The sequence below is a fragment of the Mchenga conophoros genome, linkage group LG2 (genome assembly GCF_057382185.1).
Source record: "Mchenga conophoros isolate Kocher_MC1m ecotype Shallow Benthic linkage group LG2, M_conophoros_male_GT1.1, whole genome shotgun sequence".
Taxonomy (NCBI): domain Eukaryota; kingdom Metazoa; phylum Chordata; class Actinopteri; order Cichliformes; family Cichlidae; genus Mchenga; species Mchenga conophoros.
Genome location: NC_140527.1, coordinates 9185949 through 9330127, shown reverse-complemented (window position 1 = coordinate 9330127; position 144179 = coordinate 9185949). Strand labels below are relative to the sequence as shown.

At 41.3% G+C, this 144179-nt stretch overlaps 1 protein-coding gene across 2 annotated transcripts; it reads left to right on the top strand.

Annotated features, from left to right (window-relative positions):
- Positions 1-67207: 67207 nt before the first annotated feature.
- Positions 67208-138764, top strand: cplx1 (complexin 1). Of its 2 annotated transcripts, none has more exons than XM_085285635.1 (4): positions 67208-67536; positions 68308-68426; positions 129199-129374; positions 135051-138764. In XM_085285635.1, the coding sequence occupies exons 2-4, from the start codon at positions 68396-68398 to the stop codon at positions 135243-135245; spliced, it is 402 nt and encodes a 133-aa protein (XP_085141761.1). In that variant the 5' UTR covers positions 67208-67536; positions 68308-68395; the 3' UTR covers positions 135246-138764. The 2 variants fall into 2 exon arrangements, with proteins under 2 accessions (XP_085141761.1, XP_085141762.1); XM_085285636.1 differs by lacking the exon at positions 67208-67536 and adding an exon at positions 67893-68077.
- Positions 138765-144179: the final 5415 nt, after the last annotated feature.

The window sequence follows — 144179 nt, the reverse complement described above, 5'->3', positions numbered from 1 at the left end:
ACCTAAACTTGATTTATATCTGACCCAGATGGACTGCAGGTCATAACTTCTTACCTTAAGTTCAGTTCACCTGACACTCGGACCGGCGGCTGCTTCGGGTCTCTCCTCCTCCTGCGTCCCCTTTCCCTCATCCACCTGAAAGCCTCCACCACTTGCTAATGTTACTGAATCTGTGGAAGCTCCGCGACAGCCACCACACGAAGTAACGAATAACGACCCAATCTAAATCCCAGTAACGATTAACGCGTTCCTGATTTTGGCATAATAAATAGTTACCGTGCTGTAACGCGTTACTTAATAACGCGTTAGTCCCAACACTGGTCACTACTGAGAACAGAGAGGCTGCACAGAGGGCAATTAACACCATCACAAAAAATCATTGGCTGCCCTATGGCACCCTGGAGGCCATTGCCAGATCCTCCTGTCTCAAGTGAACCAGGGCCATCACAGGTGACCATTGTACCCCGCCCGCCACCCATTTGACCCCTCAGGTCAGCACCTCAGGCCAATCAGGTCCCACACCTCCATACAGTGACGCAGGTTTTCTAAGGTCTCATTCGCTTCAGTAGCACAGATAGTGAAAAAGCACAATGTATAGTCCAACTTGTTTTGGCTCTGCTCCCTGCATCCTAATCTCACTGGGGGCAATTTGCCTTGTTTGTGTTTACATTAATATTTACCAGGCACCAATACATTTTTTAAGGAAGCAAGCACTAAGACAGCAACAGAGGGAGCTGCCCAAAGATCGTTTACATATTCTGTCAGTGCTTAAAGTTATTGTCATTACACAGACCAGAAAAAAAATCAATACTTCATCAGAGCTGTTTGGACCATGACTGCAAGAAGCAGCGAGCATGCAGAATGTCAACAAGATCTTTTTTTTTATTTTTTTATAAACCTGTATACCTTCCAGTCTCCCTCAGGACCAAACAGCACACGTTGATTATACAACTGTGATATTGATCATTGCCTTGGGACTCAATTTGGATATGAGTTGATATGCAGTAATAAATCTTAGTCAGTTAATAATGATTCATTATTTGTGTGTGAATAACATTTGTTTAGGTATGACTAGAACTACAAATACTCAGTTTTAAAACATACATCTCTGCTGCTTTGAAGCTTCTGCTGATTATTTTTTTCTTCATGTAAATGGTTTTCAAATTGTCTCTTTTGTCACTTAAGTTCTCTATAGAATCATTAGATTTTATGATATATATATTTATTACTGTATATATAAAACAATACATATGGGGATATATATAATATATACGGGGATGTTTCATATGAACCAAGAATATACCAAATACCATTTACAGCCTAAGCTAATTTGCAGAGCCTGTCCTGTGACAGATTTATTTTGGAAAAGAAAAGAAACCAACAACCCCCTCCTTTGTGCTTTTCTTGCCACCCCAGGCAAGTGGAGACTGTATACCATCAGTATTTTCTATCAAATACTTACTTCATTGCCCCAGTTTCCCAAAATATTATGATCTGATGTAGAGACACATGGGAGATATGTGCGCCATGTGCTGCCTTTGTTCCCTGCTCAGCACAGACACCGCAGGGAGCTTAAATCTCCCACGCAGAAATCTTCATCTCACTAGTAATCAGAGACATTACCCTGTAGATAACATATGCAGACATACAATCCATATACTCTGCCACATAGTGTACTTGAAAACTGAAGACTGGGACATCTGATTGAGAAAAGGCGATTTTCATTTTTGTGAGGGTTGCAACTGTAATGGGTCTTTGGTTAAGCTGATTGTGTTGTATTCACGTCTGAAAAACATGAAAAGCTTAAGTGGGAGAAGAAAATAGAGAAAACAAGAGCGAAAACCCACACAAACAATATTCCACTGATGCAGACGCATTGCAGATGAAATCTCAGAACTGCAGCGCTGGGGCTCCAAACCCCAAAGAATGAATCTTTTTCTGTGCATAACTTTTAAACTATTCCCTCTGACTGGTGTCGTACTACTCGCCTGCTGTGTCTCAGGGTAGTGTTTCTTTTTCTAGTGCAGGAGGTGATGATGTACTGCAGATGATCTCCTTCCACAGCGTAAAGGCTGAAGTGCTGGAAGCACCGGTTCCTTATCTGGAGGTGTTCAAGGCAGCTTCAAAGGACTCCGAATCAAAATAAGAGTTCAAGGCATGATCAGCATCGATCAGCATCACTAAACCTGTGAAACTCCCCCTTCTTTCAGTCTGAAGAAGCTTAACTACAAATTTAATCAGTGAGACATCTTAATATAAGAAAAGGTGCAATTTCAAAGGTACGTCTCACATCTCAGATTTCTTTGATAAAGAAATGCTGCTGTAGGAAATGAAAGAAATCTGTTGGCATGACTCTTTGGGCTTAAACTGTAAGAAATAAACATACTGCGGACCAGTTGTTTAAAAACAAAAGTAGAATTTTAAATAATGGTAACAAAACAGTAACTTTTTTGTCATTATTACCTAATTACGTTGGTGTAGTATGAAAGACTTGGTTATAAAAAAATTACAAGGCCAAAATTTCCTTCCAAAGTCTTCCAGTGGGCGAAATTGAAATCTCTGGCAGGCTGATTCTGGACCCCAGGCCTCATGTTTGACACGCCTGTTAATGAGTAATGAAACCAATGAGATTCACAGCTCAAGCTTGTCCAGTGTCTATTCTTCCCAAGTTAAAGTTTATTTCACAACAGAGGGCTGAAAAATGAAGCCAATGCAGAGGTGCCAAAAAGTTCCTTTTACTCTTGCGGCTGGTTTAAAAAATAAAGTGAATCCCAACAGGGTTGAATTTTCAGACTTTAAAGCACTGATTTGGATAGTTTACCCCTTCAAAACTATGGCATCTATTAAGCCTCAACCTTTAAGTTGCTAAACTGGACTTTGCCACTGTGTTAGTGGTGCTGGTGCCATTTTCAGATGAATTAACTGACAAATAGCATGACTTGCTGTGTGCTTAACTGTGCCAACATACCATCCAAGAAGTCAATGCTCCAATTTTGGTGATTGAAATCTTCAGAAATCTTACTTCGGTGTCACTTGGCACTGACTCGGATATCTGTATCTTTGCAATTCAGCCATATAGTCTATGAATACAGCCTGCCAACAAAGCAAGCTTGTATCCAAATATGCTCAGTTCTGGCTCCAAAAACCCTGCATTGCAGCAACTGGAGAGCTAGTATTGCAGTTTTAAAATGTGGAGTCCAAACCTGGTGGATGACCTAGCTACGTCTATCATTTATATAATTTACGCCCAAACCACAACTTTATCGTGCAACATTTTTAATTTTTACTGAATGTAGTCAAAATTGTTCAGTAGTCATATATCTCTCTGCCACTATAGTCGGTGTAACTCACAACTACTAAAATAATGCATACAAATCGTGGCGGACACAGAATCTAAATGGTGGGCTTTGCAGTGACAAAGGTCTGAGCTTATTTCAATCTTTAAAACTCATTAGGGATTATGATGAATGATTAGTCACATGCATTGACTCGTTTTTTGTCAAACTAATGGGAGGGAAATGGCAGTTTTGAACAGCCGGGGATTTGCTGCTTTCAGAGTGTGAAAAATAAAACATGACAATAATGGTGCAGAGAAGCAAGTAGGACCATTCAATACAGATTATGAGGAGTTGGCACTAATCACATATTGTAGCTTGTGTCAAATGCTGTGCTGACCTTATTGTTGTTATGCCAATACTTTTTCGATTAATTCTTCAAACCTGAGCGAAAAGATTTATTTGCCATAAAGAAATCGAAATGAGGCTTACAGGAAGGAGGACACCACACGGTGTTTTTAAAACACACATTTTCCACAGTTAACTTTTTTATTAGAAACTTTAGACACTAAAAATGATTGAAGGGTGATTTTTTCACATTAAACAAACATGCTCGCTTCTCAAAGTGTACAGATGGAACACTTTTGATGCTTTATGCTGTGACAAGAATATGGGCAGCTTTCTGTTTTGGGAAGTGACAGCAATCTGTCCTGGGGATTATTGGATGATTTATTCTGCACTGAAATGTGAAACTTGAAGTGCCTAAGTGGTGCCTCAGCTTGAGAGGGAAGGGGCCACCAAGAGAAGAGTGGCTGCAGCGAGTGTGATTTATTTTAAGCGTCTTTATGTTTACAGGCTGCTTCATCAGCTGCTGAGATTTATGGGTTGTTGACTCTCACTTGAGGAGAAGCCAAATAACTTGGAGATAGTTTGGAGTCAAATAAGCCCGGAAGCTTTCAACATGCAAAAGGAGATAAGAATAATAGAACATTGGATGGAAGTTCAATAGGAGCTTTTGAACGCGGTTGCTGCAAACAAGAATTTATAGCTTCTTCTGAATGTTTGTCAGGAAGAAAAAAGACGTACTCTATGAAAAACAATAGTGTATTAAGTCACTGCCCCAACTGAAATTTCCAAGGAGATGGATCTACTTATCAGCATGTAAATTGCTGGAAATTGTGGTGCAAATAATTTAAGAAGTCTCTCTACCTCGGAGCAAAGGAAGTACTGGTTAGGAATTCTTACATGAGGTCTCTCCTTTTATATTGGAAAGTTCCCAAAAGAGCCAAGCTAATTTCTTTGCTCTGCAACATGATGAGTGGAACTTATTCCTCTCTCCAGTGCACACCTCCACCTCTCCAGGCTCTCTTCCACCTACCTCTTCCATCTGCAATCATCATAGTTCACTGAGACCCCTGCCTGATCTCATCTGTCAGCCTGTCCAACACCATCACAAACAGGACAGATCCCTGATAAAATACAAAGTCCACCTTAATCTCATCTGTTGCACCTACCTGAAAACTGTATTGGTGTAATAGATGTCCTGCACCACCCTCACATACTTCTCTGCCACTCCTGACTTCCTCATGCAGTGCCACAGTTCCTCTCTTGGCACCCTGTTATCTGCTTTCTCTGATCCACAAAGACACAGTGAAACTCCAGACTGCTTCTGTACTTCTCCATAAACACAGCAAATGCCACATTTGTACCACACAACAACTCTCTCTCATATTTTCATGGATTTTCTGTCACAATACAGTATAAATAACATAATGACCAATGTGGACTTCAGTGGTCCTCAGCAAGAGCTTCTGTTAAAGTTCCATGTGCTCTGTACGCCTGATTTAAAAAGATTTTCTGCAGGGCAATGCGGCAGTTTAAATGATCTGCTATCTAATTAAACACATGTTAAATGTGAGCCACAGTCATTACTCACACTGCAATGAAATTTCGCTTGCTTTGAAACTGTTTTGCATGTGCTAAAATTGTGTGCCGGCTTGGTGTGGAAAACTTTATCATCATGCAAAAACTGTCACAGAATTCAAAAACTGAAAGTTTTCTCTCCAAAACGCATCTAGCCATTAGGAACGAGCCAAGTGTGCAGGTGTAATAGGCAACAACAGTTTTTAAGACTATTGCCATTTTGCTAGAGTGCTAATTAGAATGCAAATCAGAGGATGTACTGCCAGCAAAATGTTCTGTCACCACATCCTGCACACAAAGAATGCACTTTTTCAGTCGTTATGGCTCCAATCAGCTGCAGAGTTGATGAGTAATGAAACAACATTAGAAATGGAAAGAAGACTTTCTTTATAACAGCGTGGGCTCAGAGATGAAATGGAGTTGGATAACTCCATGGCATGAATGTCTATGAAATCTAAATAGTTATTTGTTGTTAATCGTTACTGGGATTTAGTTATTTGTGATGGTGTTATACATTGTTTAATTCTATATTTAAATCGTTTTAAAAAATTGTGTATAAAAGGCACTCTATGACACCCTCATGTACAAATATTAAATATTACAAAGTCTCTAAAATAAAGGAAGCATTAATTACTAAGGTGTAAGAAAGATGAGCTCTGGAAGTGGAAATGTTTTTCTTTCCCAGGCTACAAAAAGCGTAACATCTGGCTGAGATAATGTGCTGCCGGCTTCTTTCTCTCAACTCCAACTCTCGTTGTGAGTCATGACAAGAGGACTGATTAATAAGCAAGACGAACAATATCACACAACTGTCGCTGTGCAGTTAAAATCGCAATCACACTGTCATTTCACATTTATCCTGTTGTTCTGAAATGTAAATGTTTCGCCATCTTATCTTCTTTCCATTCATCACAAATAACTTGAACTGATCCAAACAAAACAAATCTGCCCTTCTGTAATGTAATTGAATACTCAGTAATGAAATGTAATCTAATTTTTCATTCGTATGACATGAGTCTTCCTGTTATTGTCGTAACGACAGGGCTGTGATCACCGTGAAGCATTTAATCTCATCTCATTTTGTCTTATTATAGGATTGTGTGACGTCTAGCTTTGTGCCTTTGTCATGATGACAGAGCAGCGCTCCAGTTGGACCATGCTATGTAAGCATGGAGGTTAAAAATGACAGAATACCATTAAATTCAAAAGGTCACACATTCAAACCCTTCTATCCCAGGCAGGTGACTCTTTTTATTGCCTTTCCTTGAACGTGTGACCATTTAATTGAGTGTTTCTGTTTACAGCAAATAATGTAGGATGTGTCTGCTAGAGTTGGATTTCTCGAGACCGGTCTTGGTCTCGAGACCACTTTTACGTGGTTTTGGTCTTGTCTTGGTCTCAGATCCCTCGGTCTTGTCTTGGTCTCGCTGTCTCGGTGTGGCTGTCTCTGATCGACATAGTGGTCGGGAGATTTGGAGTCAACAGTATCCATGACACACAATGTAACGTTCGATAATGTGTCATGTGCGAAAGCATCAGCTCTAAGAGCTGCGCTTTAATGGATTGCATTCATATAGCGCTTTTCAAGACCCTCAAAGCACTTTACAATTCCACTATTCATTCGGTCTCACATTCACACACTGATGGAGGCAAGCTAAAGGTGCAGCCACAACTGCCCTGGGGCAGACTGACAGAAGTGAGGCTGCCACATCGCGCCATCGGCCCCTCTGGCCAATACCAGTAGGCAGTAGGTGAAGTGTCTTGCCCAAGGACACAGCGACCAAGACAGACAGAGCAGGGGATCGAACCGGTAACCTTCCGGTTACAAGATGAGCTTCCCAACCCCCAGTGCTTTGTAGTGAATCAGAAGAGTCGACTCCCATTGAGTGAGAGCCGGCTTCTCACTTAATTTCCTTTCACTGCTCAGCTCACAGTGGCTCAGCTATACTCCAATCCCTCCATATTGTGGCCAATCACATGCGAAGATATAGGATAATATCATTATGCGAAAAACAGAGAGGGTGAGAGACACGACAGTCAAGTGGAGCGTGCGTCTGTCCTCTCAGTAAGGGAGTGAGACAGTAGACAGCAGTGAGGAGGGCTGTGCGAGTGCATCGCAAAAACACATAAACACATGCCTGACACCCATAAAGCAACTGGCTGCAGTTTAAAGACTTTTTTTGTCTCGGTCTTGGTCTTGTCTCGGTCTGTCTTGGTCTTGTCTTGGTCTCAATACCCTCTGATCTTGGTATTGTCTTGGTCTTGGTTTAGGCGGTCTTGACCACAAGTCTAGAGTCTGCCAGGAAAAGCCTTTTCTGAGAAATTTTGATCTAACTGTAACAGCAGCAGTCGTGGTGAAGAGAGAGCTGAGTGTAAAAGCAAAGCTCTCAATTTACCGGTCGATCTACGAAAGAATGAGATCGCAGATACAAGCGATAATGAGCTTCCTCTGAAGGGTGGCTGGCCTCTCCCTTAGAGATGGGGTGAGAAGTCCAACCATCCGGGAGAGGCTCAGAGTAGAGCCGCTGGTCTTCCACATCAAAAGGAGCCAGCTGAGGTGGTTCAGGCATCTGACAAGGATGCCTCCTGGGTGCCTCCTGTGTGAGGTGTTCCGGGCATGTCCCACCGGGATGAGGCCCCAGGGCTGGCCTGGATGGATGGATGTAACAGCAACAGCAATTACTTTCCAGAGGTTGGGTGCAGAGCTCAGCTACCTTTGGAGGAAGCTCATTTTTGCTGCTCCTATCTGTGATCTTCTTCCTTCCATCGCTACCCAAAGCTTGTGACAATAGGCGAGGGCAGGAACACAGATCGACAGGTAAACTGCAGATCAGTACAGCATCTACATCACTGGTGACACCACACCGATCTGATGTAGTTTTAAGAGAATTATGCATTTAAAACACATAATAGTCAATGTACTGAGATGCTGTGTGACATTTTTCACATGAATGTTAAAGAGGTGTGCATTGGTCAGTATTGAGGAATGCTGACCCAATGCACACTGAACTGATGTACCATGATAACCAGGGTTAATTGGGATCATGCCTGTGTGACATCAACCTCCTTTGAAATAGGATTTTCCCTTTTACTTTTTCCCTCCTGTATGTGTTTATCAGAATGTGAACGCAGCAAATGTCTCCATTATCAGTAAACAAAAAAATGTCCATTAGCAAAACACATAACCTACCTGCTGACTCATTACAAGCTCCTCACAGAGCACTGCAGGTGATTTTAATTTTGTACCTCTGCTTTATCTCTCACAGATACTTGGCTTGTTTTGGCTATTTGCAAAGCATTTTCAGTAAATACTTTAACATAATGTTAAATTGCCCAGGAGCATTGTCATTAAGCGCTTCCATAAAAAACTAACATGTAATTTAATGACACATGTGAATGACTGAATGAAGATGGTACTAATTATGGGATTTACTCGATACAATTTCAGCAAAATATAGAGTAAGCTGTTTCTTTCATACAGAATTTATTGACCAAAGTTTCACTGTTTTCACTGACACATAAAAGCTGTGTCTCCAATCCGATACAGATCAGGTGAAATCCAGACTGTTTAGTAATTGTTTTGAACCGAAACCCATCTCAGCATGTTGTCACTTTTGCTCCCTGAGCCCCACAGAGAATTAAACAATTAGCAGGTAAATTCCTGCCATGGCCACCACTGTCATAAACAACAAATGATCACAAGGTAAGGCCATACTGGCAAGGTAAGGACGTGAAATCTCACCTTGAGCTGGAATAGTAAAAGTACTCATCATTTGTCACGATGTCTGTTCTCTGTTAGCAGCTAGCCAGTAAGTGCTGAGTCGGTATTGATCAGCAACATAATCAAGGTTTTACAGCCACACTTCCCTCATTTTCTCAGAATCAGAATCAGAATCAGAATGGGTTTATTGCCAGATGTTGAGGTTTACAACATTAGGAAATTGCTGCGGTGCTTCAGTGCAGACAATAAGAATTAAAGTGCTATGTAGAAAGAAAGATATGTGCATGAGATATACATGAGATATATACATGAGAATAAGAATTATGAGTGCTACGTAGAAAGATATATACATGAGTGCAGGTGGTGATCAGTGCCAAACATATATACATGAGAATAAGAATTATGAGTGCTACGTAGAAAGATATATACATGAGTGCAGGTGGTGATCAGTGCCAGACATGAAATGATGCAGTGACACAGCGTAGGGTCATGTGTTAGTGGCGGGGACAGTCATGTGGTTATTGTTCATGTGTCCAACAGCAGAGGGGAAGAAACTGTTCTTGTGGCGAGAGGTTCTGGTGCGAATGGACCGGAGCCTCCTGCCTGAGGGGAGCAGGTCAAACAGACTGTGTCCAGGGTGAGAAGGGTCAGCTGAGATCCGGGCTGCACGCCGCAGTGTCCTGGAGGTGTACAGGTCCTGCAGAGATGGGAGTCTGCAGCCAATCACCTTCTCAGCAGAGCGCACAACACGCTGCAGTCTCTGTTTGTCCCTGATAGTGGCTCCAGCGTACCACACGGTGATGGAGGAGGTGAGGATGGACTCGATGATTGCAGTGTAGAACTGCATCATCGTCCGTGTTGGCAGGTTGAATTTCTTCAGCTGCCTCAGGAAGTACATCCTCTGCTGGGCTTTCTTGATGACGGAGGTGATGGTGGGCTCCCACTTCAGGTCCTGGGTGATGGTGGTACCCAGGAAGCGGAATGAGTCCACAGAGGTGATGGGGGTGTCAGTCAGGATGATGGGGGGGAGTGGGGCTGTGTGCTTCCTGAAGTCCACAATAATCTCCACTGTCTTCTGGGCATTCAGCACCAGGTTGTTGTGGCTGCACCAAGACACCAGACGTTCAACCTCCCTCCTGTAGGCAGACTCATCCCCGTCAGAGATGAGCCCAATGACGGTGGTGTCATCTGCGAACTTGATTAGCTTGACAGACTGGTGGGTGGAGGTGCAGCAGTTGGTGTACAGGGAGAAGAGCAGAGGAGAAAGAACACAGCCCTGAGGGGAGCTCGTGCTGATGGTCCGGGAGTCCGAGACATTCTTCCCCAGCCTCACTGGTTGCTTCCTGTCCGTCAGGAAGTCAGTGATCCACCAGCAGATGGGATCAGGCACATTCATCTGGGAAAGCTTGCCTCGGAGATGGTCTGGAAGGATGGTGTTGAAGGCAGAGCTGAAGTCCACAAACAGGATCCTGGCGTAGGTTCCTGGGGAGTCCAGATGCTGCAGGATGAAGTGTAGGGCCATGTTGTAGACCTGTTGGCTCTATATGCAAACTGCAGGGGGTCCAGGAGGGGGGCCGTGAGGGTCTTGAGATGGGAGAGAACTAGGCGCTCAAATGACTTCATGACCACAGATGTCAGAGCCACGGGTCTGTAGTCATTTAGTCCAGTGATCCTAGGTTTCTTGGGGACAGGGATTATGGTAGAGGACTTGAAGCAGGCAGGCACATGACATGCCTGCAGTGAGGAGTTGAAGATGCCAGAAAACACTGGGGCCAGCTCGTTTGCACAGTGTCTGAGGGTGGCAGGAGACACACCGTCTGGGCCGGGAGCTTTCCGAGCATTCAGACTCCTAAACTGCTTCTTCACATCTGCTTCATGAATATGAAGAGTTGTGGTCGGAGGAGGTGGTGTGAAATCCTCTTTTGTGTGGGGTGAGGGGGCGGGTGTTGCAGGTGAACAGTTTGAAGGTGGTGATGGCTCTATGGAGGGGGGAGAGGTGGGGGAATGAGTGTCCAAAGTACAACAATATGTAAAAATAAAAGGTTGACTCGTAACTTTTATGCTAAAAGAACAAAAATTAATTGAAGCAGACATGTGAAGTGTTGGATATTTTATTCTTTTGTTACCATGGCGACGTGTCCTGTTATGTAAACCACCTTAGTAATACGGGAAACCAAGGATTAAGCCTGAAGATATCAGAACCTAACCTGCCATATAGTATGGGCCTCTGGTTAGAGTCATACTGAGGTTTAGCTTGAACTTTTGGGACCCCAGGAATCTCGATTACACCAAAGCCGTCTGTCAGCAAAAGATTAGACTAAGATTACCTCCAATACCGGGAGGATACGGATTTTAATGTAACAGTGAGAACCACGAGAGTATGAATTCAGGTTGTAGATGTGGCAAAAACAAAAACAAAAGAAAAAAGGGAATGAACTGCAGTTACCACACAACCAGTGATTAAAAACAGATGACAAATACACAGAGTTAGAAGCGTATCTAAACTAGTTTGATTAAGGCAAGGCAAGGCAAGTTTATTTGTATAGCACAATTCAACAACAAGGTGATTCAAAGTGCTTTACAGAGACATTAGAAACAAGAACAAATAAAAAGCATGATTTAAAATTGATTAAAACAAGCAAATAAACTAACTAACTAATTAACAAACAAACAAACAAACAAACAAACAACAGTATATAAAATCAAAACAGATAAAATCAGAACAGTAGATAAAATCAGTAGTTAAATGTAAGTTTTGAAATTTAAGCTTAAAGTGTGGATTTGGTGCTTTATTCAAATGCAGCTGAGAACAGGTGAGTCTTCAACCTGGATTTAAATAAACTGAGTGTTTCAGCTGATCTGAGGCTTTCTGGGAGTTTGTTCCAGATATAAGGAGCATAAAAGCTGAATGCAGCTTCTCCGTGTCTGGTTCTGACTCTGGGAACTGATAAAAGACCAGATCCAGATGACCTGAGGGATCTGGATGGTTCATACTGGGTCAGGAGGTCATTGATGTATTTTGGTCCTAAACCATTCAGAGCTTTATAGGCCAGCATCAGAACTTTAAAGTCTATCCTCTGACGGACAGGCAGCCAGTGTAAAGACCTCAGAGCTGGACTGATGTGGTCCACTTTTTTGGTCTTAGTGAGGACTCGAGCAGCAGAGTTCTGAATGAGCTGTAGTTGTCTGACTGATTTTTTAGGTAGACCTGTAAAGATGCTGTTACAGTAATCAAGCCTACTAAAGATGAATGCATGGACTAGTTTTTCCAGGTCCTGTTGAGACATCAGATCTTTTATCCTTGATATATTCTTGAGGTGATAGTAAGCTGACTTTGTTATTGTCTTAATGTGTTTTTCTAAGTTTAGGTCTGCATCCATCACTACACCCAAATTTCTCGCCTGGTTTGTGGTTTTTAGATGTATAGATTGAAGTTCTCTGGTGACCTGTAATCGTTTTTCTTTGGCGCCAAAGACTATTACCTCAGTTTTGTTTTTGTTTAGCTGGAGAAAATTGTGGCACAACCAGTCATTGATTTCCTCCATGCATTTACCAAGAGCCTGTACAGGGCCTCGGTCTCCTGGTGACATTGTGATATATATTTGTGTGTCATCTGCATAGCTGTGATAGTTTATTTTGTTGTTGTTTATAATCTGTGCCAGTGGGAGCATGTAGATGTTAAACAGAAGGGGTCCCAAGATGGAACCTTGGGGAACTCCACATGTGATACTTGTCTGCTCAGATGTGAAGTTACCTATTGATACAAAGTATTTCCTGTTTTCTACGTATGTTTTGAACCAGTTTAGTACAGTTCCTGAAAGACCTGTCCAGTTCTCCAGTCGTTTGAGTAATATGTTGTGGTCAACTGTATCAAATGCTGCACTGAGATCCAGTAAAACTAGGACTGACATTTTTCCACTGTCTGTATTCAGACATATGTCATTAAACACTTTGGTCAGAGCGGTTTCAGTGCTGTGGTTCTGTCTAAAACCTGACTGGAAGGCATCGTAGCAATTATTCTGTTTTAAGAAGTAACTGAGCTGTTGAGAAACTGCTTTTTCAATGATCTTACTTAAAAACGGGAGATTTGAGATCGGCCTGTAGTTGTTCATTTGTGTCTTGTCAAGATTGTCCTTTTTCAGTATAGGTTTGATTACAGCAGTTTTTAGTGATTCTGGAAACACACCTGATAATAAAGAAAAGTTGACGATCTGTAACAGGTCTGACTCTAAAGTCTTTGAGACCTTTTTGAAAAAACTTGTTGGCAGGACATCTAAACAGCAGGAGGAGGAGTTCAGTTGACCTAAGATGTCCTCCAGGTCTTTGCTGTTAATAGGGTCAAACTGTTTCATGGTGTTTAAACAGTTTTTCGGTGGAAACAGTACATATCCTGGATCTGCTGTTGATGTACCAATTGCTTGTCTAATTTTTTGGATTTTTTCAGTGAAGAATTTGGCAAAGTCATTGCAGGCCATGGTCGAATGAAGTTCAGCTGCCACTGACACAGGGGGGTTTGTTAGCCTGTCAACTGTGGAAAATAAGACCCGAGCATTATGGCTGTTTTTAGTGATGATGTCAGAGAAGTAGGACCTCCTTGCACTCCTCAGTTGTAAATTATAATTGTGAAGTTTCTCTTTATAGATGTCATAATGAACCTGGAGGTTTGTTTTTCTCCATCTGCGCTCAGCTTTCCTACACTCTCTTTTTTCATTTTTCACCAGTGTGGAGTTTCTCCATGGAGACTTTTTCCTTCCAGAGATAACCTTCACCTTAATGGGGGCAATAGTGTCCATAACATTTAACATTTTTGCATTGAAGCTATTGACGAGCTCATTGACTGACCCTCTGGACAGGTCAGGTGTTAATGGGAAGACCTGGTTAAAAATTGCACTACTGTGTTCAGTTATACACCGTTTTGTGATCACTGTTGTTGATATATTTGTGTGGGCTGAGATTTTACTTTCAAAGAAAACACAGTAATGATCAGACAGGCCCACATCAGACACAGTAACCTTTGAAATGCTCAGGCCTTTGGAGATCAGTAGGTCAAGAGTGTGTCCTCTATTATGTGTGGCCTCTGTTACATGCTGAGTCAGCCCAAAGTTGCCCAGAGTGTTACTCAGGTCTTTAGTCCCTTTGTCCTGAGGGTTGTCCACATGAATGTTAAAATCCCCAGCAATAATTACACAGTCAAAATCAACACAGATCACAGACAGCAGTTCACTGAGGTCATTAAAAAAGTCTGTGCAGTATTTGGGAGGCCCGTAAACATTAAGAAACACAACTTTGGATGGGGCCTTCAGCTGTAAAGCCACATATTCAAAAGACTGAAAACTTCCAGGAGATAGCTGCTTACATTGAAATGATTCATTAAATAAGACAGCAACCCCTCCTCCTCTCCTGCTCGCCCTGACCTCACTGATAAAACTGTAGTTAGGAGGGGTCGTCTCGATGAGAACAGCTCCACTGTTACTTTGGTCCAACCAAGTTTCAGTTAAAAACATAAAATCAAGGCTGTGCTCAGTGATTAAATCATTAATTAAAAATGTTTTCCCAGCTAGAGATCTAATGTTTAATAAAGCCAACTTAAGTGTTTTAGAGGTATTACTTGTCCCCTCGTGTTTGGGAGCAGTCTGTGGCACACAAGGTATGTTTACTATGTTTAAAGATCTTTTAGAGTGCAGCTCTCTGTGTTTTGACCAGGCCACATGTCTCCTGTCACCTAAAAGTACAGAAATTTTAAAACCTTCTAGTAAACAGGGTCCCAGCTTCTCCTGGGAAAAGTCATCACTGCCATAATCCTCACAGCCCGGACCCTTCACACATCACGCATCAGACTGCGGAGACAGGGCATGAAGAGGAACTAAGGGGGGCGAGGCTGGGCAATGTGACTTCGATTGCTCTGTTGAGGGTGGGGCTCGATGGCGAACCTTTGGCCGCTCTGGTGGGGGGGTTTATGGGGGACAAAAAGGGATTGGGACGGGGGGTAGATCTGAGCCCAGCATTGACCCGCTCCATCATCTCCTCAGTGAATTTCAGGTGTGGGGAGGAGGGAGACTGGGAGGGGGAGGAGGGTGATGGCCTGTCAGGGGTTTGGGGGACTGGGGAAGGTCGTGGTCCCTTGTCCTGGTCGTTGGTGTTGTTGAGAGAGTTGGAGGCAAATAGGGACCCCTCTTCTTGCCTTAGATGTCTCTCCTTTCTGAGGCTCTTCCTCAGATGCCATGGATGTCTCTCCTTTCTGAGGCTCTTCCCGGGTGGGGGCAAATGGAGCTCCTCCTCAAGGTTTCTGCTGGGCTTTGTCTGTTCTTGGAGTACTGTTTGTTCCTCTTTATGAGATAACTCCTCGTTTATCTCAGCCTTGGCACCAAGCACGGATGGATGACGTATGGAATAAAACAAGTTGGAGGTGAACAGTTTCACCCCTGACTTGTTAAAATTAAATCCATTTGCTTTGAACAGATGCCTGCGTTCCCAAAAAATATTAAAGTTGTCGATAAAGTGCACTGAGTGGTCAGCACATGCTGATATAAGCCATTTATTCAGTGTAAACAACCTGCTGAATCTCTCGTCTCCTCCTCTGACCGGCGGTACAGGTCCACTGATGAATACAGCTGCATTCAGAGAGTTTACAGTATTTAATAATCCAGTAAAGTCCCGTTTCAGAACCTCCGACTGTTGTTTGGACACATCGTTTGACCCTGTATGCAGAACAATGTTTGTCACAGTTGGATATTCATCTGCAATTTGAAGAATTCTCTCCTTCAGGTTGTTGACCATATCGTTAGGAAAGCAGAGGACTTTAGTGTTCTTACCGCACATCCTTTGTACATCCTTTACGGCAGAGTCACCCACAATCAGAGTTTCAGGCCTAGCCTTTAGCTTTCCCTGTGGCCTTTCACTTTTCAACAGATTTTCAGACCTTATTTCGCTGCTTTTAGATGGATGGTTGTCCGATATAGATCCAGGGTCCTTTGATAGTGGAGCAAATCTGTTCTGCAGTTTCACATTCAGTTGTTTTGGAGGTTTGTTGTTAACCTTCCTATTCACGGTTGTCCAGTCCTGTTTCCTCCCGTATACAGGGGTAGAAGAGCTTCTCTGTCTCGTAGGAAGTGAAGGCCAGTCGGTTTCAGAGATTTCAGCTCGCTGTGCCCTGCCTGTGATACGTCCTCCCCCTTCCAGGAGACATGATTTATGTCTTGGTTTTGCACCAAGACAGTCTAAGGGGGGATTATCACTTGAGGATTTATAATAATGCACAGAGTCTACTTTCTTGGTCATGTTATCTGTGCTCCTTAGCTGTGTACTAGCTTGCTCATCGCCATTGTTTTGAATCAAAGGCAAGGTTGTTTCATTTCCACACAGTCCATTTACCTCCACGTTTACTTCTAAGCGATGAATTTTTGTCTCCAGTACTGCAATCTTCTGCAGGAGGCTGTGGTAGTCATCTGTGGAGAGGGAAGGCATCTTGTTGCTAGTTAGCCTAGCGGTTAGCACCTTTCCAGGCTATTGAGGCTGCTCGGTGCCCAGACGCTGTAATCAGGCTTCAGCTGTGTCTAGGCCACAGACACACGGAGCGCTGAGGACAAGGTAACCATAAAATGTTGCTGTTTCTGTTAAGAACACTCTAGTCCTAATGATCTACAAGTGTCCAGAAGTTATCGCAGGTAAGCTCACACGGAAAAAAGGGAAAAAATCAGCATAAAAATCAATAAAAATCAATATAAGAAGCAAAGCATTCAAGAGCAAAGAGATGAAGCGTCCACACTCACAAAGGGGAGGAGCATAATTAACTTCAATCAAATCTGAGACCAGATCTTCATAGAGTGGTGCCACTGTCTTCTTTCCATCCCCACCCCATAGAGGAGATCTTTTCCTCTCAGAGGTGAAACGCTCATGACCATCAGTGGCGTGACGAGGTGTCCCTCATGGATACAGTGAGTGCTTGAATTGTAGACGTCTGCAAAAAGGTTGCCAGGATTTATCGGACGGATAAAAACATTCTACCCAGAGTAAGATATAAGGTGTGAGGGCAACATGTGGTCAAATGCAGGCAACAAAATAGACTAACACTCTTGTAGTGCTGTATTCTAGTGACTGTGCCTATTCTGAACAAGTGTATACCATAAATACTGGCATCTTTAAATGAAATGCCTTTAGTTTTATTCTGTTCACTTAGAAATACTAAGCACATTAATGAAAAAAGCACTATGATGCATATTGCTACATTTCTGATTAAATTATATAACATACTGCAAGCCAGCACAGTGAATCCAATATGCCGATATGCTAAGTGTGTTTTTGGATGTTAGCATCATGGAAGGTTCAGGAACTGCCCAACATGAAACCGAAATCCTTTTCAGAAATGTGGAAGCCAAACCAGAATCCAAAGCAGGGATGATGAGTTAAAAAAGCACAAAACAAAAACAAAAATAAACCAGTAGATTTCTGAACATTTCTGAGGCAGCACAATAAAAAGATAACACAGACGAAGGAAAGGAAAAAAAAAACCCTGCAGACTAACTGAGGATTAGAAACAGGAGAGGAGGGAGACAGGTTCATCTCATCAACACAACTGATTTTTATGGTGATTGTTATTGTTATAATTGTTATGGCTGTTTTTTCTCTGTTTTACTGTTTTCTACTCACTTGATGCTTCCTGGTTTTCCATGCTTCAGACTGAACACCTGTTGTTGACTATTCTGGTGGACAGTTGCTGTTGCTTGTCTTCCTTAGGCTACAGATGTGTTTTTATGTGATCCTTAGAAACCAAACCAAGAAACTTTGCGGAAAACGTACCTGTTTGCTCCCAGCTTACCCACCTTTTTCGGCTCAAATCTCCACCAGAGGAACCTTGACCAGTTCCTTCCCCCACAGCTCTTGCCTTGAGCCTCCCAAATTAGCACCAAATCCTATTCTGATCCAAGTTTTCACTCTCCTAAACTGTCCTGGCTAATCTCCCTCTCCTATCTGGCAGACCAGACCTCCTGAGTTGTGAAGACCTCCAGTGTTTCTCTGGCTGCGAATCCCAGCTGTTTCCCTTTGAGAAAATGCCAGTAAACCTTTTTAAAACTTCAAAGCTAGAGGTCCAATTTAGACTCCTGACATTAGATTTGCCTGATTTGGCAATGAGAACAATGTTAAGAAAAATCCCCTAAGAGCAAGCACTGAACAGCATTAAAAGACAAACCCTAAAGACAGAGACAAGAAGGGACACAAACAAGAAGACAGAAACAGGGCAACAGACACTAAGACAGAACAGAGGAACTGACAAGGAAACACTGGGGAGACTAGAATAATAAAATGAAACAGGAACCAAAGGTTGCAGACTAACTGAGGATTAGAAACAGGAGAGGAGGGAGACAGGTTCATCTCATCAACACAACTGATTTTTATGGTGATTGTTATTGTTATAATTGTTATGGCTGTTTTTTCTCTGTTTTACTGTTTTCTACTCACTTGATGCTTCCTGGTTTTCCATGCTTCAGACTGAACACCTGTTGTTGACTATTCTGGTGGACAGTTGCTGTTGCTTGTCTTCCTTAGGCTACAGATGTGTTTTTATGTGATCCTTAGAAACCAAACCAAGAAACTCTGCGGAAAACGTACCTGTTTGCTCCCAGCTTACCCACCTTTTTCGGCTCAAATCTCCACCAGAGGAACCTTGACCAGTTCCTTCCCCCACAGCTCTTGCCTTGAGCCTCCCAAATTAGCACCAAATCCTATTCTGATCCAAGTTTTCACTCTCCTAAACTGTCCTGGCTAATCTCCCTCTCCTATCTGGCAGACCAGACCTCCTGAGTTGTGAAGACCTCCAGTGTTTCTCTGGCTGCGAATCCCAGCTGTTTCCCTTTGAGAAAATGCCAGTAAACCTTTTTAAAACTTCAAAGCTAGAGGTCCAATTTAGACTCCTGACATTAGATTTGCCTGATTTGGCAATGAGAACAATGTTAAGAAAAATCCCCTAAGAGCAAGCACTGAACAGCATTAAAAGACAAACCCTAAAGACAGAGACAAGAAGGGACACAAACAAGAAGACAGAAACAGGGCAACAGACACTAAGACAGAACAGAGGAACTGACAAGGAAACACTGGGGAGACTAGAATAATAAAATGAAACAGGAACCAAAGGTTCTACAAACTAAAACTCAACATCATACAAAAAAACTCTGGGCAGCTTTCTTTAAAAGAAAAAAAAAACATCAACTCTGTTATCAACGAGTTAACTTGAAACTTGAAATTTAGCTGAGTGACAGAAAAAATCTGAAATGTCTTCACATAGTTCTTTTTGACATGTCTTTCACTTCTGCGATGAAATGTCATCGCCAATTTTGAAAGCAAAAGAGCGGCATGTTTGAGGAGTGTCGGACCTGTCCATGGCACAGAGTTCAGCATGCTCGACTCAAAAATTTCTGAATTCTCGAACTGACAGCGCACAGCAAGTGACAAGAGTTTGCAGCCTGCTGCCATTACAGGAATACCGGTTTCCTACTTTCAACAGAATGGATGTGAAATCACCAATAACAGTACAGTTATAGGAAACGCTGTCAGTTTTGTGACTTCTATCCTACAAAATCTACAAATTAACATAGTGTATGATTGCACTCTGCTCTGGTATAAATAAGTCTACATGTGTGTCTTTAACAGCTCTGATACTTGCATTTTATTGTGCTAGATTTGAATCCACCTCAAATCCTATAGAATAAAAATAAATCCTTAGAACAGAGAGAATTGAGAGAATTCTGTAACAAAGATGGCAGACGTTGTGTTCCTCCCACCTATGAGACAAACAGGGAAACATAAGTGAAAAGTGCTGCAGCACTGATGCAAATGCACAGTTAGGGTTAGGAATAGTCTCGACTGTGTGGTCACAAACATGTGTTCTTGTTAGTGTAGGGAAGATGGAAGTGGGTGTACTTCATTTTATTCATAACGTAAATTCACATGACTTTATTTAAGAGTGTTGGTGAAGTAGGTCTGAGATGTTGACTGTAGCTGCATGAAGCAGTAATGTTCTCTAAGTTCGCACATGTGCAATATGCGCTGCAGGCTAGTCAGATTACCCATGTGTACACAGGCCCATGTGCATTGGTTCCATCCATAGGGTGAATCAGAATTTGATCCACTGAAGGAGTTGTGTTGTAGGTTTTTGCAGGTGACATCTTTTTTTGATGTTTGCTGAATGTCTAGCGTTGACGTCTGTAGGACCTCTGTGTACTGGCCATTTACAGTCAACAAAGATTCTCGAGCATATAGTCCGGTTCATACATACACATTTGCCCTTCTCGTACCTTCCGTCGCAACTTCTCTCAGAGCAGGCTACAGATCACAAACACATTGTGAACGATGCACGACAGACCTGACCATGTTTCCATGCTTTTCAGCATCTACTTTTATTTGCACGATTGCATACACATACACACTACCAACAACACAATTTCAGGACCCAGTACAGATTTTAACAGCCGGTGAGGCGTGATTACGGATGCTGTGCAGGTGCGTCCGCTTCAGTAAAACAGGATACGTGTAAAAATGAAGGCTAGGCTATGCCAACACATAAGAAATCGTGTTTGCTTATAAACAATCCATATTCATATGTTTTATGTTGAAAACAATGCTGATATTTGTAAATTAAAAAAAAAATACTACATTTATCAATGATGTAAATTTCATGCATGACATCCCCAAAATTTAACCAGTCCAAAGTTTAAATGCTGAACATCAAAGTGAGATCCAAGTTGGGTCATAATTGGAAGTGCAAAGTGTGGACCTAGTTTGAACGTTGTATAGATGTGAAATGGGAAAATGATGTAATAGGTATAATCTAGTAGTCTGTATTTTACCTGCCCTTTTCTCCTGTCCATTGCTGATGTTAGTAGTCTCTCCCAGAGTCAGCTAGTTAGTGAATATGTTACTTCCAAAGTGAATGAAACAGGCATGGCAGAGGAAACTGGAAAAACTAGGGATGCCCTAGTACCCTTTCTTTCTTTCTTTCTTTCTTTCTTTCTTTCTTTCTTTCTTTCTTTCTTTCTTTCTTTCTTTCTTTCTTTCTTTCTTTCTTTCTTTCTTTCTTTCTTTTCTTTTCTTTAACAGTCAATTCAGGATGAAATCATTCCCATTATTTTATTGAGATTTTCAGATGACATGCAAGCTAATCCAGAAGTTAGCTTTAGCAATAGCTCACAGTTGGAATGGATTAATGACCTGAAATTTTGGATGGATCCAAATGAAGGAGCTAGTGTGCCTTCACCAGTGGAGGGCCTTCGGCACCTCACAACTGAAGAACCAATATCCATGTAATAGTTCAGTTTTACTTGCATTATTATTATTATTATTATTATTGTTATTATTATTATTATTATTATTATTACACTTTTTCGTCAAAGAAAAAACTGTTGATTCCATTTCTAAATGGTCACCTCTTAAAGGTGCTCTTCCTGTTAAGCTTACAGAGCTATACTTCATTATGGTTTCAACACTCATACTGTGATACTGTGCTGCTGGCTAAAGGCACTGAAAGGATGGAAAGGAAGAGGGGATCACCAGGACAACAGAGAGAGAGAGAGAATGGCAGAGGAAGAAGACAACAACAGATGAGCACACATGAAAGTTTTTAGCAGTAAAAAATGTGATGAAAATTATTTGCTTTCTTTCATAAATTTAAATAAACTTGTAACAGGACTTGGCAAGACCGCTGCCAGAGTGGCAACATTTAACAAGTGACTCCATAAAATGGGTTAGAAATCTTGTATGGGACTAAATACCCATGTTGTAGTGTTAAAGCAAACTGCTTAATGCAAAGTATATTTTCCATACAAATGACCATAATATAGGGTAGCTTGTTGTGAAATGTGGAGGGTAAAGTGTAGCAAAAGCACTCTGATATAAACTTTGCTTGCAGGCAGTAGGGCGGACAAACAGTTTAATGATGACTCAGCCCTTAATGAAGCCAACTAAATCGGTCTAGCTCCCTGTTCATGGTCTGGGAACAGTTTTAAAAAAAAACTCACACCCACTGGGCCAGCCCCCTCCTAGTGGAGGTTGAGGTAACATACACACAATAAAATAAGGCAGTGTTCCTAATGAAAACCGCCACACTAATGAGAGCATACATGTCCTTCATCCTTCTTCCTTTCCAGAGTTAGATGGTACTTTAGCTGTCAAGATCTTCTGTGTGGAAAGTGGTTGCGTTCGCAGACCCCACAGAAGTACGCAGGACATCAAGGTTAATGTAGGATGAGGATTTAATAAAGAAGCGACAAGAGGGAAACAGTCTAAAAAGAAAACCAGGAATCATGAAGAATAACTACAACACTGGGGAGAACACGGAAAGCACAGCAATGTGAGGTGACTTGACAAAGGGCAAGTGACTGAGATAATAATAACAAGAGGTATCAATATGTCTGTGAAGGTTCTCAGTCATCCAGGTCATCGTAGTCAAAGAAGCTTGCAAAGAAAAGCGTCTGGACTTCTTTAAGTTGCTTGAAGACGTTTCACCTCTCATCCGAGAAGCTTCTTCAGTTCTAAGGTCAAATGGTGGAGAGTCCCAGATATAAACCTAGGGGGAGTGACCCCCCACAGAGGGACAAAAGGACCCCCTGATAATCCTCTAATCGCCTGAGCCATTGGGACCCACCTCGCCTGAGCCATTGAGACCCACCTCGCCTGAGCTGATTGGGACCCACACCCAGCGATTAGAGGATCATCAGGGGGTCCTTTTGTCCCTCTGTGGGGGGATACTCCCACTAGGTTTATATCTGGGACTCTCCACCATTTGACCTTAGAACTGAAGAAGCTTCTCGGATGAGAGGTGAAACGTCTTCAAGCAACTTAAAGAAGTCCAGACGCTTTTCTTTGCAAGCTCCTTTGACCAAGAGGTATCAATAAACACTGAGAGAGCTCACTGTCTTTTAGGGGAATAGTATTTTTTTTTTATTTTTTTTTTTACTATAAGAATCTTTCTGTTATCTGTAACTTGATGATTCGGGAATGTCTGCCAAGTCCAGGCAGGAGAGTGACTATGTGATTTTATGAAGCATGACAAATCTATACAATGAGACTCTCCTGCTGTTTGTGCACAGAGGATTCTTCCAGGAATGGTGATGCCATTTTCCAGAGAATTGATTGGTCAGTAGGTGGTGATTTCATACCCACTGATCTCTAACCAGGCTATATTAAAGTTACCACAGCCTATACCCCGGGAAGAAGTGAAGCACTTCTGAAGCACCCTGAATTACCAAGATAAAATTAAATCCTGCTTCATATTACAGGCCTGTGGTCACATATGCATACAAGCACACATGCACCGATTAAAAAGCAAAAGTTTAAACAACAGAGAGTCAGTCTTTAAAATAATAACCAAAAGACATGCACAGAAACTAGAATACTCACAGTCTGATTCAGAAAGATAAAGGGAGGGACCAAGAGGGGAACATTGAGGGAACTACAACTATTGCTATTAAAACAAGAGAAAAGACATGAACAAAGCACAGCAAAAGCAGAACCAAAGTGAAAACAGTTTACAAAGACTTAATATCGCCAAAAATAAAACTCACAATTATTTACTAAAGTAATAAATTAAAACAGGAATCCAGGAATTCAGAAACAAAAATAAGGACCAAACTCAAAGATTAGATTATTTATTGAAACCAGCAATGTCGGACTTCAGTGTCTGCTCAGCTACAAACAGTGCAAAATAAATGATGACTTCAAATCTTCATGAGATTTAAAACTCATGGTTGCCCAAACATTCAGATCAGAGGAGACACTGGTGAGTGTGCAACAGAAGATGGCAGACACTAAAAAGCTTCTAGTTTAAGACACATCAATACTGTATTGACTCTTTCCAGCATTTTTCTTTCCAGCAAAATTGAATTTGACATCTTTCGAGCTGGTTACAGTGAATCATTTGATATTACACCAATACCAAACACCAATGTTTCAGAAATTCCTAACAGATTGGAGCACATAAAAAAGCACGACTTTGCTGTACGATAGAAGGGTAATGACACTTTTTATTGTTGAGATTTATTGCGCTGGGGTAATATTCCTCAAAATGATTTGTTGTGATATAAACCAGCCCAGCACTCCAGAAAAGGAAGTGGTCTAATCGCCAAAGAAATGCCCGTCAATAAATATGTCCACAGCTTCTCATGTTTCATCTCATATGCAAACTATCTCATACGCAAAGAAAGCAACTTCATGAGGAAGAGAGATGGGTGTTACTCATTCCTCTGTCTTTGCAGTATCTCCAATGTCATAATGTGAACCTTTTAAAATGGATTTTCTTATCTCTTTAGGTGAGGTAATATGATATGTAATCATCCGAGTGTGGCTGGTGCCACATGGGGCACAGGGCTGATGGAGTTGTTGCTCATGTGCAAACATGATTCAACCTGCAGTTATCACAATGCTCCAGTCCTTCCTGTTCCTTGTTTCATTCAGAGCACATTCAGTCAACCAAAAATATATTCTGACTCTGTGTTATGTCTTTGCAGAGGCTATTTTCTATTCTTAGTTGCATAAATACACACGAATCTGAGTATTTCAGTCCAAGGATTCCAAAATATTAAAGGTGTATCTGTATTTTAACCTCCTAGGACCTGGCGTCCACATACACTCAACAAAAATATAAACGCAACACCTTTGTTACTGCTCCCATTCCCCATGGGATGGACGTAGAGACCTAAAATTCATTCCAGATACACAATATAACCATCCCTCCCAAACAGTGGTCATAAATCAGTCCAAATGTGTGGTAGTGGGCACATCTGCTATATTGAGATAATCCATCCCACCTCACAGGTGTGCCACATCAGGATGCTGATCTGACATCATGAGTAGTGCACAGGTGTACCTCAGACTGCCCACAACAAAAGGCCACCCTGGAATGTGCAGTTTTTTGCGCTATTGGGGGTCTGGGGACCCAGAACCCGTCAGTATCTGGTGTGACCACCATTTGCCTCATGCAGTGCAACACATCGTCGCATGGAGTCTATCAGATTGTCAATTGTGGCCTGTGGAATGTTGGTCCACTTCACTTCAATGGCTGTGCGAGGTTGTTGGATATTCGTGGGAACTGGTACACGGTGTCGTATACGCCGGTCAAGCACATTCCGAACATGCTCAATGGGTGACATGTCCGGTGAGTATGCTGGCCATGCAAGAACTGGGACATTCTCAGCTGCCATCTGCCCTGAACAATGTGAACCATGATTCATTCGTGAAGCGCACACCTCTCCAACGTGCCAGACGCCATCGAATGTGAGCATTTGCCCACACAAGTCTGTTACGGCGACGAGCTGGAGTCAGGTCAAGACCCCGATGAGGACGACGGGCATGCAGTTGAGCGTCCCTGAGACGGTTTCTGACAGTTTGTGCAGAAATTGTTTGGTTGTGCAAACCAATTGTTCCAGCAGCTGTCTGGGTGGCTGGTCTCAGACGATCTTGGAGGTGAACCTGCTGGATGTGGAGGTCCTGGGCTGGTGTGGTTACACGAGGTCTGCGGTTGTGAGGCCGGTTGGATGTGCTGCCATATTCTCTGAAACGCCTGTGGAGACGGCTTATGGTTGAGAAATGAACATTCAATGCACGGGCGACAGATCTGGTTGACATTCCTGCTGTCAGCATGCCAATTGCACGCTCCCTCATTGCTTGTGGCATCTGTGGCATTTTGCTGTGAGACAAAACTGCACATTCCAGGGTGGCCTTTTGTTGTGGGCAGTCTGAGGTACACCTGTGCACTACTCATGATGTCAGATCAGCATCCTGATGTGGCACACCTGTGAGGTGGGATGGATTATCTCAATATAGCAGATGTGCCCACTACCACACATTTGGACTGATTTGTGACCACTGTTTGGGAGGGATGGTTATATTGTGTATCTGGAATGAATTTTAGGTCTCTACGTCCATCCCATGGGGAATGGGAGCAGTAACAAAGGTGTTGCGTTTATATTTTTGTTGAGTGTATGTGGACATCACATTTTGGGTTATTTAGACCAAAATACTGAATTTTGCCCTACAAGGGCCTGCTATCCACTTACGAGGACATTACACTGCTACTGTTCTATCGAAATTTTAAATGAATATCCTCATATGTGGCTCTCATTTTTCTTAGAAACAAAAATAAGGGGAAAAAAATCTGGTAATTCTTTGTTTTTACATTCATCAGGTCCCAATCAGCTCAAATATCAAAGAGAAATTAAAAATGCATGATGTGGAAGAGCTCAGGTCTTAGGACGTTAATGTTCTTTGAAAAAGGGGTAAATGGAATGGCACTCATATTCCACTGTTTGGTGTTATCTGTCACATCTGCCATAGCAGACTTGTGGACTGGAGAGACCCGAATGAAGACACAGACGATGATGGACTTAAAGCAAAAGTGATCCTTTATTTCGGCAGAGCAAAATGCAAAATGCATCGCGACCGTCTTCATGCATGCACCATCACCAAATCCCAAAGGATTGATTCTGAAAATGCTACGTCCAAATTAACAGAATCAACTTTTTGGTGCCAAAGGCGACCATCACTAAAGTAGCAAAACCTAAACTGGGAAAAACCTAAAAATAAACAAAAGACCTGAGAACCCAAGATGTGGAACATGGGAAATGCAGTGGGTGATACACAGATGACCAGCAGCAAACAGAGGAGGACAAAGGGCTTAAATACACAGAGGGATAACGAGGGAATGACACACATTCCCTCATAATCACACACAACGAGACCAGGAGGAAGCAAAACTGCCAACACTAACCTAGACTGTCAAAGTAAAACAGGAAAGAAGAGACATTCACAAAGACACAGACACTGAGACCTGCAGACATGACATGAAATGTGGAACACAGGAAACTATAATAACAGAAACCTAAAGAATCCTAACATACTGAGAACAATAAGAAGAACCAAACCTATGAATAACACTAATAATCAACAAACACACCAAACCCAAAACACTGGGTCACGGACCCAGTACCGTGACATTATTGATCACTCAGACAGTCGTTTTCAATAATGATGACATCACAGTGGTTTAAAATGACAATGCACAAATCTGTGATACATAAATTTTTTCACACCTGAATTTGTTCATACTTTATGTACTGCTGCTATTACTAAAACTAGGTAATATGACTACTACTGCTCATTATACCATTATTGCAATTTTTAATATTATTTCCTTTAGTTGAGTATTTAAAGTATACAAAGACAAATGCTGAGTTAAAAGAAATAACAAAGAACTGCATGAACATTTGTAAGCTTTAATCTTCTGTTTTAAATATTTTCACATCACATCACGTCATCACTAACTGTCTAATTTCCTGGTTTTCTATCAGATGTGGGAGAATCTTGATGTTTTTTATCGCAGTGAGTGAACTGAACTTGGGCTTAAGACCGAGATGAGCACAGAAGCTCTCTGTGCTTCTTTTAAAGTTTGTAGTCTATTTAAAATGATTTTCCAAACCTCTGTTAATTCAGTCTCCCGTGGAAACAGTTTGGAAAGGTTCCACTTTTTTGAATCCCTCCTCTTACCCTGTTGTTCGAGTTTCTTTCTTTCTCACAACATTGCCTCGAGGTAAAAAGCGTTTCCATATTTTATAGATTTGGAATGATTCTGACTCACTAACATATGGTCAGGTGCTCCCGTTTCATAAACCCAATGGTAAGTTTGCATTTCTATCCACATAATGAACCTTAGTGAGGTGAGCACTTTATTGACATTAATTCTATCCAAGAGAAACACTATAAGATGTGGTAAAACAGGAGACTGACTAATCTGCAGAAATCATGAGATGCAATCATATTGCCAGGGTTCAGAATTGCAAATGAATGTTTTCATTATCTCAATGAATCCAAACACCATTTTCAGCTAATTGGAGAGCAAAGGCTGAACATTCAAAGTTTTATATGGTGCTCCTAATAAAGCGCCTACCAAGTTTATAACATTTAATGAAGTTAAACACCATCCAAATATCATTACATTAGCATGAAATTAAAACTGACCACTATTAACTTATCTTATTTCATCACTTGGCTGCTGGCTTGTACTAATTTCCCATCTCTGCCTGTATTACTGCGGCTGACCTGAGTGGATCTAATCTCTTTGACGGCTGCATTCTGCGACTTCAGTGTCGATTTTTTGGGGAGGAGAAAGAAGCTTGGGGGCCAAAGGAGATAAGGGGAATACATTCTGATTCATTTCTTCTGATGGAAGCATAATTGAGTCCATTCGAGGCTTTTAGGGGCTCAGATATAACCACAAAGCCTGCAGATGTCTATGTAATATTACATTAGCCCGAAAGAGGCACCACTGCTGCTCTTTTCTCAGACAGGGAAAGTGAATTAGCATTTGCATAATAACAATATTCACTTTTTTGACTTGCTCTGACAACTAAATGTTTCAGGTTTACCACATTAGCAAAAGCACTTTTGTTGTGCAAATTTTGAGTTGTGTTCCCAAGTGTGTTTCCAGTGGTAGGGAAAAAAATACTGTGGAAAACATTTTAATCCAACGAAAGCTGGATATTTGTCTTTGGTTTATTTTGCAGGAACATAATCAGGGATATAAATATGCAAACATAAATATTATATTTAAAATCTACCCACTCCAAAAATGTTTAAATCTTTGTGTAATCATCCACACAGTCACATAGTACCTGCAGATACCCTGCATAAAGAAAATAAATGCTCTTACCTAGATGATTTAAAACCTAACGATTGTCATTTACCAATCAAAAAACAGAATAAATAACTTTCCAGAGAGGTTTAGTTAAAAGGAAAAGAGTATAACAGGAGCATGTTAACACAAACTGAGAAGGGTGAACTCTAAAGCAGAGAATTTCAGGTCAAAGCCAGCTGGCAGATTTCTACCAGGTCACTGGCTGTCTGCCCAAAACATGTAAACCTTTTCTATGGGGATATGCTGAGGTCTAGGAACAAGCTAAGGTCAAAAAAATAGACAGCCAGGTTGTTAAGCATGCGGAGGGGAAAAAAAAGGCTGGGTCACTTGAGACAAGGCAACAAACACAAACTGACATGAGACTGGAGTAACCAGGTGGTAAACCTGCAGAGCTGGATAATGAGGGACTGGTCTGCATGGAAGAGAAGGGTCTACTGACTGGAAAAAAGTGTGAGGATGTTGAAGGACAAGGGGTGTGTGGGTGGGTGTTAAGATGGCTGTTTAACAAGCCTGTACTGCTCTGATAACACAGAAGTAACTTATATTCAAATTATATTCTGTTAAAGTCCAGGTATGATGCATGCATAGTCCATAGGTGCTACGCAGATTTGCATTTCATATTATATATCGTCTGCTGTCACCTGAGGTCAGTGTCAAAAATATGTCAAGCGTTTGATAATGTGGGCTACTCTTATTCTTTTGGCATGTATCCTCCACACAAGAGAAGACAAGAAACGCATAAAAAGAGCTTTTCAGTGCATGCACATCTTGAAAAACAGTGTTTCCATATAAGCAAAGGGGATTTTGCAGTAGAAGCTGAATGTGTGTGCACCCAGTCTTTTTGTTTACACTTCTGAAATTTCTTTTCACTGAAGAAAAATCTGCTTTTGATGTGGAAATGAAAGAAGTGGTGAAATCCGAATTGGTAGCACAGCTGAATTTCCATCTTGTTAGGATGCCTATCTCATTTATAACTCTACCGCTCTCAGAGAGATCGCTGAGTAGTGTCTGCACAACCATAATTTAACATTTTCAGTCTGAGAAATATTACGTTTATTCTCTCTATAGAAAATAACCAATTCATCACTCAGAGGTTTACAAGATGATACCCACCCAAATGGTAACTCAGAATAACAAGTTTGCAAATCAGTGTCGAGGATCCAACAGGCTAAAAGATGGCAGGAACAGAAGGATGCATGTTATCATGTGTGCAAGTGTATATATACCTACAAACATTGCACAAAATATACCGGCATCAAAACTTTGTAAAGTAAAGCTGCATCTCAGTCTGGATGTTGAATGTCGCTCCCACAGGATGTGCAAGGTTTTAAGCAGGCATACAAAGCTTTTTATTACATTTTCTGAGGTTATATCAGGTATGTGGTTGTTATGTGTTGGGAAAGCAGGGAAAATGATTCCTGACAAACCAGGTAGTCAAGAAGATATTTAGATGGGTTAATAACAAATGCAAAAACAGCCTTACAGGCTTGATAAAGTGGAAATTTATTCTTATAAAGAAAAACTTGGGAACTTACTGAAACCTGAACAACTTAATTTACTGAAATAAACACAGTGTTGAACAAAATAGCTCAGACAGATAAAATAGAGAAGTAAACTAAGGAATGGACTTAAAGAAAAAAATATAAAAAGTGAGCGAGGTCATTCCATAAATCAAAACTTAAAAATAATAAAATAATACAAAGGTGAATGCTTGTATTCTGGTATGGATTGGTAAATGTTTTTGTTTTTTTAATATCTGAGCTTTCTTTAGTGAATCGGATACAGATGTTTGAGAAAGTGTTTAGCTGGTAGAAAGTAAGTAAGCAACACAGAGGTTAGTCAGGATTCATTAATTATTCATAGCCATTCGCCACAGCCACCGATGACTCCGATGACCTCTGATGGAGGAAGCCAAACTGAATGTTGGATTCAAACAGCAACAGCAATGATGAATTCCCCGAGGAAGTAACATGGATGCATTCCAGCATCCAGTGGCTCAATATTCAGGCTACAAAAACTCGTTCAGTCCATCTCTACCATTGCCCAACACCTCACATTCCGCATGATGATTGCTGGAACAGCACAAAGCTCTGAAAACAAGTTGTTACCTCCTCAGATCCTCTGGGATTACAGGCTTCTGCCCAGGCAGCAGAGCTGACAGTGTAATGAGCTGGTGAAGAGTGTAATGCAAAGAAAAACCACTAACAAACTTATTAAACTTGACTTTAAGAGATGAGACTTTAGAAACAAAAAGTAACCATTACAACTTCACTCATCTTCCAATCAGAATGAGCAACAAAAATAAACTTGATCATCAGGTTATTATTAAACCACAAGTTAAACTCAACACTGAATCAGGAAAGAAAGATACATGAAAAAAAAGGGCTGCACTGTGACAGTCAGAAGGAAGTGTAAAAACATGACCTCCTTATCTCTTCCTTCTAAATCATAAAATTAAAGATATGCACTTTTGTTTAGCTGCATCTGTTTCTTGAACCGTTTTAAGCCTAAACCCTGGAATAATATCCAGAAAATGTTTGGTTTTTTTGGGAATTTTTTGTTTGTTTAATTTACCCTTTAAATACAGTTTCTGACAAATTTAAAAAATAAGTGTAAATTTGCATATGAGTTTAAATTTGTATCATACCATATTTGCTACACGTGACATTTTTTTGGAATGTAACGCTTAAAATATATTGTGCAATTTATTTATTATTTAGTACAATTAGAATTAATTAATTAAGGAGTTCTGTAGTGCAGAGGAATCAAATCCAATCCTTAGGAGGACCAAGTTGGTTTTCATTCGATTCATTGACAATGAATGGACTTACCAGCATTTTTTTTTACCTTGTTTATGACTTTAAGGTATCAAAAAACATAACATGAGCAGGATCACGGGATCACTTCTTTTTTTTTAAACAATGCAATTTGGATATATTTGGTTAGATGAGAAGGTGAAGTTAAAAAGCAACTGCGTGAAAGCTAAGCTCATTATAATTCAGCAGGTTAACTAATTAATCCCCTGTATCAAATGACACATCCAATGCACAGTGTCTTAAAAAGCTTCAGTATTTGCAGCCTTTTTATGTGGCTTTGTGTGCTTTCGGGTTTGTTGTTTTATTTCATCTGGTCTCCTGCTTTTCATTTCACTGCTAATGGCATACATTAGTCGGTCTGACAAAGCAAGCTTTTCAGTTCTTTCATACTGTAAAGAACATTAAAATGCACCACAGAATGCCCTGTCACCACTCAGCACAGGTACGATTACCTTTTATCTGCTAAAAAATAATATATGAAAAACACTTCAACCAATACACTGTAAATGAAAGAGCCTGGACAGCTCCTAACACCGATTCTGTATTAATCATGGTGAAGCAAAAGCAGATTTTCGTATCTGTCCTTGAAAGTGGTGTGACAATTAATCACTTTTCCTCAACCCGCATCTCTCTCACTTATTTCAGTGTACGCTCTGGTAATGACAGCGACCTTCGCAATGAGCCGGGAGTCACAGTGAGTGAGCTTTGCCCTCATTAGCAGCCTGTACTCGCTGTCAGTTGGCTGACTCACTGGGAAAAAACGAGCAGAGGAAGGAGGTGGCTCGGGTGAGAGTGTCCCTGTACACTTTCGCTGTCCCCAACCTTGTCCTTACTTCTGAAGCCTGAGCAGGGACAAGAATGTCACCAAAACAAGGTGCCAGACTGGCCCTCAACATCGTCATGTGTTGTGGTGCTGTTGGTGCTATTCTCTGCTCATTAGGAGATATAACAAGATTTCACCCTTCTGCCCAAATCACCTAAAGCCTGCGTGATGATGGCCTCTGTGACCTTTAGACTCCTAATAAATTTAATGAGGAAGAATATTTGCCTCCGCCCATTGCAGTGCGTGCGTCAGACACTATTTGTATTGTCTCAGAATAGAGAAACATTGAAAAATACTGTGTAGTTGGGATCTTAAAGTACCAATGATTCAGACTACAAGCTCATGAAAGACAACTGCAAATCATGCAAAACAGTGAGCTGGGACACAGTTAAAGTTTTTTACTGCTTGCTAAATGTAGGTTCACAGTCAGCTGGAGTGTACCTAACATCATAGTACAGAAGGGTGCAGGCTAACACACAGGAAAAGACCATCACACACTCGCACGTCTATACTTCAAGCCAGTTCAAATCAGCAGCCAAACTAACAATTTGGACTGTGGTAGAAAACTCGAGTAAAGGCCAACCAAGGTATCTTTCCATGTTTTTATTACCGTCTAGCTTCCATGATTGTATTCTTTGTGTTTTATTTTCATTTTTTATTTTCCTAGTTTGCATGTCTTCCTTGTGAACTGTTTTCTAACCTTTTGCCTGCTCATCACCTGATAAGTGTGCTTACTCCACCTGACAATTTAAGATTAGGATTTTGAATTTTACTCTGGCTCCAGGCATCTTCTTAGGTCATCTTTTTAGCATTTTCGAACAGAGACATCAATACAGCTGTTTAACTAACTCTTGTTCCATTTCATTGTCTTCACCGGGTAGTCTTTGGCTTTATCTAATGTTTGGAATGTTTGAAAGTTGATAACAACCATCGTGACTCTTTTTATCTCTGACTTGGGCTTTAGGTGTCGTCAAACCAGCTAAACAAAGAAAGCCTGGTTATGTTGAACCTCCTCCATATTATACTCCTCAGAAAGCTGCCACCTAAAAATGATAATTTGCTCATTTAGCTTTTGGCTTTTTTCATTGTAATTAATTATTTGGTTATAGAAAAATGAATAAATTATAATTAATCTGTGAAGTGGAAGTGGTAACCGGTGTTAAGGGCTTAAAGAACATTTTTCTTTCATTTAGATGGATTTGCTTTCACTCATGTCTGAGTTAAGCTGTTTAATTTAATCACATTTTAATTTATTTGACAGTCAAATAACTGATAGTGAATATCAAATGTAACATTACATTTTGTCAAGTATACAAAACCACCTTAAAAAATACCCCAATAATGAAGGATGTGAAATTTGTCTTGGTGAAAGCCATTTCTAAGAAAGTATTTCTAAGGAAATGCTCTTTGCTGATCCTTGTCCAGTATTTTTCATATCCCCGCTTACTTTCAGCCTTGACATAAAATGATGTGCCCATTTACTGTCTGCACATTGTGTTTCTGTAACAGTCTTCCATTTTGTCCACCTGGATGTTTTGCTCGGTGAGGTGGATCTGACAAGTGCAACAAAGAAGAATTGAAAGTCAAAGTGTACGAAATTATCACCATCCGCAAGGTGATGCTGTGAGCACTGCACTCTTCATCAGATGTCTGCACTTTAAAATGTCAAGCTTACAGGTGTTAATGCATTTGAACACCTTTGGAACATGATGCAGTGTTCGCTTCTAGTCAGTAATAATTGCATATTTCATATTTTGGGCCCGAAAAAATGATGTTGTGCATTTTGGCCTCAGATTCTTCTGACTTCAGTTTGATCGAATTAAGATTCTCATCTAACTGTTTTGGACATTTTCCCTTTAATCAAGTGGTAAATTGGACTGTGTCCTAAAACAGCAGCTTAAGGCTGTGGTTTAAATAGAACAAACAACATTTTCAACAGCATTTGATGATCTTTGAGAACTTTTCCCTCCTTCGTGATGTATTGAAATAATAAATACAGCACTTATAACTTTCTCTTGCACACCTGTGCCTCACACAAGTTCCCTGAAAACCCACACAGACCTTCATTAAATATTGATCATTTCTATTAATACCAAATGAGAGCATAGCGGGGAAAGGCAAACCTGCCATGTGTTCCACATTGATCACTTTTATTTTTGCTTGGGGGGAAAAAGTCATCATGGTGTAACTCTGTGGTAAACAGTCTTGGCTACTCTCTGTGTTGATCTTAAGCTTTTATCACAAGGCTTTTACTCCTTTATACCACACACTGGTAACTAAAATTATATATTCAAAATTAAATAATAAATAAGTTATACATTTTTACATTTTAAGTCCTCTGAAAATATGTTAAATGCTTAAAATTCTGCCATGTTATTTTCTCATTTACCCTTTTTCTTGTGCACCAGGTCTAGTTCTGTTGTCTTCTGGGAATCAGCCAGAATGAGTCAGCTCTGGTCAAACATTTTATTTTCACCACCATTGGCCCCCTATCCCACTGAGACTGACTGCAGTGCAGCAACAGCCTCTTTGCTTTCACACTGGCATGCAAGGGGAGTCGTGGAAGGTTTCCTATAATCAAGAAGTTTAAAAAAAGAAAGAAAGAGAAACTGTAGCCTCCTCGGAGCTCTGATCCAGGGTCTGGATTACATTTGAGCACTTTTATTCAGCTGCTAAAATCTACAGTCTGCTATTAGGACTCAGTTGGTAACTCATTTTCTTCTTCAGCTTCTCAGACATGTACAAACCAACACAGGATCTGTGGAAGATAATGTGGATTCATGATTGCACAGTATTGCATCTGAAACTGTGATGCCATCCTTTCGTTATATCCAGTCTGTGCTGTAAGTATTGTTTATTAGTTTGAGATCGTCTGGGAGTAAAAAAGTTAAAGATGTATGTATAGATGTATAGAGTGTGCTCATGCACATACGTTTAAATTTGGAAATCGTCCCTACAAGGTCATCTTCTTGTGCACCTCTGGACTGCTTTCATCACAGGTGCCTGTGATTCCTGTTATTCCAGCACATTAATTATTCTAACTCGTGCAATAGTAAGCACTAACAGTGCTGTCAGTTGCCTAGCAATTGGTTCAACAGATATAGTAAGACAGAAAAAAGTCAAATAGTAAGTTAAGTTAAGGTAAGTTAAATGTTAGAAGGTAAATTTTAAACTCAAGCTGCTGTGAAGTGAAAGGATCCATCAAGAGCTACATTTTTATTTTCATCTGTGATGAAACATTTGTATAGTAATGGTACCATAACTCTTCCACAGACAAATCACAGTGAATGGATGATGGAAATAAAACACTGAAGTAAGGTAGGTCGTAACAAGATATTATGTTCCCTTTAGCACACACACAAAAACAGCTGTGGCAACCAGGGATACACAGTTCTTATTATATTATTTTCTAGTGTAGAGTTTGCTTATGCTACAGTCAGCAGGGAAAACAGTGGTTTGAAGAAGACTACGTGCAATGAACTTACAATGTAAGTCCTTTGAAATGATTGCTTCAACGATGTGTACCAGTTCTGTGACCGCTCATAGTGAGATGCTATCTTCAAAGTGACTTTGACACATTACAACAGCAAGAAGAGAGAGTCAGTCTCAGTATGTGATTGAATCGGCTCAAGTTGGTAATTACCTGCATACTCTTTGTATTTATACAATGAACACTAACGCTAGCGATTGATTGACATAAATCTTTGAAATCACAAATCTGTTGCCATTTACACACATAGAACTGAGTCTGACCAGAACCTCAAAGAAATTAAGAAATTCCTCTACAAATAGTTTCGTGATTGCTGCTGGATGGCAATTGAAATTGAAAATTATATAGGTGCTCAGCAATCTTGCCTTTAATAATGAACATAACCAATACACTAGTCAACGACCTGCTGACTAAAGTCCCCTATTGCAAAGAGAGTTGTTCTCATTGGTGCAGACTGACTGCAGTGTTTTGACAATTTGTTTGCAATTATAAATTAGACAGCGATTATTTGCCAGCCTTCAACAATCAGTCTGAGAGTGACTGCAGTCAGTCTCAGTCAGACTGAGATTATTTGGTGGTTGATGGCCTCCTACCAGCCAACCTGTGCAACTGCCTTAGAATCAAAAGTGGTCATAAGTATGTTGCCGTCTCATTTTTACTCTGGTGACTGAATCATTAGCGTGCCCGTATAGTAACAAACTGCAGTACACAAAGCTTCAGAAAGCAGAACAGTTCCCATTACGGAGCACTCTCACCACAATTATCAAGACATCTTTTTAAAAACTTGATGTCCACACTGAAGACACAGTAAAGGTGCTCTAGCAGCCAGCGATAGCAACCCTGAATACAACACTTCATGTTGATTCCTCCCTTTATTGTATTATACTTATGGAGGAAGCTACATATAACGGTTATTGCCATGAATAAGTTTCTTCTTCAAAAAATCTTAGAATGAAACAAATGTTTGCAGAACCTTTAATAAAACTTGGTAAAGCAAACATTTCATTTCAAGCTAGTCTGAGAAATAAGACTCTTTATTTTCTTCTCTTCTGTCTGAGTGTCACTGTCACTGTAGTTCGTGCCCAGCAGAAGACGAGGTATCTGATCTATCATGATGCAGCAGCAGTGTCTTTGTGAACTTAGTCTGAACCTGTAGCTGGAAATCTTCAGCTTCATCTCAAATATGAAAAGGAGCTGGAAAGAAAGTTGAAAAATGTTCTTTTGTCTGCAATAGCAGAGACATAATCAAGTTAAAATCTGAAAAGCAAGCAGATTTCAGAGGTCAGAGACAGGCCAAAGTAAACTGTGGGTCATTAAAGTTATATAACTGCTTTAGTAAAGATTTATATTACAATCAACCAGTAATAATGAGTGCAAATGCCAAAGCTGAAGTGCCAGTTTATTGGCCTTTTCATGCAATGGCAATGGAAAATTCTCCTTCCTTCTGGTAGGCAGACAAAAGATTTTAACCCAAAAACATTTGCAAAAATGTAAAAAATAACATGAAGAATCTTGATCTCTTTGGATATGAGACACTTAAATACTGATGCTCACGTCAGCTTAATCTAGACTTTGATCAAAGCTTATTTTAGGGAATAAATAATAACAGATTTTGATCATAAGCCATCACACATTATTTTTAATGAAACACTTCCTTCTAAATCTTCAACTGCAGTTACAACAAATGCAATGCTACACAAATCATGCCACATCCCTTTTAGTTTTAGTATGGCTTGATGCCCTCTTTGGTAAATGTAAGATGTATGAAACAGGTTAAATGCTGTTAAAATATGTTTTTAATGTACATTTATTGATTTCAACCTTTCATTTCTAGAAAAAATCCCAGTGATTGCAGTGTAGTGATTAAACGAGTTCCCGGTGTCTTTATAGTTATCAGCCATTCAGGTCTTCAAAAAACTTACAGAAGTTCAGTTGCTTTCTTTCCAAGCTCCTTGGAGTTCAAGATGAAAGCTAGAAGAGATGTTTATCTTCTTCTTTAGCTCCTCTTTAGAGGTCACCACAGTGGGTTTACCTGCTCCCACCTCACCCTATTCCTAACATCATCTTCTGTCACACCAACCCTCTGCATGTCCTTCTTCACTACATGCATGAATCTTCTCTGAGGTCTTCCTCTTTTCCTCCTGCCTGATAGTTACATCTTCAATATCCCTTGTCCAGTATATCCACTATGCCTCCTCTGCACATGTCCAAACCAAACCATTGCGGCTCTCCTTCTGTCACAAATCACCGCTGACCTTTGTCTCTACCCTGCCTGCACTCTTTTCTTCACCTCTTTTTGTGCACTGTCCATTGCTTTGGATGGTTAACCTCAGGTATTTAAACTCATCTCAAACTTCACCTTCTCTACTTCTTGCATGTTCACCTTCCCGCCTGTTTTTCTCTCATTCACACACATTATTCTGTCTTGCTTCTACTGACCTTAATTCCTCTTCTCTTCAATGGATTTCTGCACCTTTCCAGGCTCTCGTCCATCTGCTTTTCCACTCTTGACTGATTCATTAACTTTCCTCCATCTTTCCTCTTCTCTCTATCTCATTTTCTGCATTCAAAGTCAACTGGGAAAAATAAAATAAAATAAAAATCGAGAGGAAATATAATTAGTTTTAGTGTTGGTTAGTCTGGTAAATAATTTTATCAAAACATGCCTTGTGAACCTTTGACACATGAATTAATTGAAACATTGGATGTCTCAAGACAACTGCTGAGTCAACTGCTTTTTAAACGCTCTGTTTTTTTGTTGTAATACCTGTACTGATTTTTTCTAAATCTTGCCTCTGATATATGCCGCCCATACAATAATAATTACTAAAGACCAAAACTAACAAAAAATAAATGAAAAAAACATTTTCAAAAAACTAAAAACTGAAATGAACAGTTTAGTTTTAGTAACTGAATTAAAACTAAAAAGTCAAAATAAAATAAAATTAAAAACCAATTAGAAATACAAAAGTGCAATAGCTCCGATCCTTAAGTTTCTTTCACTATTTCACTATTTAGCTAACTGTTAGCTAGTCCTTCTTTTTTGTTCAGCCTGTCAACTCACTATAAGCCTTTTCCTTTGCTTCCTCTCTCCTTCTGTATGCTGTTAGTCACCCAGTATTCCTGTACACATTCATCATTTTTCATCACCATCTTGAATACTTTCCTGCACTTCCTCATTCTACCACTAAGACTCCTTGTCTTCTTACCTCTGTCGAGCGGTTGTCATTTCTGAATGACTGGATCCTACCACCCAGAGCCTGTTTCAGCCTCCTTGCTGAACTCTGTGTGACATTCTTCTTTCTTTCACTTCAACAATTTAATCTTTGGCTTGGTCATTAATTTCTGTTCTTGATTTCCAAAGTCATCCTACAGAATATCATCTGATGCTTGCTAGCTACTATCTCCCCTGACACCACCTTGCAGTGTTCTGTCTCCTTTAGATTGGACCTTCTGCTTAAGATGTAGTCCACCTGTGTGCACTTTCCTCCACTTTTCTGTGTCACTCTTTGCTCCACCCTCTTCTTGAAGTACACCACAGCCATTTCAATGCTCTTTGCAGAGCCCACTGCGACCCATCCTTTTCCATTTCTTTGCCTACACAACACCTCATCGTCATCTCTGGAATGGACCGGTACTTATATAGTGCCTTTCATAATTAGTTAATTTAAGCTCTCAAAGCACTTTCTACTAAGTTACACACATTCAGACAGTGCTTTTATGTATGCTTAAGTGCTTTTTTAGCTAACACACACACAGACACAGACACACACACACACAAACCCATGCATAGATGCTTCAGGGACAACACTGGAGTTCAGTATCTGGCCCAAAGATATTCTGACACATGGACTGGAGGAGCCAGGGATCGACCAGCCTTCTGATTGGTAGACAACCTGCTCTAACACCTGAGCCACATCCTCTCCATAGAGCCACTGAAGTCTGCTCCAATCACTACTCTCTCCCCTCTGGGAACGCTCTCCATTATTTCAGCCAGCTCACTGCAGAGCTGGTCTTTCTCTTCTGACATCCAACCTGTGGGGTATGCAGACTGACAACATTCAACATCACATTTCATGATCCTGTCTGTCACTCTGTACACATCCACAACACTGTTCACATCCTCTTCCTTCAAGATTACCCCAACACACCTCCACAGTCTTGCCTTTGTTCTCTCCCCATTTATTTGGGGAGGGTTGGACCGGCATTAGGACACGCTGGCTTGTATTCATAGTGCTGGTTTTCTCCATTCTTTTGCTCCTGTTGAATTTCCCGAGGGGAAAAAAAAGTAAGAAAGTAACATTTAACCACAAATCATGTTGGAGAAATTAACTTTGATTTGGTATTTTGTTCATTACTGCCTTTCAAACCTTGCTTGCATGCTTAGTCTATATACTCTAATAGTCTATAATACTTTGGTATGGTATTTAAATAAAACCCATGGCCTTTTTAATTTTATATATAGCTTTGCCTTCTAGTATACATGTGTGAAAATGAGAAATTAACTTAATGCTTCTTTGCTCTATAAAGTCTAACAGTTCCAGAGGAGCAGACTTTGGGCCCAGGCCCCTTTTGGCAAACTAACAGAATGAGATTTATTTTCTATTTTAATCAGCTTGTGCCATTTTCTGTCATAATACAAACAAAGCTCCTATATATATATATATATATATATATATATATATATATATATATATATATTGGGGTCCTTGGGGATGAACAGGCACATGGGTCAATACATGAGCGGGACACAGAAAGGGATTGGCAAGAATACCAGAGGCGCAAAACACCAGCTACTGGTAGACAGAACAATCAGCCGAGACTGCAAGACCAGACTGACCAACCTGTGCACTGCCTGGATTGATTACAAGAAGGCCTATGACTCAATGCCCCACAGCTGGATACTGGAATGCCTAGAATTGTACAAGATCAATGGGACCCTAAGAGCCTTCATCAGGAACTCAATGGGGATGTGGCGTACAACACTAGAGGCCAACTCCAAGCCCATAGCACAAGTCACCATCAAGTGCGGGATCTACCAAGGAGATGCTCTGTCCCCACTGCTGTTCCGCATAGGCCTGAACCCCCTCAGTGAGATCATTAACAAGACTGGCTACGGATACCGACTACGGAACGGAGCAGTTATCAGCAACCTCCTGTACATGGATGACATCAAGCTGTATGCCAAGAGTGAACGAGACATCGATTCACTGATCCACACTACCAGGCTATACAGCAATGACATTGGAATGTCATTCGGACTGGAGAAGTGTAGTCGGATGGTAACAAAGAGAGGGAAGGTAGTAAGAACTGAGGGGATTGAACTACCAGAAGGCAACATTGCAGACATAGAGGACAGTTACAAGTACCTGGGGATCCCGCAGGCGAATGGGAACCATGAAGAGGCCGCTAGAAAAGCTGCAACCACCAAGTACCTGCAGAGGGTCAGGCAAGTCCTGAGGAGTCAGCTGAATGGTAAGAACAAGATCCGGGCCATCAACACGTACACCCTGCCCGTGATCAGGTACCCTGCTGGGGTAATAGGCTGGCCAAAGGAGGAGATAGAAGCCACTGACATAAAGACAAGAAAGCTCCTTACCATGCATGGAGGGTTTCACCCCAAGTCCAGCACCCTGAGGCTGTACGCTAAGCGGAAGGAAGGGGGCCGGGGACTGGTGAGTGTCAGCACCACAGTCCAGGATGAGACAAGGAACATCCAAGAATACATTGGGAAGATGGCCCCAACTGACCGAGTGCTCAGTGAATACCTCAGGCAGCAGAAACCCAAGAAAGAGGAGGGAGACGAGGAACCATCATGGAAGGACAGGCCCCTGCACGGTATGTACCACCGGCAGATAGAGGAGGTGGCTGATATCCAGAAATCCTACCAGTGGCTGGACAAAGCTGGACTGAAAGACAGCACAGAGGCACTAATCATGGCAGCACAAGAACAAGCTCTGAGCACAAGATCCATAGAGGCTGGGGTCTATCACACCAGGCAAGACCCCAGGTGCAGGCTGTGTAAAGATGCCCCAGAGACAATCCAGCACATAACAGCAGGGTGCAAGATGCTAGCAGGCAAGGCATACATGGAACGCCATAACCAAGTGGGCGGCATAGTGTACAGGAACATCTGTGCCGAGTATAATCTGGAAGTCCTGAGGTCAAAATGGGAGATGCCCCCAAGGGTGGTGGAGAATGACCGAGCTAAGATCCTGTGGGACTTCCAGATACAGACGGACAAAATGGTGGTGGCTAACCAACCGGACATAGTGGTGGTAGACAAACAGAAGAAGACGGCCGTAGTGATCGATGTAGCGGTTCCGAATGACAGCAATATCAGGAAGAAGGAACACGAGAAGCTGGAGAAATACCAAGGGCTCAGAGAAGAGCTCGAGAGGATATGGAGGGTGAAGGTAACGGTGGTCCCCGTGGTAATCGGAGCACTAGGTGCGGTGACTCCCAAGCTAGGCGAGTGGCTCCAGCAGATCCCGGGAATAACATCGGAGATCTCTGTCCAGAAGAGCGCAGTCCTGGGAACAGCTAAGATACTGCGCAGGACCCTCAAGCTCCCAGGCCTCTGGTAGAGGACCCGAGCTTGAAGGATAAACCGCCCGCAGGGGCGTGCTGGGTGTTTTTTTTTTTTTATATGTATATGTAAGATTATTTGCCCTGAAGACCTCTGAGCCCTTACCTGGGACCAGTCTACCTCGAGAGAAAGATTGCAGACTGAAAATACAAAAGAGGCAATGCACATCTCGTTAGGCCTGGTAATGACTCTGGATCCACTTCAGAATGTGCAGGGCATGGTTAAGCTGAATAATATTTGCACTTTCTGGCTAAACCTTCTTCCATCATGACTCAGACCTGCATGGTGGGGTGCATTATTAACACTGAGAATTGATACTAAAGAGACTCAGTTTACCCCTCCTCTTCAGCCTTTAAGCAAACAGGGTGTGGAAACTCCCTGCAGAAATGAATCTTTTGCGGCCTACGATGACTAGTCATTGTTCTAACAAAAGAACCTATTCACAGACTCCCACAAGAGAATTAGATTTTAACCAAACTGTTGCACTTCAAGACAAAAAGCCAATTATGCATGCTTCATACACTTTGAAAAAACATTCCCCTTTTGCCACACTTCAAGGTAAAATAAATGGCTATCACATTGCTCTCATATCTGTGGATGTTTGAAGGTAAAAGGATATAGAGGGAAATGAGGAAGAAGAGGGGAGTAAGTGTATTTTTCCCAGTGGTCCAGAGAAAGATCAATATAATCATGCAACTATGATTGTGTTACCACACTTTTCTTCTTGCAGACCTGGTATCAAAATCATTTGTGAAATATGCTCAACAGAAATGAAAAAAATACTTGTTTACTTCTAATAAAGAAGTTGGAGAAGAAGAACCAGAGAGTAGTTTGAAAAACCAGAGCTGTAGAAAACATATTTCTCTCTAAAAGCTGAGGAACATGATCACAGTGGTGTGCACAGAGTTTTGGTGGGGGTGGACTACCCATGATGCTTCTCCCACTGGGTCTCCAAGTGCCCTTTTCTAACCTCTGAAACCACACAAACAGACCAGTGGAGTTTCCATCACTCCAAAGGCATGCTGTGCAGCCAAAATTGTTTAAAATCAGCAGAAGCCCAAAACTTTTCAAAAGAAAGTAGAAAATAGTTTTTCACTGGAACTTGGAAAAAATAGTATATTGAGTCTAGACATTTAATAGTCTCATGTTAAATATACTGTTACAGCTGTGGAAGAAGATTATTTCTCTTTCTTTAACAAAGGAGGAAAAAATGCTAACTAACTATTCTGTCAAGTTTTAACTGAAGTCCATTGAAAAAAAATTGAACTGACCCCTAATGTGACCACATGACTAATCGACATAAACCAAACTTCACATTCCTTTTTAAAAGTTTCATAGGTCCATTGTGTGTCCATTAAATCATACAATGGCTCAAGAGCAGGACCAAAAAAATCCCCCAAATACAGGTTTTCAGTCTTTATTCTGAACAGGGAAGTGGCAGGAGTGGGAGCATGGATCGGAACACAGTTGTTATTTTCCAGGTCTGAGGAGTTTCACTGGAAGAGAGAGGAGACAGAGGTTAATCCACATGGTCCAGATTTTTCCACAAAGGTATTTATGAGATAAATTGAGAGAAGGGAATGAGCGCACTGGTTTGTTCTTGGGGAGACGGCTGTCGCTGGAGGGTGAGCAGTCAGGTGAGAGGAGAGTATCCACAGGTGGCCTTGAGAAAACAGTCAGTTTACAGGAAAGAGTAGGTAATGGAGATGAGGCCTGGGTTCTTCAGCAAATGAGGGCTACCCATTTAGGAGGCAGACAATCTGGCGGAGACTGGATGCAAAAGATGGCCCTTACATACTGTGGCGGATGAGGATGATGATGAACAGATAGTCTGGCTGTCGAGTGGGAAACTTCAGAACTCCACTCCAAAGGGAGTTCAGGCTTAGAGGACAGAAATTCAAAACAAACCAGTGCTGACTGTGACACTTGTAGCTCTTTGCGTGGAACAGGAAGGTGTTCCCAAGGCAGCCAAGAGATATAATCTCTCAAGCATATTCTGAGTATCACCCAGCGTCTCTTCTTAGTTGGGACATGTCCAGAACACCTCACTTAGGAGGGGAGGCTGATTCCCAAACCACCTCAACTTGCTCTCTTCAGTGTGGAGGAGTAACACACACCTGGTAGCCAGCCCTCTGCCCATCCAGGCTCAGGCTGTAGATGTAGTGCTGTGGAGAACCTGGCTGACTGACCCCCAGTTGCCAAATCTGGTTACAGACACTGAGAATACACTGAGAACTAAATGAATAATCAGGTGCAACCAAAATCTGAAAGGTCAGCAAACATATAAATATAGGGAGTGCAGAATTATTAGGCAAGTTGTATTTTTGAGGAATAATTTTATTATTGAACAACAACCATGTTCTCAATGAACCCAAAAAACTCATTAATATCAAAGCTGAATGTTTTTGGAAGTAGTTTTTAGTTTTAGCTATTTTAGGGGGATATCTGTGTGTGCAGGTGACTATTACTGTGCATAATTATTAGGCAACTTAACAAAAAACAAATATATACCCATTTCAATTATTTATTTTTACCAGTGACACCAATATAACATCTCCCCATTCACAAATATACATTTCTGACATTCAAAAACAAAACAAAAACAAATCAGCGACCAATATAGCCACCTTTCTTTGCAAGGACACTCAAAAGCCTGCCATCCATGGATTCTGTCAGTGTTTTGATCTGTTCACCATCAACATTGCGTGCAGCAGCAACCACAGCCTCCCAGACACTGTTCAGAGAGGTGTACTGTTTTCCCTCCTTGTAAATCTCACATTTGATGATGGACCACAGGTTCTCAATGGGGTTCAGATCAGGTGAACAAGGTGGCCATGTCATTAGTTTTTCTTCTTTTATACCCCTTCTTGCCAGCCACGCTGTGGAGTACTTGGACGCGTGTGATGGAGCATTGTCCTGCATGAAAATCGTATTTTTCTTGAAGGATGCAGACTTCTTCCTGTACCACTGCTTGAAGAAGGTGTCTTCCAGAAACTGGCAGTAGGACTGGGAGTTGAGCTTGACTCCATCCTCACCCCGAAAAGGCCCCACAAGCTCATCTTTGATGATACCAGCCCAAACCAGTACTCCACCTCCACCTTGCTGGCGTCTGAGTCGGACTGGAGCTCTCTGCCCTTTACCATCCAGCCACGGGCCCATCCATCTGGCCCATCAAGACTCACTCTCATTTCATCAGTCCATAAAACCTTAGAAAAACCAGTCTTGAGATATTTCTTGGCCCAGTCTTGACGTTTCAGCTTGTGTGTCTTGTTCAGTGGTGGTCGTCTTTCAGCCTTTCTTACCTTGGCCATGTCTCTGAGTATTGCACACCTTGTGCTTTTGGGCACTCCAGTGATGTTGCAGCTCTGAAATATGGCCAAACTGGTGGCAAGTGGCATCTTGGCAGCTGCACGCTTGACTTTTCTCAGTTCATGGGCAGTTATTTTGCGCCTTGGTTTTTCCACACGCTTCTTGCGACCCTGTTGACTATTTTGAATGAAACGCTTGATTGTTCGATGATCACGCTTCAGAAGCTTTGCAATTTTGAGACTGCTGCATCCCTCTGCAAGATATCTCACTATTTTTGACTTTTCTGAGCCTGTCAAGTCCTTCTTTTGACCCATTTTGCCAAAGGAAAGGACGTTGCCTAATAATTATGCACACCTGATATAGGGTGTTGATGTCATTAGACCACACCCCTTCTCATTACAGAGATGCACATCACCTAATATGCTTAATTGGTAGTAGGCTTTCGAGCCTATACAGCTTGGAGTAAGACAACATGCATGAAGAGGATGATGTGGACAAAATACTCATTTGCCTAATAATTCTGCACTCCCTGTAGGTAAGTAGCTAGTGAGGAAAAGAAGTAAAAAGAAAGAGAGAGAGAGAGAGAGGTAGGAAAGAATAGATGACAGGGGAAAGGACAGCACTTAGAAACACAGGGGATAAACAAAAGGAAAACTATGGGAACAGCCTGTACCAAGACAGTATTAGAGTGCTTAATTAACTTCATTGCTACATCCTCTTACCAAAACGATGCTTAATTAGAGTTTGGGAAGTACTGCTAAATCTCTGAAACAGTTATTTATTATGGCCATAAGTGATTTATAAGTGGGAAAATAGTCAATCTTCCATAGTCACTGCTCAAAATGGAGCAAATTGTACTAGCAGAACCCTGAAAGCCTGGACTCGTACATAAGTGCATTCTGAGGCTGTACCCTCTGATTTTAGCTGTCAGTTTTCCTCTCTTTAGAAATACATCACATCTGCTGTCCTTTCACATGTGAATTATAGACACCATCCAGTCGCTGAACCAATTTAGGAGCATAACCACAATTCATTTCAGCAGCTCATTTTCTTTCACAGAACATTGTTACCCGTGATCCATTTCCTAATCATCAAGAGCTGAAATGCTGGGACCAAACAGGAAAAAAGATAATGATAGGAAAAAATGAGTAAATACATAAGTAGGCACACATCTGTCTGCAAATGATTGTCTGATACTTTAATATCCCCCGTAAAATCTGAATCAGTCTAAAAATATAATATAGATATATAATAAAAAAATATATATATGCAAGCGTAAAGAATTTGATTGATGTAAAAATAATAAAGTAGACATGAGGAGAGATGGATGTGGGTGAAAAAAGAATGTAGCAGATGATGTTGAGTAATAGGAAATTTCAGTATCACTCTGCTCCTTTGCTCAAGATGATGACCTCCTCTAACAAGGTTCAGAGGAAGATAAATTTGTTAATAAAGTATAAAAATATGCCAATTTGCACCCAAAGACTAAAGCAAAACCCTGGAAAACACTGCAGGAATATATTCCAAGATATATAATAGTCTGGGGGTTGCTGCGGTTCTGACTGAAGCATGAGTGACACACAATCCAGCCCTCTGGGTGTTTTCAATTATGTCCTTATCAGTGCATGTGGCATCTCCATAGGAATAAATGCTGAGGATTTCCTGCTTGACACCAGAGCTGAGAGGAGAGAGAGAGAGAGATTTACTGATTAATCATCTGCACTCTGTGGTAGCTGTTAAAATATTCAGCTTTTCACTTTTTGTCAGAAAGTGAGTCTGTAGCTGGTACATGGACTTTGAAATCTAATGAAATTTCAAACATAGCTTCTTTTACCAAAACAGAGTTTGGCGTTTGAAGCATATCAAATTGTATACTTGTATGCTACTTTATTACATGTCTTCAACTGCTTCTTAATTCAAAAGTGTAATTAGCCAATCCCATGTTAGCGGTTCAATGCATGTAGGCATTTAGACCTAGTGAAGACAGCCTTCTTAAGCTCAAGCAGAGCAGCAGAATGGTGACGGATGGTTGTTGGTGATGGGCTGGTCTTACAAGTTCAGAACCAGCTGGGATTTTCCAACACAACCAACTCTAGGCTTTACAAAGAATATTCAGAGAAAGAGAAAATATCCAGTAAGGAGCAGTTGAAAATGCTCTGTTTATGCTGGACATCAAAGGAGAATGGCCCAGCTGCTCTGAGTTAATTGGAAATCAAAGGTAACTCAAATAATCACTTGTTACAACAAAGGTAACAATTGCCAAAGAATTCAATTCAATTCAATTTTACTGACATGGCAAAACAACACATCAAAACAACAGTTGCCTCAAGTCACTTTATATTGTAAGGCAAAGACCCTACAATAGCTAATTATGATTATGCCTTCCAACACTGAACCTTGAAGCAGCACACCAGGTGCCACTACTGTCAACTAACAACAGGCTACAATCTGCAAAATTGGACAACAGAAGACTGGAAAAATGTTTTCCGGTCTGACAAGCCTTTGGGCATAAACAGCATGAAAGCATGTATCCATCCTGGCTTGTATCAATGATTCAGGCTGCTGTTGGTGGTGTAATGGTGGTAGCTATTTATTTTGATACACTTTCAGTTCTTTAACACCAACCAACCATCATTTCCATGCCACAGCCTACCTGAGCATCGTTGCTAACCATGCCCATTCCTTTATAACCACAGTGTACCCATCGTCTGGGGGTGGATTGCCCTGTTTGTTGAACATGACAGTTTACTGCACTCAGATGGCCTCCACAGTAATGAGATCCCAAACCCTTTGGGATTTGGAGAGCTGAGGCAACTGTGTGACTCTAGCATGTCAATATGGACCAAAATCCACGAGGAATGTTTCCAGCAACTTGCTGAATCCATGTTACAAAAACCAAAGACAATTATGAAGGCAAAAAAAATAATAATAACGTAAATATGAGTGTATAGTTTAGTTAAAAACTGAAAACACTTGTTGGTGGATAGCATACGTACCTATATGAATGTGGTACATTTTTTTTTACAGCTTTTACAGACACTCAACTACAAAAGAAAGAAGAAGAAAAATTACATGTGACTGCAGAAACTCTTCCTTCTTCAGAGAGCTTCCTTCATCAACGGGCTGAAGCAGAAAAATCAGGAATTTAACAGCCCATGACAAAATGCCAAGAAATCTTGATTGAAACCACTGGAAAGACAACCCTTTTATGTGCAATTGCCGCTCTGCACGATTATCCAAAATCTATGTTTCTTCTTGCACAACAACATTTTGACTAATGTTCTGTATGATATATGGATGCAATACATGCTCAGTATTGCAGGCATCTGCTATAAAGCTTTTCAGTTAACTGGATCTAATAAAACCTCAGGAAGTCATACCTCAGTCCAGGGGCTCAAGGAGGATTTGGACAGTGGAGGAACCCAAAGATCTGATGTAGCAGTGCAATGGGGACCAGAAATTACCCTCAAAACACACATTAAGGAGTTCCTTTGATATTGAGACATATAGTTCACACAGCAAGTCGAACATTTGCATTTGCATTTGCAACATTTGAAGATAAGCACTTTATTTTGATTGACATCCGCAAGCATGAATGTGTTACAGGAATGAAAATGTGTTGAATATAGGAAGCAGGATCATTACGTAACTTTAGTTTCTGATTCTTTTAAGCGAACATTTGAGTGCTTTAACCTGTATGAGACCTCGGAAAGCACCACACAAAATATGAATCACTATGCATGAAACTGGAAGTCATATTTATTTATATTTGCAATTTTCAGTTTTTAAGATCTCATGATGGAGTTTCCACTCTGTTGCCACAATTGTTCTCAAAACAATCCCACAAAAAAGTCATTTGATCCCAGTGAAATGACTGGGTGTGTATCAACTCAATGCAAAAGAGCTGTGAGTGTATTTGTCTCTGTGTCTGTGTACCTCCCTCTGGCTGTAGTGAGCTGTCAGAGGAAAGGTGATGGAGTACAAACTTCTACAGCGTAGATTCTAACTCAGATTTCAGTTGCTGTGCTTGCTGCAGTTGACTTATACACTCCCGTGTCAGGCTGGTTTACTGCTGCAGTCCTCTTGTGCATGAGCAACAAAAACGTACTCGGTGGTAAAGAAAACCAAATAATGCTGTCAGAGCAACAATAGTTTTGAAGTTTTCCATCCCCGTCTCTTTCATTTACATTCGATCAGGATATCAAAGGACCACTCGGTCGCCTAGACTGTAAATCCATTTTTTTGACACTTTTTGATTTACAAGGTTTAAACCTTCATCTGCTTTTTCCTCCCCAGTCAATATCAGACTTTCATGCTACTCAAGTAAAGAGCAGAATTAATAACATCGTCCTGGATTAGTCCACTAGAATAAGGCCTTTGGGTGGTATTCAGAGGCACAGCTCAAGCATTTATTTTAGTATGAGTAAAGTGCAAAACTCCACAGTAGTACTTAATTGTGAGCAATTTAATCATGCAAGTGCAGCCACTGTGAATGCATATTAATAAAACATTAATTTCTCCAGGTCTATCAACAATAAAAAGAAACAACACCAAAGGGGAAAGACAGAGCAGGGAGTCTGCAAACTGAATATTGGCTTCGCTGACAGATTCCAACTTGCAGATATATGTAATTGAAAAGTTTTGACTTTTTGATATTTAGAAGTAGAGAAATTGAAAGAAAATTTAAAAACGGAAAATTATTCAAACTATTTGACTGAAATCTCTTCCCACACTTGCATTGTGGGGAAGCCTTGAGGGAAATTAGTGTTCTTTATTAATTTCAGGGCTAATGGATCTTTGATGCACTGCCCTGATGATCTCATCTTCATAGTTCATCCATCCATGTCAAACCAGAAAAGACTATAAAATAACCACCTTAATGTAACTACAGTCCTACAGTCCCTGTAGAAGATATAATTTCTGCATAACCACTCTACTGTGAGTAAGACTGGATGCCATTGTGGGATTATGTACAATAACAAATAGACTGTTCTCACTGTGAATTTTTTTTTATTGTATTTATACAAATACTTTTATTTTTAATGTCACAAGTTGTAAAACACTAACAGTAAATACTGGCTGGATTTCTGCCATGATAACTGGAAAAACAACTAATTTTAAATCATTGCTGAAAATTAAGAAATCATAACTTTGTGTAACACCCACTCAAAAGTAAGCTGGTAATTCATAAACTAGCTAATTATACTGTACAACACTGATTTGTTAATTCTGACAGAGTGATAATGTGATCCCTTACTCATCACTCCAACTGATACCTGAAACAACTCACAAATAATCAAGTGTGTGCAATTTACCATAAAACACACTGATCAGCTGTATTTGGGAATTTTTAAAAAATGTGGTTGTTCGAGCATGCGCAGTCACACTGTGCAGCTCGTGCTACAGTAATATATAACTGCTTCATCACTCCTTTAAAGATGTAAAGATTCTTCCTTTAGTGTCAGTTATGATCTCAGCGTCAAAGGTTCCTCTAACCTTAGCAAAGTAAACATTTTAAGCCAAATCTGACGTTTCGCTAATGAGCTATCAGGCGCCATCTTATCTTATAGTACAGAATGACCCTATTAGAGCTCTTTGCTCTCAGAGTGCAGGCTTACTCGTTGCTCCTAGTGTATTTAAAAGTAGAATGGGAGGGAGAGCCTTCAGCTTTCAGGCCCCTCTTCTGTGGAACCAGCTTCCAGTTTGGATTCAGGAGACAGACACTATCTCTACTTTTATTAAAACTTCTTTTTGATAAAGCATATAGTTAGGGTTGGATCAGGTGAGCCTGAATCCTCCCTTAGCTTTGTTGCAAATGGTCTAGGCTGCTGGGGGATTCCCATAATGTACTGAGTATTTCTGAGGGTTTATACACCTCTTTGAGTTTGATCATAGTTATTATTCATCTCTGTCTCTCTTCCACAGCATGTTTGTTGTCCTTCTTTCTCCTCTCAACCCCAACCGATGGCTGAGCCCTTCTTCTGAGGGTTCTTCCTGCTAAAAGGGAGGATTTTTTGCCACTGTCACCAAAAGCTTGCTCAGAGGGAGTCGTCTGATTGTTTGGGTTTTCTTTGTATTATTGTAGGATTTTTACCTTACAGCATAAAATGTCTTGAGGCACCTGTTGTTGTGATTTAGTGCCATGTAAATAAAATCAAACAGAATCGAATTGAACTGAACTAACCTAATTAAATAACTTATAAAGCAGGTTTATTTTTCAACAGTAATTTGAAAACCTTTTATGAAGGAACAGATAAATGATGTTGTTTTCCAATAAACTGTATTATTTACAGAGTATTTTGTTGTTTGATATGATATGATATAGACATAGAAAGTTTGTGTAATATATATTTTTGGTGCCAATCACTGTATTTGATGAGGCTTCTCTGTTCTGGGGAGACTTGAAAGGTCACGCCCAGTGGAGTCTGTTGGATAATGGTGACCAGTGTTTCATTTGCCTCTCAGCAGAGACATACTTATGTTGAAAGTAGCTGTAGAAGGGAGTAAATGAAACTCTGTGTGAGATTAGCACTTGGAACATGTTCATCTCTCTTGTCCTTGATATGAAGCACCTTCCATTATAAAAATGATAAAAGTTTATATTACTCACCGGCATCTCCCGAACAAGGCAAACCTGGTTTCATCATAATTTCCATAACAAGCCATGATGAATAGAACGACATGTCGACCTAAGATGATTTACACATTATAAAGCCGTTTTCAAATCAAACATGGTCTACTGTATGTTATCTTTATGAAGGATAATACTATATATGCAAGATTACATAAAACAACTAATAATCCTCATTTCAAAGCAGATTGCCTGATTTCTCTGCTTGTGAGTACATTTAATGAGGACAAACAAGAAGCAAGCCGACATTACAAGTAACAAGCGTTTGCCCTCATACTCCAGTCTACAGGTCACACAACTCGTCCTCTGGGGAAATTTGTGAGCTGAGCACATATCAGCAGCCACACAGGGGAAATAATACAATGCGTCAGTGGTGTCTTGCTGGCTTCCCATGTTGATCTGCAGGCCACCTTCTTGCTTAAATGCATAAAGTTTGGCAGGTCAGTGGGTATCCTCTGATTTCAGCCACACTTTCTGTCTGTGTGTGTGCATGTACGTGTGAGTGTGTCACTAGTAGATATACAGTGAGAGGGGAAAAGAAAGGAGGATCTAGTGTCTAAGAGTGGGCCTGAGCTGCATTAACAAGACGTCAGGGGAGTACAGCATGTGTGCAAGAGAGGAGAGTGTACATGTGAGTGTGTGTTGTGCCTTTTTGTACTCCTTGTGCACCGAGGAAAAGTGAACTTATCATGTTGTTGCTCCTTTGACAGAGTTCCCAAGGTTATTACATCAGGTTAGGTTTAAAGCACAGAGTAGAACTCGGGTCTGGAATAACAGCTAGATTTGGACTATCCGTCACTTTAATCTAATCAAACGCTCTGCAGATTTGGAAGGTATCAATGGTAAAACTCTTCTTCTCCATGGATGAAGACAGAATATTTAGTATATACTGCACAATACCTCTGACATTGAAGGGATGTCCACACAGGAAGTTGCTCATAACTGGTGATGGCTGGCTGCTAGTGGACATTCAAGGCTCTGGTTGTCTAGGTAACCTTTTAATGCATTTTCCACCCTGTCACATGTCAGTCAAAGCAATCCCTTGTTTCAGTTTCTCACTTTGAAGTTGAGAAAGGTTTAATCTCAGGACCTGCTCTTTTTAAGATAAGATAACATAAGATAACTCTTTATTGTCATTGCACGTCATACATAGTACAATAGTACAATGAAATTGGAAAACTGTCCTACGTCGGCACTACATATAACACAACACGACCCGATACGACACATCACAACGCAACGCAAACAACACAACACAGTATAATAACTTAGTAATAAAAAAGAAGAATAAGTGTATTTGTATTGCACACTGTTATTATTGCACATTAATTGTTATTGCACCTTGTTATAAATATAAATATTATTATTGTTACTGCTTTTACCCCAAAAAGTCCAGGTAGGTAGCCAGTCAGGTCAGCTATTTACATTGATCAGGGCTATTGCCCTGTTGTAAAAGCTGTCCTTGAGTCTATTTGTTCGGGACCTCAGCAGCCTGAACCTCCTGCCAGATGGCAGCAGCTTAAACACCCGGTGTCCTGGGTGTGTGCAGTCCCGTAGGATGCTGCGTGCCCTCTTGAGACAGCGAGTGCTGTACAGGTCCTTCAGGGAGGGAAGAGGATGTCCAATGATTTTTTGGGCCATATTGATGACCCTCTGGAGTGCCTTTCTGTGTACTGTGGTGCAGCTGGAGAACCACACACCGATGCAATGTGTCAGCACACTTTCAATGGAGCAGCAGTAGAAGACGGTCAGCAGCTCCTTCTTCAGGTCCATTTTTCTGAGGATTCTCAGAAAGTGGAGACGCTGTTGGGCCTTCTTTAAAACTCCAGAGGTGTTAGAGCTCCATTGGAGGTCTGTGTCTGTGTGCACACCCAGAAACTTGAAACTGGAGACCCTTTCCACGCACTCCCCGTTGATGCTGACAGGCTGCAGCTCAGACTTCCTCCTTCTGAAGTCAACAACCAGTTCTTTTGTCTTGGTGGTATTGAGGTCCAGGTTGTTATCTACACACCAATCTGACAGCCTCTGAACTTCAGCTCTGTACGCCGTCTCATCTCCCCCTGAGATAAGCCCCACCACGGTGGTATCATCTGCAAACTTGATGACTGTGTTGTCTGGGTGGGTACTAACACAGTCATGTGTGTACAGAGTGTACAGTACACAGCCTTGTGGAGAGCCGGTGTTAAGGCTGAGGGCTGGGGAAAGATGAGGCCCCACTCTAACTCTCTGTACACGGTCTGAGAGGAAGTCTCTGATCCAGTGGCAGGTGGTAGAAGGAAGTCCGATTTCCAGCAGTTTAACTATTAGTCTGTCCGGGAGTATCGTATTGAAAGCAGAGCTAAAGTCAACAAAGAGCAGCCTGGCGTAACGGCCCTGCACTTCCAGGTGAGAGATGGCGGTGTGGAGCGTTGTAGCAATGGCATCTTCAGGTGATCTGTTAGCTCTGTATGCGAACTGGAGCGGGTCGAGTGTGGGTGGCAGGCAGGACATGATATGACGTTGGACCAGTTTCTCGAAGCACTTCATTATAACTAGAGATGGCACGATACCACTTTTTTATGTCCGATACCGATACCGATATCATAAATTTGGATATCTGCCGATACCGATATGAATCCGATATAGTGTTTTTTAATCAACAAAACTGCTTTTTAAATATCTTGCTGCATTTTGTATAAGTTCATACTCAAGTTTAAAACAACAACTACACTAAAGCTATTCTGTTATACCTGTATGCAAAAAAAATTATTTCATAGTTCAGCAATACTGATCAATATAATAAACTTAAACCTACACCATCCTCCCTATTCTGGTATTTTAAAGAGTACTTAGCATAAATATTAAGCAACCTAACTAATAGGGTTCCAACTCCCAGCAACAACAAAAATAAATAAATAAAAAATAGGGAACCACCCCTCACGCTCCACCTCATGATGCTTAATCGACGTAATCAACCTTAATTTGATGCAGTGTGAAAAAAAATGCACAAAAATCAATTATTTTTCAAGAAATATTAAATAGATTCAACATCTTTCTTCAACAAAATTGCAGACTGCACAGATGGTACCTTCCCAAAGGAAAAAGTACTATAGCTTACTAGGGTATATATATTAGACTTAATAGTTACTATATACAGTAATTGACTTCTATTCATTTTACATCAAATTAAAACTTTGGGTGTCAGATAATTATTTATTAAAAGCTCGACATTTTAAATGAGAATAAGAAAGAAAAGTATGTCTTTGTGCCCCCTTTTCCCTGTTAATGCCCTATCGGCCCCCCTGGCTAAACTTTGCTAGATCCGCCCCTGCACAGTTACCAGCCGTCAGCTACGTAGAAAAAGATCCTCGAGTAGAAAGTAATATTAAATAAATTCTAACAACAGCTGATCAAGCTTAAACGTGCTGCTGTTGTTCAGCCGCTGGTTTCCTCTTTCTGGTGCGAAGTGGGCCAAAAGCAAACTAGAGACACGGACTCGCGACAGAAAAGCCAATCAGCTGATCGTTAAGCAGTTTCATGATTGAAGTAGCAGCAGGAGAGGCAGTCGTTTGTTAAGCTTCAGGCAGGAATACTTTACAAACATTCAGAGATGGACTTACACACTTGCTTTACTTCTCTCGGGATAACTTTGTCGGAGATGAAATGCCAGGTTGCTAGCGAAGCTCCAAATGCTATCCAGACCACCGACAGGTCCCGCATGCCACAGCCGCTCTATCACGTGATGCATACTGCTCCGACGTGCTAACGTTCTGAGGTGAGTTACGGCGTGTTGCAAGTTTTGTGAGGTGCTTTCGTGATATTTAATGGATCGGATTACATTTTTTATGTTTTTCTCCGATATCCAATCCAGTAATTTAGGTCAGTATCGGACCGATACCGATACGTAATATCGGATCGGTCCATCTCTAATTATAACAGGTGTTAGAGCAACTGGTCGGTAGTCGTTGAGGCTGCTAATGTTAGTACGCTTTGGCAGTGGGACAATTGTGGCTGACTTTAGGCACGGCGGGATGCAGGACTGGGACAGTGAAGTGTTGAAGATCTTAGTCAAGACCCCAGCCAGCTGGTCTGCACACTCTTTTAGGACCCTTGCGGTTACCCCATCTGGTCCGGCGGCCTTCCTGGGGTTCACTGCCCTCAGTGTGCGCCTCACCTCATATTCCTGCACTATGAGGCTTGGGCTGCTGCTGCTGTCCGATGTTTTTGCTGCCTCTGGTCCCTTCACCTCAAAGCATGCGAAGAAGTGGTTCAGCTCCTCCGCAAGCACCGCGTTACCCTCAGTCAATGTGGTATTTTGTGTCATCATGTCCTTGAGTTTCTACAGTTTCTAACTGTTCTGTGTGGACAGATGTGAACAGTCTATTTAACTCTGCAATTTTTAAAGGTACTCATTACTTATCTTCGTTTTCCTCCCGTCCATCATCTTTTTTTTTTTTGGCTGATCCTTTTAAGGATTGCCACACTGCATCATCCGCCTCCAGCACACCCTATCCCTAACATCCCCCTCTATCACACAAACCCTCTGCATGTCCTCCTTCACTACATCCATGAATCTTCTCACTGAGCTGTACCCGGCAGCTCATATTCCACATCTTTTGTCAAATATATCCACTATCCCTCCTTTGTCCAAATCCCCTCAGCCTTGCCTCTCTTTGTCTCCAAACTGCTCAGCCTGAGCTGTCCCTCTGAGGTACTTGTTTCTTATTCTGTCCATTCTGGTCACTCCCAATGAAAATCTTAAAATCCTCAGCTCGCCCTCCTGTCTTTTTGGCAGCACCAGTGGCTCCAAATATAAGAACACTGGTATCATCAAATGAAAAGGGTTTTAGTCAGGGTGTAAAACTTCCAAATACTTGGACTTTGAAAAATAATAAACCAAAAGGTACATACGCCCTAATAATCTGATTAATTACTTCAAGTAAAAAAAAAAAAGTTAAAATACATATGCTGCAAAAAACAGCATTCTAGCAGTGACCATTTCAACGATTTATTAAAGTAGCTGTTTTCTAAAACACACATTATGCTTTTTCAGTTATCTTACTGTAAACAGGATAATAATTATTTGCAAAATGGACATAATGTCATAATGGCCTGTAAATGGTAAATGGCCTGTATTTATATAGCGCTTTACTAGTCCCTAAGGACCCCAAAGCGCTTTACATGTCCAGTCATCCACCCATTCACACACACATTCACACACTGGTGATGGCAAGCTACATTGTAGCCACAGGCACCCTGGGGCGCACTGACAGAAGCGAGGCTGCCGGACACTGGCGCCACCACGCCCTCTGACCACCACCAGTAGGCAACAGGTGAAGTGTCTTGCCCAAGTACACAACGACCGAGACTGTCCAAGCCGGGGCTCAAACCGGCAACCTTCCAATTACAAGGCGAACTCCCAACTCTTGAGCCACGATAATAAATAATGTTTTAATAAAAAGGACTTAAAAATTGTGACTCAACCCCAAAACAGCATTCACTGGGGTCATAAATCCAATTAGCTATGAGGGCATTGTTTTTGTGCACTTATATATAATCTGACTTCTTTTTGCAACGAGAGGAGTCGCCCCCTGCTGATCTATAGAAAGAATGCAGGATTTTGGCCCGACGGCTACATCCATTTATCCATCTGTTATAGCCAACCAAAACACATTATCTACTCTCACTGGATACATTACTACTAGGTTAGAGCCCCAGAAGTGAAAACAAATGTCGGAATACCTTTAAAAATGTAAAAATATTAAATATTAAGTTTCACATTAAAAATATAAAACTTCACATGCCTTTTGATTTGACCTTAATTTTTGTTTAATAGATTGCTCAAGGATTCGGGGTCGTGTTTAGTGCCCAGATACAACAAGTGCTATGAATATTTACAGCTCTATAATTGATCAGTACAGTTGATCGAGTGGCTGAATAATGATCAAACAAATCCCCATCAGCTCTCTGTTAACAAATCCCGTCACGTGAATTATGACTGCACTGGATGGAAGGCACAGATGGAGGTTTATAGGTGGACTCATGCTTTGACTCGAAGGCATCCTAGAGGGCAGCCTGTGTCAAGTGCAGAACTCGAATTTGATAGTTACTGTATATTTTTGGTGTCTGGGTGTATTTATTTTATTTGTATCTCTTATTCACTTTATTTGTGCAACATATTTACTCTTCCAAAGATCTGTATGCCATTTTATGCCTTACAAATTCATTTTTACATCTCTTTCACTATAAATATCAATCCAAGCTTTAGTATTCCTGTGCTATGGTGGAAAGACATGTTCCCTAAAAACATGTACAGAGAAACTGGATAAAAAAGAAAAAAAAAACAGTAAATAGAAAATAGAGAGTCTGCATGAAAATAGCACTCATTGCAAAATGAAAAGGAGAGTTCACTTTGAAGTTTAAGGACTTCCAGAAATCCTGTAAGGTGACGTTAGCAATACATGCAGAATCTAGCCTTGCTATTCTCCCAGTGGCTCTTTGATGGCGTATGTCAAGAAGGAGCCAAAGGGATTAGGAAAGGTTCAGCAGTGGTGAATTATGCTCTTCCTGCAAGGAATCATTTTTTAGAAACTCTACACCTCACATTTAAGTTTAAGTTCACCTCCTGACCAAATGAGTTCAAAACTACAAAAATGTATTCATAATTTCTCTGTATATACAACACCTGTTATAAAACTAAAAGACAAGGTTTACATACTCTCTCCTTTATGCTGAAGCCTCTCCAAGGACAGCCAAATGCATCCTATGTGATGCTTTAACCCAAGGAAAAGCTTTGGACACAATATTCCTTCCAGTTTGCTGTTATATCTTTTCACTGGCAGTGACTTCTGTGAAAATCAAGCTTCATGTATATGCAGTTAAACACATAACCTAGAAAATTGGTAGAATTTTCACCCATCTGAGTACAGTATTCGTGAAAACTGAGAAAGCCTAATTACCTGAGTTTGGCAGACTGCTCAACCTTTTGTTACTGAGAATCCTCAAATAGGTGAGCAAGTAAGATAAAACGAAAACGGGGATTAAAATTCTCTACATGAAGCCTAATTCCAGGAAACATGTCAAGTCCCTGCAATACAGCTGAATGGTGAAGGGCCTCATATTGGCATGATTTTACATACAAATCATGCAAACCAAAGAGCAAGTTTGAATGCTGAATGGGATGCTAAATGAGGAACATCTGAAAGCATGTAAGACGTGGAAGTTTTAGTGTCAGAGCTTTGCATAAATTTGCAGAGTACATCATCTATCAAGATAAAATTTAATACTGTATTATGTTGGGAGATACGCCTAGCAGGTTAAACCTCCCTGAAAGCAAGATCCTGATAAGAAAAAATGTTATGAACTGGGAACAAAAAGGGCTCAAGTGGCATTATGGACTGAAGCAGGCTCAATATAAATCATATAACGTCTGCCAGGCTTCAAGCTCGCTCGGTAGACAGAGGTAGGGTTACATCTAACGTGTACTGAACACAATGTTAAAATTTCATATACAAATGTTCTAAATGTATAAAATGATACATGTGACTTCTTATTACAAGTTGGGGAAACAGGTGGATACAGATGGGCGACGAATTAAAGCGAATTGCACACATGCCGAAGACCTTCATTGAGAGAATCTGTTGGGTTTTTGTATTGATATGGGGGTATGTTGCCAGCACAGTTTTGGTACAGTCACTGCCATTACATTTCTCTAAGAGAGAAATCGTGGTCACAAATAAAATACAAGAACATAATCAGGACATAATAAAGAATAATGTGCATCTCAGGATGTCTTAAAATTATTTAAACAAAACCTCAGATTGTCAGGGTTCCTGGGTCGTTGACCCAGTGATTTCAGTTTGTTCATGTTCAGTTTGGTTCGCCACATTAATGTTCTCACTTCCTGTTTTTTCCCGTGTCAGCTTGTCTCCCGTGTCATTAGTCAGATTATGTTCAGCCCTGTACTCACCTGTTTCCAATCATTGTCATCATTCACCTGTGTATTTAAGTTCCTCGGTTTCACCAGTTCTCTGTCGTGTCATTGATGTTGATGTTCATGTGATGTTCTGTTGTCGTTTCCGCCTGCGTTCAGCCAGCCAGCCATTCAGCCTTCCAGTCAGTTGTCCAGCCAGCCAGCCATTTTCTCCCTTTGTTCTGTTCATCCACTCCTCATAATAAATCTGCACCTACCTGCGAGTCCTGCGTTTGGGTTCCTTCTTCCTCGCCTCCACACGACGCCTGACAGAATGACACGACCCGTGCCACGAAGACACGATTGGAACCCAGCAGACTCGGACCTCTACGAGCGGCAGGAGGCAGCGCTTTCCCGTTGGGCAAAGGAGCTCAGGGGAAAACAGCGGCTCTACGCGGAGCGAGAGCACGTCTTCGAGGGCACTCGCTTGGCTCTGGGCGGGCCTCGGAGACGCCGCGTTCCCCCACCTGCTGCCTCACCTGTACCGGAGCATTTGCCGTGGAGAGTGGACGTTCCACGCCGCGCTTCGGCCACTCCCTCTCTCGCCACTCCGCTCCTCGCTCCCATACCCGCCGCCTCATCCGCCGGACCTCCACCATCGCCGCGGCACAACGGCTACGCCTCCCACCTCAGCTCGACGGAGGCTACCGCGCCAGAGGCTCAGCTGTTTATCCCGGCCGCTTCCTCTTCCCGGAGAAAGCGGCGCACACGCCGCCATAAAATGGACTATTTTCAGCAATTCCCGGTGGTGAGTTCCAGCGACTGTTTTCCACCCTCGTTTGACTCTCCACTTCAACCCAATAATAAACCCGTCTTTGATTCATGGGACGTTTCCCTCCTAGAGGAGGAAGTGGACTGGGAAGAGTTTTTCTGCTCTGCTCCTCCAAAGACTGTAGATAGTGGTGGCAGGAAAACCCGAACATTCTCCCATACACCTGCCAGTAACACACACACCGTCACTATTTCCACACCCATTATTGAGCCATTGCCCACCAGCATGGGGGCCCAGTCTACGCCCACACCAGTGCCAGCTCCCAGGAGGAGGGCAGCTGCGACCCGGTCTAACTCCACACCCGCTTCTGTTTCTCAGGTGGGGGTGACTGGTGTCCAGCCGCCTTCCGTGCCCGTCCCAGCGCCCAGGCTGAGGGCAGCCAGAACCCAGCCTGACCTCCCTAGAGACTTGTAAGAGCTAACCGGTTCACCTGCTACGTCACCACTTCATCCACCTCCTGACCCAGCCTTTCACGCCCTCGCACTATCCCTAGTTAGGTTAGCTGAACTGTCCCCTGCCCAGGCACCAGCCTTACTAGCCCAAGCCGTAATTTTATCTCCGTCACTAGCTCAATCTGTAGCTCAGCCAGCAGCCTCACCTACCCCTGTTCATCCCTTAGCATCTCCACTCCAGTCAGTTCCCTCACCTGCTGTTCAGCTTTCCCTCCAGTCAGTTCACTCTCCTGCTGTCCAGTCTCCTGCTGTCCTCCAGTCACCTCCTGTAGCTCAGTCTCCTCCTGTCCTCCAGTCACCTCCTGTAGCTCGGTCCCCTGTCCAGTCTGCTCCTGTTTCCCAGTCACCTGTCCACCATCCCGTCCAGTTCCCGGACCTGCAGCCACAGCACCCAGAGCCAGCTGTGAGCCGTCCTGCTTCTCAGCCAGGGGTCTCCGCACCCGCTGGCCCGGCCGCTCCTCAGCCAGGGGTCTCCGCACCCGCTGGCCCGGCCGCTCCTCAGCCAGGGGTTTCCGCACCCGCTGGCCCGGCCGCTCCTCAGCCAGGGGCCTCCGCGCCTACTGGCCCTGCCTGTCTCCGGCCAGAGGCCTCAGCTGCACCCACGCCCGGCCCGGCCTCTGCCTCAGCTGCACCCACGCCCGGCCCGGCCTCTGCCTCAGCTGCACCCACGCCCGGCCCGGCCTCTGCCTCAGAGCCGTCGTCTGCTGCAGCCTCAGAGCCGTCGTCTGCTGCAGCCTCAGAGCCTTCGTCTGCTGCAGCCTCAGAGCCTTCAGCCTCGCCTGGCCCAGCCTCGTTTGGGTCTGGAGCTAAACGGCCATTTTCTAGACCGCTGGCTAGGCCACTGGCCGGGCGCCATCGCCGTCGTGGGCGGCCCACAGACCCTCTTCGCCTGAGTGGCCGCCGTTGCCTTCCGCACGGCCGGCCCCCGGACCGCCTTTGCCTGAGTGGCCGCCGTCGCCTTCCGCACGGCCGGCCCCCCGAACTGTGTCCACGTCGCCGCCGTTGCCTTCCACGCGGTCGGCCCCCGGACCAGTGCTGTCGCCGTTGCCGTCCGCACGGTCGGCCCCCTGAACTGTCTCGTCTCGGCCACGGGCCGCGTGGACGCCCACCTGAACTGTCTCGTCTCAGCCACGGGCCACGGGGGCGCCCACCTGAACTGTCTTGGTGTGGACTCCGTCCCTCCGTCCTGGGCCCCCTCCGCCCACCCTGTTCTGGTTTTTTTTCTTTCTCTTTTGGCCGTCGGGTGCCGGCCTTTGGAGGGGGGGGTACTGTCAGGGTTCCTGGGTCGTTGACCCAGTGATTTCAGTTTGTTCATGTTCAGTTTGGTTCGCCACATTAATGTTCTCACTTCCTGTTTTTTCCCGTGTCAGCTTGTCTCCCGTGTCATTAGTCAGATTATGTTCAGCCCTGTACTCACCTGTTTCCAATCATTGTCATCATTCACCTGTGTATTTAAGTTCCTCGGTTTCACCAGTTCTCTGTCGTGTCATTGATGTTGATGTTCATGTGATGTTCTGTTGTCGTTTCCGCCTGCGTTCAGCCAGCCAGCCATTCAGCCTTCCAGTCAGTTGTCCAGCCAGCCAGCCATTTTCTCCCTTTGTTCTGTTCATCCACTCCTCATAATAAATCTGCACCTACCTGCGAGTCCTGCGTTTGGGTTCCTTCTTCCTCGCCTCCACACAACGCCTGACACAGATGAACTACAAAATACATCATATGCGCCATGTAATTATGTTTTTGTAAAAAAATACGACAAAATGCAGAAACATTGTTTGAAAAAATCAAATACATCCTTACTGCTTCAAAACGAAAAGCATAAATAGTAGCCAGGTGCTGTTAATCAAATACACTTGATTAACTGATCATCAGTGAGTGTGAGCACCGCTATGAAAGCAGACGTTTTGCAGTTTTCTTATCTGGAGCATTCAGGTGTGTGTTAACATGATGACAGGGAGGAAAGACATCTGCAACGGGCTTAAAGAAACAATTGCTGCCGCTTGTCAGTATGAGAAGTGTTGTAAGGCCATTTCCAAATAATCTGCAGTTCATTCTTCAGCATGAAGGATCACTGACAAGTGAGAAACATTCAAGACGGCTGCCAGTCTTCTAAGGAATAGATGTCCCTGCGAATCTATCCTAAGGTCAGACTGTGCAATGCTCAGAGAAACTGCAAAAAAACAAGAGCTACATCTCAGTTCTACAGGCCTCGGTCAGCATGTCAAATGCTAAAGACACAGCAATCAATAAAAAAAATAGCTGAAGGTAGATTTCTCTCTTTAAACAGAGCTTAAACTAATTTTATGGGTGAAATTTAGGGTCTGACATGAGTTAAGAGAAGAAAAGGGAAAAAAAATTAATTGATTTGAAGAGAAAGAAAATATATGCTTGTGTCATCAGTGACTGACATTCATATTGTGAACAAAATGATGTGCAAATCAGTGGAGGCTCATTATTTTCCCATCAAACAGAGCAATAAGAAAAGCTGAATATAATTCAGTAGAATGAAGCTGAATGAAAGAGTCCCATTCACTACACAGGTGGATATATAGTTATAAAATCAAAACAACAAAAACAATACAACAATGATCATTTAATCATCTTTATTCGCAAGACAAATACACCAGGCTTTATTAACTGGTGTATGTTTGCCTTCACACTAGAGTAGACCTTAAATCCGGTGAAGATCTGATTTTAGTTGCATCTATTTTTAAAAAAGCTTTGAGAGGTCAGAGCGGTGTGGTTGTGACTTTCTTCACATTAACACGATCCTTTTTTGAACCCCTGGTTTTATGTTGCAGGGTTCTTTCCAAAATCTTCCTGAAATGCACAACGAAACAGGCTGTAAAATACCAAAATTACTAATCAACTGATGGATGCTGAAAAACAGCTAAAGGAGAAAACAAGATAAGTCCAAGTAAAGTTCAAGCAAGGCACCCAAAATATTAGAAAACAAGGAGGTTTCAAATGAAAGAGCGGGTAAAATGCTGACCTGAAAACACACAAGAGAAACACAAACATTCAAGACACACAAAATAAAGTTTCTGGATATAAATCAGGCAAAAAATATGCAGAGCACTTCATGCAAATTAACACAGGGAAAAAGTAAACGCTAATGAACACAAGACAGGTGATTTAAAAAAATAAAAAGAGAAATACCCAGCATTTTGAGTTTGTTTTGTATTTTTGATTCTTTCTTTGTATTATAATGATTATTTAAGCTCTATACAGCTTAGTCTTCAGTTTAGTTCTTTAGTTCAGTTCTTCTACTGTCCCTGAGTTTGTTTTTTTTTTTTTGGGTCATATTGGGTTCCTTTTGTATCTTTGTCTCGTCCCTGTGTCTCCAGTGAGAATCTGTCATGTCCTCTGTTTTTATGTGTCTTTCCCCAGTCATGTCTCTGTTTGCCCACTCTCTCTCTCGCTGTTTATATCACTCACCTTTCCTGTGTCTAAGTCATGCCTTTGTGTTTCGTCTCCTGACCTGTTTCCTAGTGTTTCCTCCTTGTCTCCTCAGCCTGTCATGTCTTCCACTGTTTGCTGTCCCCATCCTAGTGTCAGCTCACGTATACGTGTCACTTCCTGTTTTATTTTGACAGTACCTCATCTCATATGTGTTATATTCAGTTTTGCTCTCCCTATTTGTGTCTAATTTGTTCCAGCTTCGTTTCCCTGCTGTCTCCACTCTCCTAAACACCTGCATTGTTTGTCCCAGTCTCCCCTTGCTTTTTGTCAGATCGTCAGTTCTCCCTCCATGTTTCCCTGCCACGATCCAAGTTCTTAGTGTTAGTTTACTGTTAGTAAGGGTCTTATTCTTGCCTTCGTTTTGTATTTTTGTGCAGCCTTAATAAACGGCTAGCTTCTGCTAACTTGAGTCCAAGCATCTGCATTTGGGTCCCCGCTTCAAATACATGATCTGCATCTGCAGATCGTGACATAAAAGCTATGAAAATACCTAAAATCAGTGCACCTATCCAATAAAGCAGCACTCTCAGGGTAGAAAATAAAAATGGTCCAATTCCTTTCCTGGGTGCTCCTGGAATTTAAACCATTGGTAAATAGCAAGAGATGACTTTACAAAAAAATGTCGAAATCAAGGCTCCTGAGGCCAAGAGAGCTTGTCTATCATTTCTATGTGTAAAATTCTAATAGAACTTGGATTATTTTTCAGAAGATGAATTGCTCTCAAGCTAGAATAGGCACCACACCCCTGTGACCTGGATAAGAAGAAGAGAATGGATGGATGGAACTGCTATCAAAGTCCTTAAATTCCTTACAGCATTATAAAATCTGTAAACTATGCCTCCACATATTCTCAAAGGTCCCCCAGACCTGCAGGAGACATGCATTTACTTTTCACTTGCTGTGAAAAGTAAACATCATCAAATCAGCATAGTCTTCTTCTTCCTTCTCCTCCTCCTCCGTGTAGTGGTCTCCACAACAGATGATCAGTCTCAAGGTCGCCCTGGTCATGCCATCCTCCTCTGCTGCACCAACCCTTCATCACTACATCCATAAATCTTTAAACTAATCCTATATGATTAAAGTTTCAATCAGCATTTGATTTCCAATAAAGATGAAATACAAACTTTTGTTTCCATGCAGATGAAAAAAAAAGCAAAAAAGCATCAATCTTTCTATTTAGTAGACCAGATGTTGGTGAAAGTCTTTCCTGAATGACAAATTCAATATAAAACAAACTCTACAACACTGTCATGGTCTTTGTAATTATCCCTGGTAATTTTTGCTTACCTCATTCTTTGCTGAGTGTTTTCCTTTTTCGTGTTGCGTCCCCCGTGCCTGTGTGTCTCTGCTCTTTTCATGACTTGGTCTTTCTTTCATTTTACTTCCCGCTTTACTTCAAAGCCTAATTCTTTGTGAGGCACTCCCTTTCTTTCCCGCCTGCACACTTATGCCTCATGTTGTTTATGTTCATTTAGTTTGTGTGTCCTCTCTGAGTCTCTTTCACGTCAGTTTTTACTCTTTTTGTTATCAATTTTATTGACGCTGTGCAACCAACACCTTCCTTTTTCATGCATGTCTGCGATTTATTTTCCTGCCAAGTACATCCCACACTTACACAAGCAAGTCAAATTAAAGGTAAGAGAAGAAAATCTCTTTGTGTGCAGGGTAGTATTACAGTGACACACACCACTCTCTTGGACATAAAGGACCTGTTTCTGTTTTGTCTTTTGTTTTTTTTTTTTGCATATCCTTAAATACTGGAGCAACCCCCCCCCACCCGCCGCGATCCACAACATGAATGAATGTAAAACAGCAGAGGTGCCTTCTTCCCCCTTAGGTCCGTGTCCCTTACAGAGTCTGTGCACGACACTGACGCTGTTTAAAGAGAGAAGTGGATATAATTTAAAAGGAAGGAACGAACAGTTGGATACAGAGAATTCCGACATAGTGGTAGCCAGAAATCTGGAACATGATGTGACCCCCCCCCCCCCCCCCCCACACACACACACACACACACACACACACACATGGGGACACCTGAATCCAAACCAAATGTGGGTCACCTAAAAGAAAACGACACCTCCAAGCCAAGAAGCGAGAAATGTTGTGTCTCCTAACACCCCCAGCCTATAGCTGATATTCTGCACCACCGTTTTAAGCACACACCGAGTCCCCCTTCTCGTTTCAGAGATGGGAGGGCGGGCTGTAGGACCGAGCAGCCAGCCAGCGTCAGGGCTGAATAATTGATCTCTCTCTATCGGTCAGGGGGACGTTAGTGGGACGTTTCTCTCTCCATCCCTCCATGTGATTCATTCGCTGCTTCCCATCACAGTGTTAACGGCAGCTGCTTCACCCTCCGCAAACCGCCACCCCCTCCACTCCTCCTCCTTGTCTCTACGTGTGAGTGTGAGTGAGTGAGTGAGTGAGTGCAGGAAGACGAAGCGGCAAGCAGGAGGAAGCACCAAGGACGTCCTTTTTCCAGCCCCGGGAGACGGAGATGCAAGGAACGAGCAGTTAGATTAGCCCGTGCTGCTGTTGCCTGCTGCAGGATAAGTTCGTTCCGGAGGGTACTGCAGCTGAAGCTCTGCTCCTCGATCCGTGCTCGGTGTGTGAGTGTGCCAGGAGAATTTCATTCAGGCGCCGGACGGAGGTAAATCGACGCTTGATGCGGCTGCTTCAACACAAGCCAACGGTTTAGGGAGCTATCCACTCGCCGTGGTGCTGAAACCAGGCTCGCAGCTACTAGGAAGTGCATGTGTGCCTCTCCTTTCACACAATCCCAGCACATGCATGCATAAAAGGGGGGTCATTTTGAACATATGTTCCAACTGCAATTTCAGCTGTAGACATGCGTGCATAGCTCGATATTTCTGCTTCATTAACGTGCGAGTAGCTTTTTCTTTTTTCTAATGTTGAAGCGGGATGGCTGAGTCCACGTCCCTCCAATGGAGGATGGAAAGTTTTACCACATGATCAGGAAAAATACACAGGAGTGGTTTAGTCCGGGATTCACATGCGTGACAGCAGACCGTCCTGCCAGACTGAGGGTCTTTCACGGTGCACTTTCTCAGAAGTGCTCTGACTGCAGGAAAAGCTTAGCCGTACACGGTTTGAACGATCGTCAGCTGTCCTGGAAAATATTTTAAAGCAAAACGTTCGCAGATAAACCGCGAGCAGTAGTTTCTGAGCTGGTCAGTAGTTGTGACATGTTTGGCGCTTTTGTGTTCGAACCATTGACCTCGGTGCCCTTCAGTTGGCGCATCGAAGAAATGTGTTTTACACGCAAAAGCACCTCTTACAAACATTTCAGAAATCACCGTTTCATATTTCAGCTTAACAAATGTAGTATAAAGAGCGTCGACTGTAGCCTAAGCTGAATACACGTCTCCGTGCTTAACGTGCTTGTCGTTTTAATTTGCAGATCTGGCAACAAAGGACTTCTCATCTTCCGCAACTATTGAATGTAACATCGCTCGGATAAGGAAGGCAGGGAATTAAAAGCCATCATCATGAATTTCGTTATGAAACAAGCGCTGGGAGGTAAGTTCTTCCCTTTTTATCCGCTGTAACGACGGATGTGATGAGTGTGAGTCCGCCGATGTTTCTGCTTCTTGTAGAGGTTTAATTACTCTCCAAAGTGATTACTTTTGTATCCAACACCCTCCTTTTCCACGCAAACATTATTGGATTGTCACATCTCAAGAATTTCTCTCTTTTTCTTTCATGTTTTGCGCTTTGGTGCTTTTTTGCGCATTTCTTCCACATCTGCTGCTTGGTCTTTGCGCGCGTGGCGCAGTTGGCCTCTGTGGCGCATACTTCAGTGAGCTCATGATTTCTAACGCGATTAAACCAGTGCAGTCAAAGGGGCATTTTATGTTCGAAGAAGTTCAAATTTTTCACCAAGACGAGTTAAAAACGTTTTTTATCGTTTTTCAGTCTTACCCATCAAAAACACAGAGATGCCTTTTGACCGGGACTCTGCAGCGACTCCTTATCACGAGATGCTGAACGCACATTTTCCACCTGAGGAAGAAAAGATAATCAAGGCACAATCTAATCTTAAATAATTTCATTCCCGCGTGCAGGCACGGGGGTGATTTTCTAATGGCTTGTGCTGCAGTGAATCCCTGAACATGTGAATACCAAAACAGAGTAATGAATTTTGAAGGGGTATGAACTTGTTATGAATATGCAGACAGTGCAGTGGAAGGTGAAATGACGGAGATGGTTTTCACAAAGCAGCGGATGGTTCGTGATGATTCGTGGGACAGTTCAAAGAATGAAAGTGGTTTACCTTCCCCCTGAACAGCAAAGGTAACAAAAGGCTGTTTGACTTTTCAAGCACATGTAAGCTGCGTTTGCGGAGGTCGCTTTGTGATCAGAGCAGTTAATCTCTCCAACTGCGTGTCTGTTTTCGACGTTACGCAAAAGAAATTAAAAAAAAAAAAATTGTAAAACTCGATGACGATGTGAATTATTTTATCGAGGGAGGATCCAACATATTTTAATATGAATCACAGTAAAAAATTTTGAAACGTAATGTAGTACATAATGTATGGCGGGGAATGTTCTTCTGATTGTCTTTATTCATGAATATATAACAGAATGGCAATTTCGCTGAATGCTGGATTTAAAATGATGCTTCTGGTATCTGGTGTCATTTTGTGAACTTGTCATTTTGCCAGTTGGACATTTTTTTTAATTTAATTTAATTTTTTGTCAGTGGCTCATTAATATGATGACTATGCTACAATGGCTTCTTCTTCTTCCATGCACTCTTTAGCCTTTACATTCCTATAGGAGACAAAAACCTGCCTACTCCACTTTTCTACAAGGAGGTCTCTTCAAATATGTGCATTCATTATATAGAACATTAAAAACATTTGGATGGAAACTACTAATTAATCATTTACAGAGTAATCAAGTGAAACGCACAAATCAAGCTTTAGTTATTTATTTTAAACATCACAATTCTTTGATGAGCAGGTATTTGTTATTAAAATGTTAAATTTGGGGATTGAATTTCATTTCTTGCAAAATGTCTTTTTAAGGCCATACAGTTTTACAGCTGGATACCCCCACATGTTTGAATTGTGATTCATTTTTACACCACTGTAAGACTCAGAAATCCCACCCTGGCAACCCTCCACTGCCCACCATATGGACAGCTACACATGCATGTTTTTAACAAGTTAAAAGATTTGGAGAGCTAGTCGCTGGTCAAATGCAGTGAAACTGTGAAATGCAATGCTAGTGTATTACAGTAAGACAAAGCAAGCATGCTAATATTACTTTTCCCACAGCAAGAAGATCAGCTCATTGTCTGTCTCACAGACTTTTGTTTCATGAAGCTCTAAAAAAACAAACTAAAAGCCAGTTTGAAATTACTGTTACTGGACGTCCTGCTTGCCACCTTTTCCCCGATTCTTCTTCCGCCATGATCTCCAGATCCTTAGCTAACATCTTCTTAGAGGTAGCTGAAGATCACAGTTGGGTTGCAGTTTGACGTAGTGCCCTAAAGGCTGTTGTAACCAATCATCCCAAGTTACATCATGCAAAAACAGGAGCAGCATAATGCTCCCTGTTACTAGTCAGGGTAGCATCAAAGCAATCTGGAGGCATTTACTGAATAATCAAGTGAAATGCAAGGTGAAATGGGTGCGTAATCTTCTTTTAAACCTTGAGTGCACAGCTTTTGTCTCCCACTTCTGGCAATGATCATCATCAGAGGCACAATGACAAGTGCAGATGACAAGGACTTTTTAAAAAATATACCTTCATCGCTCCTCTGAACAGCAAATTTCTTTTAATCTCAAATACCTGAAACTTTTTTGGGGATCTTCCTACTTGCTGTTGCTTCTCTCTTCAGTGATGTAAAAGCAACCATCACTGATGTAAAACACACAGCTACCTGTGTTCCAGTCTATACGATCCTAGACAAATTCGTTAAGAAATTGTTATGATTCAGGCAAAGAAAAACCTATAGAATACTTATAATTCAATGGCACTGATGATTAATATTGCATCGAAAAGTCTACACATGTAAAATATTTATTATATGTACTTACGAAGCTTCCTGTTTTGTGTTTTTGACAGGTTCCGTAGCAATGTGTTCATCTTTAATCTTTGTACCACTGCCAGGCTGGTACAAAGCTCCCCGTCAATAAAAACGAGTCAAATCTGCTGAACCACACATAAAAGAAACTGCACACATGAGGAAAATCAGGCAGGCTGTGCCAAGGTCTTCACCTTGAGCAGAGTATTTCTTTCCATCTCGGGGAGCAAGTTTTTTGTTTCCTTCTTAAGAAGTAATGAGTTTTTAGTGTGCAGTGGATTAGCTGTGAGCTATTATCTCACTTCTCGTTCTCTCTGCGCGCTCTTAGGAGAAACTCACACTCCATCTGCTCCCATCTAGGCACCGATCTGTGCTCTGTCTGTTTCATACGCTGAAGAGAAAGGTCGCCTTGCAAGGTGTACTCATCTGCCATCCGCGAACCTTTCGTCCTTTGAAATGCAAGTCATAGATCAGGAGGTCTCAAAACTGTTTTCATGTCAAGGATCCATGCAGAGAAGACTTTGAAAAAGATGTTAGAACAAATACGCTGGTTTGTGTTTGTGTGTTTACTCTGTCAATCAAAGTTTGTGAGTACTGATAGAGTAATGATGCTAACCAGTGGTAACTACATACTCCATCCTCAACCCCTCATCCTCCATTTTGGTGTATTTTGACATATAACTCTGTACAACACTGAGCTGTGAGGCAGGAGACACCCAGAGAGGCAAAAACAGAAGTTGTCACAAAACATCCTCACTGTTGCACCTATATCCACTTCTACCCAAGTCCCCTGCTATCATAGAGAGTATAAAAGATGTGATGTCACTCACTGGCAGTGTTGGTCAAGTTACTTGAAAAAAGTAATCAGTAACTAATTACTGATTACTTCCCCAAAAAAGTAATCCCGTTACTTTACTGATTACTTATTTTCAAAAGTAATTAATTACTTACTTAGTTACTTAGTTACTTTTTAAAAACACGATTTACAACCTGAATAGGTGATAAAGTGATAGATCTTTCAGCCCAATTCTACTTTTTCTGCATAATCCATCATACAAAATGTAATCAAATGGAAAAGTCTCTTTTTTTAAACTTGTTTTATCAGTTTTAATCTTTTAACTTTATGCATCAAGCAAAAATTTTATTATATGCACCATTCTCTGATTTGAAGAAATTAGTTTAACATGTAAACCTATTTTCTGCACATCCCAGCACATAAAATAAAATATTTGTTGTGTTTACACTCACTCTTTCAAATAGATGCAAGTAAAACACAGCAGAAAATAAATAAAGTCAAAGACTAGCGGTCCTGTTGCTCTATTTTCACCTGTAAAGCAGGAGTGGGGCAGGCGGAGGTTTACCCTGGTGCAGGTGTGCCGCAGCGGTCAGCGGAAGAATCCGCGAGTTTCTCTGTGAGTTTCCCATTACGTCGTTTCGCACTCGGTGCTTGCTCAGAAGTTTAGGGGGGTTTTTTGCTGTAAAAAGAAGTTTTCTTCCCACGCACAACGGACACTAATGTTTTTGTCACTTTTTATGAAATCAAACTCAAAATAAGGTCAGTACTTCCACGCTTTAAACGCTGCATGCTCATACTCTCTCCTGCACTCGATATATGATCCATTGTTGATCTGCACACAGCTGTTGTCACGAACGGCGCACTCGCTTACATCACTGTCATGAGACATTCTCGCAAAAAATCACAGTTTTAGTAACGCAGTAACGCAGCGTTACTACGGGAAAGTAACGGTAATCTAATTACTGTTTTTGCAATAGTAATCCCTTACTTTACTCGTTACTTGAAAAAAGTAATGAGATTACAGTAACGCGTTACTTGTAACACGTTACTGTAACACGTTACTGCCCATCTCTGCTCACTGGCGAGTAAAGTCCTGTTATGAAGCCTTAAGCTGTGTTTTTTCACCTTCACCATCTTGGTTGCTTGAAACTGGACACGGCAAGGGAGTGGTGGATCTGTGTCACGCACTATTGTCGGGCACAGTGCCGGTGTGTTTGTTAAAGCGGACCCAAAAGCAGACACTGGAGGCAAGGAGCTGGTTTGCAAACAGAAGGCGAGCCTTTATTTCGGCTGAAAACGTGAAACTATGAAACACCAAGCATAACTATGAAAAACTATGACAAACCTATGACTGACCATGATAACAAAAGGTTATCATGATCAGACGCCCTGACAATGAACAGTAAGAGACAAAGGACTTAAATACACACATGAGGTGATCAGGGGAAGTGGAGACACATGAGGAAACAGTTGACTAGGATGAACATAATGATGCACAGGAAATGTAAACTAAAACACAACGACATGAAAACTGGACTTTCAAAATAAACAGGAAAACATGACTAGACACAGGCATGACAGCATTAACCAGGCAGACCAGAAACATGACACATAAGACACAATAAACAACAATGGGAAATTTAATACATGGGAAGACGACCCAAAGGAGATCTACTAAACAATGAATAATAACTACAACTAAGGAACCTAGGACCTAATGCCAAAAGGACTAACTATAAACAATGAATATCAAAATACGACCCAGGACTGTGACAATCTGACTGTGAATTTAAGAACACTGCACCCTGATTGGTTAAAGACTTGTGATTCAGAAGTTGCCGACTACCCTGGATGATCCTCCATTCTGACTGTTATACTGACTAAAACTTACAAAATGAACTTCACACTTTAATCAAAATAACCTGAAACTAACATCAGAGTCCTTAAAATCATCCGGAAAATATTTACTGAGGTCAGAGAGTGAGGGAGGTGCTCCACAACACCCTAAACCAGCGGTCCTCAAACCCCGGGCCTCGGACCGATACCGGTCCGTGAGTCATTTGGTACCGGGCCACGAGAGTGAGACTCGGGTGTGAAATGTATGGTTTTCAGGGTTTTTATCGTTTTTTAGCGTTATTTTGTTATAGTTTTTTTTTCGTTAACTCTGTTTTCCTGGGTCTTTTCACGTGTGTTATGAATAAATCTTATTTTTTTCGGTTCCGTTACTAGTTTTATTTTGTTGTATTTATCCGCGACACCTTAAAGGCCGGTCCGTGAAAATATTGTCGGGCACAAACCGGTCCGTGGCACAAAAAAGGTTGGGGACCGCTGCCCTAAACTATTCAGATCAGTTTCCCAAATGTGAATTTAATCATTTATTATTCATTTATTTCTTGATTATTAACTGGATGGTGAAACTTAGTATGTCAGCTAGCTCGGAGAACATGACTAAATAATCCTGCCATGCCCAGTGGCTGGGTGTTAGCTTTCTGTGGTAGCGTAACAGTTCATTCCTCTGACTAGTCAATATGCCACCTAAGTGCACCATAGTGCTGCAGTGGCTCTTTCTGGTGTGGTCTATATTGAACAGATCAAGGTAGCATAATTAACTGCCTTCTGCTGTTTCTAGTCACTTTTCACAAAAATATAATTTTAAACTCACCTAAGACAGCTAATCCAGCTATGAAATGATTAATAGTCATTCATGTGCTTTCTTTCATTTGGCCTCCTTAGGCTAGTTTCAAGATTATGCATATCAGTTTTTAAGTGTCAAAAATAATTGCTTTTGTTAATTTTGCAGGATTTGTTTTAAGTGTTGTTTTAAGTGTTTATATGAGGGATTTTACGCTTGTTAAAATATTTTAAACTAATGCTGAGAGTAACCACAATCAGATGTGTATAGCAGAACAAACAGTGTTTGCAATAACCAAAATAAATCTGCTAAAAGAGATTCTTAATTTGTGCTTCACAGACAATCTGGCAACTCACGTGATTTGTGACAAACACACTAAACATATGGATTTGTATTTTCACAGTGAAGGTCCAGTGTCATGCTAATTACAGAGAAACAGTAAAAAGGGTGAGGGCACAATGAGTGTGACGAAGAGTTTGACTGTGTGAGTGTGTACAGTCTGTGTTTGATTGACATCACATCACCCTATCATTAGCCGTCATGTACCAGTGTGGGTGAAGCAAATTCATCATTATTATTATTAAAACATGTAATCCTGAACAAAGCTGAACCCAGATTCAAACTTTTATTGAGCCAGAATAAAAACGGCGTGAGGAAGAAGTGAAAAAGAGAAAGAAGGTTATGAAAGTGAGACCTTCTTCCTAAGCATGCAATCCTTCTGTGTGTTTGGCTTTGTTTACATCAGGTTTAGCTCTCTAACCTTCACTTCTCCAAGGACATATTTCAAAACGGTTCCTGCTTCAAACAGTTATGTGTGGTGGAAATATGACACAAAATAAAAGGTTTCTTATGCACATATTACAATGTACAACTTGTATGCAGACTAAACATTTTATTGGGATAAATCCCACCCTGAACTTCCTGGATCTGTGTTTTAGAACTGCTTGATACAGCTCATTAGTGTCACATAGGGAGAAAAAAAATCAGGACAAATGAGGAATTGATTTGATGTCCATTGCTGTTAAAGCAATGTGTGCATGTTTGTGTGTGCATGTTTGTGTGTGCATGAAGAGCTCTTATTTCAAAAACGGGAATCCATGCCAGGGGGCAGAGGGAAGGATTTATTCCAAATGACATCATCAAAAGTGCTCGTAAAGAGAAGTCAGCTCTCTCACTCTCACCTCTTTCTCGCAATAAGGCTGCAGTTCCATCTCCTTCCTCCTCCCCCCTTCTCTTCTGGCCTCCTCCTGCCCTCAGCCTTGGAAGTAAATGAGGTGTAGGAGGAGATGAAAAGTGACAAATTGATCTTTAAAACTTGGTGTTTTATCATCAGCCGCTGACGGCAGATGTTGTAAAGTCACGCTGCACTGTGGACCGGCAGAAGCTGTAATCTCTCTTTAATTGGAGTTGTTTTCTGTCCTCAGCAGCCTCTGAGTCTCTCTCTCGCCTTCCAGCCTGACCTCAACACAGAAATGACAATAGCAGCTGATTTCTTTTTTTTTGAAGGAAGTTAAAATGACTGGTGCACATGCATGTGTACATAAGTGCATGAAAAATGTCTGACCTTTGTAGAAAGGCGACAGAAGTGGTGGAGAAACTCATTGCAGGAGAAAGTTTGGACCAGTCAGCCTCATATGAGAAACTATAAGCCACTGAGTTTGCAGCTATGGATGCTGTTCAAATGTGATGAGATGGATGGTTCCCCCAATCCTTTTTTATTTAAGGTGACTTTTTTCAGTTTTTCATTCACTAGCGGCTTGCTAGCTTTCAAAGCTCATCATTCTCCGATTTCTGTTTTTTTTCCTTCTTTGCCATCGCATCATCTGATTAGCTGAAGTTGTGGTAAAAGGTCATAGAAAAATGATTTATACAATTTTATGATTTCTAAAATTTGTATTTATTGGAAGTTTCAAATCATACTTAAAGGTACATTTCGTAATTACCCTTTCACCACCAGGGGGCAGCGCTTTACCTCTGAGTGTGTTGATGTTGTTTGATGTGTGCTGCTGTTTCACTTTTGATATTTTTTGTTTTTGCCCGGCTGCCACTGAAAGTTATTCATGTGCCTGGTTAAATTAAAGTTACACCAACTCAGTGTACCATCTTGTGGTGCAGGGTGGTATTACGCCATCACTGACACAAACTGGAACAGAACGTTCACCTCCAAAGTAAAGGTTGTGGCTTATTTCTCCAACCAACATGCTTCAAAATGTGCAACTTTTACTTTGAAGGTAAACAGTCTCTGTTTTCTGTACTCTGTACTCAATTTCACCACTGCTAGCAACCAACCAAGGTTTTGGTTGCATCACTGTATCCCTCTTTGAGACCAAACCTTGACTCCACCTCGTGTCACTACCTCTCTCACTTCCACATCACCCCCTCCACCCACCCTCCCAGATCAGCTCCCTAAGCCTCTCTTATTTTACTGGATCACTAATTTTATCCCTTCTTTGCTCTCCCATCCTTCAATTTAACTTTCCATCTATTTCTTTCCTGCCGTCCTCCTTCACCGATTACAGTAAATCTGAAGGGCGAGGCAAAGAAACCTCAATCAGGCAGCCACAGGGGAAAGAAGGATATGTTTGTCTGAATATGTGTGTAGGTGTGTGTGCATGTGTGTGTTTCTTAGTGTGTTTTTTGTGCGTAGTGACAGCGGGATAGAGAGGGAGTGAGCTAGAGGGAGAGAGTGACAAAGTCTGTGACAAACAGAGAGACTAGGGTGGACCTTAGTAGTTGGCTTTAGCTGGCATTAGATGATAAGGTAGGTGTGTGTGTGTGTGTGTGTGTGTGTGTTTCTGGGTTTTTCTTTTGGCTTTCCAAGTAAGACTGCAACAGAAATGACAAACACACAAACAAGCACAAACAACATGAAACAGGCAAACAATAGATGCATGAACACGGACACACACAACCAAGAGAAAAACATCACATTCAAAGTTAGTGACATGATAAACAAACCGAGGATCATACACACACACACACACACACACACACACACACACACACACACACACACACACACACACACACACACACACTCTGGGGCCATAATCAGTGGGATGCGACGGGCCTCGTGCCCCCAGCTGTAAACCACAGGAGGGCAAACTGCACCACAACAATGCAGATACAGCAGCCTGCAGCTTCACATATCCACTTGGCAAACATGTAAACATTCTCTAGACAAACTTCTGTGTCAACAGATAATAACACTAGGGAATGCCAATACCAATATACACATTCGAGGGACGTAAAAGAACGCCCACAATACTGTCAGTTTTCAGCTCCAGCTCTTCTTTGTGACACGTTTCTTATCTCATAGGTTACTTGTGATTTACCAGCAGTATGTGATTTAAAAGAGAAAATGAATTTTACGTGTACATTTTGTGTACAATTGCTGTCAAACATAGCGACTACCTCTGAAGTGCGTATGGACTGAAGGTAGTCCTCAAGAGTAGTTCAGCTTTTTGTTAACAAAGGTCAGAGACGTGAACCAAGAGCGCACAGTATCAGGTACGGACAGGAAGAATATTCTAACATTCAGGCATCCAGTGATTTCCAAATGGGTTTCCATAAAAACTGGAAGACAAACAGCCCTATCCTAATTTTTTATCTGCTGTTAAGATCTGAGTCTCAGTGTTTATCAGAATTTCCAACTGATCATAGTTATGTCATATCTCATTGCATCCCTCTGATTCTCAGCGGTTTACCTAAAAATAATGTTTGGTACTCATAAACACATCTGTATATTTGTACTGATTACTTCACTAGGCCTACTGAGAAAAAAAGAAAAATGTGCAAATTATTCTATGGCCAAGCTAAACTTTTATGACTATGTGCAATATTACAGTCAGTATAAGCACTAAACATCTGACGAGTGGAGGGACACATAAGCCAATCTGACGGTTCCGTCATAAGCTCATCTGTAGTCGTCACACATAAAAAGCTTTGAACCACTGCTGAAAATAACAGCATCGCTACATTTAGCCGCACAAATACTCACATAAAGTGCGTATGTTAAGCTAACGTGGGTGCCATGTTTGTGTGAAAATACAGTCCACATAGAGTTGTGCAAAAAAAAAAAATGCATTAATTTGAAGTGTCATGACTAATAGTGACAGTGTTACTGTGGCTGTGCGATTACATAGGTGATAAAACATAATTATCCTAAAGGATTAATTAGGATTAGCTGGAGAACCCTGGAGCATATATGTCTGTATGAAGATATATAACTCCCACATGACCTTACTCACCCGCTGATGCTGTTTGCTAGTTCAGACAGCGCCATGAGTTTCTGTATTGCACATAATTACTTTTGTGCTTTCAAATCACACTTTTCTTAGCACTAATGTGGATTTCCTTTCCCTCAAAGAATCCTCAAACAAACCTACATTTGTAAATTAATGGCTTTTCCGTGCCCTCTACTCCATGCTTTTACTCTTTGCTTGTCCTCATAGAGTTCTGCCTTTCGTCTTCCACCCCACTCATCCTCACGCTCTGTCCACTCTCACTAATGAGCCTTAGAGCTACAGGCATGACCTCCATCCTCTTACTGTCCTTAAACAGAGGAGCCTTTGCACTGATAATAGAGAGTCAGTTTTAAAACTGTAAAGGCACAATTTTCTTTTTTTTAGTTATTCTTTCATTTAAACTATTGAAAAACAGGAAACTGAAGTGCGATCGTAAAGCAGCTGAAGTCCTGCCGGCATGCTTGTGTTATTGCAACAAGCTATTTTGGTCCCTCAGGCCTGTAATGAAAAAAAAAATCATCCGTTTTAAAACATAACTTATTTTATTTAGAAGAGTTGACTATTAAACCACAAGCTTAGATAACACAACATGTAATTTCAACATGACACACTTCCTGCTGGATTTCATGTAAAACCTCCGTGCCCGAGTGTGCAATCTCCGTGAACAATTCAGATGAGTTTCTTCACACTTAAATGGCTTTCAGCTGACTTGGCATATAAAGAATAATGTTTTATGGTGGATATTAACCAATTTTAAGTGAATTCAAAGAAATGAGGCAAGAAGGAAGGCAATGTAATGCTGATAAATTGAGCTGCGGTAATGATATCTGCCATTTTTAGACACCTCCGCTGCAGCAGTTTTTATCATGCGTGGTGCAGAGACGTTTTTTTTAAGAGTGCACATTTCTGAATACACAATTCAGCTCCTTTGAACCACAATGTGACCAACTGCTGTATTCTGGCAGGCTTTATAAATGCATGTTTCAATTATTTATTGTTGTACATATCCCCTTGAAGATGAATTGAATAACTGGAAGAAAATGCATGGATCAGTGGATCAATCTTTACATGAGAAAAATAAATCCCAAATTGCTCACTGTGTCTGGAAACATTTTAAACTGAGTAATTCTGATATATCTTAATCAGATTCCATCAAAATTCGCTAACTTAAAAACATCAACAGTAACGTGGTTCTGAACTACATTATTGTGTAATGGGATTTAAATGTAATATACTAGAAGGCGAAAAGGATACATTACCACCTTCAAATGAAATGTAATATATTGCTATCAGGAGCTGACAGATGTTAGACAAAGGCTAGATGCTAACTGCTTATTTGTGTACTCGGCTCTAAAGTTATACTTAAGAAACACTTTCAAAATGACCATGAAAAAGGAAGAATTTCCACACAAAAGATGATTTTTTTTTCCCCTCCACCTGGCTGAACTGAAAGGGCCAATTTAAAAAAATGCCTGCCTGAAGATGATTGATGTATGGATGTTTTACTTGTCATCATGGTCCAGCAAGTCACCCTGAAGGCCTTCATGTCAGACTGTGTTTTTGTCTGGGCGATGATCACAGAGCAAGTGACAGGGACTAACCTGGGGGAATTTTCTGAAACTCAAGTTACAGCCCAGTGGTTTCAAAATGGTGTGCAGAGCGACACTGGTGTTCCGTGATACAAGTCCAGGTGTGGCATGGGATTTAATGACATCAGATACACAAAAAGTGAATTTGTGTCAGCTTTGTGTGCACTTATGTCCCCTTCTGTCGGTTGTGATGAGTCACTATCTCACAAGTTATGTGAGTGAAGAAGAACAATAATCGCATTCTTCTGTAGGCAAAACCACAACTAACTAACAATTCAGATGACCACTTAAAAAACATCACAAAGGCTACCAGCCAGTGTTACAGCTGCAGCTGGACCAGAAATGTAAGCAGCCCTTTCCTGTCATCTGTCAGGGGAAGTTGGCCAAAGCACTTACTCATATGGTATGATTGTTGGCGTTTTCCCTTTTTTCTTTTTATTATTGTAGGGTCTACCTTACAATATAAAGTCCTTGAATTGAATTGAACTGAATTAAATTCTGATTTGGGCACTGGCCATTCTTTTTAACAAATCATCCATCATAGGTTTTGAAGCAAATTGAGGTGTATACACACAAGGATACTGTTATCATTTAAAAAGGAAAATTATCTTCCCTTAACCTTGAATAATTCTGAGTCTAACTGGGGCACACAAATAGTCGCGAATCAGAGAAAATGCCATATTCTCACACTGTATTACTATCTTTAAGTGAACAAAAAACAAACATCTGAGCCAAAGCAGCTTATCGTGATACATAATAAAATCTCCACTTATTGGCAAAAAGTGTTAAAAGAGAAAAGTAGCAGTTGACTTGGTGTTTAAGTCAATACAAGTTTGTGAAAATCTGACATCAGAGGCTTTCAGTGATGCAAAGACAAAAACAAGGTTTTAGTGTGAATCAAAGCACAAGTTTCTCAGGTTACGGGAGCTACAACCTACCAGATGCTCTTTGCAAAGTGTTATATAGTTATATTCCTTATATAGTAACAACAATAGACTGACATTCAGAAGTCTGTGGGGGTTTTCTGCCCTGCAACAACTTGCCGTGAGTGGGCAGCCCATCAACTGCAAAGGGAGTCCCCATGTGACCAACACATCTGTCAATCTAAACTTTTCACTTTCAGCAGGGAAATTCCCTCAGGCTTCTATTGTGAGTGAAGTCATGAAAGAAATAAGCAGAATACAGGCATAAACGCACACCTATTCTGGACACCAAAACAAACATTCTTGTTTAAATGTGGTTAAATGAGGTGAAAATGATCTACAGATCAGGAATATCAATCACATAAGAAAAGTGTTTTTGTGCTGGTTTTCTTTAGATTTTTAGACTCATTTCCCCCACATTAATACTGTAGCAGTGTATAAGCAACTTACTATGTGTATCTGCATGTAGATCAGTGATGTTATCACACACGTAATTAGTGAAAATCTTTCTGCTCTCTTTCTAACATGTCTCATCAGCCTCAGAAACAAAGTTCACTGATAGATGAATCATTTAGTCTTTGTGCTCAGCTGAATATACATTTATCCTTGGTTTGATTATTGCCCTTCACCTTCTTGTTTGAAGAGGTGAGCAAATCCATGTCTCTCGCTAATTAACTGAGTGAATCCATATTTACTAAATAATGCAAATGGCATTACTAGGACTGCCATCGGCATGACAAATAAGCAAAAACACGCGCAGTTTCACCACGTGGCAGTTCCGCTCAGTGAGCCGTGCAGACAAATGAGCCTTTCTGAACCTAAACATACAAACACCACAGTTCTCTTGCTTCTCGGTGCTAATTACAACTCCAAATGGATATTTTTTTGTGCGTGTGTGTGTGATCTTGGCGAGGAGTTCAGGGAATCAAAACACTCCTACCTGCCTCGCCAGAGAGCTGAGAGACACTGTTCTGTGTGAGAGCCACTGATGCTTATTACTGATTCACGCTTTGACCTAGAAAGCAGTTAATAGTGTACGCCGAGCCGGCATGGCACTTAACTATACGCTAGTGAGAGGGATGATTGGATAGCACGCATTAATGTTATGGAGCTCCTACGTGATTGAGTTTGTGCGTGCAGTGTTATACAGTATATCAGCATTATCTGGTAGGAACGGTGCCAACATCTGCAGTTGACTCACCTCTTATTTTTTATGGACAGGTTTGTGGCTCTCGAGTGCTTTCAAATGTAATGTAAAATATAACTGTATAGAAATATTAATGTTGTACTTTTGACAGCTTCTGTACATGTACACAACGACTTCACTGCTTAATGTAGAATATGATATCGTTGTTGTTGGCTGATCGCTGACATTTCATACACGTTTGATATTGTTGTCAAATATTTAGTGTAACACCAGCATGGCAGGCTGGATTTGACAGAGAAGTAGTCCTGTACTTGAAAACATTTTCATAATTTTGGATATAAAATTCCATCTGTTCCAAAAACTGCTTCTGTTGTTCTTATATCTCAGAAATTAAAATGGTGAACAAAGATTAGTGTAGCTGAAATGTCAGTTATAAGATCAGTTGGTATGGTTACACCAAACTTCTTTAATTTTAACACGTGGTTTTGTGGCAAAAGTTCGAAAACTACAGTAAACATGCTCGGTAACTGCAAAACATAAATAAGACAGAAAACTTTTTACCCCATCTTCAAAATCCTTTTTTCCTATTGCTCGAGGTTCATCATCCTTTATCTAAACCATCTCAGCCTTCCTTTTTCCGATGCACTCATTTTTAATTCATCCCTCCTGGTAACTCCCATCAAAAATCTTCAATTTTTCCACCTTCAGCTTTGCCCCCTATCTTTTTGTTCCTTCAAATTTATTCAATAAATCTTAAGAAATATATTCTAAGTCAATTATAATTTCTTTAACATAATCTGCTCATTGATTTTATGCATCACCAGTCAGCGTTCCTGACATTTAATCAGACGAAAACTAATCGTGTATGATTTCCTGGCAGTAGGATGACTTTTCCCACCACAGTGGTACAGTGCACGAATGTAAAAGTGAAGCTAAAGGGCTTCCTGCTGGGGCTGCTGCTCTCACCCCAGACACACATAATGGAAGGCATCTTATATATACTATAATGCTTTGTCCATGCAGCTATAGAAAGCTGTAAAAGGCTTGCTGTATATCAAGGATAGACTTAAATGTAATGTTATGATGGCAAGCACCAAAAGAAATGAATTATGTCGCAGTTCCAATTTAGTTAATTCTAATCTATAGAGAGTATTGTAGGATAAAGACCATAAAATATCCAGTGTTACATACTGGCTGGCTGTAAAAATGAAAGTAAAAGTGCAATGTAAGGAAATGTGTTTATTAATACATTTTTAGAGATTCAAGTTATCCAAAGCCTTAAAATTTGCCATTTTAAGTCTGGTAGGTTAGTTGGGTTAATTTAGATTCTTTCTTTAGCGCTTTACTTGGTCCCTATGGACCCCAAAGCACTACACTACATTCAGTCATCAACCCATTCACACACTGGTGATGGCAAGCTACATTGTAGCCACAGCTGCCCTGGGGCGCACTGACAGAGGCGAGGCTGCTGGACACTGGCGTCACCAGGCCCTCTGACCACCAGTAGTGGGCAGCAGGTGAGGTGTCTTGGCCAAGGACACAACGGCCAAGACTGTTGGAGCCTGGGCTTGAACCGGCAACCTTCCGATTACAAGACAAACTGCCAACTCTTGAGCCACGATCATCACCTTCAACCACGATCGCCACGTATTGTCAGTAATGGTCCTGCATTTGGTATTGGATCAATACCAAATTCTGCAGTATCGCACAGCAGGAAGAGGCCTCGGAGACCACGGTTAATGGGAGCTTTGTTTTTTCACTTTGCCCTCACTCACTTTTTAATTTTCCTTTGCATTTTACATTTACTCAGTTTTAACAACCAAAATGTAATTAATTAGGTTATAATGTGCAGAATTACAACATTAAGCTTGACTGTCCAAAAATAGCAGAACTACTGTCTTTAAATAAGACACCAGAGTTCCTTTACAGCTAAATGATGGACCTGTATCATTGTTGCCATAACCTAGTGCTCAACATGGCTCAGACACTTTGTTCACCAAGTGTGAGACACCAGGGGTTTTGACAAAATCAAAGTGCAATACTTGAAGCCCTGGAAATCGGAAAAGGCTGCTCTTAAATTAGCATGTAGTTTGCATTTCAGGCTTTGCACAGTGCACAGAGAGAAGAATTGGCCAGGACATCCTGTCAGAAGCCCAGCAGCATCCAGAACTTTCTGCAGGGGTCGGCAGCTGTACATTTGGCAAACACACACACACACTGGCAGTGGCAGGGCTGTCTGAACCAAGGGCAGAAGGAATCAGTGATGTGTTGTGGCCCGCTGTGCCACCCGTAGGATCCTGATGCAAAGAGACACCGCCTGCCACTGTGACACATGCACTCACCAAGGGGTGAGAAGTTATCAATGGCTGCTGCAGGAGTGTTAGATATTGCAGTTTGTTTTCCTTTGCACAAGTTGGGTTGTGAAGTGAATTTTCATGCACGTGGCCAAGAAGTGGCTGAGTCATTCTGTAACCTTATAAAAACCCCTGCAGATGTAGTGAAGCCAGTTCAATCCATCAAGTGGCAACGGCATTAAAACATACACTCATAAACATATGAATGTCTACCAAGAGTAACATATACACAAAAAAAATAAATATGCTCATGAATAAATTTGCCTATAAATGGGAGTCATGTTACTTCCACACACACAGTACAAATATACAACACTTACAAACACAAACATGCCAAACTGGGACCGATTCATGTGTGCATATTGGCATGCATGAAGGCACTAGATGAAGAAATAAACACGCTAACACTCGCATGTAACAGTGTGCAGAAACATACATCATAGCACGTTAGCCGCTCATATGCACACCACAGATGGGCTCACTCGCTACCTCGGCAGTGGTTGAATTGTGAGGACACGAGTCATCTGTTTGTCACCTACATTATGCATGGAACACTGTGCCGGCCTCCACCGTCCACTTAATGGCGGTTTAACATCAAGCAACACTGCTTTAGTTTGAGTCAGGGGACTCGGGGAGATTAAGAAGCACCTCTGCAATAACTTTGGGGAAAATTTTGAATATAAAGAGAGGAAAAAAATGTACACAGTGTAGTTAATCAGTTCTGCCGCTAAAAGGCTCTTATTCATAGCAGGAAACTCTCAGTGAATAGGCCCCATTCACAGCAGCCATTCTGACCTGTCTTAGCAGGGTAAACACAGGTGTAATTTATAACATTAATTATAGTTCCATTCTGTTTACTGTGTGTTCCAGTAAGTCAGTAGATACCCTGGCCCTGGAAGCGTATCTGTTTATCTGTCCATTTATTTTATACTGTTTATCCAGTAGACATGAGCAGGCTTTCCTGTCCCGTATCTTTATCTGAAAGATACCACGAGTTCCCAAACCAGCAGCTCTACGCTCAACTAAATGTAATGGTCATATTTATTAATTACCTGCACCTGTGTTAATCCTTGCAACAACATGTCAAAATGGCTGCTTCGTGTTGTGTGATGTTGGTCAAATGGCTTTAAACACAATACCGGCGCCGTGGAGAGGAAGACCATCAGATGTTTGAATAAAGGACACCTTGTTATTGTAAAGTACAGCACAAAGACAGCCGAGTCATCCAGAACTAGTCTGAAGTATAAAATTAAAGTGTACTATTATTAACTATTTACCCAAGCTAATAGCTACTACATCTGTAACAAAGGAGATACTTTTTAAGGCTGTTGCTTAAGGATTTTGTGGCATCCAAACGCTTAGAAGTGCACAAACTGCCAGCTTTACTTCTGGAAAAACTTCTGTTTTTGATTGAGGATCAAGTTTTGTAAGATAAGAATAAGATTAAGATACTTTGTCATTCTGGAAAGATAACATTTCCTTCAGTGACTCTTTATCAACTAATTGTAAATGGCAAAATAATAACAATAAAAAAAATAGGAATAAAAAGAGCTATACACAAAACAGGGATATATAAAAATTATTGTGTTTTTATGGTAATATGATAATTATGTATAAATATTGTTTTCTGTTTTAATGAGAATCTTCAAAGTGTTGATAGCTACAGGCTGCTTAAAGCTGCAGACTACGAAGGCAAGAACACAGTATCTTTTTTAAAAATTTTGTTTTAATGGATTACAGTGTTTAAAAAAAGCTTGTGATAAGAAGACTCTTTGAATTTAATGCAAAATCTGTGGCTGATTATGTAAAGGAAACACTGTTGCCTAAAATATCTATTGTGACGTTTCCCTACTTAGATAATCACTAATTTTCCACTTGGCTCTCTGCTGCAGCACACTGTGCAGCTCTTTCCAATGGGTACAATGTGTAATTCTCTGGCGAAGGCAAAAAGCAACAGCTGACCTTCTCTACACCTTCCTGACCAGCATCCAAAATGGCCGCCCCCTTCAATATGTCATCTTGGCATGGCATTGCTCTCCGCTCCATTGCTGGGGAACATGGGATTTGGGGTGTTTCCCCTTTACGTTGCACGGTGTATCCACAAACATATGGATACACACACATTTCTCATGGAAAACAAACAGGACCGTCAGTTGTATCTACCGCAGGCTGAGCTGCTGTGGGTCCATTAAATTGTTCAGCTGCATTTGTTCTGCTATATCATTAATCACAACACTGCTAACGCCTGCTGCAAACATTGCAGGTGTGCGTTTCTTAACCCTGCACACAGGCATTCATCCAGACATGTTTAGTGCTGTTGTTGTGAGCCCGAAGGATTCACACTGGTGATTTTGTCTGAGATGCAATGGAAGGTGGAGCTGAAAGCCAGCAGATCAAAGAGACACAGCAGAACGCCCACTGAGACTTCCGTGAAGGTTACAAGGCGATTTTCAGCCAGGAAGCAGAACAATTATGATTCTGCTCATCTCAACTCTACCGGTGGAACAAATAGTCAATACCTAGAGGACAGCCATTATCTAAAATATGTGTTCTTTCTTTTAAAGTCAGTGAACAGCAGTTACACCATCTTTAGCTTCCATCACTTGGGTTTTATTCTCTGAATCAAATGAAATAAGGCAGGGTGTACTTAAAGGAGGGAAGTGATTTAATCCTTTAGATCACTGAAGAGAGCTTTGTAAGGTATAGTGCACTTTTGGCCTCCTCCAGCATCTCCCTCATCCATACAGTATTATATCCATACAGAGCCAAGCATACAGAGAGACATGCTTCCATATATGATATGGATATATTCACATGAAGACCATGAGAGGATACGTGTGGTTTGATATGATGGATAGGGCAAGTTAGTCAACTCTAATCAAATTTAACTGCATCTGTACATCACTGAGTTCAACATGAATCATGAGGAATCTTTTACTTTTTTTGGATAAACAGATTTTTTGGGCAAATATTTATTTTATAAATACTAAAACTGGACACAGATATGCACATGCTTCAGACATTTTTGGTAAAGGTAGACCAACATAAGTCTGTAAGACTAGTGTCAGATTTGAGCACACCACAAGTCTAGCATGTCACGAAAATGTAAAAAAAACATTGAACTTCACAGAATACAAACAAGTGGAGAAAAATTCTGTCTGTATTGATACTTTGTTTTTGGTCATGACAATTGTTCAGATGTTTTTACGTGATTTTAAATGGCATGTTAGATTCTTGCTATCCAAAATAAACTAAAAACAAACAAACTCATTAGTTTATCTTAATACATCTAACTCTGAATAGGCCCAACTGGCATATAAAGCAGCCATGATCATATGCACTAGTTTAGGTCTAAATACCTTAACATTGCTTTTCCTCTGTTTAATCATGGGCAGTTCTTTCCTCTGTATTTTACAGATATGACTACTGCTGGTTTTTCTTCTTAGTTAATTGGTGTTAACAGAATTCACATGGCTTCCCAGGTGTAGATTAGTCCCTGATTAGCTGGCAGGAATAAAAGCCAACAGGACTTTGGATCCAAAGGACTGCGAGCAGGAACTTTTGTTTTCATTGACAACGCTGTGAAGTCCAGTTCAAACAGAACTGAATCAGGAAGTCATGCATTAATAAAAATTCAAATTCTGCTATTTATGTCACTCTTCCAGCTTATCCCATTCATCTAGATGTTTTCTAGAAGCGTAACTATGAACCTTATCTTTTTGCAGTCTGTACAGGACAAGCTTTATAGCCTGCTGGTTGTCGTATGCCGAGTGTCCTCAACAGTCCTTGGTCTCAAGCACTGCCAAGGTTTCTGTGGTTCGAATCCTGCTGGGACAAGCCAAGCGGAAAATGTATGCACTCACGATATTGTATGGTGCTGGAGATTAATAGCTTGTGGTATTTGGCCTGGTAGCAGTGAACTTGCTGGAGAACGGGACATGAAGATGAGAACAGGATGATGGCGAGCGCCCAATGCTGCCCTGACTATGCTGCCAAGCTCAGGACCACGTTAGCCTCCGTATATTTCGGGGAAGTTTGTACAGACAGAAGTGAAGCACAGGGAGGTAGAAGCACGTTACAGTAGAATTATATTTTTTCTACTTGCTCTACTGTTGTTTAAAAAAGTAGATATGATGTTTAACTAATTTTTGTTTGTCCTGTTCTGATTTTAAGGTAAGTTCATCCAGAAAGTCAGGCAAGTGTTCATTCCCGAATGTCCTTTTATTTATTTTTATATTGATTTAAAGAAGGAAATGCTGTAAAAATAGCACAGCTGATTGAGTATCATGGTTTGTCTCTTTCTGACCTGAAATCCTTCAGAGGGTGGAATCCCTTTTTTATTTATTCCTACTTGAGCACTGAGTCATAACATGATTCATGTATCCTCCAGCAAACTCCTGACCTCAGCTGATGATTGTGGGCAATAAACTCACTAGTCCTGAAGCTGATTAAGGATTTTCCGGTTTTCATACAGCTCTGCTTTGTGGACACCCCCACACACCTAGAGTTTGCCTTCAGCATTTACCTCCTGCAGAGTTTACAACATTTACTATGTGAACTTTTGTCAGTTTTCCCTATACAAGTCTTCAAATAGCAACTACTGCTTTGTAGCAGCAAGGAAGCAATTTGCTTCCTTGATTTACTTTTTGAACAGTTTCTTCATTAAAACAAAAAATCTGTGAAATGACACAAATCTAAGCTATTCTGCCAAATTAAAAGATAACATGATTTATTTTTCAATTTTGCTAAAGTTCAATATTTTACAGATATTGTTTAAAAATACTCGTCTGAGTAGATTTGTATGAGATCCCTTCATAAAAGAAACCAGTAAATCTGGATACTGCACTGTTTCAGTGCTGAATTTGTCTTCATGAAGCAGTTGAATTGTTTAAAGGGAGACCTGTGTGACAACAGAAACACTGCACAACAACAGATTTCAGAAAGAAACTTCATAATAGATTTTTAGCCATTTTGACCTTGTTTTTCATCAGTTCTTCCCCCTACAGTACTAAAGGCAAAGTGCTAAAGATTTTGCTTGGGATACCTTCATATTGTGAACATTTGTGAAGCTACATGCAATATGAGTGTGGAGAAAAAGCAGTTGGGTTACTGTGAGTGGGGGCGTTAACTTCTACTGACTGCTAAAAGGTTTTATGAAGCTACCTGGATTATTCCACCTAAAGAGCAGTAGGTGGGATTCAAGAAACTGGATCAAACCATCATTGTTGGCAGAAGGGACCTGAGATTAGCTGTTTTTAACTAGTAATGGAAAATTGTGTTTAGCAGCAAGATTGAGACCATAAGTTACTTGACACTGGTCTTTGCATAATGTGAATGTGAATATAAACAATAGTTGTTTTTTTTTTTTTACAGTAATTACATAAACAAACACAATTGTGTCTGAGAGTCAAATTGAGTCACTTAAAATCCAGTGAACTGTTCAAGTTTGTCAGAAAACTGCTTACTGACTTTATTTAAGGGATAATTTTAAGGCAATATAAAGGCTTATTTTGTAAACTGACAGAAATCACTTTAATAAAGAACAGTCATGACCAAGAGGGTGAGAGTTCCCTTCATCAACTAGGTCCCTCCTTCAGCTCTGGGCTGTCTCATTGAACTAGTTCGCTGCAGGCATAACTGTTGGCTCTCGGTGTCGGCATATATGTTCAGGACCTTTAAGCTTCCAGCCAGTGCACTTGAAGCACACTATGTATGCCTCACTGACTCTCACTGACCATTGCCCACAAGGGAAGCAGCTTTTGAGTCACGTGTCTGTGCCATGGGGATGAATAAAAAGAACAAATCTCTGCAGGAACCGGAGTAAAACTTATAGGAACTACACTCTGTATTCAACTGACTATCACTCTAGTGTTTCAGGTGGCTTTTCTCCTTTACTATTTCTATCCAAAAAAAGCCCTATTTTGATATATTTGCTTTTTTATCTGCATAATCTGACATATTTGGTCTTTGCGATAGTAGCATTTTCTCAGCTAAACGGTGTCCACGTTCTGTGCAGTGTTTAACTGAAGGCTAGTTTAAAGAACTGAGCAAATACATCCTCTGTAAGATGCCAAGCCACCGAGAAGAGAGAAACTCCAGGGGAAAAAAACAGGAATAAAAAAGAAGCCAACTGCCACAATGCAGCGCTAATTAGGTTGCAGATGTGAATTGAATGGCAAGTGCCTCAATTTTGGGGACAGTTAAATGTGTCACTGGCAGGAAAAGAGAGAGGCATCAAATTAGTGTGCCTCGCTTATATCCCTCCCAGCTGAATAATGAATCACTGAGGACATCGGGAACGTATTAAGGTGCAATTTGAACATAAGCGTCACATTAACAAATACCTCCCAACAAAACTAGGACCTCAAGCCACAACAACAGATGCACTAAACTATCAGATTCTGGATATGTGTGGTGAACATTTAAGAGATATAATGATTTGTTTAGATGGGGGAAATAATAAGCAAGTTGAAAGGCAGTTTGTTGTTTACATGATTTATTTGTGCATACCTTGATGCAAATAGTCTTAGGTGAGCCTGCCTCTCAGATTTAAGGGTCAGAAATGAGGTGAATGAAAAAGTAGCTCCTGTCAGACATTTATGAGCACGCTGCCCAAGGATGCAGACATGAATAGATTTCATAAGTCTCTAAAAGAGAAGTAGAGATGCACCTTTGCTGTGAAGGTCACTCTCTCTATAGGCATTCAGACTATCACTGACTCAAAGCTACATATATTTTTAGTGTAATCGTGTCACCTTCCTGACTACTGACTGAAAAAACAAGTAATCAACAACAGCCCGAGGGCCATGCTGCTCTTTCTATTGCCACAGTGATCGTGACAGAGAATTGACAGCTTTGTTAGTGCACAGTTTGCACGCCAATGCTGGTTTTTGTCCTCCAAGACAATAGAGAAGATATCTTCTAAATCCATATCAATAGAGCTACAAAGAGACTTGTCCCACATGCCAAACGAGCAGCATAAAAACCTTGACCTGTCAGAGCAGATAAGAAACAGGACAGCAGCTGTTCAGGAGGAAAAAAGAGTTTATGCACTCGTATGCTTCAGAGGTAACAATTTCAGGCAATAAAGTGTGTCTTCTTTAAAGTAGTGCACAAGGATAGGGCTGTTATTTTAAGAAAATATTTACAACTGCTGAGATTAAAGTCATTAAAGTCAAAATGGGTGCATAAAAAAGTATAAAAGTATTAAAAAAAAAGTATAAAGTCATACATTTGCCAGAAAAATAGTTATAAATATATAAGAAAAGCTCAGAAATTCTCCTGAACTGAAGCTACACATTCATCAGAAACGCATTAACTGGCTTTACGTGGCACATTTATCACACCACAGACGTGAAATGCCACACAGTCACTGTCAGTGTGGAGGTGCATCTGTGTGGGTTATGTAACTAGCAGCATCTTTGCATCTGCCCATTGCCTTGTAGGTGTTGTTCTTTTGTCCTGCGAAAGATCCAGTACACACAAATGTCTGCTCAGGGGAATTTCTGCCTTCCTGGCTTCTGAGTAGTAGGCTTTCATTTGATTGTGTCGTCTACTGCAGGCATAGCAGTAAGCTTGGTGTCTGCGCTGTGATGAGGTTGATTCAACCTTTTAAACTGAAATCTTATAGTTACTTGACAAGAAACTACATGTTTATCTCTCAAATCTATCACCAACATTCTCAGTGAACACATACTGCTTGTTATTTTGCATCCAAAATGTATGTACTCATGAAAACTTAAATACTGCATGTTGATTACCAGCTATTTGTAAAAAAAAATAATAATAATTTGTGTGAAATGCCGGTGGTGGAAAGTGATTTTTGTGTTTTTAAAATGTACTTTTTTAGCTGGTCTTTAAAATTAAACAAGAAGAAATGCTTTAAAATGTTTTAACAATAATGAATTTATGTCACAACCTCAAATCTATATTGCATCAGTTACGTTGTTTCCGATTCACATATATCTTCGCTGTCTCACAGCTATGTCACTAATGAATGACGATCTTTGATATTTGTACCTCTTAACAGTTCGCTGAGCAGCCTGTAAATGCAGCAAACTGCCATTTTACCTCCAGAGTTACAGAAGGAAAAACAGGTTTGAGATTTCAGACCTTTGAGTTTATTTCCACGTTAAAATTTAAGATACACCGGCAGGAAACAAAGAACTGGGGAGTACAATAAAGGTTTCATTAGAGCTATTCATTTACCAGCTAATGCATACATGCCAGCAACCACAGTCCATTAGGCTGAAAAATGTATGTGCGCTCACTCCCCATATAGGCTCACTCTGCATCAATCACATTAGTTTATATCTTTACTAAACTTTTACTTCATTTATCTTCAATGCAGATATCGTTAACATTTCCAGGGACATCAAAGACTCACAATAGGCAACATTTACAAAAAGGAAACAGAAGAAATCCTAACAGGAGGTTACACTTGAAGGCTGTTGTGTGTTCTTGTGCTTGTCAAGCTCAGCTCAAAGCTGAGAAAAACACAATGAGAGTCAGAAGACGTGATGAAGAGCATGCAAATGAGAGAGGGAGAGAGTGATTTGCAAAGCAGCACTGATGGCATGCTAATGTAAAGCTGCTAATTAATGAGGGTTCTAGCTGGTGTGAAAAATGAGATGATACTGAGTCACGTGACATAAGAAGTTTTGATTAATTAGTTTTCTTTTGTTTTCGCTGTCAGGGGGCAACACTTGAATAACGAGAGAAACGCCAAAGTGGCAATACGTCAAAGAGGCCTTATGTTTGAGTCGGCAGATTAAAAACAATACTGCCAGCATCAAGTTAACTAAAAAGCCACACCAAAGGGGCAAATCTCTGCTGTTGCAAAACACCAAGGGTCAGTTTTCCCTTCGCTATTTTGTAGTGTTGATAATATGAGTCATCTTGTTGATTTTGATTGGATTATAAGAGAAGAAATAATCCTTCTCTCACAAGATTCTTAACAAAAGCACTTTGATTGGAGCAGTGCTAGAAAAAGAAAGCTGTACTTTGAAGGTCCTTTTGCACTCAGGTTACTATAAGCTATATGCACTTACTCACAAAAGTGAGTGCACCCCTTACATTTATGGAAATATTCTATCATATATTTTCATGGGACAACATTGAAGATATGACACTTTGATGCAATGTAAAGTAGTCAGTGTACAGCTTGTATAACAGTGTAAATTTGATGTCACCTCAAAATAACTCAACATGCAGCCATCATTTGTCTAAACCACTGGCAACAAAAGTGAGTACACCCCTAAGTGAAAATGTCTGAATTGCGCCTAAAATTTCAATATTTTGTGTGGCAACCATTATTTTCCAACACTGCCTTAACTCTGTTGGGCATGGCGTTCACTAGAGGTTCACAGGTTGAATCATCTTCCACTCCTCCATGATGACATCATGGAGCAGGTGGATGTTAGACACCTTGCCTTCCTCAACCTTCCATTTGAGGATGCCCCACAGATGCTCAACAGGCTTTAAGCCTGGAGACATGATTGGCCTGTCAAGTATCTTTACCCTCAGTTTATTAAGCAAGGCACTGGTTTTTTTGGAGGTGTGTTTAGGGTCATTATCATATTGGAATACTGCCCCATGGCCCATTATCTGAAGGGAGGGGATCATGCTCTGCTTCAGTATATCACAGTACATGTTGGCATTCATGGTTCCCTCAATTAACTGTAGTTCCGCAGTGCCAGCAGCACGCATGCAGCCCCAAACCGTGACACTCTCATCACCATGCTTGACTGTAGGCAAGACACACTTGTCTTTGTACTCCTCACCTGGTTGCCGCCAAACATTCTTGACACTATCTGAACCAAATAAGTTCATCTTGATCTCATCAGACCACAGGTAATCCATGTCCTGAGTCTGCTTGTCTTCAGTAAACTGTTTGCAGGCTTTCTTGTGCATTATCTTTAGAGGAGGATTCTGGGAAGACAGCCATTTGATGCAGTGTGCAGGTATGGTCTGAACACTGACAATCAATCAATCAATCAAGGCTTTATTCGCCACGTGCAGGTTGCCCTGCAGTGAAATAGGACCCCCCCCCCGACCTTACACACACAACACAGACATCACATGGGGATACAGGTCGGAGATCGGTAGCGTTACAGAAAACAAAGACTGAAATATACACTACAATGAGAAAGTACAAGAGGAAAAAAAGAGACCTCTACTCATGCTGGGCTCCTGGGAGGACAGCATGAGAACAAGAAACAAAAAAACTCCTCTGCACAAAAAAACACAAAAGTCCACAGCACAACAGTATGGAACACGTGACAAGCCACAGGGTCGGGTGGGGGTTGAGGAGTAATCCGAAGCAAACACAGCAGCCATCCTGCCCAGCGCTACCATTCCAGCGCAGGCTCAGACCTGCCGTCTTCCCAGGAGGGAACAACCATCGAAGGCGTTTGGAAAGGGAGGGGGGATGAGTGAGTGCGTATCAGTGTATGTGTATGTGTGTGCGTGTCCAGAGTTCAGCTGAGACAGTGTCCTTCGCCCTGCTAGGCTAAGTAAACAGTCTTCAAGCCAATCCAGGTGGCCTTGCATGGGAAGGAACAGACTAAACACAGTCGTTATCAGGGTGTTTTTGTTCGGCTCCAGCCTTGCGACCACAGCTGGCGCCGAAAGGGTCTCCGCATGAAGGGATGGTGCTTTTTACTTTAGTGCGAACAGCTCATACGAATTTCAAAGCTGTTCTGACAGTCCGACACTGGTCTCTCAATCTCCTGTTGGAGAGCGGTAAGCTTCTCCATGATGTTATCAACCTTGCTTCTGTGATGTTGTCATTCTTGTGCTCAAAGAGCCGATTCTGAGAACTCACGACCGCAGTGAGCCTCCCCAAGATGTGATCCAATTTGTGCTCAGAGGTCTTGTTCTGAGTATTCACGGCAGCCGTAGCCTCTCTACGATCTTATCCGTGATGACTCAATGAGCCCATTTTGAGAAACTCACGCCTCTTCCCATCATTTCAATCCCAGCGGGCAGCCTTGTGGGGGTTTGAACAGCCGGTTCCGCTTTCTTAATTCTTCGATAAGTCAGGGCCAAGCCAGCTCTGATCAGCAAGAACCCTGTGACCATGGTTCCGAATAGGTAGATATCTTCAGCACTCAGGCTAACCCAAGCCCAAACCTCCCGTTAAAGGGGTGTCAATTGCATTTAGGGACCAGTTGATCAAATCCACAATTCCTCTTTTAGGTTTTAGAGAACAGACTATGAGAGAGTGTTCCAGGGAAAAGTAATACAAAAGACACGAGACTAGACAAGGACATAAGAGGCTAAGCAGGGAAGCTAAGGGAGAGGAGGAGAGGAGAAAAGTGCGACCGCCTTCATCAAGAGCAAGAGTAGAAAAAAAAAAAAAGGGTGACCCTCCATGCCTTCAAACTCTGCAGCAGTGTTGGCAGCACTCATACGTCTATTTTCAAAAGACAACCTCTGATTATGATGCTAAGCATGTGCACTCAATTTCTTTTGTCGACTGTGGCGAGGTTTTGTTTTTCTGAGTGGAAACCTGTCCTGTTAAACTGTGGTCTTGGCCATGCTGCAGCTCAGTTTCAGGGTATTGGCAATATTCTTATAGCCCAGGCCATCTTTATGTAGAGTAAAAATTATTTTTTACAGATCCTCAGAGAATTCTTTGCTATGATGAGCCATGTTAAACTTCCAGTGACCAGTATGAGAGAGTGTGAGAGCAATAGCACCAAATTCAACACACTTTTGCCTCGTTTGCACCTGAGACCTAACGAATCACACGACACCAGGAAGGGAAAATGTCTAATTGGGGACAATTTGTACATTTTCTTTTAAGGTGTACTCACTTTTGTTGCCAGTCGTTTAGACAAATGATAGCTGTATGTTGAGTTATTTTGAGGTGATATCAAATTTACACTGTTATACAAGCTGTACACTGACTACTTTACATTGTATCAAAGTGTCAATGTTGTCCTGATGGGTTCTGTTTAACATTTACAAAAATGTGAGGGTCGTACTCACTTTTGTGAGATACTGTACATATATTATAAATAGAGAGATTTCAGTCTCCAATTTTATGATGTAAGTACTCACGCTCTTATTTTGACAGTGTGGTGTTCCTGCCAAGCTTCAGGCAGCTGAGTGATCTAAGTTGGTCTGACATCAGTTTACTCCACATCTGACATCTTCCAGGTCCATTTAGCCTCCTAAAACCTGATAAACACAAGCTTCTCTTCCTGGGTTGAACATGGCCAGCCACCGCCATTCAACCCTGAGGAAAAAAGGTTAATTTTCCGACTGAGCTGCTCCTGTCACTTGCATTAACATGCTAATTCAGAAACTGTGTAGTGGCTCTGTGTTGGTATGTATACAACTCCAGGCAGAGAGTGTATCTCGTCCTGACTCGTGACCTTGTGTGACTGTTACGCCCCTAGTCTAGGCGGGTAGGGACGCACATAAGGTTGGAGGAGAGAGAGACAAATCCCCGCCCTGGTTCCCAAGCCAAACATCCAAACCAGTTGTGAGTAAAAAAAGTGATTTTATTTAAGGACAAGAAGCATAGCTCCAGGGTGAGCCCAGGCCAAAATAATAAACAAAACCAACTAAGTCCCACCAGAAAAGACTAACTAAACCCTAAGAAAGAAAAAAGAACAAACAAATGAAAGAGCTATCCCTCGCTCCCTGACCAAGAAAACAGGAGAAAACGATTCCAAAAGAAAAGGCAGCTCACCCCTTCCGCTTCAGCCCACGAGTGCCTAAGCTCTCAGCTAATGCACTAGGAGCGGCTTTTACAATTCACACTCCCACAAATACACAAGATAAACACAGGCTGGGAAAACCAGGGTCAGGACTGCGACGGCTGTCAGGCTACTCGCTCGTTCCACACTCTCTCTCTCTCTCTGGAGCTGTCAGAGCGGCTTTTTGAATGTGGTCACCTGTTCCATGGTCCAATCAGCTGCTCACTACTCTTCATTAGGGGAGGGACCTGTAAAGAGTCTTAAACACAGTAAAGAGACACAGAACAAACAGCCCACACAGTGTTCTTATGGCCACAGCCATAACACCCCCCTTCCCAAAATCAAAGACATCTCCTTTGTAGATGTTTTGGACAGTCATGTTTAAGGGAAAACACGGGATAGGGCATCCGCTAACACATTCTCTGTGCCCTTTTTATGACGGATTTCCAAATTGAAGTCCTGCACCAGGAGGGACCACCTCATCAGCCTTTGGTTCGAGTTCCGCATCCGCATTAGGAATACCAAGGGATTGTGGTCGGTATAAACAATCACAGGCGAGGGACTGCCACCGACATACACCTCGAAATGCTGCAATGCAAACAGCAGAGAGAGGGCCTCTTTCTCAATCGTGCTGTACCCTCGCTGATGGACATTGAATTTCTTTGAGAAATAGCCGATTGGGTGATCCACACCATGATGGTCTTCCTGCAGCAATACGGCACCTGCCCCGTTTGCACTGGCGTCCACTTCCAACTTAAAAGGGCGTGCAAAATCAGGGGCGGCCAGCACTGGCGCACTGCACAGGAGAGTCTTAACAGCCCGGAACGCACTCTGACACGCAGAGGTCCACACAAAAGGTCTCAACACACTAGTGAGGCTAGTGAGAGGTGCGACCACGTCCGCGAAGTTTTGACAGAAACTCCGGTAGTAGCCCACCATGCCGAGGAAACGGCGAAGCTCACGCCTAGTCTGAGGGGCAGGAAAATCCAGTATGGCCTGGATTTTGGCCGAGATATAGGGCGCACTTGCCCCTGACCCACCTGCTTTCCTAAGTACGTTACCATGGCTTTACCAAAATCACACTTGGCGAGGTTGAGGGTGAGGGATGCCCTTTCCAAGCGATGGAACACATCAGTGAGTGTCTCCATATGCTCTGACCAGGTGTCTGAATAGACGACAATGTCATCCAAATACACTTCACACTTGCAGACGCCGCCCAGCACGATATTCATGAGCCGTTGAAATGTGGCGGGAGCGTTGCGCAACCCGAAAGGCATGACAGTGTACTGGAGAAAATGGTCAGGAGTAACAAAAGCAGAGATTTCGGCCGCACGTGATGTTAGGGGAACTTGCCAATAGCCCTTTAACAAGTCCAGCTTGGTAACGAAGGTCGCAGAACCGACCCTATCAACACAATCCTCCATTCTGGGCAGAGGATAGGAGTCAGGCTTGGTCACACTGTTCACCTTCCGAAAATCTGTACAAAACCGTGGGGTCTTATCCGCTTTAGGCACTAGGAGACATGGGGAACTCCACGCACTAGAGCTAGGGACAGCAAGACAATTCTCCAACAGATAAGACTTCTGTCTGGAAAAGAGCACGCTTAGTGGGATTCACCCGGTAGGCATGCTGTTTGATTGGAGGATGGTCCCCCACATCGATATCATGCTCCAACACGGTGGTACAGGATGGAGTGTCCGAGAAAAGATTAGGATGATTTTCAATCAACCGACACACGTCATTTCGGACATCATCGTCTACCCCAGTTAAATGTGACCTTAAATCACGTAGGATTTCAGAATTCCTAAGTCGTGCGCAGCCCACAGCACAACCGAAAACCAAATCGTCACCTACTGGGTCATACCGAGTTTCGGAAACCGGCACCCCCACAGTCGCAACTGTTGACACACCACCAGCAAAGTAGGGCTTCATCATATTAATATGACACACACGGCACTTTTTCCTTCGCTCTGGGGTGTCGATGACATAATCCGTGTCACTCAATTTCGCCTGCACTGTATACGGACCACTGAACTTGGCCTGGAGGGAAGATCCAGGGACCAGTAAAAGTGTTAAAACTTTATCACCAACCTCAAATTTTCGCTGCACAGCCTTCACATCAAACTTCCTCTTCATCCTACCTTGTGTTGCACTGAGAGCATCCCGTGCAATTGCGCACGCTTTATGCAAACGCTCTCTGAAAGAGCTCACATAGTCTAACACATTTTCCTTAGGGGCAACAGTGTCGGACAGGAAGTTCTCCTTAAGCAATCGCAAGGGGCCACGCACTGTGTGACCGAACACCAGCTCAGCAGGGCTAAATCCTAACGACTCCTGCACACTTTCTCTCACTGCTAAAAGAAGCAGCGGCAACCCCTCATCCCACTCCTTTTGAGACTCAAGGCAAAATTTCCGCATCATCGATTTCAATGTCTGATGAAACCGCTCGAGCGCACCTTGCGACTCCGGATGATAGGCACTAGATTTCCGATGTTTAATGCCAAGTGACTGCAAAACCTGAGCAAAAATCCTAGACATGAAATTAGAGCCTTGGTCAGTTTGAACAGCTTTTGGTAAACCAAAAATAGAGAAAAAGTTCACCAATGCCTTAACAACTGGTTTAACCTTAAGGGTGCGCAACGGAATTGCCTCGGGAAAACGGGTAGCAACACACATCAGAGTCAAGAGGTACTGGTGACCCGATTTTGTTTTAGGGAGCGGACCAACGCAGTCGATGAGGATGTGTTCAAAAGGTTCCCCTAAAACTGGAATAGGGTGTAATGGAGCGGGTGGAATGACTTGGTTAGGCTTACCACTAATCTGACAGGTGTGACAAGAACGACAATACTGAGCAACGTCATTCTTCAATCCTGGCCAAAAGAAATGACGCAGAATGCGGTGATAGGTTTTCCTAATACCTAAATGTCCAGAAAAACTGTCATGGGCAAGACCAAGAACTTTGGGTCGGTACTGTTGAGGCACCAGAACCTGTTTAAACACATTCCAACCCAAATCACCAGCTGTAGGCGGATACCAAGTACGCATCAACACGTCATCCTCGACACTATAAACACGAGGGTACTGGTCGCTAGAGTTGGCAGCGGAAAAACAACTCACAAGAGTTGGGTCACTCTGCTGTGCCGAAACCAACTCCTTTTTGTGGATTTCCAAAGACAGTTGAGGTGTCACTGATGGGCTAATAGGCAGCATCGCCTCAGAGTCGCCCGTCAGTGGAACACGGGTTTCAGATTCAGACTCCGGACCACCACCAGCACAGAGAAAAGAATCAGATAAATCCACGTCACCGTACTTGCGCCTATGCGCACGAGTTACCGCGCAAGCAGGAAAAACAGAGGAGGAATGCTCCTCAGCGACAGGGTTAGGTAATGAAATATCAGGCACCGGTATCTCAACCACTCTCGGGGTAGAAAACACTTTTCCGTTAGCCAAATCATTCCCCAGAATCATCGCAACTCCGGGCACTGGCAACTGGTCGCGCACGCCAACCGGTACCGAACCCGAAACGAGCGGCGATTGAAGAAACACATTGTGCAGTGGCACACGCAGTACATCCATTTTTACACCCCAGACAAGAGCATCCGAACCACAAAAAGAGTCATCAGAAAAAGGTAGAATACCCTTCAAAATAAGAGTCTGCGCGGCCCCAGTGTCACGCAGAATCATGATCGGCACCCGATCCTCCTCTTTTTCATTCAACGAAACAAACCCCTCCGACACAAAAGGGCGGTAGCTCTCATCAAAGCCTTCACTTCCCACTCCATTGCTAGGTGAAGTGGAAGCTGACATAGAACGAACGAAACCCACACTTTTCGGCTTCCTCACCGTGTTGGCCTGCTCCCTGCGCTGTAGTGATGGGCAAGCAGCAACGAGGTGCCCGATTTCATGACAATAAAAACATTTGCGATCTGACATAGGAATAGCAGCAGAACGTGTCTGGCGCTTAGGGGAAACCCTATAACTTCTGACAGGACGAGGTGAGGAAGTGTACTCACGGCGCTCTGTCGAAAGTGCAGCACGATGAGTTAACACAAACTCGTCCACCAGGAAGGGAAAATGTCTAATTGGGGACAATTTGTACATTTTCTTTTAAGGTGTACTCACTTTTGTTGCCAGTCGTTTAGACAAATGATAGCTGTATGTTGAGTTATTTTGAGGTGATATCAAATTTACACTGTTATACAAGCTGTACACTGACTACTTTACATTGTATCAAAGTGTCAATGTTGTCCTGATGGGTTCTGTTTAACATTTACAAAAATGTGAGGGTCGTACTCACTTTTGTGAGATACTGTACATATATTATAAATAGAGAGATTTCAGTCTCCAATTTTATGATGTAAGTACTCACGCTCTTATTTTGACAGTGTGGTGTTCCTGCCAAGCTTCAGGCAGCTGAGTGATCTAAGTTGGTCTGACATCAGTTTACTCCACATCTGACATCTTCCAGGTCCATTTAGCCTCCTAAAACCTGATAAACACAAGCTTCTCTTCCTGGGTTGAACATGGCCAGCCACCGCCATTCAACCCTGAGGAAAAAAGGTTAATTTTCCGACTGAGCTGCTCCTGTCACTTGCATTAACATGCTAATTCAGAAACTGTGTAGTGGCTCTGTGTTGGTATGTATACAACTCCAGGCAGAGAGTGTATCTCGTCCTGACTCGTGACCTTGTGTGACTCATTGTGACTCTTGGACATCGAGACTGTCAGAAGGTTTCAGTGAGCTCTGGCATGACTGGTACTGCTGTCCAGCTCAGACACAGGAAGAACAAAAAAAGCTGAATATGAGTGGTGAGTGGTTTCATATTGTGTGTGTGTGTGTGTGTGTGTGTGTGTGTGTGTGTGTGTGTGTGTGTGTGTGTGTGTGTGTATGTGTGTGTGTGTGTGTGTGTGTGTGTGTGACACTTTGGATCAGTCCCACAAGACAGATTTCTGCTATATCTGGATAAAATTACTCACTGAAACCCGGTACTCATCATAACTGATGCTTAATACCTTCAATACCTGGAAACATCAAATCTGCTATTTAGCAACTTACACATTTTAACATTTTCTAGTAACTTAATATATTCAATACTTTGTCTATGAGTATCTACAATATATTTACCTCCCCTAAGGAGTTTGTTTTTTTGGTAGCTGTGACAGGTGAGAGGCACGACAGGACCACGGTTCTCTTGGTTTCAGCATGTTTTATTTACACACGCACACAACAACCCTCAATACAGGACCCGGTACAGCTTTTAAGCTGGTGAGGCATGACTGTAGATGCCACGCTGGTGCGTCCATCTCACCTGCAGTGGAGTCACAAACCACTTTCTGCCACAGTAGCGTTTGCATCGTGTTTGTTATTCTATCTGTAAATATGGAAGCTTGAAAAGTTTTAAATAAATTCTGATAAAAACCTTTTAGGAGTGCAGAGCGCGGTCATGTTAACAATTCATTAAAATCTTGCTTACATCCACCGAGGTCTCCAAGGGTGTAAACAAGTGTCAGGGATGATTTGTGACAGAAGGATAGCAGCGGGACTTAAAGGGGAGGTTAAACCTGCTATGAGAGGGTGGTGCTGACAAAAAGACAGCAGGTTGAGCGGAAGAGTTTTCGTTGGGAGATACCAGGATGCACAGAATTAGAAATGACTTTGTCAGAGGACAGCTGAAATTTATTGGCTTGGAAACAAAGAGAGGAAAGGCTGAGAGGGTTTGGACATGAGGATTGGATGAATTTATTGGACTAGTGATGTTGAATACGGGGCTGCCAGGCAGGAGGAAAAGAGGAAAACCTCAGAGGAGATTCATGGACGTAATGAAGGACATGCAGAGAGTTGATGTGACAGAGGAGGATGCTGGAAGTAGGATGAGGTGAAGGCAGATGAGCCACTGTATATCTATACACAACATATTATATTGTCTTATAATCATATATATGGTTAGAAACATCAAGCAGCGATCAAGCAGCTGCTCCTGTATTCTTTCTCCTTTCAGCTCTTTTTGGCTCTCCAACATCTCCTAAAGCCTCTTTAGCAGCTAAATGTTGCACTTGCTCATGTCTGTTTCCTAAATTTGCTTGCCATTTACTGGTGGGTAGTGGTGGTATTATCACTGAAAGCAGCTTGTTTGCTGGGATAGGAAGCAAGAGTTAGTCTAAGAGCTGAGGCTGAACCAAAATTAGTCAAGTTGTGGGCTGCAACACAAAAACGGTGATTTAAAAGATGCCTAAATGTTTCTTTGCTGTAGGAGGCGGAAGAATTGTGTTATACTTGTCCTTCTGTTTCAAAATCTGATTTCAGATTACACCTAGGATTACCAATACAAGGATACTAAAATTCAGTTTTACTTTGTGGTTAAAAAAAAACAAATGACCACCTCAAAAATTGCTGTGCTTTGTGGTTATGCAAGTGAATGTTATACTTTTTTCAGATTTATATAAAAGGGTAAAGGGCACGGCTTAATGTTCAGTTCATAAGATTATATACAAATGTAGTGAAAGAAAGTAACGGGGACTACTGATGCTAAAAGATGATTCCCTGCAAACAAAGATTCATGAATATTTCCTTCAGCTTCCTGTTTGCCAAATAATCTGTTGCTGCTTGAAGAATTTTGTGGCACTTTGGGTGATCTGTTTTATTGTACGTGTTTAATTCATGTTCCATGTTCCATGTTCTGCCGTTTAAAGCAAAGCAACACGATGCTACAGTGATAATCCTCTGCGCCACTCGAAGGATCAGCACACATGAAAACAGAGTACTGTAAGAGTTCTTGGAAATGCTTTCGCTTCTGCTTTGAGTACTTGATATAATGCACACCTGAGGGAAGTTGTGACAGCCTGAACACAGATAAAAGAAAGATGTGCATCAGTGATGTTGCTTTAAAATATATTTTTATTCATGCTTTCTCTTTGGATTGTATGTTAAATACATTTATATATATAATAATGTGAGAACAAAAAACATGCACAAAATATATTGTACATCAGACACAGTATCTGTCAATAATGTTCAAAGAAATGGCAAGTAGCTACTCCATTATTTACCAGCAAAGCCTACAATGATCTAATCTATTAATGATATGACACAGAGTTTGCAGGCAAAGCAAGCTGCATTGGATCATTAAGCGACAGTTAATAATGTGCTAATGTGCATATACACCGACTGTAAGGTGGCAGAGAGTTAAAAAATGGTTGTATCCATTTACTAGCTTCATAAATATTACCCTCTTCTTTCTTGCATCCAAAGAGTTAGCAAGGTACAGGTAAGTTACCTGTGAACTGTAGTTGCTGCTGTGAGCTGCTGATAATCTAGTTTTGCTCTCTTTGATGGATCCATGAGGAAATACTAAATTTTGTCTTCCTGTTTGGAAGATTTGTGGTGACCACGCCATAGATCAACTGTTAAACACTTACGCTAAAATGATTAATATTATAATTAAAATATCATAGCGCTCTGTAATATAAGGGAAAAAAATCAAATGAAAACTCATTTGTTGATTTATTTTGTCGTCATGAACATGCAAGTCCTCCATCATTCACCAGGGGGTGATGCAGCACCCTCAGCACCCCTAATTCCTCCAACTTTGGGAGAATACTGTCTTTTTATGGTTTGTGTGCGTTCCTGTGTTGTGTGGTATCCCATGCTTATTCAAAGACATTGTAATTATCCAAAGACAGTCAAATGCATGCCCTCCATATGCACTCTCCCACTGGGACTAGACGGGCTCACTAAAGAACATAATTACCTTTTCATGTGGGAAATCCTTTTATGTAATTTTATCAATGTTTGTAATAAAGACACCATAAACTAGCACTAATGATTTTCCCTCAGAGTTCCAGTATAGAACATCCATCTCTGTTCTGCCTGTCCTCGCTGACCTTACCTCCACAGCATCCCATGATACATCAGCACACCGGCAGATCATTTATAGTCAAGCGGCTTTGAAATGTGTTTTGATACAGCTCTGTTCTTAGAGGTCAGAAAATTCTCAATAGACTCCCTGACTTCATCAGATTTAATTGAATTTGTTTGACATGATGAATCCAAAGCAATAGAAGTAAGAAGCAAAAATATATTTATTATTAAATGCTGGTTTTTCTGCCCTTCCTCCGTTCTGAGGTCACACATCAGAGAAACAGCAGCAGGTCTGCAGCTGGAGGTGATTGTGTATCTCACAGAGGAGCACTTTTATCAGGAGTGACACTCACCAACACCACTCCCTTCACACATATAATGTACCTGAAGTGTGGTCTTTTAAAGGGCTGAGTCCACCCACTGCTCAAATAATTGAACTAAATATATGATTGGTTGAAACCAAGCTATGAGACATGAAAAAGCCTGTTTTTCACTAAAATTCCCTTATGTTTAACTTGCTGTTTATTTAGCTAGCAAACAAGATTTTAGCATGTCAAAGCAGGAGTATACTGCATTTGTTTAGTAGAGGGGACAACCGTCTCTGTACTACAGTCAGGGGTTAAAGTGTGTAGCGCTGTAGCAAGGCGAGAAGAAACACTTTGAAATAAAGTTGCCTAATAAAATGTTACAGGCTGGGATCAGCTGACCTGCACTGCTGCCCTTTGTTTAGCTAATTAAATTCAACAAGATAGATGCAAATGTATCACAATCTTTTTTTTTTTTTTTTTTTACCCTCTTGACATGATAAATAGTATAAAAGGATTCAGTGAGTGGATCTAATCAACATCATCAGCTGGAATATAAACTAATATCTGCTACCCTTGATGTAATACTTGATGTACATACATACTCAAGCTAACCGAGTCTGTCCGCACTAAATGGCGTAGTACAGTACTTTCATGCAACCTTTGAATAACAGCCAATGTGTCTGCTAGCTAAATGTTCATATTTGTTTTATTTGTTGAGATGTTCAAGAACTTGCTTTAAGTTACCACTAACAAAAAAGGTCACTCCATTTAGCACCATGACAAAAAAAAAAACCAAACAAAACATTTGCACCATGAACACATCACAGCAATAAGAAGGAAAGCAGGCAGTGAGATGATTTTCTTATTTTTCTTGTTACTGAGCAAGTGTCTCTATGCTGTAAGTGGATTCCCAGTTGTACCACCCAATAAATTAACTTATTAGTACAGTTAGTTCATCAACAGACCACCTAAAATAAAGCCAACTGTGGTTATGTTTGAATGTAACCAAAAACATTGTTAGAAAACTCCTCAATTGTCAGATTTGTCAGGTTTTAACATGTAAAGTATGACCCATTTCCTTCTACTCTATATCCAAGGGGAAAACATTGATATTCTGTGCTGCTCCTCTTCCTCTGCCAGCCAAGGTCACCGATATGGATGAGTCAGCATCGCAAGCCCTGTTGTCACACTCTACTTCCTTTTTCTCCCCAGGAGAAAAAGGATGTTTCTCGACCTCTTTCTTTTTCTCTTGATTTTTTTTTGGTTCCCTGGTTTCCTTTTGTCTGCTGCTCCAATCTCTCTTTGATTCTCTCCTTCTTTCACCTTCACCCTCTCCTATTACTCCATTTTCTATGACGTAGGTATTAAATTTCTTGAAAGGCAAACAGAAAAATTGAGGGTATATCAGGCCTCCGAAAGTGTGCTGACCCGAATTCTGAGTTTGATTCTTACAATTTTCTTGTCCTCTTTTTTCCTGAGAAGAACTTCAAAGAGCTGTGGGTTAGGCAGGGGACCAGTCACCCGGTGAACATCAGAGGACCTCTAGAAATACTCAAGCACCAAGAAAGCCTGAAAGCGTGCCAGAGCATGCGGCACGATTAAGATTCAGTCAAGACGAAAGGCATGATGGGATTTTTATGCTGCAGACAGTTCCACTTTTCACACCTAACTTAGTGGACGTGTCACAGCAGAGGTTGTCAAACTGAAGGTCAAGCCAGGCTTTAAGAGGGAAAAAACGTCATTTAATGGAAGTTCTTTTCCTTTATGAAAAGCCATTTGCAGCCACATGACTTTCTTAGGATTAATAGTGAAAGTGAAATAAAGTAAATGTGTGCTGTGCAGAGATAACCTTTCGGCTTGTTTTTAGTTGGATCGCTGTCAGCTACACCTACTTACCGTACCGCTCTCACAGTGGGTGACAAGTAGGAGTCGTCTATTTGGAGAAAGGTGCGAGCCAAAAACATTGTTTACATATGTGTGAGCTTTTTAAGTTATCGTTGTCCTCTGTAGCATACAAATAATAAAACTTTTCATTTTCACATTATCACCTCATCTTTTTTTTTTTTGAAAGGTGTTTTTTTTAAGATCCATGGGAGAAAAATCTAAATAGAGGACACATGAGGATGAATAACAACAAAAAATGCTCGACCAACTACACAAAACCCACAGATAAACAAACTAGAAATCAAAGAAACTCAAAATACAGAAAGGAGCATGAAGAAGGGAGAAGGTGATGCAAACAGGACCGACTGACGGGGAGAGGGCTGATTGAGGAACAAGACACAGCCAGTGCAGAACATCGAGAACAAAGACAGTAACACTCGTGGGGGAAAATAACCTTCAAAGAGTGCATATCTGGGAAACATGAAGCCATAAATAGGAAAACACAGAAACTAGAAAACCATTAAGTATATGTGGACCATAATAAATTTTAAGACTTGACCTAGCCTTCCCGTTGTGTTCGGGTCAAATCTTTACAACCTTAAACACTCATAAATATTGTGTTTTACATCTGAAGGCCTTGTGATATCCTCCACACTATGCACTTGAACATATAAAAGTGACGATCACCTCTTTCACTGAATTTTGAGTGTTTTAATCAACCTTGTTACACCTATTGTCATGACTGCGTGCAGGCAGGCAGGAAAATGACCCAATATGCAGACTCACGGAGGTGGAAAGTGAACTGAAAAACAGCTTTATCGCTGTACACAAACTGAACTTAACTGAGATTACAAACTAAGTATGCAGGCAGGCAGATAGACAGACAGAACACACAGCTGGTTGAGGGTGCGACGTGACAGCGAGTAAATACAAAAGGGAAACAGGGCAAAGAGTAAACACCTTGGACACGCAGCTGACATGAACTACAATGACAAGACGGAGGACAGAAAAACAGAACCTGACGCACACAGACTGAACACTACCAAAGTAAAACAGGAAGTACACAGACTCGAGGACATGGGCTTCACACAGGGACATGACTGACTTGAACACAGATGGAACAAAAGAACGAAAGATCTAGAAATACAAAACCAAAACACAGACAGTAATAACCCCGCAAATAAACAATAAACAAATCAAAACACTGTGTGACACCTATGGTGTTCCCGGTCAAAAGTGACAGCCATAGGAAATTATTAGGAATCCACTCACTTACTTACTGAATGGCCCACTGAACGACCCCCACCGAACTGAATTCGGTGGCGAAAAATGTTTGTTGTGCTAATTTAAGAGCTGTTAAAACATACCAGTCAACTTCCACTGGGAACACGGGGCGGGAGGTGAACGCAACAGGAGGGCTAGTGTTATAGGTTAAGCACAAACGCTAAAAACAGCTCTATTGGGAGATGAGTGCCTGCCTACCAGCACATGTAAAGCTCACTAAATAAGAAGTTCTGTTGTTATTTGTTCATGAATTAGTATACTTAAAGACAGTAATGTATGCACACTGTCTAATCAAGTATAATGACAAGAGTATTTTGCAGGTAAGATAGAAATGCAAAGCGAGAAATCAAAATGGCGAGCAGCTACAGAGCAAAAGCCGAACTGAGGCTCATAATAAAGCTACTAATGCGTTTCATGAAGTGTAAAGCAATGGTATAAATCCAAATGCATCTTCTGCAAATTCACGAGTCTGATAATTAATAAGGCCACCCTTTATGATGGAATACAGGAAACATTTTATTGCATAATATCACATTACATATCATTTCAGTGGAAGATTCTATGGAGCTGAAGACAAAGAGAGGGGCCATAATTATTCAACAGGCTCTGATTCACAGTATGAATCAGCTCGGCTGTATCCCATTACCAACTGTCGCTTTACTTCCAGACAGGATGATAAGTCAGAAAAATTCAGGAGTGGAAAGTCAGAGTTTCTATTACTCTCGGTGCAAAGAGTTAAAATATATTTTAGCATTTGTATTAATCTCTTTCTCTGCCAGTCAGACTTGTTCATTGAGGCCAGGTTGACTTCGAAGTGTCACATTTTTTTTACATTGTTTTGCGCTCACCCAGTTCCCAAGTCTGAATATATAAAATATGAAGAGCACCTGGTCTCTCTGTAGAAGTGTAATCATAGGAAATAAATTCAAGGGAACGATATCACCCCGTTGGGATTTTAAAATTTAGAATTCACTCTTTGAACCTTCACTAATGAGAGACAGAGAGACTTTTTAATCTTCGAAACAGAAGCAGTAATTTGTGTATAAGGATGCAGATTGTTCAGGAATCTTGATGATAATGTTACTGCAAATATTTACTGAGGTGTAATCGCTCCATCGTGTCCGGGTTCTGCCCCAAGACCTCCTTCCACACCTCACCCTAAGAGGTGCCCCAGAGGCATCCTGGTCAGATGCCTGAACCTCTTCAACCCAAGGTCATTTCCACTCGCTCTACCCATGTTCTTATTCTTTCCATCACTGCTCACAGCTCATGACCATAGGTGAGAGTAGGAATATGTAAATTGACAGCACATGTAATCCCTGAGATAGCTTAATATAAGACAAAGAAGTGCAGTTCCAGCAGTCCCAAATTTTCACGATATAGAAATGCTGCTGTAATAAATAAAATACATTTTTGAATATGGTTCTTTCAGCTTAAGTTTTAAGAAATAAATGTGTAAAATTACAGAAACAAATCTGGCATCACACTGACCACCAGAAAAAGATGTAATAAGTATTAAAAAAAACATTTAAAAGTCCAAAAATTTATGCTTTCCTTCACATTCACAAGTGATCCGGATTGAGTCCCTGGTCTTATTTTCAACACCCAGGTTTTAGGTGGTTTACGTGGACCTATTTTTTATTTTTATTTTTTTGTGGTTGTATCAACCTAAAAAACATGTTTATAAAATTTCTCTGTTATCTAAGATTTAATAATTGTCAGATATATTTTAGTATTTAGTGGTAAGTCAGAAAGCTGGTTCTCAAGTCAAAATACTTAATGAGGAGAACTATTGTTAATCAGGTTAAAGCTATGTGATGGAAAATGTGCTATAATGAGACTGATCAATGCTGGCTCCCAGTCTAAATTAGTGGCTATTGACATACTGGTGTTAGGGACAACAGGGAAATCGTGTGCACTCCAAGCCTCAGGGGGTCATGGCTGTTATGGTGGCACATAAAGGAGCAGCAGCAAAATTGTTCTGTCAGCAAAGTACAGTGTGCCTTCCTCCATTAATTAGTCTATAATAGAAATATTTAAACTACAACTACCTCAAAATGACATGAGTTGAACATTGGACTGCAGACAAGCATATAGGTCAGCAGATTAAATAAAGTAAAGTGGCAGTTGTTGTTTTTCACACTTGTAGCTGCAGATTTATAAATTGCAACCTCATCTGAGTCATGCAGAGCTCCACAGTCCAGCTCTATATGCATGCAGGGTCTTCGCCCCTGCATGACCACTCATGCTGTGCGAGGGATTGGTATGAATTGCATTTTCATATTTCACACACTCAAAATGCTCCAAAGCTGCACAAATCCAAACCACGGGTGACGGCGTAGAGGTCGGCGCGATCTCATGTTTGAGTAATGGTGTTAGGTTATCATTGAAATCAGATTTCCCTCACGTGATCGATGAGTATACTCAGGGAGTGGCAGGGGAAGATGAGACTGGAGTGATAACGCATATCAGGATACCATGAATCCATCTAGCTAATTCCCAAACCGAAGCTCTCCAAAGCTGTCAGGAGGCACAGAGGATTGAATCACAGCCCCTGATATTAGAGGCAGGAGGCAAAACTGGAGCTATAAATCTAAAAGCATATTAGGGGAGGGTGAAAGGCAAGCAAAGCCTAGGGTCTTAGGGATCAATATGCATGTGCATAATACTGACAACACATACCCGAGGAGGATCTCAGTGAGCTCGGGTCCATTGGCTTTTTCATAATTCCTGTTTCAGGAGGCGACAGCAGCTTCACGGTGCTCTCTAAGGAGCTGCAGGATTTGAAAAGATGACTTTCCAAAAAGGTCATTCCACAATTTGGGATTTAGACTCTGTTTACCTTGGCTTATGTAGATTGAATTTTTGAATATCAATTTATAAAGTCAGCTTTTCATTAATGTCAATGCAGCAGAGAACTGACTCTTTGTGATGCCCCAATTCCTTATTAATAAAGTAAACAAGCTGGCTTATAAAAAAAGTTTGACCCACTTGAAGAAGTCTGTTAAACTGTAAACATCTAGCTTTTGCTCTCTTTAATCATCTTGCTGGGATTTGAATGCTGCAGGCTTAGATTCTTAATCTCACTGGTTGGTTTAAAACGTCTAGTTGTATTTATTCCTGTATTTTAAATGATCACAAGGATCTTTTACTTTAATGTTAGCCTTTAGATGTGATGGGCTGTTCAGGCAGATCGGGATGTGATTATGGCAGTGATTGGATGATTGTTTTTTAGATGACAGATGCAGAAATTGGTTAAAGTGAAAGTCATGTTGGAAAAGGCTGTTGTCCATAACATCAAAGAGTCTGTCTGCTGAATAGCTGATGGGGAATTTTATCGCAGAGCTGACGAGGGAGTTGCATTAGCATCTTTAACCATGTGGGAAATATTAATTCTAAACGTAAATGTAGGAATGCTGGATTCTCCTAAACATAGCCCCTGGCTGCCTGGTTATCGTTGATGAATATTATAAAGCACGAGAGTTTGTTCATCTGAGCTGTAATAAGAGAAAATGAAGGAATTTGTTAATCAACCTGTTAATTAGCTCTGGTATGAATTCTGATGTGTTAGAAGTCACATCTCACATATGTGGAAAAAAAATGTATAAATAGGACACGAAAATAAAGCGAATGTATTCAGGAATATGTGAGGAAGGAATCATTTACATCTACAGGTTTGTACAGCTTGTTTTTAAAACACTTTTTATGATTCAGCCCTGAAAGTGACTTATTGGTAGTTTACACTTTTACAGTTTAAGACATGAGGACATTTTAAATGTAGCAACTGCTGTAAAACCATGTTTTTAACATTAAAGTGGCTGAAATATGTAAAAATCAAATCGTAGACTCTATAGGATATTAACATTGTGCAACGCTGATTTTAGTTTATATGGACATACAGCCACAGGTCATCATGTTAATAAAATATTTGTCTACAAAAAACAAATTTCTCCGTTTACTATCTCAAAGCAAATCTCTTGCATGGCTCCCTGGGTTAACTTGTCTTTCTTTGCTGTGTTGGAGCACATCCTTGATAATATTCTTGTCAATAAGTGTCATGATCCTGGGTCCTTTTGACCCAGCATTTTGTGTTTTCTCTTCGATTTTGGTTCTGTTCTTCCTTTGTTTAGTGTTTACTCTGTTCTGCCCGTGTGTTCCTGTTTTATTGTGAAGGTCTGCGTCTTATGTGAGTGTTTTCAGTTTGCCTCCCTAGTCTCGTTATGTTAATCACTCCCAGCTGTGTTTCCCACCTGTGTGTAATCTCCCTGTGTTCTCTGAGTGTATTTAAGTTGTATTTTCTGTCTTAGTAATTGCTGGTTCGTCTGTGTTGTTTCCCCTTGGTCTCCCTGCGTCTTCCCATATGTATTTCGCCGGACCTCCCTGCATCCTCGTTCTGGTTTGTCTTATTAGTTTACCCAGTTTAGGTTTCCAGTTTCATGTTTTGTCGCCACCGCTGTTTGTACTTACCCACCCCTGTTAATAAACACTCACCTGCACCAGAGCTGCTGCCTTTTGGGTCCTTCCTACATTCCACACGGCTTGCCCCGGCAATCCGTGACAGTACGAACCAGCCACCATGGACCCAGCAGCAGTAAATCCGTCCGAGGAGCTCCAGGACGACGTTACATATAACGTGGAGATTCTCCTCGGGCTGTGGCTTGAAAACCCTCCAGAGGAGCTTCGCCGCACCGTCGAAAGCCGGCTACAACGGCTCTTTTCCGGCCTGCCATGGCTTCTGAAATCGCTTCCTCCGACCATGCAGGCTTTTCTCCAGCACACACCTCACCTTCTCTCAGCCACTCCTGCCTCGCTGCCCGACTCACCGGATGTGATCTTCCCCGGCCCGTCGGAGCCGTCTGCGGGGAGGAAACGCCGATCGCGCCGCCGACGCGCCACCCCACAGCCGGACGTTCGGACTTCTAATTTACCGGCTGTGGTGAGTGAGGACTCTGTGTCTTTTCCAGACAACGTGACTGTTCATTCAGGGGCTGTGTTTTGTGTGGCGGATGTCAACGCAAGCTGCGTATCGCCTGTCCAGCTACTCCCAGTTCAGTTAGCTCCCTCGCAGCCACCCTCAGTTCAGTTAGCTCCCTCGCAGCCACCCTCAGCTCAGTCAGCTCCCTCGCAGCCCCCCTCAGCTCAGTCAGCTCCCTCGCAGCCCCCCTCAGCTCAGTCAGCTCCCTCGCAGCCCCCCTCAGCTCAGTCTCCCGTGTCCCCCTCAGTGCCGCCTGTAGCGCAGGCCCCAGTATCATTCACTCCATGCAGGGAGAAAGTCTAATATCACCTCAAGGGGCTTTTCGTGGTTCAGCCGCCATTGGCACAGTTTGCCGCTCCAGGGCTTCCCCAGAGGCTAGGTCTCAGTCCCCAGCTGATTCTGGACCCCTGAAGTCTATGCAGCCACCTGAGAACTGCACCATGTCAGCGTTGCCTGGGCAGAGCCAGTGCTCAGTGCATTGCCAGTTGCCTTCGTGTTTGCCAGAAGACTCCATGACTACTGGCTTAGTGTTGACTTCCGCTGGAGGGTCCGAGGGACCGCTCCGGCCTTCGTCTCCTGTCTCCGCTGGAGGGTCCGAGGAGCCCGTCCAGCCTCCTGCTGCAGCTTCATCATCCTCGTCTGGTCCAGCTTCATCATCCTCGTCTGGTCCAGCTTCATCATCCTCGTCTGGTCCAGCTTCATCCGAGTCTTCACCCTCGCCTGGTCCAGCTTCATCCGAGTCTTCACCCTCGCCTGGCCCAGCTTCCGTGTCTTCACCCTGTGCTTCGCCTGGCCCAGCTTCCGTGTCTTCAGCCTGTGCTTCGCCTGGCCCAGCCTCCGTGTCTTCAGCCTGTGCTTCGCCTGGCCCAGCCTCCGTGTCTTCAGCCTGTGCTTCGCCTGGCCCAGCCTCCGTGTCTTCAGCCTGTGCTTCGCCTGGCCCAGCCTCCGTATCTTCTGCCTGTGCTTCGCCTGGCCCAGCTACTGCCTGTGCTTCGCCTGGCCCGGATCGCCTGAGTCGCCGCCGCCGCCGCCTTCCGCGCGGCCGGCCCCCGGACCGCCATCGCCTGAGTCGCCGCCGCCTTCCGCGCGGCCGGCCCCCGGACCGCCATCGCCTGAGTCGCCGCCGCCGCCGCCTTCCGCGCGGCCGGCCCCCGGACCGCCATCGCCTGAGTGGCCGCCGCCGCCTTCCGCGCGGCCGGCCCCCTGGACTGTTTGGGTTCCTGTGCTGTCGGCCCCCTGGCCGGCCCCCTGAACTCTTCTGTTTTGGACTCCTGTGCTGTCGGCCCCCTGGCCGGCCCCCTGGTCTTTTCTGTTTTGGACTCGGTTTTCCTGTGCTTTGGTGTGCTTTTCTTTTGGTTTTGGACTTGTGTTTTGTTTTTCTTTTTGTCTTCTGGCCTTCTGGTGCTCCTGTTTTGTTTTGCCTCGAGCCCTCCGTCCTAGACCCCCTCCGCCCGCCCTGGTCGGGTTGTTTTCTGTTTTCTGTTTTTTTTTTGTTTTTTTTTTTGTTTTTTTTTTTTTTTGTTTTTGGGCTGTCGGGAGCCAGCCCTTGAGGGGGGGGTTCTGTCATGATCCTGGGTCCTTTTGACCCAGCATTTTGTGTTTTCTCTTCGATTTTGGTTCTGTTCTTCCTTTGTTTAGTGTTTACTCTGTTCTGCCCGTGTGTTCCTGTTTTATTGTGAAGGTCTGCGTCTTATGTGAGTGTTTTCAGTTTGCCTCCCTAGTCTCGTTATGTTAATCACTCCCAGCCAGAGATGGGCAGTAACGCGTTACTTGTAACGCGTTACTGTAATCTGATTACTTTTTTCAAGTAACGAGTAAAGTAAGGGATTACTATTGCAAAATCGGTAATTAGATTACCGTTACTTTCCCGTAGGAACGCTGCGTTACTGCGTTACCAAAACCGTGATTTTTTTTGCGAGAATGTCTCATGACAGTGACGTAAGCAAGTGCGACGTTGGTGACAGCAGCTGTGTGCAGATCAACAATGGATAATATATCGAGTGCGGGAGAGAGTATGAGCGTGCAGCGTTTAAAGTGTGGAAGTACTGACCTTACTTTGAGTTTGATTCCATAAAAAGTGACAAAAACATTAGTGTCCATCGTGCGTGGGAAGAAAACTTCTTTTTACAGCGAAAAAAACCCCCTAAACTTCCGCGCAAGCACCGAGTAGCTACGACGTAATGGGAAACTCACAGAGACACTCGCGCGGATTCTTCAACTGACCGCAGCACACCTGCACCAGGGTAACCCTCCGCCTACCCTGCTCCTGCTTTACAGGTGAAAATAGAGCAAAAGGACCGCTGAGTCTTTGACTTTATTTATTTTCTGCTGTGTTTTACTTGCATCTGTTTGAAAGAGTGAGTGAAAACACAAAAAATATTTTATTTTATGAGCTGGAATGTGTAGAAAATAGGTTTAAATGTTAAACTAATTTCTTCCAGTCAGAGAATGTTGCATATAATTAAATGTTTTGCTTGATGCATAAAGTTAAAAGATTAAAACTAATAAAACAAGTTTTAAAAAGAGACTTTTCCATTTGATTACATTTTGGATGATGGATTATGTAGAAAAAGTAGAATTGGGCTGAAAGATCTATCACTTTATCACCTCTTCAGGTTGTAAATCGTGTTTTTAAAAAGTAACTAAGTAACTAAGTAACTAAGTAATTAATTACTTTTGAAAATAAGTAATCAGTAAAGTAACGGGATTACTTTTTTGGGGAGGTAATCAGTAATTAGTTACTGATTACTTTTTTCAAGTAACTTGACCAACACTGCTCCCAGCTGTGTTTCCCACCTGTGTGTAATCTCCCTGTGTTCTCTGAGTGTATTTAAGTTGTATTTTCTGTCTTAGTAATTGCTGGTTCGTCTGTGTTGTTTCCCCTTGGTCTCCCTGCGTCTTCCCATATGTATTTCTCCGGACCTCCCTGCATCCTCGTTCTGGTTTGTCTTATTAGTTTACCCAGTTTAGGTTTCCAGTTTCATGTTTTGTCGCCACCGCTGTTTGTACTTACCCACCCCTGTTAATAAACACTCACCTGCACCAGAGCTGCTGCCTTTTGGGTCCTTCCTACATTCCACACGGCTTGCCCCGGCAATCCGTGACAATAAGAGAGCTACAGAGCTGACAGTGAATCAAATTTTTGGTTCAGATACAATTTGGACAATCACCTGATCCATCTAAAAACATTTTAATACACTTGTATTTACATTACATTTGTAATTTGTGAGCTAACTGGTTGTTAGCTTCAGCGAAATGCCCTTAAAATGTGCTGAACTACCCCAGCATACTGAAAAAAACTATGCTTAGTACACTCCCATTGTTCATTCATAGAAAAGCAATAAAAGATTTAATCAATGAACATTTCATTTAAATGTGATTGTAGAGCTGATTACCTGCTCACTTTTCCCCCGTCACATAACAGCGTCTTCACAGAGCTAATTAGCTTGCCAGTCAACATTTGTGGAACAGTGGAAAGCTGAAGTGAAATGTGAATGTGTGGATAAGTAGTAGAGCAGTAACTAATGCTAAAATAACTTTTTTAGGCTTAAAGCTGCAGTGCTTTCTTTAATAATTCCTTAAAATGAAGACAGTAAACCAGAGGAATGTCTGAATTTTTCAGAACACGTCCTCCAGGTGAGCTCTCACACGTCACTGTGGCTTTATGTAACTAAAACTCCACCTCAGTCCTATAGCAGAGTGCAGAGTACATGTTATCTTGACGGCAAGGATCAAAAATGGATGTAAAGCCTTGCTTCATTCTCTTCCAGGTGGTCTACAGCTAGCAGCTGCTGTTTGTTTTGTGTGTGGTGCAGATGAAACAGGTGCTTTTTAATTTTCATCAGTAAATGACTGAACATGTACAATGAACAATCCAAGACTTGAAAAGGAACTGGAAGGGGAAATGACAGGTCAGTAGAGGTAGCTCCCACTTTTCATCTACTTTTTGTAACTAAAACTTAAAATCTGACCTGAAGATGACTGTAAATTTGGCCTTCAGTGTACAAAGGCTCTTTATTTTATTTAGAAAGCCAACTTTTATACTTCAACTCTCGCTGCTTTAATGAGCTGTCTTGCTGGCTGTGCTTGGATATCTTCTTTAATGTGAGCATATGCAACGTTCAGAAACTCAGACATAGCAATAAAAGAGCCGTGGTGTAAGATTATGCCTTCAAAGCACTGTCTGATACCTTATTGATCTCTCATCCCCTGTCGACAGGTCAGAGTCTGCCATAACAGATCTGTGGTTTTTAGAGCAGGGCCCTTGAAGCAGTCAAATATGCAGTAATTTGCTGAAGAACTCTTCAGCGGTGCTATGATAGAGGGTGAAACCTTGAATTGATGACTTAACCTCCACAAAGTCATGCAGTTTTATAAATTGTGGAGACTGCCCTCCCCCAGTAAATGATCCGATAGGTCATTTGTGTAAGCTGCTATTATAACCTGCACTGTAGCTATATTTTAAACAGACGCTTAAACACCTGCTTGTTTGATCACATTTTTAGATTGTTTTTCAGATGGCGTTGGAAACCTACACAGTGGGGGGTTCCAATAATATTAAGGGCAGATACCAAACACAAGTGAACAGGAAGTGAAATCAAAACCTAAAAATTGGTCCCAGCTGAAAGTTAAATTGTCTCCCAATTGAAGCAGATGTGTTTGTAAAAGGGACACTTTTGTATTGGTTGACTGTGCAAGTTTGGGGACAGTTAATGAATAACTTTTAGAAGAAGCCAAATTTTTAATGCTTAAACAACAGATGGCATAGGAGACAATGAGGTTTTTATGATACCACACTTTTTGGATAATTTACTATGACGGAATGTTGAAATCTTTATTACCAAGGCCACCCACAGTCACCAAAAGCTTAGTGTCAAATAATGAATTCATTTCATATATTCAGTTCAATTCAATTTTATTTATATAGCACCAAATCACAACAACAGTTGCCTCAAGGTGCTTTATATTGTAAGTTAGACCCAACAATAATACATACAGAGAAAAACCCAACAATCATATAACCCCCTATGAGCACCACTTTGGTGACAGTGGTAAGGAAAAACTCCCTTTTAACAGGAAGAAGCCTCCAGCAGAACCAGGTTCAGGGAGGGGCGGGGCCATCCGCTGCGACCGGTTGAGGTGAGAGAAGGAAGTTGTTGATTTAGGATGAGAAATTTCTATACATGAAATCGACATCACATGTTCATCAGCTATTCATTCTGTAAAACTAGACTTGCTGTTGTCAGTTAACTGAAGTACTCGAATACTATCATTAAATCTTATAGTAAAGGTTGCTAAATAAAAAAAGAGTCCCGCAGTAAAGTTATTTTTTAAACCGGTAAACTGCCTTTTGGTCTCTTCTTTGTCCCCTTGGACAGCAAAACAACAGCTGAAGCAATGTAGAAACCAAATATCTGATCAATGAAAACTAGAATCTATTTTCTATCGAGGATATTCTGATGCCAAAATGTTTCCTGTCCATCATCCTAAAGTACTCTTACATTGTTTTCAAGTTCAGTTATGTGACTTTTGAGTAAAGGTTACTGTGCAGGGCATGGCTGAGAACACCAGCACAGTGTGTGTGTGTGTGTGTGTGTGTGTGTGTGTGTGTGTGTGTGTGTGTGTGTTTCTTTCAACTTAATCTGTTTTTTGGGAAATTTCCCATTTAAAACTTTGATATTTGATCTTTATTTTCTCGCTGTTTTCTTGCTCCTCTTCTTCCAATGGGGGCAGCGTCTTTGGTGCTGCTGGTGGAGTTTCAGCCTGCTGCAGTGTCCCCTCCTATGACTCATTACTGCAGTGACTCCATAGTAATTGCTTATGAAGTTCTGCTATTGCTCTCAGTGATCTGTGGCACGCGACCAAACGTGACACCCTGAGCTGTGGGGGGTTGGGTGAACACGCTCTAACGCTGATAGTCCTTATTGGAAGAGGCAGAAAAGGAAATCAGACCTAGATTCCATATACAAAGCCAGTTATCATAATGAGGCCTGGATGTCATGATGAAAGTGGTATTACCCTGGAGATAACTGTGGCAGAAATGATTACATTTAGGGTTATTTGGGCTTTTTTTATGTAATCTTAGAAGGAAATGATCCCTGACTTGAGATTGTTGTTCAAGGCTTACTTGGATTTGCCTTTTTCCCCCCCAGATAGATAAAGTTCTTATAAAATGTTTGTCTTGCATAATATGATGCGATAATACAGCTGTTTTGATTTTCAATTGAACACTTTGATTTGTTTTTGTTTGTGTAACTGTGTAGGTATGTGTTCCCTATATTAGTAATGTTTGGTTTGGGTAGAGATTGAGTTAGAGTCTTTAGGAAACTGATTTAAGTTAATGTCTCCTCAAGTTTCTGATACACAACTCTGCGTGTGATGTGTGTTTAAGAGGATGGATGGATTGCCTCATGCTTGGTGCCATCCTCAGAGGTGATGAATGTGCTCTGTCGCTGCTTGCACATCTCCAAGGCCAACCTCTGCGAGGCTGCCTTCCAATGATACTGGTTGCAAATGGGTGATAAAGCACAGGAATGATGTAGCTCAAGCCTCCTTTTCCCTTGTGCCCCAGAGATTTACTGAGGTATTCAGTGAATCTGGAAAAATGAGGCCACTTTACCCCCATCGTGCATCATCAGTTTTTACTTGCTGGAACACTGGGATGTCCACGTCATTCAATAAATATTTTTCTAATCTAGTTCTTCAAATTGGTTTTAAATAACATTCATTCCTAAAGTAAAATTAAAGAAAAATACTCAACCAAAATCCTCTAGATTGATTGTCATCATAAATCAAATGTTGTAAACAAATAGGGCAGTAAACATCGTTTTTCCTCTGAATTTGCAGATGGTGACAATATGGCCTCATTCACACTTCTTTATTTCATGTATCTTTTTCTGTATTGCATCTCTTCAGTAAATCTGAATTCATCCATCTGGGATTTCCTGAGATGGATACAAATCAGGGCCAGTTGCACTCCACTTTAGAGGGCTGTCATACTCCTGATCTTCTCAAGCAATCACTAAAAATACCACAGGAAGTTAAAAACAACACTCTCTAGTGTCACTTTAACATCACTGGAACTGCTTGGCTGTGTGTGGCTGACAGGGAAGGAGAGCAGTCTAATGTTTCCTGTTCAGATCAAAAAGTAATCCAAATTTTACTTTAGCATCCGTGTGTGTGAGTTTGCATGTTCTCCCTGTGGCTGTGCAGGTGTCCTGACTATAAATTGGTCACAGGTGTGAATGTCTTTCTGTCTGTCAGTACTGGCCCTGCAAAAGACTGCTGAGCTTACCTTTGTCATACTGCCTTTTAACCTATAACAGCAAGGACAGACTCAATTCCCAACACGTCATCGCATTGTTTCACTCTTCCAAAAATTATTTAACACAATGGGGCGGGGTTGGCTTCATGTTACTTTGGTTTTGACTTTAACTTTTCTGTCACTTTGGTTACATTTATAGAGAATAATGGCTTTAAACGCATGCTTAATGATAAACACATTGCATAGCTTTTCCTTGGTTACCACAATTAGGCATTAGGTTGGTATTACACCAGTCTTTTCGCTCAGTGTCATAGCATCTGTATTGGACTACTGTGTACACTCAAAAAATCTGGAGCTTTATGGTTTCATAGATGTGATAACTCGGAAGTCAGAATGCTCGGTGTTTCTTTTATGCCTCATTTACATAGTATTTTTATTTCTGCTAGCCATGTCCCCCATGAAGGCTACATGGTGTCTTTTATGTTATTCTTTGAAATAAAACTGATCCTTATTGGCATGTTGTAATGATATGCTATAATGCAAAGTGTTAATGAAGAAACAATGGGATCCCCATACAAACTTGTACAGTGAATCTGTTTTCTATCCACCAATATGCCATCCGTTTTTCCTTATTATTGTCGTAGCGTAATGCTTTAATTTTAGTGAGTTAATGCTTTCAATTACCTTGGTAGAAGAAAAGTGTTATACATAAGGCCACTTAAAGGACACTCTCTTATGCATAAGAATGTACAAGGAATGAAAAGGAGATGGTTCTGTCTCTCGCTCAAGGACAGAGAAGATTTAACTTGGCGCAGTTGCACTATAAAATAATCTTTCCCTGGTCAGCCTGTCACTCATAGCAATAGAGAAGTAATCTTCTGTACTGAACGGGGCTTTCTCCTTTTCTCCAACACTAAGTGTGGCTAGAGCTCTCCAAGGACAGCTGTGTTCCAAAAACCATACCAGTCTCCGAGAACGAGTCAATAGTTAGGACGGGAACAGACAGCTCAGTGTGAAAAGTGACTCAGTGCTGCTTCAACAAAAGATCTTTTCAAGGTCTGACACTGATAAAACTTTGTGTAGGAGTTGAAACACAGCCACAGATCTAAAGCATCACGATGCAACCACAACTTCTATGGCACCTCTAAAAAGTTGGCAAGAAATTGACACTTTATAAACACCTACGCTGACGCCCCATTGGTTCCTTGACATCAGCATGACTGTTTTAATCCAGTCAAGGAAAAATGCATGTGAGGTAATTATTGAATCCAATTAAAAAAATGGTCACCAATTTTGTCACATAGTTATTTTAGATTATTTAAATCTAAAATTGTATTTAGACTATTTTAATCTAAAATCTGGAAAAACTGGAGCATCCTTTTTAATCTATCAGTAAATGTAAAAGCTTTGTGCTTACTTTACTTTGGTTTTTGATGAGTCATGGTACATAATACCTCCTCTGATGTTCGTCATGCCCATTCATTGATCTAAATAACTCAATTTAGATTTCCAAGACATGCTTGTTAACTTAACTGGCGTGGATGTGATTGTTTCTCTCTGTGCTCGCCCTGTGATGGGCTGCTGACCTTTCCCGGATGTGCCCCACCTTTTTTTGCCCATCGTAAATTAAAACCACATTTCACCTCTTATCAGCAATATTGTGAATTTCCTCCTCTGTAACATTACACCATTCTGAGGTTTTAAAAATATATTTTATATATTATTTTATCTTGCAATTTGAGGGAACGAGTCATAGCTTCTAAAAGATGTGGGATCCCACTTGTGGAAGGCACTGAAAGAGAATGCAGCCATGCATGGTGTCTTTAGTAGTTTTCCCACTGGGATTATGGACCATCCAGGTTAGGGTGGGAGGCTGATGAAGATGGTCCGACCCACTGGAGTCAAGATGGGGGGACCTGACAGTAGGCAGCTATGGGACTGCTGAGTAGTAGTGACAGATGGGAGAGCAGGAACACAGAGTCCTTGAGCTGGTCCTGCTGTTTTCCTCTCTTATGCTATCACTTTTTTTCTGCAGCAGCAATCTCATTCTCACAGTGCATTAAATCATTTTTGAGAAATCTTTTGTCATTTAGGAATATGTTCATTATTCTTTTGTTCTCCCACCTAACTTCATTTATCATTCAGTCATCATTCTCTGTGCTTTTCCTTTGTTACCAGTCACTGCCCTGTCTTTCTGCTTATGTCTTTTCTCCTAACTGAATACACAAGTTTCTTTTCTTCTCTTGATTTCTTTTTAATTGTTGTTGTTTTGTTTTTTTTGTTTGGTTGTTGTTGTTTTTTAGCTCTTTAACTTATCTCTGATATACTGTTTTCTTCTAAATCTTCTGCACTGCCAGTTTTTATTTCAACCTCTCTAATTTTCTTGCTCACACTTTACATGTTACCTTGTTTATTTGTTTTTTTTTTCTTTCCCTTTTCCCTTCTTTTGACTTTGCTCCCATTTCCCTTTCTGTCCTTCAGATGCGTTGTGCTCCACAGGGGACACATCTCGTGATCTCACCGAGTCTATCAGGATGAAACACGCTACTGTAGCTCACGCACTTACTCAGAGGAAATGCTCTTGGAGCTCAAATGCACCTGGAGGACATGCACTCAATCTTACTTTAATAGCACAATGGAGACCTGTACATTTTGTTTTCATTTTCCAGTGTTTCATCCATGCACACATGCAGAGTACCACTGATGCTTCCACATTTTTCCAAATCCAATGCCAGCTTTTATGTAACTCTGCACAGTTTAATCCGTCCCTAGACCAACCATCCACAACTTTCCAACTTCTTCCTTATCCCCTTTTAAATTTTCACCCTTATTCTCACCAAGTCTTTTCTTCCTTTATAATCAGCCCCTATGTCTCAGCTGAACTAAAAAAAAAATGCCCCTAAAAGCCGTAATGAGACGACACGCATAAATACAGCTTACTCTATTTATAGAAGTGATGTGATTATTAGCATTGATGCTGTGCTTCTGGTGTATTGCAGTGACTGAAAAAAAATGGTTTTAGACACTCAAGCGTTATAATTCATGAAATGGCAACACCTGTCTGTCAGGTATCGAATGAGTTCAGCCAGTCAGTCAATTGCACTGCAATTTGGTTCTGCCTTTCATGGTACCCTGAAAGAGATTTTTGCTCACCAACCCTAAAGTTGACATTTTTTATAATTAGATGTCTCAACAAGTATTGAATGGATTGCCATGAACTTTGCTACAGAACTCAGTGGTTCTGTTGTTATATTTTCCTCCAGCAATATCAGCATTTTTATCTTTGTGGCTCAGATTGAAATGTTCAGATTGGTGGCTCAATTGCAATGTCAGATTTAGGTTTTTTTTTTCACCGTGTTCAAATCTCAAGTGTTTAATCAGTCCAAAAAATTTCATTATATACTGAACTTAAAAGTATGGTTTTCTTCAGTATACGTTTTGTATGTGTTAGCATGCAGACAGACATAATTGTCTTGTTTCATGTCATGTTTCAAGCTTAGATTTAATGAGGTGTATTCGTTTTTAAAGTATTAATGGAATCATTCTGAATGAATGAAAATACATTCTGAGTTTAAGATAAAGAGGTAAACTTTTTTTAATATGTGTGGAATGATTCACAGTCTGAGGTAAAATATTGATATTTTTGTTTTTAAATAGTACAACAAATAGTCTTGAGACTTTGGAGGCTTTTTCTATCCCATGATTAAGATTATTATTGTTATTGTTCATTGTTTCCTGGCTGATTGCTGACCATGTTGTAGTTTGGATCTGGTATCCTCATACAGTCTGAGATTGCTTTGATATATATTTGATATTAGTTATTTCAACAGCGTTTTCTTACTTAACAGACATTATAAGATACCATGAAGAACCGCTCTCTTTCTCTTTGCATTAAAAAGGAGCCATGGGTATGATGAAAGGTTTATAATATAATGTTTTTTGGATACATTAACTTTCAACTTTCATCTTTGATCTTGAACATTACAGATCATATCTCCTTGTGCATGAGCTTGATTGGCTTGGTTAAATAATCTCTAAGGGCAGGTAATGTAGCAACCCACTAAAAACCTTTCATGGTCTTAACATAAAAAAAAAAAACAACAACAACAACAAGTGATCTTATAAATCTGTAAAAGACTGATTTTGTGGTGCATTGTGTCTTCTAATGGAGTACTCTAAACCATCTTATGACGTTTTTCTAACCATAACTGAGGCTCTTAGCTCTTCCTCAAGGGCTTTCTCACTGTACTACTTCAAGACTTCATAGCTGGCATCTTTTGATGATACCAAGGCTTTGGGGAACAATAAATGTCTCATAGTTTTACACAACAACTTTGTCACAATCAGATGAGCTAATTAGGCTTGAGCATTGAGATTAGTCATGCAGAGGTTTGGGAGAAGCGAGCGTAGAATAACAGCAACATGGGAACTGACAAAAAATCAGGAAGAAAAAGTTATATCAGCCACAGACGATATATCAGTCTGATGTTACAGCTTCTTTCTATTGAAAAATACCTAAATATAACACAGCTTATTCATCTGGACAATTAGAAATATGTCAGTTAACTGGAAAAGAAGAATATGATTCACTTTGAAAACCTATTTATATGAGACAATACTGATGAGTACAATTTAATCAAACAAAAATCAAACACCCTTCAAAACCTCCTTTATATATGACTTTAATTTGGGGTAGAAATATATTTTCTGCATAGTGTGATCCAATTTTGCTAGCATAAATTTACATTTCAGTATCAGTGGAAGTGCAAATGAGATGGTGAGAATAGCTCATGATGACAGGAATGTAGGAATATATATCTAATAAAGTATAAACCCAGACAAGGTAACAGTATCTGTCGTGCTGCATTTTAATTTGTGTCTGCAGACTCTAACGTATAATAACTACTTTGAGTTTTAAAAGTTTCTCTGTTCAGCTTGGCCAAAGAAGACTGTATTAGCCCTAAGTGATTAAGGGTATCTTCTTTGTAGAGTCTACTCAGCTTCTGTGACAATTGCTGCTCATACAAGATTTGGAAAATCTCCTCAAGCAACCAACAAAGTCACAGGAAAGCAAAGTTTAATTCAGCACTTCAACCTGAGGCAAGGCACAGACAAAAAGAAATAATCTCTAGGCTACACATATTCTGTGTTATACCAAACAAGTAACCTAAAACAAATCTGAATTCTTTAGAAATGCATAGAGAATGTTTTTAATTATTAAACCCCAGAGTTCCTTGGTGCCTGCAAGGAAAACATGTGATTGCACAGAAAGCAAGAGGATCATAACAGCAGATGAAAACAGCATCGTAATCCTGATAGCATGTGTCTTTTAAAAAACACGCTTTTGCAGCTTTTTTCCTACAACATTATTTGTTAATTTTTACCTCACGTTGAGTGTGGAGATGAGATTAATCACAGGCCAACTTTGGACTGAAGTCAAAAATTCATTTGAAATTCTCTCCTTATTGTAGGCACTGTAAAGTCAATTAACTAATATTAAGAATTGGAAATAAACTATGGCATCTATAGCAAATATGAACAGATAACAGCCTCACAGAGAGACTAAACTATAATGACAGCTAGCAGCTATTTCTTTCTACCCGCAGAGACAATAAAAACTGACAACAAATACAATCTTTATTGTAAAACTTGCAGTTGTAAGTAACCAGCCATCCTCCTCCACCTCGTCCCATCTTTAGTTTTCCTACCTGCAGGTTAGGAAGGCCACTGTTGTCATGGCATCTCCAGAGATTCTCTTCTTTCTATGAATTCATGATTTCAGTTAGCAGCAGCAGAACTTTTGTTGCAAGTTGTAGGGATACTCCCACCAGAAACTGCACTTGTAGAAAGGCTACTATGCCAAGCTCCCCAAGGCTGGAGAGCACAAGAACAAGTTGCCCAAGATGGCATAGAGAGTCTGTCTGCGGTCACTGAGAGACGAGGAGGCTTACTGAAGAGGCAGCTGAATGACGCTGAGGACTATCAAAAGCAACGTGCCACCTGGTTAGCAGAGATAAAACTATCAAAATAAGACTTTACATAGACTGCCTTTAAAGGGCTCACGTTTGCTCACTGTGCAAGCAGATGTTTGACATGTATATCATAAAATCTCACAGATATCAATGATGATGCACTACCTTCTCAATATGACAGCATGCCATGTGTGAGAGACATTAAAGAGTTACCGTGAAGAAACATTAATTAGCAATCACCCTGCGCTTTATGAGTAACGACTGGGGCTTGTACTGGTATGTCAATATGGCAAGCTCAAACTACAGCCAAGAACCTTAAGGTCATCGCTGTCTCATCAATTTCACCGCCTAAACAGATGGCTCAGTCTTTGAGCGTTTCCTCCAGAGAACCAGTGAAGCTCAGCTTTACAGTCAAGCCCAGAGCGGTGGAGGAAGCAAAAGCCCTAACAGTGAAAGCAAGTACGCTGGGCCAAGGGCAGAGGGAGAACCGAGTGTATTTCAAATTTACCCATGTCCAAAGGTCCAGTTCTCATTAAAATCAATTCCCTTCTTTCAAGTTGGAAGTGAGCAGAGAGTCATGGGTTCAAGATTCGTCAGACCACTGTTAGAGTGCTGGCTTGCTTCCAGCCAGCGAGCCGGAAAGAAGAGCTAATGCCTCTGGAGTCCGCACATACAGGCTGGGCTCCGTGTTAAGCCAGTGTGCAAAAGCACCTCGGGAGCAGCTCAACATGCAGACTGACAGTCAGGATTAGCCTGGGTAACTTCCTGATTTGATCTTTGGCTTTTCAAGTGATTGTCACTTTAAGGATGATAGCGGGGGGTTTTTAAACCAACATTCTTGTTGCTCTGAGTGTGAATAAGACTGTGGGACACTCATCCTGAAGGACACTAAAAGGGTCGTGAACTGGTTAGCTGAATTGCTTAACATTGAAATGACCCCGGGCACCATTTCAAGCATAAAGCATCAATACCAGTGAGTGTTATGTTTTTCTGGATGGATTTGTATCTTAGGCCAGTAATCATACCTTTTAAAACACAATCAAATGGAAAACAAACAAAATATTTCCTCTCAGGGGCAAAGATCTGTGTGGAAGATATTTTTATTTGATCAATTTCCAGCGCAGTATTTGGCTTACTTTGAGCTCTGACAGCTTTGACAGTGTGGAGCTGGCATGTTTAATGCATTTTTTTTCCAAAGCCAATGTTTTAATATTCTTTCTTCCTATAAAAAGTTCACGGTTGCCGTGTGTGATTAATGTTCAGACACTTACATCCCGTGTATTTCTACAAAGGCAGGCGTGTTCCTTGGCTGAAGCTTGATGTAAATTACAGAATGATTCCAAGAGGCGCTGGGGTGGAAATAAACACACTGGCCATATAGTGACGTATGAGGAATGTCAATTGACGCCTGCAGCACACACACCAGATAATCCACTAACACACACACACACACACATACACAAAAGAAGTGGTCCAGATAGAGCAGTATGTCAGTGCCTGCTGCAGCTTTGCTAGCACCAGCAGGACTTTCGATAATCCAGCCTTCATCAAGAGAGCACCTCATTAAAAAGACTTTCTGGCATCTCTCTCTCTCTATTCTTTTTTACACTTCCCGAAATTCAGAATCAGGTGTTTCATTAATGCCACGTAAACATCGCTGACAAACATTCACATTTAAGATACAGATCAGTGATAGAATGTTTAATTTCCAAGATAAGCAGCATTTAAATTGAACAGATAAGATACACATTGGTTAAACCTTCAGCAGCCAGCTGTGAAGCACAGAAGATCTTTTTACCACATTCTCCATCCTCAGTTTTTACATATTTAATAAGTTCAGACGTCAGTAGCAGAATGAGCCCCTGTGTCTGATTGTTATTGTCCCTTCAACTGCTCCCCATGCCCTTTGTTCTCTGGTCTTAACCCATGGTCCAAGTGGGCGCTTGTATCTAAATTCCTCTTGGAGATAGTAAAGGGCCAAAATGAGCAGCACAAAGGCAATCAAGAGAATTGCTAATAATTTATTACAGTCTTTTATCTCAGCTCTCTTCGTGCTGCTCACCTCTTGTTCTCTCTATTGTCAGACCCTTTTGTCTTTGGTTCAGTCAAGTGCTGCTCTTTCACTGGCCTGAGAGAGGATTTAAATACAAAGCAGTATCTATTGAATTATCCAGATTTCAGATGTAATGCTGGGCACATCAGATGTTGAAAACCAACCCGGTGCAATCACTATGAACTGCCAGTGTCACTCCATAAAAGAAATGACTGAATTTCTTTTATTTCACAATTTCTTTCTGTCTATTACCAACAACAGGGGCCACCAAAGACATGGGCAAGATGCTTGGTGGAGAGGAGGAGAAGGATCCTGATGCTCAGAAAAAAGAAGAGGAAAGACAAGAAGCGCTGAGGCAACAGGAAGAGGAGAGGAAGGCCAAATATGCAAGAATGGAGGCAGAGAGAGAAAACATCCGACAGGGCATCAGGGATAAGGTAAACTTCAATACTAATAGAGCCTCACGAGTTAATCATGCTCAAAGAGCTCTCATTGTTCTTAAACTGTTATCCAGTCCACAGACTAAACAAACTGCTGTTCAGCTGTTATACATGCTTACAAACAGGTCTGTTTAGTAGAAATATGCAATGTAAACTTGGGCAGCATGGTTACAGCCTCACAGCAAGAAGGTCGTGAGGTCGTGAGTTCAGCTCCGCCACCTGTCCGGGGCCTTTCTGTGTGGAGATTGTGTCATTTCTCCGGGTACTCCCCAGCTTTCTCTCCCAGTCCAAACACATGCAAGTAGTAGGGTTAGGTTAACTGGTGATTCTAAATTGACGTTAGCTGTGAATGTGAGTATGAACACTTGCCCGTTTGTCTGTATTAGCCCTGTGACAGACTGGCCTGTCTAGGGCATACCCCGCCTCTTGCCCTAGACAGAATAGGCTCTAGCCTCCGACTGACCCTAAATTGGACAAGGAGAGAATAGAAACAGTGTAAAAAAAACAAATATAACTTCTGTAAAACAAAGTGGGATTGGCTTTAGTCGTAGAGAGATGCTGCTTTTGCTTCTCGTATAGTTCTGCTAACATGTCTATAAACCAAGCATCAAACTCAACATCCCAAAACCTGCATTTCCTCAGGCTTCCTTAAAAACGTGCACTTTTTGCATGTGTTTGATGACAGTTGGAGTCACTGATCTGGACCTTTCTGCTCATTTTATGCTGCTTGAGCTTTTGTAATGAAATTATTTGAGAAATATTTGTTTTTGTGATGAGGTACAGACTGTCCAGAAGTTTGTGCTTCAGTTTTGGTTTTACTATTTTGTTAACTAAAGTCGTCAGTGATATCTGTGTCTGTGTTCAGCCCACACAGGGCCATGAATCCAGGCTGCAAACCAGTCTAGGTGATATTGGCTAATAACTCAACAGTTACCCTTTCTGATCCAAAAACTGCAACATCTGACTCAAAAAACAAAACAAAGAAAAAAACATAGTGATAAACATACTGAGGCTTCAAACTGCAGGGTCAGAACCAGAGGGTGAAGTCATGGTGGTTACATCCATCTTTTATACACTGGCTGCAATAAATTCAATCGGCTCTAAAAAAACATCTCTTGCATTTTGGTGACTGTTGTTCGAGACCGATTAGCTTCAGGCCCGTCATAAACAGCTCAGCTTCACTCATGGTCACAAAACAGTGCAGCGAGACCATTGCACAAATATAATCAACAGCATCAGCCTCTCTGGCATGGCTCTATTAGGATTCAACAAGTACTATAAATCAAGCTTTATACTGCAAATTGCACTTTCAATTTTTTTAAATTACTGGATATAGATCCTTAAACATATTCCCTTCTGGAGTTCATTTTCAAAGTTCAATGGAAATTCTTGACTTAGTGGCCCTTTTTATGTCACCAAGATAATTCTGGCTTTGATAATGTCTAAATTAATATTTGATTAAGCTGTAATAAGATATGATGATCAAAGTGTCTGCAGCTTGCCGGGAAGGGTTACCCTTGACACTGCTAATAATGCATTAGATATTTGACTTGAATGCCCTGAGAGAGACTGAAACTTTTCTATGTGTAGCTCTTATAAAACTATGTTTGGAGTTCCTTCTCGCTCTCTCAAAAAAGAGCAATATGACAGCATATCTTTGGGAAGCGTTTGATTATAGCAAGGTGAGAGGGGCTGACTAAGCATGGCTGTTCATTTCAACTGATGCAAGTCTTTGTTACTGTGGAACAAGTCTAAAAAAGAAAGAGAGACCGAGTGGAAACAGAGGGAGTTATAGAAGAGAGCTACATCAACCAATTACACCAATGTTTGTTTTATTTCTGTCGGAAATTCAGAAGAAATATTTCTTAGGTACTGAAGTAAGATACACCCCTCCAGCCAGTCAAAAAATATTTAGCTTCTCGATCTTGCTGAAGTTAAACTTTTCTTCATAGTCACATCTTTAAAATAGTCATTGTTGAAGATATGTATATGAGGATTCCCACATTTTCCAACTGCAGCAGCTGGAGTGTTAATATACTTTTGGTATTGAAAGATTTGTGACAGTTTATGAATTATTACTGGTATATAAAATGTTGTCAGTAAAGCAGTTGACATGATATCTATGCTCATATGTACTACTGAGGACACAGGAAAGCATCAGTGCTGAGAGATTACATCATTTTTTAAAATGGCAACAACATCCACCAACCACTCAACCTCTGACAGTCCGTTTGCAGCCTGGAGGGGCTGAGTGAGTCAAACGTTTGCTAGGGACTGCAGTTTGTGTCCTATATGGAAGTTTCATGTTTTTGTTTTGCTTAATTTTCACTTGGGTTTTCTTTTTTTCTTTTTGTTTTTAAGACACCTCTTAGTTTAAGACACCTAAAGCATTTGGTTAGGTTTTGGAAAAGCTGTTAACTTAACATTAACATTGCATATTACCCAGTGTATGTATGCAAGGGATTGTTTACAAGCAAATACACCCGATGAGCTGTGAGTTTGACCCACCTAAAGATACACAAACATTGTCCTTTAGCATTGATGTCGTTCCTCACCATTTGATGGTTAAGGCTGAGATGTGACAAAACATCAGTATTTGATGCTGTTTCTGAAAATCGGTGGATTTAACTGAACCGAGGAAATGAAAACCTACAATTCAACAGTTCTGAAGGATTCTTCTGTTGGCCTGATCTGAGCCAGTCTAGCCTAAAATAATATATTGTAATCAAACACAATTTAGTATGCGGTATAATTGAAAAATAATGTCTAAAATCATTGTTGGCTAATCCAAATCAGCCATAAATGTGACTTATAGTCTGTCGCTGTGCTAGTGCTGTGATAGACTGTTGGCCTGTCCAGGGTCGACTCCCACTCTTTCCTTATGATACCTGATTTAGGCCTGTCTTTTCATTTTTTAAACTGTAATTAAGTCTTTGAGCCTCAAACCTCAAAGAGAAAAAACATAAGATCTTGACAAAAGAGTGGTTTAGTCTTGAAGGCAAAAAACAAAAAATATTTAAAGCAACAGTTTTTTTTCAGCTGTTGTTCCCTCAAACAGTCGTACAGCTTCACTCCACAGACATACCCACTTATGCCCTGTGTTCCTCTCTGCAGTGGAAATGGACACTGCGACTCCTCCTCTAAGATATTTATTGCCACAGAATCACATTAGTGTGTGCCTGGCAAAGCAGTCAAGAGGTCATGGAGCAGTGCAGCTCATTTTCCCCTTCCCTGCCTCAAGATCAACTATCACTCGGCCCGCTGACCTCCCCGTGCACTGCAACCTTTTCCTTGCAGTCCTCCTGTATTGATTTTTCTCAATCTATGACCACAAATGCACAAAATACACAAAACTGGACACAGATCCTCAGGTTTAATGCAGAAATTGAGGTCAGGATCCTAGTTTCCGTATGGCAACAAATTCAATCTATCCATCTATTCTGAATTCATAAAAGCTTCAGGTTCAATTGTGGTGCTTGAACTAACGTGTTGAAATAACGATGAATTATTTCAGCCTGTCTGGACTTGTTTGTTTCATGTTTCATGTCATATTGTCACAGTGTTTGGTTAGTTATGGGCATATCACTCATAAAATACAAAATCATTTCCATACTATCTTCAATGCAGTTGTTCACAGACATTACAGTATGGCTGTGTCAGTGGACTTACTAGTGGAATGCATTTCCCAGCTGATGTCTTTAATGTTTTAACAAGCTTGTTGTTCTCCAAACATACTCTTGATTTAGTAGTAGTCTTAAAAATGGGCTTTTTAAAAGCAAACCTTGTCCAGGACACCTGCCAAGTGCCTCTGCCTCTGTAATTGCTATATAAAATATCCAGGAAGGTTAAATTAGAGCTAGCAGCAGTTCAAGCCTCCATATACACCCACAAAAACATAACCAAAAATAAAACAAGAACCTGAACTTCTTTCTGCATCTAATTGCAGAAATCAGTTGCAACAGGACCTAAAGGTTGCTGTATACATTGTGTTTAGCCTAATTTGCGTGTAGCCTCAAGCTAAACCATGCAAATTAAGAAATCTGTTACTTTATAAGAATACTTATTGCTTTAACCAGTCACCACCTCCTGGAATTGCTTGAAATATTCATGTCTTTATGTTCCTATATTTAAAAGAAACTGATATTTTAAAGTGAATCCTAGTTTTCTCTGCAAGCCTTTAAAGCAAAAAACAAAACAAACAAAAAAACAATTAACTAGCTTAAGGCCCTGTGTCTACAAATATAATAAATACGTTTTTGGACAGACACTAATTGACAGAAGGAATAGACTTTATAAAGGGTTGAGTTTAAAAAGAGGCAAATATACTGCTTAATGAAATGTAACAATGAAATTTATTACTCATTCATATTTCTATCCCTAAGTTCTTGACAAAATTAGTTGATCATAATTGGTGAAGAATTTTGGCCTTAACTATGCAGGTTGGTTGGTGAATATTTAATACAAATTTAATAAAACTGCATATTCTAATCCCTTGTCATCAGATACAGCTTTGCTGTCAGATCTTGCTGTCATAGGTGTCTTTTGAACCCTCCATACTAATATCAGATGCTGAGTGATTTTAGAGCTCCTTCATCTGGTAACAAAGAACAGAACAAATTAGGTAAATAGGAGTTTGAGGGGGTTGTGGTAGGGAAAGGCTTAAGTTTGTCAGTCAGGACACTGTTCTGTTTAGAAATTTTGGTCATTGCTTTGTTATGTTTAGGCAACACAACTCAACAACAAAGGACACTTTGTGTATCTTGTGAGACTCAAGCGGGTTTGACACATAGTGGAAGTATGTGAATGAGAATGGGGTGTTGTTTCATGCATGAAGCATAGCCCAGGTGCAGGCTGTGTAAAGATGCCCCTGAGACAATCCAGCACATAACAGCAGGGTGCAAGATGCTAGCTGGCAGGGCATACATGGAACGCTGTAACCAAGTGGCCGGTATAGCATACAGAAACATCTGTGCCAAGTATGGCCTGGAAGTCCCGAGGTCAAAATGGGAGACACCCCTAATGGTGGTGGAGAATGACCGAGCAAGGAATCTGTAGGACTTCCAAATACAGACAGACAAAATGGTGGTGGCTAACCAACCGGGCTTGATGGTGGTAGACAAACAGAAAAAGACGGCCGTAGCGATAGATGTAACGGTTCCAAATGACAGCAACATCAGGAAGAAGGAACACGAGAAACTCGAGAAAATCCAAGGGCTCAGAGAACAGCTGGAGAAGATGTGGAGGGTGAAGGTAACAGTGGACCCAGTGGTAATCGGAGCACTAGGTGCAGTGGCTCCCAAGTTAGGCGAGTGGCTCCAGCACATCCCGGGAACAATATCGGGAGATCTCTGTCCAGAAGAGCGCAGTCCTGGGAACAGCTAAGATACTGCGCAAGACTCTCAAGCTCCCAGGCCTCTGAGAGGATCCAAGCTTGAAGGATAGACTTTATTCAACTGAAAGAACCATTTTCATCATTGTAACAAAACTGACTACATGAACTTAAAGGAATTATGCTAAAATTCAATTTTTTGTCAACTCATCCATCTAGCCTACCTGTACAGATTTGGTGGTTTTATGGTAACATCCTTTGCTTCTGTCTTGATTGCAACCTCTACAGGGTGTTCATTTTCTAACTATTTTTTGTTTTTACCTGTTTTCCCTTTTACCGTGCAGTATGGCATCAAGAAGAAGGAGGAGAAGGAAGCCGAGGCAGCAGCTGCTATGGAGCAGGCCTCCGAGGGCAGCCTCACCCGCCCGAAAAAAGCAGTTCCTGCTGGCTGCGGCGATGAGGAGGAAGAAGAGAGCATCGTGGATACGGTCATGAAATTCATCCCTGCACCACTCATGGATATGTTCAATAAAAAGTAACAGCGTTCTGGCAGGAAAATGGTTAACTTCTTACAATGTCCATCTAATCAATGCTGTACCACCCTGCCCCACCTCCAGCTGCAGCCACACCTTTCTTCACCTCCCTCCCACCCAGTCAACTCAACTTCTAAGTGTCCTGGAATTACACAACATGCTGTGATTTTGCCCTTAAGTTAAACTTTCTGATCTCACAGTGATTCATACTTTTTAATATCTCTGACAGAGATCTTTCTTGATAACCTGTGATTATTATCGTGTTTTAAAAAGTATGCAACACCTACACAGATCGAATGTCTTTACTTAAGGCAAACTGATGCCATGTTTTCAAAATGCCCAGCACTTAGAATACGACCAGATATCACCCATCATCCACCCTTTTTGTTTGTAAATAGCCTCGGTTATATAAAAAGAGTACTATATATCAGTGAAATATGACGTATAACAAGATAACTAAGAGTATAAGCCATATTTTTAACTTGTAAGAAATGATCCAAATCATATCAAATTTAATTGAATCGTCCTGTTATGTTCTTGCTAATATTTGATACATACAGTGTATATATACTTGCATTTTTATTGGTTCTCCTTGGTTAGGATCATTCCCACAAACTGTCCCATATGTTCTCACTGTTTTAATGTAAATGTGTAGTACGAACACTGGCAAAGCCAATACATCTGTAAACTCAAAAGTGAAGGAATTCAGTTGAAATGAAACTTTTTTGTTTTGCTTTGTTTTGTTTACTTTTTTAAGCATGCAGTAAAGTTGTGAAGTACATATATGGATACCATTTCCTTTGTTATGATGAAGCAAAATACACTGAAAATTTGAGGCAATAACTGGTTTTCCATTTTTATTTAGTTAACGTCTCATCCACCACCGTGTACAGTAAGCGATAATTGACTTTGTGTCTAAAACGTTCTTCCATGGTGGAAATTATAAATGTTCTCCATAAAGTTTGTCTTAAAAAGAGTAAGATGAAATCCTTAAATTCTATAAAGTCACTGGCTATACATGTTTGAGGCTTAAAAAAACAAAGTTCTTTTCCTTCTGTGGTGTTGCACACTCAGCTTTTTGTAATAGGAAATGTAAATGTTTGGCCAGGCTTGTTAATTTTGAATCGTGCTAACACTTTCATCATTTTACTTTTTAAAAAGACACTTCCCAAACACAACTATGTTGTGAATACACTATATGTGAACAGACAGTGACAATAGTGCAATATATTGTTCAAAATGAAGTTGTCTCGTGTCCGTTGGTTTAACTGATGGGAGTCGAGTCCCAAATCAGCAATAACAGACAATCTTCATTGTTGTGTGTTTGAAGTTAATCCCTAATGTTAGTCGATGTTAAAGACACGAGGGTGGCTACTTACTGTAGCGAGACTTAAGAGTTCATTGGTCAGAGGTATTTACTTAAAACAAGGAAGAGAGAAAGTGGGATGATTCGTTTAATGTTGTGAGAAGTGTTCATCCACGTGACATACGGCATCCAGGGTTTGTGTTCAGAGTTACAAACTACAGGTTTTTACAAGCAGACATTAACAAATCAAAGTCATCCTTGGCATCTTGAAAAAATAACATTGACCTGCTGTTTATAGTTTACAGTTTACTCTGCCTTGCAGGTAACTGTAATAGCACAAATTTAAAAACAAATGAGGACGGAATAAATATATCCTCCTCATGCCTTTTCTTTAAATTTCTCCATCATTCCCAGTGTCTTGTTAAACATTCCAGATATTTCAGACATTCCACCAGACTCGAGCTGGTAACACGCAAACTTAGATTTACACTACACCTCAGTAAATGCCTTTTCAGCCTACAAGTACATCACAATGAATAACTTAAATTTGATGCTGTAACCGCAAAATTTATCTAGACTGAATCTGATTAATGGCACTAAAATGTTGCTGTGGAGAGGTTATATTAGCTGCCATTTAGGAAAAGTCCCGCATGAAGTCTAGGGGAAATCATAAATGTGCTTTTTGCAGTGATCGGTTAAATTTTGTTGGAAAATACTTGTGCACAGTAGCCATAGGTAGGTGTTAAATTAGGGTTTTCAAAACCAGCTGTTTCGCCACATTATGACTGTTTTTATTAAGCTAGCTAACCATGAAATGACACCAATTCTGATCTTGTGTATTTCTGTGGCGTAGAGAAAGGGAAATTTAGCTTCTCTCTGTGTTTTGTGAGCTCTGTAATCATGGTGAATATATACATATATACCCTGAATATGTTAAAACAAAATCAAATGGCACAGTGTGGTAAGATCATCTGTAGAGCACATTTATTGAACTTCCTGTGATTTTATTGTACCTGTAAACTGCCTTTGCCAGCCTCTGTTCCTACAGTGTGTTAGCAGCTAGCTAGAAGCCAGTAGATGTTTCATGCACTCAAATCCATCATCACAGCAGTTATTCAGTCAAACCAAAGAATAGTGCTGGTAGTATTAGACCTAGTCAAGGGGTGTCATTCCCATTTAGTTCCTGCATATCTGATTTATTTTAAAATTCTCAGGTATTCTAGTAATGTTTTTCATAGACGTTAAACATATTTAGCCTTCACTTAGAGTCTCATTGGGTTCTCGGCTAAAGAATTTTATATTTTCATTGCTAGCGGATTAGCAAGCCTATAGCTACGGTCTTTCTTTATGAGTGAAATATCTCTTTTTTTGGCCCAGAAAATAATCTAGAAAGCTACAATTACTGCCCCTGCAAAGGATGACAACACCTTAGCAAACGTCGTTAGCGCGTGCATTCCTTCAGGCTATGAGTGAGTGTGCTCTGAAATCAGATCAAGCTTTGCTTCTCATCCACTGACATAATCATGGACTCATTCATCATCATCATCATCATCATCATCATCATCATCTTGTAAATGTCGGTTGATTGCGCTCCAAATGGCTTTTTGATCACTGCCTAAACAAACTGCCCAAGTCATGCGTAATCAATATCCTGTTGTCCAGTAGACTGTGTCAGACACCCAGTCAGTCATTTGTGCCACTCATACAGCCATTGATAGAATTTAAAAAGCTGCCTGAAAAACATGGCACAAAAAAGAAAAAAAAAATCTTTTGATGTGACTTGAATGTAACTGTCTGACGTTTCTCTCTTCTTGCATCTGTCTCTCTCTTTTCTGTACTTGTTGAGAAGATATTTAGTCTGGTGCAGTATGTTTTTCTTTCTTGTCTGTAGCCGGTCCTGTCCTCTGGTGGTTGATATTTTGAGAGAAAAAAAAAAACATGTTCATTTAGTGTATTCTTTTGTACTGCAAAATCTTCTCACCCCCCTCCTCTCTCTCTCTCTCTTTCTCTGTAGCTCCCTATTTGTTGACCAACATGTATGCATGCTTATGGTGTGCGATGTAGGCAAGGTTGTTGATATAATCGTTCCGTGTCCTCTCTGTGTTTCAAAGCGCCACCTGTTAGCCTCACTGCATGCCATTTTAGACTAATATTTCGGTCTGTAACTTTCCTGCAAAAATGGAATCACCGCACACTGAGAATAAAGTGATTTCATATGATTTTTCATCGTCTTGTGTTTCTGCATTCAAACAGTACAGCAGCAAGTCTTTAGCTACCTGTGTGTACAAGAGAAAAAAAGAAAACAATATATGGAAGGAGTGGTAGAGTCATGTAGTGTGTTTCTGGGAGGCGGGATCATCCCCGCTTTGTGACTCTGAGACGTGGCCTGCCGTCATGGATCATATCCCATTGCATGGCATTCGTTGAGGAAGTATGTGCAAAAACCTTTAATGTATTTCACATGTTACTGTTTGTGTCAGTCAAACCTGTTTTTCATCTCAACATGACTGTTGTGCATTTTTTACTTTTTTTTTTTCTCAGAAGGAATTTCAACATCTATTCAATAAAAGCGAAAAGGGCTGTAAACAGAATGCAGTTTGTCGTTCAAATCGTGATTGGAGGCAGACCTGACTTGTGATCGTGTCACAGTGAGTACATAGACATCAAAGAGATGCAAATGGCATATCTCTCATAGCAAACTGGTTGCCATAAGTGCGTCTGTGATAATGGGTTTACGGGTAACAGCAGACCTTTAACATCAAACAAATCCACTGAAAAGATAATAAAGGAATGCCGAGGAGGGATGGCGCCCTACTTTTGCGCTGGTTTTAATTTGGGAACAGAAAGCAGGCAGAAAGTAAAACCAAATTATTCAATTAATGTGTTTTGACATTTCTGAGTTTATTCCTTATCTCACTATTTTGGATTTCTAATGTTGCTTGCCCACAAGGTTACAAGCATCACATTTTAGCATTTACTGTTCAAGGCTTGTCATTTATGTACCTCCCACTCATGCATCAGCAAGTTCCACTTGGTAAAGGTATGCTGACATTCTTCATTCTTCTCTGCAGCGCTGCCGTGCGTTTTCAGAAATACACAGCTTTTTTACAAGAATAACAAACACGTTAATTTGTCCATAAATAATAGTATTTTCACTTGTGTGATAAAGCAGGCAATTTGGATGCATTCTGTTGAACTTCAGAAACCACATGTGGTTTCCAGTGCACATGGGGAAAAATCTTTCTTACTGTCTGTTCCAACAGATGCTGAGCAATTTATGCTCTGCCGGCTCTTCACGCATAGATACTCCCATCCCTTGACAGGTTGTTATTATTAGTATTTAAAATGGCATTAACAGCAATATATTAAGATTAACAACTAAATACAACCTTCAAATTTTTGAATAAAAAATGGACTAAATGTCTTTTCTAAAGTTACCTGGAGTCATTCACAACACCAAATGAAGCAAAGATGTATTCAAAGCATTTCCTCAAGCTTAACTCAGAGAAAGCCCATATATTCTTCTATTTTCACCAGAGTCGAGGCTGCGAAATTACTAGTACGCTAACTGAGATCACTGTTAAAGAAAAGACAAGAAAAGAAAGATTTTCTCTTTCACTTTACATACGTTTTAAAAAGTTTTAAAAATAAATTAAAACACACCCAAAACCACCAACATCTGTCTCTGTGTGTGCCACTATATTCTCACAGTCATTTCCCCAGTGGATTTTCATAACAGCTCTGGACTCTGTTTAAATCATGATTGTAGTTGCCTCCTACGATTTCAACCTCGTCACACTTTTGAGCACACAGAAGGGTCTTGGTTCCCCCTCTGCAATAAAAGTCCACAAGTCTCCCTTGTGGAGGAAATGGAGGTATAAATCAATTCCATTAGCATTCATGCACTGAGGCAGCTTTTTCAAACCCAGCAGCCTTTGTGCTCTCTGAGCAGCACTTAGGCAGCAGGAGAGCCACGGCTCTATTGGTGTCCTATAGACATGCAACAGTCGATGTCAATTAACTGCTCTCTACTGGGCACTGACTCCTGGCTTTACAACATTCACACTGAAACTGGAATCAGTGTTTTTTTCTCTTTTATAAGAAACTTAATGGGAACATGGACAGAACTGCTGTCACACTGTTGTGATATAATATATAACTCTATTAACAATAAATCTAAATGACAATAATAGACAGATAACCTGAGTGATAACCTGAGGCTATCCAAACCTACTTGTCTATATATGAAAAAGTAAATGTCCAACTAAAGCTAGCATGACTTGATGCTTTTTGTGGTTAACCACAGTTAATTCATGATCTAACAATCCAGGTTTGATAGCTTTTTTCGTAATCCCACAATACTGAATGAAGCAAATGAAAAATACTCGGCCATACTGCATTTAGTTCTTTGCGTAATATTTATTTACCGTATAGATGCTAAACCAAATTCTCCCTCCCCTCACCACCAGCTGGTCACGGCTGATGGCCGCCCCTCCCTGAATCTGGTTCTGTCGGACGTTTCTTCTGATAAAAGGGAGTTTTTCCTTCACACTGTCGCCGAGTGCATGCTGACAGGCGGTGCCCGGTTTCTGGGGTTTTCTCAGTATTATTGTAAGGTCTTTACAAGTATTTTAAGGCACCTGCTGTGGTAATTTGGCGCTTAAAAATAAAATTGAATAAAGTTGAACTGAATTCAGTTTGATTCAGCTGAAATAATTTCATGGAGTGTGACTCTCCAATCTCTGTGGACATAAATCAGAGCTCCAACATTAAAGTGGATTTGTTGTTATTTTACATTTATCAGACCATTAAAAAGTCATCAACAGTTGTTACAGCTCTTGCCGATCACACATGTGAGAATAATAACTCTTCAAGATGGATCCTCAGGTCTTCACTGAATGGAAGGAGCGTTATACATGCAGTATGTGCATGTTTGCTGAAAAACTCTGTTGGCTATTGTGAATGGACAGGTCATTTTCCTGGACTGTTTATCAAGAGACTTACCAAGAGTGTTTTCAGACTTTAGTTCGTGAGGTTTTGCTTTAAGTTATTGTTTGTTTAGGTTACAGCAACAGAACTACTTCAGGTTTCTTCTGAAAAGATCTAAGTTTGGTTATATTTACCAGAGAAGAAGCTTTTTAATAACAAGGTGAGGCAACATGTGACACTAACAATATCAGTGCATATTTTATGTGCTCTTACTGACCTGCTATTCTGCATGACGGGGGATGCAGGAGGGAATCGTTTTCTGAATCAGATGCCAAAACATATCTGACAGATGAAATGAATAGGTTTTTATTGCATAATTACACAATCTGTACAGGTACAGTCAGTTGTAATAAGCATATTGGAACAAATCATGCTGGGAATACATGAAGAGCTATCCTAAATTGCAACTTACAGGCTTAAAGGATCAGCAGCTGAAGTCCTTGTATGATATCCCAAAGGCCATCAGCTCAGAGATCCTGTAGTCGATGCTTTTGGCAGCAACCAAAATACCAGCAGAATGTTCACCGTTCTTAATTCTCTGGCTCATTGCATAATTTCAAGCCCACAATCATTTGATCAACAGCAAGTTGGTGAACCCGTTCCACACACTGACACCTTACTTTTAAAGAAGCTCTATCTCCTGTAAGTTTAAGTTTATTCTTATAGGTCTGCGAACAACAACAGTACATATGTCTGTGGTTGTGTAGTTTTACAGTGAAACATACAGTAAGACCAACAGTGTGCGTTCAGTGTGGTCATATTTCTACAGAGCAAAACCAAAACACAGAAACAGGCAATCACTCTGAAAAAGGTTTGTGTGTTTTCTCATTCAACTAAATCCAAAATGGACACACTGCTCCAAACAGATAAGCCTGCTGACTCCTCTGATTAGCATATGGTGATTATGTATATGCAAATTAACTCTTGGGAAGTAAATGTGATTCAAGTCTGTGAAAACACCTCACTCTCCATTTTCAGCCCTGTATCCACTGGACTCAGATAGGTATCAGCAGCATCCTGGGGACCCTGTGATTGACAAGTCCACTGACATAAGATTGCAGCAGCCGCCAAAGCTCAGGTGAAGCTATAATAGGTCCATTTAATGAAAAAGTAGCTCAGAGACCTTCCCCACACATATCAGCAACAGACAAGGGAGCTGCGTTTTTTTATCCACCTTGGTGACAAGAGGTCGGACGTATTATAAGGCGTTTAATTTAAGCAGAGGACTCTCAGGGAACAATCTTCCATTTCACTGTGTTAAAAGGAGCAGACAAATGGGCAGAAAAGGATTTAAAAAGTTCAGTTAAAGAGCACTGCTGACCTCAATTAACGGGCATTTCTCCTCCGAGTATGAAGTGCTACATAGCTGACATGCGATGATGATGTGCAGTCTTTGTCACTGTTCCGCGAAACCTTATGCGAGTTGACCTGCATTATATATAAAACTTCCTCCATCTAAAAACAGAAGATGGAGACTGGGAATATGAATACTGCATGAACCCCCCAATCAGGATTTGAAGGAGGTAAACAGGATGTTTTCCTCCTTCTATAAATACCACAGCGCTTCAGTAACGTCTCCTTCTGGGAATCTGTCAGTCGGAAGTGCTGCTTCTTCTGTCTCCCAAAAGAAAAAGAAAATAAATCAACCAGCATTCACACTGGGATGGCAGCTGTGCTATAGATTCAGCTGATGTGGCTCAGGATTCTCAAACCTTTCTTTTTAGAGCTAAATAAATGTGGTACTACCTGACATAGTTTTTTATTAGTGTCACTGCCCTTCATGTATTCAGGTAAGATTATTCTCTTCTTTCTTAACCTGTAATTCTTTCCGTCAGTTGTCTAGAGTGTGTAACTGTTTCGCCCTGCCCTTTTTTCTAATTTTGGATCTATAAGTGAACGTGTGTATATACTCAGTAACATCCAAATTGATTCCTAGACTTTTCTCACGAAACCCAGAGTGCAGACTTCCTCAATGATCTGTACAAAAGCACGCAGCAAGTTATTTATTTTTTAAATTATTAATTCTTCATTTGTCCAGGTAAAAATCTCATTTCCAAGAGAGACCTGGCATCATGGCAGCAAAAGCCAAACGGCTTTTGAAATTTTTTTTTTTTTTTTTTTACCTTGACGATCGTGGCTCAAGAATTGGCAGTTCATCTTGTAATTGGAAGGTTGCCAGTTTGAGCCCCGGCTTGGACAGTCTCGGTCGTTGTGTCCTTGGGCAAGACACTTTACCCGTTGCCTACTGGTGGTGGTCAGAGGGCCCGGTGGCGCCAGTGTCCGGCAGCCTCGCCTCTGTCAGTGCGCCCCAGGGTGGCTGTGGCTACAATGTAGCTTGCCATCACCAGTTTGTGAATGTGTGAATGACTGAATGTGTAAAGCGCTTTGGGGTCCTTAGGGACTAAATAAAGTGCTACACAAATACAGGCCATTTACCATTCGATTATTTTTCCACCCCAATAAAAAAATGTAAGCAGCTGAGTTGTCAAGTTTTTCCAACCTGTTCTTATTTTTCTAAGGTTAAGATGTCCTTAGACACTAATACATGTAACCGATTTTGTCACATGTGTCTCACGTCCTTCACATTTTACTCCGTTATTACAGCTAAAAGTCGGAACTGAAAGAGTTGGGTTTATGTGATCTGA

Excerpts from the sequence above, each read along its gene's own strand:
- cplx1 (XM_085285635.1), top strand. The coding sequence starts at position 68,396 with ATGAATTTCGTTATGAAACAAGCGCTGGGAG. Across the intron at positions 68,427-129,198 it reads TATGAAACAAGCGCTGGGAG|GGGCCACCAAAGACATGGGC; the intron begins GTAAGTTCTTCC and ends TACCAACAACAG. Across the intron at positions 129,375-135,050 it reads GACAGGGCATCAGGGATAAG|TATGGCATCAAGAAGAAGGA; the intron begins GTAAACTTCAAT and ends TTTACCGTGCAG.